General features: G+C 41.0%; 6 protein-coding genes across 16 annotated transcripts in view; 1 reads left to right on the top strand and 5 right to left on the bottom strand.

The window, feature by feature from the left end:
• Positions 1-14,587: 14,587 nt before the first annotated feature.
• On the bottom strand, positions 14,588-45,120 carry arhgap12b (Rho GTPase activating protein 12b). 5 transcript variants are annotated; one of them, XM_088283136.1, is made up of 19 exons: positions 44,977-45,120; positions 41,227-41,996; positions 23,527-23,799; positions 23,045-23,185; positions 22,365-22,445; positions 21,818-21,940; positions 21,430-21,504; positions 20,733-20,794; positions 20,570-20,651; positions 20,360-20,452; positions 19,190-19,294; positions 18,977-19,075; positions 18,800-18,902; positions 18,595-18,717; positions 18,400-18,498; positions 17,896-17,973; positions 17,334-17,468; positions 17,099-17,204; positions 14,588-15,990 (listed from the first exon to the last, which is right to left on the bottom strand). In XM_088283136.1, exons 2-19 carry the CDS (start codon positions 41,902-41,904, stop codon positions 15,816-15,818), a joined length of 2,631 nt encoding a protein of 876 aa, XP_088139262.1. In that variant the 5' UTR covers positions 41,905-41,996; positions 44,977-45,120; the 3' UTR covers positions 14,588-15,815. The 5 variants fall into 5 exon arrangements, with proteins under 5 accessions (XP_088139262.1, XP_088139258.1, XP_088139259.1 ...); XM_088283132.1 differs by lacking the exon at positions 20,360-20,452; XM_088283133.1 differs by lacking the exon at positions 20,360-20,452 and having other exon boundaries at positions 19,190-19,291.
• A 1,341-nt stretch (positions 45,121-46,461) lies between these two features.
• On the bottom strand, positions 46,462-59,699 carry LOC148318256 (kinesin-1 heavy chain-like). The gene is made up of 26 exons (XM_088283581.1): positions 59,379-59,699; positions 57,693-57,780; positions 57,533-57,606; positions 57,348-57,452; positions 57,208-57,256; positions 57,030-57,085; positions 55,496-55,583; positions 54,541-54,665; positions 54,334-54,438; positions 53,910-54,055; positions 53,515-53,663; positions 53,178-53,374; positions 52,297-52,365; positions 51,988-52,194; positions 51,772-51,915; positions 51,042-51,230; positions 50,680-50,797; positions 50,522-50,571; positions 50,330-50,439; positions 50,145-50,246; positions 50,008-50,068; positions 49,220-49,291; positions 48,379-48,483; positions 47,527-47,740; positions 47,122-47,241; positions 46,462-46,664 (listed from the first exon to the last, which is right to left on the bottom strand). The coding sequence occupies exons 1-26, from the start codon at positions 59,502-59,504 to the stop codon at positions 46,462-46,464; spliced, it is 3,072 nt and encodes a 1,023-aa protein (XP_088139707.1). The 5' UTR covers positions 59,505-59,699.
• A 3,743-nt stretch (positions 59,700-63,442) lies between these two features.
• gfod1 (glucose-fructose oxidoreductase domain containing 1) lies at positions 63,443-78,115 on the bottom strand. Its single transcript, XM_088283363.1, has 3 exons — positions 77,397-78,115; positions 65,424-65,617; positions 63,443-64,934 (listed from the first exon to the last, which is right to left on the bottom strand). The coding sequence occupies exons 1-3, from the start codon at positions 77,647-77,649 to the stop codon at positions 64,194-64,196; spliced, it is 1,188 nt and encodes a 395-aa protein (XP_088139489.1). The 5' UTR covers positions 77,650-78,115; the 3' UTR covers positions 63,443-64,193.
• Positions 78,116-79,982: 1,867 nt separating this feature from the next.
• slc12a7b (solute carrier family 12 member 7b) lies at positions 79,983-113,584 on the bottom strand. 6 transcript variants are annotated; one of them, XM_088282337.1, is made up of 26 exons: positions 113,296-113,584; positions 96,261-96,355; positions 95,205-95,336; positions 94,568-94,714; positions 91,317-91,371; positions 91,115-91,245; positions 90,795-91,036; positions 90,219-90,430; positions 89,838-90,005; positions 89,627-89,725; positions 89,088-89,145; positions 88,415-88,589; positions 88,223-88,341; positions 88,013-88,111; positions 87,511-87,630; positions 87,277-87,381; positions 86,939-87,107; positions 86,653-86,848; positions 86,304-86,473; positions 85,935-86,066; positions 85,655-85,762; positions 85,259-85,375; positions 83,762-83,937; positions 82,901-82,915; positions 82,170-82,303; positions 79,983-81,777 (listed from the first exon to the last, which is right to left on the bottom strand). In XM_088282337.1, exons 1-26 carry the CDS (start codon positions 113,495-113,497, stop codon positions 81,686-81,688), a joined length of 3,468 nt encoding a protein of 1,155 aa, XP_088138463.1. In that variant the 5' UTR covers positions 113,498-113,584; the 3' UTR covers positions 79,983-81,685. The 6 variants fall into 6 exon arrangements, with proteins under 6 accessions (XP_088138463.1, XP_088138465.1, XP_088138469.1 ...); XM_088282339.1 differs by lacking the exon at positions 113,296-113,584 and adding an exon at positions 106,788-107,129; XM_088282343.1 differs by lacking the exon at positions 113,296-113,584 and adding an exon at positions 100,515-100,873.
• A 5,200-nt stretch (positions 113,585-118,784) lies between these two features.
• On the bottom strand, positions 118,785-127,644 carry aoc1 (amine oxidase copper containing 1). 2 transcript variants are annotated; one of them, XM_088283038.1, is made up of 5 exons: positions 127,538-127,644; positions 121,946-123,481; positions 121,261-121,549; positions 120,917-121,049; positions 118,785-120,546 (listed from the first exon to the last, which is right to left on the bottom strand). In XM_088283038.1, exons 2-5 carry the CDS (start codon positions 123,477-123,479, stop codon positions 120,277-120,279), a joined length of 2,226 nt encoding a protein of 741 aa, XP_088139164.1. In that variant the 5' UTR covers positions 123,480-123,481; positions 127,538-127,644; the 3' UTR covers positions 118,785-120,276. The 2 variants fall into 2 exon arrangements, with proteins under 2 accessions (XP_088139164.1, XP_088139165.1); XM_088283039.1 differs by having other exon boundaries at positions 127,542-127,571.
• Positions 124,952-133,213, top strand: part of sspo (SCO-spondin) — a 52,178-nt gene continuing 43,916 nt past the window's right edge. The window contains exons 1-15 of the mRNA XM_088283040.1: positions 124,952-125,110; positions 125,661-125,870; positions 128,214-128,296; positions 128,498-128,668; positions 128,770-128,993; positions 129,104-129,206; positions 129,355-129,513; positions 129,607-129,692; positions 129,788-129,913; positions 130,094-130,250; positions 130,564-130,816; positions 130,907-131,048; positions 131,740-131,881; positions 132,265-132,437; positions 132,715-132,933. Of these exons, the coding sequence (XP_088139166.1) occupies positions 125,043-125,110; positions 125,661-125,870; positions 128,214-128,296; positions 128,498-128,668; positions 128,770-128,993; positions 129,104-129,206; positions 129,355-129,513; positions 129,607-129,692; positions 129,788-129,913; positions 130,094-130,250; positions 130,564-130,816; positions 130,907-131,048; positions 131,740-131,881; positions 132,265-132,437; positions 132,715-132,933 (2,316 nt within the window). The 5' untranslated portion in view covers positions 124,952-125,042. The remainder of the gene's footprint in view (positions 125,111-125,660; positions 125,871-128,213; positions 128,297-128,497; positions 128,669-128,769; positions 128,994-129,103; positions 129,207-129,354; positions 129,514-129,606; positions 129,693-129,787; positions 129,914-130,093; positions 130,251-130,563; positions 130,817-130,906; positions 131,049-131,739; positions 131,882-132,264; positions 132,438-132,714; positions 132,934-133,213) is intronic.

The raw sequence follows: 133,213 nt of genomic DNA, 5'->3' as shown, positions 1-133,213 counted from the left end.
ATTTATTGCAGGGATTTGTTCCAGAGACACTCGCAATGGGTGAAAATCACAACAGACACCATATAAAAGTTTTCTTTGTTTTTTTTTTTTTACAGTTTTATATCCTCTCATACGCTTTAAACACTTTTAAAGAGATTAAAGCACACTCAACCTTATTAGAACGCACTCTTGAAAGTGTTTCATGGCGCCTTTCTTCACTTTTTTGTGGTCGTTTAGATGACTCATAACATCACCTTGATTGAACGAAAAGAACACTCGCTGCGTTCTCCAAAAAGTTATTTGTCACTACTCGTGTAAAACAGACATTTAAAAAAAAAAAACAGGATTTAACGCTCACATTTCATGTGAAACGCCTTAAACAGGCGAATAACAATTCGATTAAATGTTACATGAATTCAATCACTGTCATTAAAATACAGTAAATGCCAAATATATATTTTAAGTGGGGACGATGGCAGCCAACGAGATATCTATAAACCTTCAAACAACTGCTTCTTTACCACACGTGGAGCAGCAACACATACAATCGGAGCATACCATAAAACTCAGAGGCAACAACTATTACTGGAGATTAGTTGGGGACTTTAAGCCTCATCTTGCTGTTAAATATGTTGCATCTCTTCCAGTTGACCTCATTGGAGCACAACAAAACAAAAGGCACACAACTCTACATTCAGACTCACTGTTTACTGCAAAAAATATTGATATATTGAGTGTGTACGTGAGAGAGCATGCATTGTGCCGATTTGACCTGTTATGATATGAGTCCGGAGGCGGGGACGTGTCGACGTTGTGATCGAATGATCTGTCAGAGGTTTGATCCCGCCATCATCATCATCATCCCCAGAGGCTCGTCTGCGGGAATGGAGGAAAAGTGGAGAGATAATGCTTTATAGGACAGCTTGGAGCATAACATTACTGTGTCAAACTGTCAAACAGCATCTTGTAATTGTGCCTATTACCAACGTCTTGTAACAGTGGTCACAAAGCGTCGCTCTAAGCTCCGGAAAGGTCAACGAGTGTGTAGCCTGCAGCTGCATGCAGAAGATGTGTGTGTGTGTGTGTGTGGGGGGGTGCGCGCGCGACTGTTAACAGGCTTTAACTGGCATCCACGACTCAAAAGTGGAGATATTGCCGTATGTTCTGCTGGTCTCAGCATTTCAAAGGAAAATTGAAAAGCTATAACTGCTAAGAGGATATGGAGCGCGCTTGCCAATAATGGTGCAAAGGCCTGATGAAGTATGGCGGCTACCGGGACTCTGACACACCGCCAAGCCCAGGGGACTGAGGCTCCCCGGGGAAATTGAGAGAAAAGCCAAGAGGAGGGGGGGAAAAAAAAGAAGGAGGAGGAGGAAAGAAAGCGAAGCCCGCGTAGAGGAAATAGCAGTCACTTGTGGTCAGGTTCATTTAACGGGGCGCTCGCAGTGACGTCTCAAGAGTGTGCGGAAGTGGAATGGGCCGAGTTAATAAAGAACGTCAACTTGTAAATTGTTGGCATTTTTAAAATTTAGCGTTAAGCACAAACTCACGGAATACTGATCAATAAAGAGAACATTGAACACAAACAAATCATGCATATTTTATATATATATATATATATATATATATATAATATTATGAGACCGACATTTAAGATTTAATGTTCAAACTGATGAATGTTTTTGTTTTGTTTTTTTTGGTTTTTTTTGCAAATATCTCATTTTGAATTTGATGGCAGCAACACGTTCCGAAAAAGTTGGCACAGGGCCGACAAAAGACTAGGAAAGTTGTGGAATGCTTGAGGAGTGCTGTTGGAACATTCCATAGGTCAACAATTTAATTGGAAACAGGTGAGTGTCATGATTTGGTATAAAAGCAGCATCCTCGAATTGCTCGATTGTTCACAAGCAAGGATAGTGTGAGATTTTAATCACTTTGTAAACAACTGATTTAGAAAGTGGTCCAACTGTTTGGGTTTGGTTTAGTAAGAACAATGTTTCTCAACATTCAATTACAAGGAATTGAGGGATGTCATTTACGGTTCATAATATCATAAAAACTTTCAGAGAATTTGGAGAAATCTCTGTATGGCAGCTTCAAGGCAGAGAATTTTTACGTATTGCCACGTGGTCTCAGAAATGATTACAAAATATATTGTTGGTTAAAGTTTAGCCCCAAATATAAGTTAAAACTGTGCCATGCAACGCCCCAAAAAACACCCAGAAATGTGGACGGCTTCTCTGGGCTGAGCTTTTCAGAGATGGACTGCAACAAAGTGTAAAAATGTGCCGTGGTCTGACGAGTCCAACTTTCAAATTTCAATTTTTTTTTTAATTTTGCCCTCTGGCAAAAAGAGGTTGTCAGCGCAAAGTTCAATAGCCAGCATCTGTGATGGTATATGTGGTTGTTACAGCTCCAGCTGTTGTGAAATTCGCTATATAAATAAAATTGTATTGTATTGGTGCGTTAGTGCCGATGGCATGGGAAACTTGGATCTATGAAGGCAACACATGTTGTGAAAGATTCAACAGACAGGACAATTCAAAATGCAACACAAGGCAAAAAAAAAAAAGAAAAGAAAATTACTAATAATAAAATAACACTTGACAAAGACAATAACTATATAAGCTAAAATTGAATCTGGAATTTCAGCACATGGCAAAGCAAAAATCTTAACACTGAAACTGAAAACTGAAAAAAAAGAAAGGCTCCTGACATTTTTGTCACATAATGAGAGCTGTAGTAACTTTGTAAAGACAACATACTGCTTTGAAACATCAGCCCAATATCGATGGCCTGAATTAGTCGCCAATATATGACACAAACGTCGCCTATACGTGACCATGTGACGTAGTGTAGAAGCGGTCAAATGAGTCCAGGGTCACCACACCCTTGTGCGTAGCAAAGGGTTGATTGGATTGTCATTGCGCTGTATTTAGCTCACACCTTAAACATCGCCGCACAGGATTACCCTTCAGCCCAGCAATATGAAACCAATCGTTAAACCACTCGATCCTTCTTGCTACGTGGTCATTGTGCACTCTCTTGGTCACCTTTTTGCACCCAGTTTCTTCGTCACACCTGTTCACTACTGTTGCGGCTGGACATAAAGTTGGCTCGGCTTCTCGACTAATCATGACAAATGAACCAACACATATGCCTTCAAGCTATGTGCTAGTCTAGCCTTACCATGTGACCAAAATCTTTCAAATCTATAAAGTCCATGTGCAGTATGCATTGGTCATTAACCCAGTTTCAAAGTGAATGCTCTGTAAAAAGTGATATAAAAATTTTTTTAAAAAGACCATTGAGACCAGGTGTCCTGTTCCTCGAGGGCCTGTATCATCCTGCTGCAAAACACCTGATTCAAATGATCAGCGTCGTTATCGAGCTTCTGCAGACCTTGCTTAATATGGGATCAATTGAGTCGGACGTGTTGGACACTGGCCCTTGAGGAACAGGATTGAAGACCCCTGGCTTAAAAGCTATCAAGAGGGACTGAGGGACAATCTAAACTCTAATATTTGTTCCATGATTTATCATCTTTGTCATTATCTCATTTTTCCAGCTGACTTAAACTTTTCCTTCATTTTTTGAACCTTTCCGCAGTATCTTTTAGCTTTATCCTTTATTCCATGTTCAGCCATGTTCGGTCAATCTATATTTTTTCTAGCTGGGGTTGTATTTATATTTGTTTTGCTCCATCCCCATAAGTAGGTTTTTTTTTTTTTTTTTTTTGGTAGGTTTAACATTCTCATTTTCACGTTTCAGCAATGAGAAGCCATTTTGCCTGCAAAGCTGTCTCAACCACCTGCCTAATGTCATCTACTTCGCTTTGTGACTTTATTTGGGTGTCAAATTAGCCACTTTTCGAATGCCTAAACAACTCAAATTAAATCAAGTGGTATCTTCCTGTGTTTGCAAAAGGGGAAACTAACAAAAGGCTGACATGAATCAGAAGCAAAATGTTTGTCACACGTTCACGGCCCCACCCCACAAACCCCAACAACGTACTGTCACTGCTTCAAACGAAACAGAAGTGAGGAACTCTGCTGCCTAAAATCGACACAACCACTGATGAGCCCGCCCCCTCAGGTGTGCAGCTCCACACAGGTGCCACTCATTGTGATCAGCACAGCATTCCAAACCAAAACACTAATTAAATGTGTCCTAAAGTGAGAAATGTGTTCTTTTATTTTACATTCATACTTTAGAATATTAACAAACAAGAAAATACATGTAGCTCAGCTAAAAGAGATTGTTTGAGCCGTGAAGAACCCTGGCACTCAAAACAACACACACACACACACATTGCGTGTCTCTCACAGCAGAACCTTTAAGGCCCGACTCAAGTGGTTCACAACACGTTTCCCTTCAAAACTTTGAAGCTGTTATTTTAAGGTAAAACGACTACGTGCTATTATTGAAGGTGAAATTACTATATTTAATTGCTTTAGTGTTGAGGCCGTTTTTCATGCTTTTATTTCAGGGCGAGGCTCAGGTTTAACTCTCACCACTTCCTCCCCTCGTTACCACACTGCGACTCAAGTAGTGCTAGAAAAACACCAATGTGACCGCTAATACATCGCGAGCCCTGCTTGAGTCTCACATGGTCTGTGCGTGTGTGTGTGTGTGTTTGCAGGTAGAGCCAGGCCTCCCACACTGCTGGGACAACTTGGAACAGCTCTCAGTCCTGACTGGAATAACAAGGAGCTGAAAAGAATTCAATTAAATAGTCGGCTCCTTGAAAAGCTACCGCCCACCTGTTTACACACACACACACATACCTCCTCCTCTTCCCCACGACCACGATCTGCTTTGGTCCTCCCACACACACACACATGCGCCCGAGTAAACATGCACACACAACACACACGTGATAATTTCACCTCTCTCCTGCGTCCTTGTTCCATGCGTGTGTGTGTGTGCGCGTGTGTGTTCTAAGTAATCCCATTGTCCCATCCTTCTCCTCCTCCTCAGAGAAACCCCCCCCACCCCCCACTGCCATGTATCATCTCAAAAGCTGACACCTCATTGGCTGCTGGAGGTCAGAGGATAAACCCATAAAAATGTCTCTTTGCACTCTTTTAAATGTTCACCTTATTGTCCTTAGGATGTCTCATTTCTATGGTTCGTTGCTTCCATTTTTAGGGGTTTATTTATGAAAGCTTTTGACATTTACCATCAGTGTCATTTTCGTCATGTAAAATGTTGGAGAGAAATTCAAGCACTTGTGCAGTGAGCTCCTACGATACTGAGAAATTGTCTGAGTTCTAGAATTAGAATGTCACTCACGGCCAGCAAACTGAAATTCACCAATGTGGGTGTTAAAATATTGGTGACTAATAGTGTACAAGGTCAAAGGTCAGTATCATTACACAACGTTCAGTTGTGGAGGAGTGTCCATGGAATGGGCCCGTCCGTCCCTGAGGATGCGATGTGTGTGGACCAACAAGAGATGAGACAAGTCATGCAGCAAAGCTCCAGATGTGATTCAAGCTTCTGAGTCAGTCAGCAAAAAAAAATAAAAAATAAAAAAATAAAACAATAAAAAAAAAGCAGTTTTAAGTCCGCTTGGGTTCAGGTCAACTCACACACTTTTTCTAATTATTGGAACATGTCCACTTACTGTCCCAGTGTGCTTGATATTTGACTCCTCCCATGCCGGTTGACCTTTAACCTTTGTCTTTGTTTGACTCTGCTGGGAATTTGATGCACAGTACCTCCTGTGTCGATTCCTCCTTTCTGACTGATCAGACTGGAATGTAAAGAAGTAAAAAATCACAGCAACAAAAGAATGCTAACTAGCTAATTAGCTAAATGCTAACTCACACATTGCCCAGGTGCTCAAACGGGCCATCTGTTGACGAAATCAACAAAGGAGGCCCCTCCTTGTTGTCTCCTGGAACATTTTTATGGTGTCTTTTCTTTGCATTATGCTGCAAAACCATTTTTATAACACTAATCAATCTTGTGAATAACAATCAACAGTGACTGACTCGAACAGAGAATGCAGTATATATTACTTTGCTTCCCGAGAGTGTTGAATCATTAATAATATGCCACTGCCAATTTTAATATCACCATACTGTCATAAAGCTCAACGAAAAGGTGCCATTTCTTAAAATATTTATTTTTTAAATGTTGAAGGGCTCACAAAAAGAGCACTTATGTGATCAAGGGCAAAATAGGCCGGTGCCGGAGCACCACTAGAGGTCTACGTATGCACGTGCCTAAATGGAGAACTGAATCATCGCTGTTCAAAACAGCGAAGCACAACTTTATCAACGTGCTCTTTAATGCAGACGATGAATTGTTGACGGGAACACGGCGTTTGTTTAGCCGCTTTCTTATCTCTCGTTGCAGAACAAACAAGACTTAACTCCTCAGTGGGTTGTAAATCAAAACAAATTTTTCCAAAGCACATCAAGTTGGGTTGGCTGTGTGTTATTCTGCCTCAGGTGTTCTTCCCCCTCATCTTGGCCAACTTGTTTATTTTACAAATAATCAGATTTTCAGTGACGCACAACACGGTGAAAAGTCTTAAGTCTTAAATCTGAAATGAAGTCATCATCAACTTGCTGCAGGGACGCCAAAATCAACTCGTCGCCCATTTTCTCCTGACAGATTTGACTGCGGCGTGTGGTTAAAACATTTCTACTGCTTGTTTTTATGTGTCAAAGTCAACGCCCCCGAGGATGGACTACAGTTTCACAGAAATGCGCCTCAAAAGTCACACAAAAACATATCTTGCAAGACTTCACCTCAATGAGAAGCTAAAACACAGGTGTCAAATTTAAGACCTGGGTACAACATCATTTAACGGAGCCCGCTAAAACAAATCATGTCTACTACTTCATGATTCTTGCCAAAATGTGTTATGAAATTGTACATTTACTAACCATAACGTGAGGTATCACAATCTCTTTTTTTGGGTTTCCAAAGCCAACTATTTGACTCTGAGGTGGGAATAAATCTCATACATACAAGTCATTGATTAAAAAAAACACAACTTGGTCAACCCAAGAAAGGATTTTTAATTTCTTAATTCATAAATAAAACTAAATATATTACATAATTATTAATTTTATAAAAATGAGAGCAAAAAATAAATACTAGAAGAATTTACTTGCACGTCTGATTGAATTTTTTTTTTTTTTAAATCTGTCCCTATTCCATAATAAAGCAGCAGTGTGAGAAACATTTTTCCCATGGCAAGAATTGTTTCCCAATCCCCAAAAATTGGAGGTCAACCAGACAATTTGTGTTGGGCCCGAGAGATTCAACTTTGCCCGAAACACTTTTCAGTATCTTCAGTGCTTTCTCACCACATCTAATAAAAATTAGAGTTCATTTCTGCCATTGTCGTATAACTCACAGACACTTTCATTTGCGCTTCTTATCGCAACCTTTCAAATGAACCTCAAATGAGGCTGTAGGCCAGAAGAAATGAAGAAAAAGAGGGGCGGGAATTAAAGATTGTCCTAATCAGAGCAAGCAGCATCCTTTCGTTCCTTCCTTCTCCATCTGTCCCCATTTCCTCCAGCTCTTTTTATTAACACACCATAGGGCTCCCCCCATTAGCACCGCTGACCTTTTGATCCCGGTCAGCCCACCCCCACCCAGCCCTGCGTTGGGGCACAGAAGCTGTGAGTGTTTCCTACGTGGCCGGCGGTCTGCACCCTCCAGGCTGTGTCATGCCTTCTGCCACCCTTGTCATCATTCAACTTGAGGGGACCAAGAAGTCAGTGTTGAAAAAAAAGACAGACTTAGGAAGACATACTTAATTAAATAAGGTGTGATTTGGGTGAGAGGAGGGGGGGCAAAAGAAAGAGCATAAAATTGAAAATATTATTAGTAATCCGACCCTTCATCCAGCGCAGGGAGGAGAACAGGTTGCAGGCCCATCTTCCCGTGCCAGATGGTTCCACATTGACAAATCAATTAGGCTCCACCTCATCATCAAGGGGAGCAGGGGGCTTCGAACGCTAGCCGCCCCCACCACCCTGGGGTCTACTCGGTCAACCACTCCTCCGCCTCTCTTCGCCTTAATCGCCACCCCCACCTTCTGCATCCCACAAAGCTTAGCCTGGGCGACAGAGGGTGAGGAGAGATGAAAAAAAAAACGCAAAGAACAAAGAAACTGGCAACACATGAATCACCTGGGTGACTTCCATGCTAATTCACCAGTGGAGAGGATAGGTGGCAAAGAAAATTGTGTGTGTGTGTGTGTGTTTGAAACACATTTGCCAAGAAGCGCTACTTGTTGTGCTCCTGAGTGGAGGTGGTTGACGAGGAAGGAAGGAGGAGGTAGGAGGATGCTAGGGGAGGATAATCCGAGGAAAATAAGCAGCACAGTGTAGCACAAGTTATGATAGGAGGGAATGTGTGCTCTTTACTACCCCCTAGTGGACCAACATAAACGTGACAAGCGGAAGGTAGCGCCTCACATGGATTTCTTAGCTTTCAACTAAAATGAAGACAATTCCACATAAGAAATATAAATACTTTTATCCATCATGCTTTGCTTTAAAGTCATAGGTGAGCTGGAGTCTAGCGCAGCTGACTTGACTGGTTCTCAGCCAATTGTGGAGCACAACCATTTACACTAAATTAGAGTATTCACGTCACTTCAACTCACCAATTTGCTGTATTTGTCCTCAGGCTAAACCAATAAAAGTTTCCATTTGGCTCCATCTTGGTGGTGTTAAAGAGAACTAAGGAGCTGCATTCAGACAAAAAATAGTGGTGTGGTGCCTCTTGGTGCAAAGTAACTACGTTGAAATTTAGACAAAAGTAGAGCTTTGATGTCATTTTGGTGCCAATGAACTATGTCAACGTGAGCTGTGGAGCCAAGGAGTTATGTTGACTTGAATGAGAAGCTTCCTTTAGACAAAAGTAATGCTTTACCGCAATCATGGTGCAAAGTAATCACGTTGAATTGAGTTGAGGAATTTCATTTAGACAAATGTAGAGCTTTGGAACCAGTTTGGAGGTAATGCTATTCAAATCTTAATTTAGACAAAGGTTGTGGAGCTTTGTTCAGAAAAACTGTGCTTTGCGACCATCTATGTGCCGAGATACGATGTTGAAGTGAATTGAGGAGCTTCATTGAGACAAAAGTAGTGATTTGAAGCCATCCAAGGATATATTGGTGCCAATGAACTACAATGGAATGAACTGAGGAGTTTCATTTAGACTAAAAGTAGTGCTTTGCCACCATCTTGGTCCAATAGGAACTACATGTATAAGGAAGAGAGTTGAGGAGTTTAATTTGGACAGATGTAGAGCTTTGCTGTCATCTTGCGGTAAAAACCTTTTTTAGGAACAACTTCAATCACTCGCAGGCCCCTATCACGCGAACAACAATTTAGCAAGTTCATTTTCACTCCATGTAATCCTTCCTCAGCATACACAGGGAGTCTTGTTCTCTTAATATTTTGGACCGAGCACAAAGACCCATACGGGGGTGTCACTGTGATTTTCATGTCGTCCCGATGACGTCGAGCAAACCTGTTAAATGGTACCGCTAACGCTCCAAGTGGAGGCCTGGAGGGAGCGGAAGGTGGGAGGCAGGTTTATCCGTTGGGGGGGGTGACGGGAGAGATGTGTGGGTGCCCTCCTGGCTCGACTCGATCCCCGCGTCCTTTTACTCATGCAGTCTGGGGGCAGCAACAAGAGAGAAGGCGAGAGCTGCTGCCGAGACCCCGGGGGAGAGATTAGCGCTGACAGCACAACAAAGAAGAAGGATGCCAGCGGCCCTCCGGCTTCTTCGACAAATTCAAATGTAATGTATGGCTTTAACTGCGCCAAGGAGGATCAACATAATATATGATCGACCCACTTTGCGGTGCGCTCGGTTGGCAGTGATGTAAAAGCGATTTATGCCCATAAAAGTGTGCCGGCTAATTAAGTAAGATGTTGGCACGGGAGCAAATCCAATGAGCTTATTTGAGCTCTGGCGAAGAGCAGTCGAGTCCGCCCTCACAAAAGGTTTACCTGCAGCGAGGAGAAGGAAAACTTTCTTTGATTTCACATCACAAATCTCATCCGAGACGTCCATGTGACGGGGCTTGATCCTTTAATTAAATTCTGGTGTGATTTGTTTGGGGGCCACCGCCTTCTCCCCAGCATTACAACATTGGGGTGGTCTGTGTAATTACGCTCGGCCTTTTTCCTCCAATCAGACAGCGCTGTTGAAGACGTCCTAATTAGAGCTTTAGCGGAGGGAGGCGGCACCAGTGGGAAAACATGCGAATACATGAAAACATGTATCATTCTTTAGCTAATGAGACAAAGTAGGGCGGAGGTGCAGAGGGCGAGAGAGAAGCCCGGTTTTACATGAGTCACATTGCAGGAACATTTTTTCGTCCACAATATCAATGACAGAACTGGAAGACCCGTAAACACGGCAAAAGCATGTTGGCCTAATGAGGCCATTTTAGTTTGTTTTTACGTGTTTTGCCAAAGTCAGTTATTTCATAAAATGTATTTTTTTTATCCAAAGTCCTGCTCGGACATTTGGCCAAGTTTACATTTCGTGACTAGAATTTAAAATGATTTACTTATAAATGGTCGTCAACCGTGACTGAATCTGGACTTTAAATCTTACACGATATTTACCTTTTCGCTCGACTTGCTTAAAATGTAGCGCTCTCTGCCCGTAACTTTACTGGCCACAAGTACGGCTTATCGTGTTTTCTTTTCTTTTCCTGCAGGAACGAGCCACTGCTGAATGTTTGATGAGCCACAACTGAATGTCTGCCAAAAGCCGCATTTGCGTGTCCAAACCGCCGGTGCCTTCCGATCAGCGTCGTTGCTCTTTAAAGTCCTTCACAATCCCCCGACCCCAAAATTTCATGTCTGGCTCTGTTTTGACTGGACAGCTCGCCTCAGAATCAACAAAGGCGTCGGAGGTTGGCGGCGCTGAATACCGTGCCGCCGTTCCAACTGCAGACGCAAAAAGGAGGGCCCTCACAATTTCCAAACGAGAAAACAATTAGATCATTTCTATAATTCATGGGCGCGACCGCAGCCTGGTCGCGGGGAGGCGAGGAGTGTTTGAAGTGCTCCATATGCTCACAGTGGTTTCCCCGCCCGATGTCGGCGCTGGCGGGGCCCGCTCGGCGAAGGCTGAGGTGCGGGCAGGTAATGTGAACATGCCATTATGGAACATTAAAGATTAATGGCCGCGGTGATTTCTCCTGGTCCCTCCTGCCTTATTTGCAGGTGGGCTCTCGCCAAAGTGGCTGCGTGAAGAGACAAAATGGCCGGGAGGTTTTAACCGCTCAGCGATTAAGAGCTCGATACCTTCGCCGCTACCTCTTAAAGCATGAGTCAGAGCTGCGGCTTATCCAGGAGAAGGCGATAGATTTTAAAAGATTTTTAAGTGCGTGGACGCCATTAGATGTAATACGTTATACTATAATAATTGACACGTCGGGAAAATATATCAATCAATGGATATATTTTAATATGCAGAATATTCACACTCAAGAAGTCTCACTATTTAGGAATAAATAAAACAATTTTTTTGGGGGTGTGAGAGGTTTATTGGTGATTGAGAGAGTTTTTGGTGTGTTTGTGTGTGAGAGAGATAGAGTTTCTTTTTTTATTGCGCATCTGTTGCGTGTGAGACTTTAGTAATGGTGAAAGTAGGAAACGAGATTTTTTGGTATGAGGGAGAGATTTTTGGCGAGTGTGACATTTGTTAGAGAGTGTTAAGAGCTTTTTGTGTGAGGTTTTTGATGACCGTTTTACGTATGTATGAGTTTTTTGGTGGTCATGGGAGTTTTGATTTGATGTTTACGAGGTTTTTATTTTATTTTTGGGTGAGTGAGAGGTTCATTCTGCCTGAGAAAGAGATTTTTAGATGAGTATAGAGTTTTTGTTGTTGTGGGTTATTTTTTTTTTAGTGAGAGTGAGGTTTTTGTGTGAGTATGTTTAGTTTTTTGGTCAGTGATGTATTTATTTTTTTTAATTTGTTGTTTTGCTGTGTGCATGATGTTCTGAGTGTAAGATTTTAGTGTGTGAGACGCTTTTTGTAAGTGTGAAAAATTCTGTTGTTGTGTACAGTTTTTGGGGGATTTTTTTTGTCACTGTATTTTTTTTCTGTTTAAAATCTGAATATTTTTGGGGCGCAAGGGAGGAATTTTATTTTTTTTATTTTTTATATCGTGTGAAAATTTTGAAAGTGGGCTAGAATTTTTAACAAGTTTTCTGACCGGTAAATGAAACATGTTTTGCATGACGTAACTACTATTTAACACTGAATCTCATATAAAGTCGGCTTGATGTCAGCTTGAGCGTCACATGACAAGTATCTCATCTCTTGTCCGTTCCTCCTCCTCCTCAAGTAACTTATTGACCGAAGCACCACAATGCTATATTGTGCTATGTTGTGTTGAGGCTCGAGCGCCTGGCAAACTACCGTACACGCATCCAAGTATTCCAAATGTCTGGCAGGCTCCTGGTTGTTATTAATGAGCTTCAGGCGGCAGGGGTGGATCATTTTCCATGGAAATCCAATGCATTTTAAATAGCAGTGGATCAACATTCCAGGACAGGATTTACATAAGGTAATTGCGAGGTGCTGAGAGTACCTTCTCGCCTCTAGTGGATTTCTTTCGCTTTCTTACAGTCAGTAATGCAATCAAGTCCATTAAGTAGGCAATAAATACAAAGCTAGACTGTATCAGCGCCCGGTGACGGATAATGGTTCCTCTTCATGCTATCTATTTATTTATCTGAGACAGTTACGACTGCTTTTTGAAGCAGAAGGGCCGTACCGTTTCTGGCTTTTCACTTGCCGCCGCGTGATGGGTATTTTTTTTCCTATTCTTCATCACTGTTGCTGCCACAATATTCATTTAAAACAGCCGAACTTGAGAATGGTGATTAGTCCTCTTTGACAAACGCAGAAATGATTAATGATTCATGTGTTTTTAAAAATGCTGAATAGTTGTGAGGTCTACTAGAGGTTTTGCAGCATAATTTGCATAAAAAAAGCGGCTACAGTAATTGTTTCCACTTAGCAGAAAATAATTTTGCCGTTTGAAGGTTTATCATGATTGTAACAGCTATGCTAATTTCCATTAGCCCCTTTATGGTGTTACGCATTACATGTTAGCATTAAGCTAGCTGCCATGGTTGAGTATTTTGGCGTTTAAAAATAGAATGTTTAATGCTCTTATCTTTTGGAGTCAGATTTACAGCAAATTTGGGGACTGGGAGTGACAAATAATTTGAAAAGTGAGCTTTGCAACTCTTATTTACTACTATTACTGTAATGCACTTTACTTTGGAGTCAGCCAGTCCTCCCTCAAGCGCTTCCAACTGGTGCAAAATGCTGCTGCTCGTCTTTTAACTGGAACTCGGAATACAGATCCCATGACCCCAATCTTGGCCTCTCCACTGGCTCCCAGTGCACTTTAGAGTTTGCTGATACTTCTGTTCGTCTTTGAATTTTTAAATGCCCTCGCCCCAGTGGACCTCTCAGAGCTCCTCCACCCATGGACACCTGCCCGCTGCCTCAGGTGTGCGGACCACATGCTGCTGGAGGACAAAACGCAGCTTTTCTGCTTTCTCTGTCCACTTTTAAAATTCGTTTGAAGACCCATTTTTATTTTTTTAGCTTTTGGCTCGACATGAGACTGTCGCTGTTCTGCTGTTCTTTTAATTAATGTTCTAATTTCCTGCTAATTTATGTTACACCATATGGAAAGCGCTTTGTTACAGCTCCAGCTGTTATGAAATGCGCTATATAAATGAAGATGAATTGTATTGTAATGTAATAAATGTATCGTAACAGTAAAGCGTATAGGAGGGGTAAAATTTCATAAAGTACTACCGGTAAAAAAATGTTATTCAGATGTTTTTTATTGCAGCTTTGGGTTTGAAATGATCCCTGTGCTGAAGGTTCACTGTTTCATTAATTATCTTTGCTAAGCTAATTTCCCATACACTGTACAAAATCTGTTATGATCATACATTTCTTCTGGGTCAGTTTATTTCATAATTGACTTTGGCTATTATTATTATTTTTTTTTAATATAGTGTAGCGTATATATAAGGCAGTGAGTCGTCAATACGCCACGCCGAGCTAATACAAATGGAGAGGTAAGTGAAGCTTTTCTCCGAGCACCTAACAGCAGCTTTGCTCAGCACTCCAAAGCTGCGTGCTTCTTAATCAAAGCTGCCATACTGGCAATTACCTAATTAGACATCAATTAATCCGCAGCCTTCAGGTTGGCAGCCACATATGACCTGCGGAGGAATGACAAAAAAAAAATGGAAGCATGCAGATTAATGGAAGCAGAGTGGCAGAGGTTGCCATAGATTTCAGAAATATACTAAAGTGCTTTTCATAATTAACAGGTAGGAAAATAATTGATTGCGACAAGAAAGCTTAATCACTGCGCTCAATAACCAAGATATTAGTGTTGAGTAGATTAATTCAATTATGTAATTAAGGCAGAGAGGGAGCTGAAGCTTTAGAGTTGATTGAAGTCGAATGGCAGACTCACCTTTGTGTCTTCTACATTTATGGTCTCCATCCACCATCCGCGCCAAGATTTTATCACTGAGACAGGAAATGCACGGTTGCCTCCTCATTTCGTTTGTCTTTTTTATTAGACAGAGCAATTTCACAAACAGCAGTTAGCCTGAAAAATTACATTCATATGTGCAGCTGATCACACGTAAACACTGCAGGAACCAAAGCAACAGTCTTTTTTTCTTTCTCTCTCTCTCTCTCTTCTCTTTTTCCCACAATCTGCATTTTGTCATCTTTTAATTCAAATGTACAAACTGGAAAATCAACTATACACACAAACCCCAGTCACTAGAACACTTTGTAACAACTAGCTTCGAGTCAATGAGCTCGGAAATGTCTTGAAAGACTTTCACCCATTGCCATACATCAGACCATGAAACACTCTTGGTATCGCCGCCCCCCCCAAACCCTTCCTGTCGGAATACTTCATCATTAGCTTAGTGGAGGTTTGTCACCGCACAACGCAACGTTGCACTGTGGTTTGAACGCGACAGCAGGACCTCGGAGATGCATCCTGCCACAGGACTAACCAAACTGACACATTTGAGTTCGTAAAGGAGTACAGACTTCACTGAAGCACGTTGACACGACGACACGACATATTTCTGTACAAAGTGGCAAGACGAAAGATGCTTCTGTGCAGGTTTTAATTCACTCCCATCAACAAACAGTTTTACCCCTCCGTTGAGTTAACACTTAAAGGGTGTGGGTGGGGGTGATGGGGCACAATGTGAAACATTGCTCCAGTTCATCCAAGTGCAAAAAAAAAACAGAAACAACAACGACAACAACAACAAAAATAAACACATCGGCCCATTAACACAACACTGATTATGGCATAACTGGCGTCACAGACGAAGCGCCACAACAAAGAAGACCAACACAGTTCAGGCAATATCACGACGTTTGCGTCTGCCTTTAACGCCACCGGAGCAGCATCCATTAACGCTCCCCTACACAAGGAGGTTTTATAGGATTCAGTGACTGCGGCACCAAAAAAAAAAAAACAAAAAAAAAAAACAACCCTGAATACTCAAATCACCAAATCACAAGAGGTCATCCGAAAGGTTGTGGTCCGTCTGCAAAGGAACGGCAGCTGGAAAGGTGAGGGGCACGTTGCCTCTTTGAAATACATCTCCAGAACTGGTAAGTGCAATGCTTTGTCATGCTTGTGTAAACGGGGCACGTCAATGAGGAGTTGGACTTCCCAGCTGCCAGGTCCACAGCAAGACTGAGTTCAGTCAAAAAAAAAAAAAAAAAAGAGTCTGCATCCCCTTTCAGTCTACCTACTAAAGATGCTTTCATACTCCAGCAGAATGAGCTCCACTATCTGGTTCTGGTAGACCATGTGGACCGCGATGTTGCCCGTCTCCGTCTCAGGCCGGAGGAGCGTGGGTCCGAAAACAATGGCCACGCTCTGGGTGGTCATGCGGTTGGCTTCGCCGTGGTCGATCACCCTGCGTGGAGGGAGGAGACGGGTCAGGGTTTCGTTTACCTACCGATTCAGCTTCGGGGGGGTTTCATCTACAAAAACAAGATTACAAGCACTCCTACGGTCTCAAAACGCATCAGCGAGGCTCAAGATTGAGCGCCAAGACAAGCCGCTGAACACCGCTGACGCCCCGGGCGAGAGTAGAGCAATAATAGTGGTTTTAAATAGAAGCTACATCCTCCGGTGCAGATGCACAAAACAATAACATATTTATGGAGGAGAGAAAATAAGATCAAATCCGCCTCGCTTGATATAACGTAGTCCTCCATAGGCTGAATGTCACGCTGTAAATTTCGCCACTTCATAGGTACTAAATTACAGCAAATGCAGTGCCATATAAATGCAAATGGCAAAGCTCGGCAAATGTCACTGAGAACATATGATGCTGCTGCTGCTGGTGGGTGCTAAAAATAAAATAAAAAAATTAAAAACACGTGTATGCAAAACCGCTTTCATACTGCAGATAAGCTAATCAGTTAATTAACTTCACACATACTTTCAAGTAAGTCATTTAGTTATAATTTAATCAATATTATAAAATACTGGTGGGCATTTTGGTGATACTAGTAGGGTCCAGGTGGATACTAGTGCAGCATGGTATTGGTTTAATTTGATACGGTCAGTTTAAAGTGGCAAACAAGTGACTTCCTCCTCGGGTGTTAACCACTTGTGACATTTAGTTCAATTTCACAAACGGTGTCAGGCAGTCACATGACCGCACGGCAAGTCTTGTCGGGCCTGCCTGAGCGACTCAAATGGGTACAGCAGTTTTTTTTTTTGTTTTTTTTAACATTTTAGACTACAAAAAAATAACAGCCTTTTCATGCATTTGTTTTGCAAGTAACATAAGAGCTAATAAAATATACACAGATAATTCTTCAACTATATATTTTGCAGCCGTTTTTCTTTGTAATTTGTCAGACCGAGCCGGTCAATTGTGTTAACAGTTTCTGACTTTTACAAGGATATCTCTTTGCGTCGCCATTTCTGATTTAAGTCGTTTAAAAAGGAAATCTGAAAATGTATGAACCAATAAAAAGAAATTCTAAGATGAAAAAATTTGATTATCTTACCTGCGCAGGTGTTTGAAGAGGACTTGCATTGTGTCGTGGTTAGGTTTTGGCAACTTCTTAATCAAGTCTTTGATTGAGTTTACTCTCTGCTTGTAGTCAGAAGATTCTGAAGCAAAAAAAAAGGCATCTTGTGAGGGAATTCACATGCGTATAGCACCACCTTGTGGCCACATCGGAGATATAAATCATTTCGGCTGGACTAAAAAGAGTGTGGCCATATTTTTAAGTTACTCACTAATAGCATTAACAAAGTCATTGAAGGACCCGTATGTGAATAGAGGTTCTGGAAGTTCCCGGAAGAACATCTTGAGGGCTCCTGTCGTGACATGGATGTCCTCCCACTTGCTGTCATCCAGTTCCACCTTCTCGTCTGATGCAGGGAAGGAAATAAGGCAAGACATCAGAATCAGGTGTGTTGGAGGTGAGAGGCATCTTAAATCGGATCCGGAATAGGGCACCCGGATGTAGACTGATTTTTTAATTTTTTAGGTAAAAAAATGGTGCAGCACCAAAATGTATTGGACACGGAACAGCAAGCGAACCGAGTGTGAAGCAATTGCACCATCTGCTGGTTACTTCTAGCGCAACACTTAATTGTATCAATTACTTTTATGCAAATTCTGTATGATTGGAGACAACATTAATCTTTTGATAAGAGCATGATGTCACCGATTGAATATCACATGATTAAAAAAAAAAAAACAACAAAAACAAACAATTCAGCAAAAATGATATGGTGATGCCGGTCTCGTGTTGATGTACAATTTAGTGTAGATTTTGGAGCGATTGTGTCCTACCATGGTTGACAGCAAAGCGAAGCTTCTGTATCACAGCCAGATTCCCGCTCACTCGATACAAGCCATCAATACTGAGACCTGAAAGCGAGGAATAAAAAAAAAATGAATAAAAAAAATATATATCTGTGTCTGAAATTCATTAAGTGCTTATACAAATGGCTGCTAATTTTAAATAAACAGAATTATTGTAATTTATTTCCTGGTATAGTTACAGTAAAATATTCTAAGGGGTGACTCATCAAATGGATTAAACCATTCATTCATTGCCAAGAAGATATTCGACTCTGTTTGTAGTATTTCTCTTGGCGGAACTGCTTCCAGTAATGCATTTATATTTTTTGGCCAATCAGATTTCAGTTTCTAATAATCTCTACTTGGTTGGTCAGTGAAAAAAAACAGCCAACTTCAACAAGCAAAACATGTCATCTGCAAACATGAATACATTTAGTAATCAGCAGTGCTGGCGGGAATGGCACATTTTATTTGAACTGAACTGACTCATACCTGTGTTCTCCACGTGATCAATACACATTTTTACAAATTTGGGCACGGATGTGTTCTCCCGCTGGCACAAGTTGCTCAGACTGCAGCCAAAAACCTGGTCTGAAGAATGGACAGAAAAAATATCCTTAGTAAACAAGACTCTTGAGTGGAACATGTTTTTTCCAAATGCCGTTCCTCTCGCGGCACTCAGGCTACCTTTGATGTAGCCTTTGTCTCTGACCGCCTGGTAGGTGGGTCGACGTGTCAAGAACTTCTTGAGCTTCAGGCGAGTTTTTTTCTGGTCTGATGAGTCCATACTGACAGAGGTCTTCATCACGACTAAAAGCAGCAAAAAATGTGTATTGTCAGTACAGCGTTTAAAACTATAAAACAACGGAAGTGTATTAGCGGTTGACCTCACCTCTGTTCTTCTTCGAGTCTCGCTGATCTTTCTCTTTGTCGTGTTTCTCAGCTCCTGGGGAGTCCGGCATATCCTCCTCGATGGCCTCATCAGACTCCCACGCCTGGACATGAGCACACATTTTTTTACTGTTCGATGCAATTACACGCATCCACCACTATGACAAAGTCGACTTACATGAGTGTTAATAGTTTCGGTCAGGGCCCGGTACCAGTCATTGATGACACTGTCAATCTCAGACTGGATTAGTAGTTCTGTCCCCTGACGGGTCTTCAGCTAAGGAATCCAAAAAATGGACGTCAGAGGAGTGGTATAGTGCATTTTATGTTCGTCCCCAATTTTCAGCATTGAATTGAATATGATGATTATTTTTTTGTGTGTAGCGTATACCTCAATAACATGCTTCTTGCTTGACTTGTCCTTGGACGCCCATTCCACCGAACCTCCGCGCAAGTCAATGGTAAACTCCGGCTTGGACTGGTTGCTGCCAAACTTCTGAAATGCAGTGACGCAGTATAAGCAATAATGTTGATTTTAATAACTGGATTCAAAACAATACTTGTGCTAGAAACAAAAAAACCAAGATGAGTAGTTTAATTATAAATATGTGTGTTTAGGATTTAAATAAAGAAAAAAAGGGTTAAGCAGCTGTGTTAAAAAAATATGTTAATTACTGTTTTGTTAGGCGGGGAAATCACTGTTAGTCATGTTATTATGTCACAATTCTCAAATACAAATTAATGGCTGCCACATGGATTTTTGTCACTACATTAGTGTCACCTCCAGTTCAAATCATATTGTAGACTTTCAGGTGAGTGACATTGAATTTGCCAGAAAAATGCTCTGTCAGTGTGATTTAATTCTTTGCCCATGCACAATTTCAACAACTATGCAGCACATGTAGCTAAAAAAAAGAGTTACATTTTGTAACAAGGACAAAATACAGACGTTAAAAATCTAAATATATTTTGGTTAAAAAAATTAGTTATTCATTTTTGAAAAAAAAAAAAAAAAATCTAATTGAAATCGGGAACTGAAAATCAAAAATCGAATGGAAGCTTTAGTGTATTTTTACATCCTTATTGGAAATATTTCAATAAAAATTCCTGCTGTGATGTAACAATAATATAAATACTGTGGAACAAAATAAGTTTATTTTTTTTTATTTTTAAGACACACAATGGAGAAACCTATAGGTTTTCTATCACGAGTAAATTTTTGAAAGTCAGCAAAGGTAAATGTACATGTACTGTGAATTATATTATATTTTTATCTACAATTACAAAAAGTTAAGTCCGTTGAAGTCCGCTGGCCAACTTCTGATTTGTCCTCATCTTGGAAAGATCAAACTATTTTCAGTTAAGACTTAAGAAAGCTGTATTTTTGAAAGAGGCACTTAATAATAAAAGACAGAGTAAAGAATCATTAGCACACAGTGAAACACACACTAGTCTGCCAGTTAAAGAAAGCAGCGGTGACTTAAAAAAAAACAAAAAAACAAAAAAAAAAAACAAAAAGGGAGGCGCAGCAGCAGCAGCCCTCTGCAGTGCTATCGTTTACATAGGAGACAGCAGGACGGGGCTTGACTGATTGCTTCCAGTTGCTAAGAAGAGCGAGGAGCAGCTCGGGGATGGAGCCGTTGCGGTAATAAGACTTCAGGAAGGAGGAGAGGAAAAAGCAATGAACGGAGGATGACAATATTCTTTGTACAGCTGGCGATGAAGTTTAAGAAGAGAGCGCTTGTCCAAAACTGAGACCATGAATACGCACCCAACTCGTGCTTCCTCCTTGCCCCTTTGCAAAGAGGAGAGAGGAACCCTGTAACACCGTCCACGAGGATGCCCAGTTCTTCCTGTGAGTCAAAACCATGAAAAAAAAAAAACATTAAGATCACAACAAAAGTCCTTCCGGGCTCCACTTCAAAGCTTCCTACCTGACTTTTTTCCCATTCTCTGTTATTTTGGTGACATTTAGGACCCCGCACTTCTCTGATGGCTAAGGAGGACGAGATAAGCAAATCAGAATGCAAACACATACATGAAGAAGCACGCAAGAATTAACTTGTGTTTTTGGTTGCAACCCTTGATGATATGTTAATATTCCAGATACACATAATCGGATCTGCCAATGCAGCAGAATTTATTTAGAATACTGAGGTAGATTGTGAGCTGTAGTCTCATGAGCTATGTTGAATTCTAATGAGGTGACCCCAGACACGACTTGTGGGTGAAATTTCCGGATGTACCTAAAATGCAAGAAACCTGAACAGTTGGACATACACAACATTTAAAGGTCAAATTGAGTTCACCTGCAAAGGTTGTAGTCCATTTTAGGTTCAACCGGAAAAAGTGCTAATTTTGCCGTAAAATCTTTTGCGTGAGCTAAAATGAACAACTTGAAAGAAATTAAAAAAAAATAATAATCTGAGGTTCCGCTGTAGATATCGTAAGAAAAACATCATAAATAGTGCAGTTAGCTAAAGATGGTGACATGCAGAAGATGATAGCGAAGTGAATTTAAAACAAAATGCTCAGATTCAGATGAGAGAGAATGAAACGAAAGATTATGTTTGGATGCAAGTGAGAGGATGAAGTTGGTGAGTGCAATGCAATGCAAGCTGGGATACTAACAGTCGAGGGGTGCTTAGGAGATGATGGGCAGGAGTCAGAGTCCGGAGAGCTCTGCTTTGGCGCCGGAGCACACTCCTAACAACAAGAGGCACCACATGAAGATTGACTAAAGACGACCAGGCAACTATCGGAGTCAATGACGTCAGTTGGTTAATGGGGGGAAAGAAATGGATCAGAAACCTGAAGTAGAATAAGATAACATTGGCTTGCGTGTTACGTAATAAAGAGGAACATTGAGGTGCTGTTAGTTGAGCTCGTGTATCACCTTCACAACAATATTTCGAAAGAATTAGATTGATACTCCAAACGTAAACCATTAGATACATTAAGACATAATATCTCAAATGAACTTTTTGGGTTAGGCAGTGATTGTTTTGGAATGCCCTACCTTGTCGTTGAGATCAAGGACGTAAGTGCTGTGCCTCCACTTGGTGAGGATGATGGGGTCCGGCTGCTTCCTCTCCAGGCTCCGACTCTTGGGGACCTCACCAGACTGAGGCGAGATGTTGTACTGTGTGAAGAGAGGATCAGACCAGGGAAAGTTTTAACTCCATGAGCGGCCCATCAGCGCCTGCACACTGGCCTCTACTTCTCCTTTTGCTGTCCACAGCAGCGTTGGAGAGGACGGGGGAGGGTCTCGCTCACAGTTTGCCACCATCACCTGTGAGGGCCTTTAAATGTGCAGGTCTGAGTAACAGAAGCAGGCACTACAAGAATTTAGCGGCCCATTCTGATCTGCTCGTAAGCCTCTTGAGGTGTTCAATTACCAAAGTGGCTCCTGTAAGCTCGCCTGACGCTCAGCCAATTACATAAACAGAAGGCCCGCCAAGGGGAGGAGCTATATTCGAGGTGATGTGATTTGACTTTCAGGTGCTCTGTGTGAACAGAGTGCGTAAAGAACATTTGGAAAGGTAAAATTAATGATGTCACACTACCTTGGGTAATTCCCATTCGGACCGGGATCCGTCAGCATTGTAGTAGTACGGGCGGCCTTGCTCATCGACGTGTTTTATCCACTACAAAGAGAGACTGCATTTAGTTTAAAAAAGAAAATGCACAACAACTTACAGGGAAAGCCAGCTCCTGCATATGTGTGAGGAGTTTGCATATTTGCATCCCAAAAAATATATAAATCATACCCACCAGAAATACTGATTATAAAATTAACTAAAAATGGATCGCTCGGGTCAACCGATCACAAAAATGCATAACAGACAAAAAAAAAATGCTGATCATTGTTTTCCAAAGTTTAAGCAAACATTTTACATTTTGATTCTACATAAAGATGAGTCCAATTTAATGGAGGACTACAGAAGTTGTATATTTACTACTAAGAAGCTGAAATTCTGAGAATTTGGACAACTTTACATAAAAAATGTATCTGTATCTAAAAAAATTCGATTAAAAATAAGAATCAATTAATTTGATAAATAGATTAATCCTAGCACCTCTAATCCATAATACAGCATAGGAAGCAATGCAGCCAAAAGAAACGATATGAAATCAAGAGAATTGCCAGTTGCAAATAAATGAATATTTCATTGAATAAATATTAGAATATCTTCTCACTTTTTTTGCCTTTGATATTGTTCATGCCAGACCACCCGCACTGTACCTTCTCGTGTGTGTATTCGGAGACATAAAGGGTGTGTCCATGCTCATCAAGCTCCTCAGACCAGCCTCTAGGGGGCGACCCGTACTGGCTGTCAGACTGGCTGGAATGGGTGCTGTGACAGTTTTCCTCGGACGAAAGCAACTATTCAGGAAAAGAAAAAATAATTAAAAGAACACTGTCAAAATTTGGGTTTGAACCAGAGACGGTTTAACTGATTGACAGAACCCAGTTTACATTTTAATCTCTTAAACCCCTGATGGTAGTATACTATGCTAATAAGTGCGGCTCGTGATTAATGCAATTTATCAAATTGCCACATGAGGGTGCTGTCAGACTGTCAAGAATACAAACTGGTCCCTTATCAGCTCCTTTTCAGCTTATAAAAACCAAAAGGTACACAGAACCATATTCATGTTCTACATAACACCACGCCTCAAAAGGAAGCTTAATCGATTTTTTTTTTTGTCTTTGTCCTCACTTACCTCACTCTCTGCCATGCATTGGCCTTCTCCTCGGAAACTGCTGGTGCTGCTGCCGGTGTCCCGCGTGCGTGGCGGTTTCCACGTGCGCTCCCCCGTTGCGCGGTTATAGTAGAAATGCCTGCCACTCAGGTCTTTGTGGGTCTCCCAGTCGCCGTGGACGTGGAGGGGTGAACCGGAGGGCACAGGCGGCAGGCTGGACTGAGAGATTTTGAGTTCCTGGAGGTTGGTGTAGACCGGTGAGTCTGACCTGCCCTGACCTGTGGGCGATGTAGTCTGGAGAATGAAAAAAAAAAAAGAGACTGTTACAAGCATATTATTTCGATTTATTCCAACAGCATGCATAGATCATTTTAAATATTTTCATCATTTGCAGCCTATTATTCGTTCACTATTAAAGAATAAAAATGCAAATCACAAGTGACATATACAACTTAATACCATGCTAATGCTACAAATCCAACAAGCGTTATTCTCTCAGGATTAAAGCCCCGGCAACATCCGAAGGTCACTTCACAATAGCTAGAAAGCATCGTCTCCATGGCGACAGCTCATCTCATCAAGATCAAGGCTCTTCTGAATGCCTGTGAAAATTATCTTGGGGGCTTGGAGACTGATGCCAGCTTGCACAAGGTATATTCCAAACACCGAGCACGCAAACAGCAAACAATCCAAGAGTTTATTTTAAGAGAACACGTCACTGCGTCTGAAAGTGCTTCAACAAATTGCAGAAGTGTTGGAATTCAATTTAACAATTTACAGAGGAAAAAGCTGGCAGACACCACATCTGAATAAAACGCATGAAAATGGAAAATAAGGGAAAGCACTCAAAATGTAAAAAAAGAAAATGTTATTGCAATATGGTCTAAAAATTTAATTTTTCTTTTATTCTGCAGATCACCTTATATCCCGAGAGCCTCACAAATACGTCGTCATCATCCTCACCGGCCCTTCCTGCGGCCTTTGAACGCACGCTGCATAGTGATGCCAAGCGGGACAGGAAGCACACCGACCCTTGCCTTCACCTCGCTCAAACGCGCACGAGCGAGACAGAAAATGAAGGGAGTGAAAAGCACCCAAGAGGAATCGGCTTCATCCCTCAAGTGTACACTGCAGTGGCACAACAGGAAATAGTGGTGAAATATTTACGTCCTTTTTCTCAAGATTTTGCAGCCATTCATAGGGTGAAGAACCATATTTGGTAACTTGAGTCGGTGTTTCGATATCAACCCAACATGCCTCGTTGTGAGGCAGCACAACGGGATGACTTGAGCTAATCGGCAGATTAATTCACTGAGATGGCGATGATTCACTCTGAACTAGTTTGCGGCCTATAAAAGCCAACAGCGGTAATAAATTGAGTAAATACAATGGCAACTCTCCTGGGCAACAGAACTGCAATAAATAAGACACCGGCATCAATACTGTGTAGCAGAAAGATTATCCGATCTAAACTACAGCAATGAACTACATGATCATTCATTTTCATCACTGTCAATCAAGGAAAATGCATCAAACGCACATATCTAATGATCGCTAGATTCTTTAACTCATTCAATACCATTGACGGATAAATACGTCAAAATCCTTTTTTTTTTACTGGGCTGGTTGTGAATGAGTTAAAGGGGATGTCAACCCGAAACTTTTCTTTACAAGAATATGTTCTATGTGGGCCCACTTGTCGAAACATGGCATTCTGATCAATATTGTGTCTGAAGAAGATGAGTGAAGCAGTAAAATCCACACGTTTTTAGCCATCTCAGGGGGGCGGCCATTTTGTCATTTCTGTTGACTGAAAATGACATCACAGTGGCTCAGGGCTCAGATAACAATAAATCATGGTTCAAAAAACAGGTGAGCCGCGATTGGTCGTTACCTTCACTCTGAGCAACTGTGATGTCATTTTCAGTTGACAGAAATGACAAAATGGCCGCCTCCTGAGATGGATTTTGCTGCTCAACTTATTATCGAAAAATGCAATATTAATCAGAACGCCATGGTGATTCGTGAAGGCACATCAGACTTTTTTTTTTTTCAAAAAAATATTTGGGGGTGGACTTCCCCTTTAAGGAGACATTTCCATTTTTGTTTGAGGTGAGAGATGATGCAAATGGGCTGCAGGTCTCTGACAGGTTACTGAATGCGGAAAGGACACGAGGGATGTTAGGGGGAGAAGAAGGTGCAACTGACTAATGGATGGAGTCAGATTCAGGGCAGCAGTTAAGGAAAGAAGGATGTAGCGGGTGTAGGATCGCTGGAAGGCATCTGCTGACAATTGACCAGCAAATGGAGCCCACGTGGACATGCGTATTGCTTAGAATATGCCTTATTAAGTTATCGGCATGTTGGGACAAAGTAATAATGTTTTCCTTTTGCTTTTGCTCCGCAGCCTCAAGTCCCACCATGCTTGTAAAGTCAATGAACAAGACTTACACCTCACACTGTGTTGTAAATTAAACCATAAATAACGTGTAGAGAGGAGCGGGTCAAGGTGAGGGCAGCGGGGATGGGGTTTGTAGTACTAGCACATGTCCACTTGGTGACTCACACGAGCTGGGGTGAGAGGCCCGGCGAGCAGTATGGCGTGAGTCTGCTTCCAAAGATTGTAACCATGCTGAAGCAGTGAGATGGGGAGGGGCTTCTATATATGCACACATGGCAAAGCACTCTGCTGCATCACCGTGCTCTCTTTTGGAGACACGTGGTACTTGTGCAGCGTTTTGCACAAGAGCCCAAACGCTATTCAGTCACTTTTGCTGCAGCATCCTCGGAGCGCTGCTCTACATTTGCTATCGGGTGGATTGGCAGAGATTTAAAACATCTTGCTGCTTGCGATGCTTTAAACCATCAGACATCTTAAGTCTTCAGTTGAGCACATCCTAATTGATGAACAACTGCAGTGAATGGAGACGCATGAACCATCAAAAGGTGGTGGAGGGGTGGCAGCATCATTTCTGCATGACGGATTGGACAAATGGGGAGAGTAAGTGTGAGATTTTTAGTGTGTCGTTTCAAATACTTCATGGTGTTTGATGTCGTCGCACAACAGAGGGTACGCATGAATGATGGTGATTTCAAATTCTGCTTTTCTGCTCAGCATGATTGCCAGCGAGTGTGGACAGACTGGTGAAATTAGCACATGCAGCCCTGCTCCCACATCTCCCTGGAAACATGGCGAAACGAGCACCTTGTTCCAAATATGCCGGTGCCAAATGAGCACAAATAGTCAACGCTTGTTACCGGTTTCTGATGGAACTGCATTGAAAAGCATGCTCGTGCTTTTATTTCGACATCACATTCCGGGCACCATGATAACCAGTCGTCCATCAACTTATAAGTAAAGCCGTGAAAACGTCCTAGTAATAATGATAGACCTATATGCTTTTTTTTTCAGGGCCGATACCGATTATTAGTAGTCATGGAGGCCAATAAATTATATTTGAAGCAGTTCTTGAGGAAGGGGTGAAATATCAAAATTTTGAAAAATAAAAACTCAAAAACTCGACGTTGTTTAACTGCCTTTAAGCACATTTTTATTAAAAAAAACTTGATTTACAACATGTTAAAGCTTTCTTAGATCTTCGAAAATAGACTACTTGGTTTTAAAAGTGCACAGAGCTCCCAGGCTCAGCTGCATGTATTGTAGTTCAATGAAAACAAACATCTCTTGCAAATAATTTTCTATTATTTTTGAGTTGTAGTAGACTAACATTTATTAAAATTTCGGCAAAGGTGAAAAAACAAACAGGCAGTTTACTGCTTATTGGCTGTTTCCCACTACACAAGGAACCAATCAGATGGTGCCGTGGGTGGGCGAATCTGCTTCTGCAGGCAGGTCCACCAGCACAGCAGAGAGTGCTGAAGCGAGCCAAAATAAACCGGCTTTTATTTTATCGGCCTTGAAAGCTAAAAAAAAAAAAAAAAAATGCCGATGCTGATAATCAGCAAAATGCCAAATATCCGCCCAGCTAATCGGTCTATCACTACCCAGTAAAAAATCAACTTGCTGATTAATGAAGTGAGGCTACATTCAGAATTTGCAAACAGTTTCAACAATGCTAAAGATGAATTTTTCCTGAAAAAAAGGAAGCCATTCAGCTTCCTGTTAGACCTTCCACCTTATTCTTGGAAATAAGGTAAAACATTCAAATGTTATTCTGTGTTTGAGTGAAAGGTCTACTGTCTTTGGATCAGACGGTGCCCACATCGGTGTCACGGCTCAGATCATGAGTTCATCTGCGCCCTGGCTGTGTTGCATAATGTTATTGTGTAATTGAATTACATGAGAACTGGTTAAAAGAAGAGTGGTGCTCCTAGCTGGCGAGTTGCATTGCTGAGTGAGCGCTTTGTGGCTATGGAGACACCAAGTCAACAAAGCCACTTCCCTCTCAAATGTTTGAGGATAGGGTGAAGGTTTAGAGGGGAACGTAGGGGGCACGCCCCCACCGAGGCAAGTACATCAATCCACTTGGTTCCCTTTGTTCTATTGTCCTAAGTTGTCCCTTCCTTTTTTGCCGCACAGCTCTTCCCCCACTACCTTCTGAATGTTCTTTCTCCAAACAAAACATGCTCGCTTTCCCCAATTGCAACTGGAGGTAATTCAATATAATACCTTGTTGATCATTTTCTGCTTCGCCTTCCCTCAGACAACGCCCCGCCGCCCCCTCTCGTTGCTCTCTCCCATTGCTCAAGGAGGTAGGATGCTGTCGATGGTTGTGCCCATATGACCGGATTAACCTACATTTCCACCTCCATGAGCATCAGTCGGACCACATTCGCCCGCTCGCCCGTCACCGCATTTGTGGCATATTGCGAGCCAAACCGCCCCTGAGCCAGAATATTGTTGAAATGCACTTGAGCACAACAGAGCATGCTTGTGGGAGAACACACTGACTGTTTAACAGAGTAGACCAGCCATCAACTGCAGTTTCAAATTTGGCTACATGGAAACAGGTTAAACGTAAAAATTCTAATTCTATTCAAATATGGATTTCACTCCATCTGCAACTTCAGGCATATGGCGACCTGAGAGACGTGACTCGGGCGCGTAAGTGAAAGATTCCCAAAGTGAGTCAGCAGCTTTTCCGTCAGACTCGGCAGGATGACGACAGCCAATTTAATTTCACAGATCAGAGCGTTTGACTGACGTGCGCAATTGACCTTTTGGTCCTGAGCTGATAGCATTAAAATGTCAGTCAACAAACAGTTGAGAGAGACAGAGAACAATACCAGAATGAAGCCAAATTTATGCAAAACTCGAAAAGCAAATTGATAGTTTGAGCAACAGTATCTGCGTGTGTGGCGTCAATCCAATTGGATTTTCCTTTTTGCGACAGATTTTGAGGACGGGGGGAGCCTGCAGCCATGTGATATGTGCATATGGGCATGCTGTTGTTGGTCAGGGAGCACAACATTCTTGCAGTGAAGCTGTCAGCTCTGCAGTATGAGCAATATATACTCATGCAAACAATTTATATCTAGGACAAGATGTTCACGGTTATTTCAGAAACACCCAATGGATCAAAGATTCCAGCGTCTATTTGGGGCTAAGCTCGAGTGAGAGCGTAAAATCAAACGCCAGTGAGCCAGATTCTGACTGACACCTCCTCTCGAGTTCCGTTCCACTTTTGAACGCATAAGGAGCGATTAAGAAAATCTGGGTGAATATTTTAAATATCAGTAAGCAACAAAGTAGTGTATCGTTTCTGGTCCAAAGATTCAAACATACAATCGAATCTATCTGAGTGATTCTTGCAGAAGTCTGTCTGACAGACTCTCTCTTGGGCTGTCTGAACCAATTCCACAGACGGCTTCCCACCGACAAACACAGAAAAATAATTAACGTGTGGCTGACAAGATGAACAAATGATGACAATCATAACATATGCACACGCCATGCTATTTACTCTCCGGGGATGTCTCAGGCTGGAGACGAACACAGAAGGGAGTCACTGTTAGCACACTTTCCTCTCGATGGGTACGCCCACTCCTCGAACATACTCCATCTTTAAAGCTGTGTGGAAGCATAACAGTCACAAAGTACCTTCTGTTCTCCAAATAGTGAGACAAACAGCCAGACAGACATGGATGGGGGCAGGATGAAAGGACTGCACAGCAATCTGTTCCTCACACAACTAGGCAAAAAAAAAAAAAAATGGCAGAGCAGCAAGTGCTTCGCTTTGGACGGTATATTGTATAATGCGGAATTTTGCAGTCAGGATTGACATATGCTGATCAATCAAGTTCTAGGAATACAGCTCATGTAAGAATTAAGACTGATCAGTAGATTGAATGTTTTTGAATGACTATGAGGAATTTTGCATTTAAAGGCAACGTTTACAAAATGTCATTAATCCGATAAGAATTGGGATTTAAATCATGATGTGATGCGCCGTTTTCATGGACACTAAAAATATTGATTTGATTAGAACTTGCGTGCTCATGCATTACACTTTTGATCTGAACAAATTTAGACTTTCGCAGATCGACACAATATACCGTAAATAGAAGCAGAAGCGAAGAAGCCAAAACATCGCTCCGTCAATTTCTACTTTAAACGTTCGCGTTGGCTCGCAAAATTTTCCTAATGGAGACCATTTCAGTCTTTCACTCGCTCTGCTTCTACTAATTTATGGGAATAACTGAAATCACGTGGTAAAGACGTGAAAGAATAAGAATTTTTATACGTGCCGATCGGATTATCAAATCGACATAAACCACCCCTCTCCTTCTTGATCGGATTGGGCATGATCGGGTCAGAATATTCCGAATGTGGAATCTAAAGCATTTGTATTCCAATTATATTTTAATATGAATAAATGCGTCCATGTAACCGTAGTGAGCGAACACCTGTCTAGTTCCCAGCGCTGCGTTGTGAATACGAGTTGTACATTCGTGGACATCTGCATGTATGTGGCTCAACGTCCCATGGAATTGTGTTTTTGTGGTTTATTATTTAATGTTGATGACCACAACGATCTCAAATACTGTTTCATTACTATGACTTGAAATGTAGTTTTAAATCAAGCCAGGCAGTGGGGGACAGACAAAACCAGATCAAATACATCACATACCGGCAGAAAGCTGTATAGTTACGCTTGTTTCAAAGGACACATTTCTTATAGCTTTAAACGTGCTTTGGAAAATGGTAAACTCTGTTTCTGTCATACAATAAATATATATAATGTGACGCACATCCAACCATTGCTCAGGCAATAAATTCAACAATTCTTGGCGGATGCAGATTTAGCAGCACTCCATCGCAGACAGCTGAGATTTTAAGCCTCCAGTTAATGACTAATCCTGACCTAAAGCCTTCAGCGTGATTGGTTTGAGCCAATTATACAAGGTCCCCTCCCTATTTGCTGATTGGCTACCTCGGGGCAGAGTGGGGGTTGATGGAAATGGAGGTCTTTACTGGGAAGCTACGACCCAATTAATCAATTAAGATAACGATTGGCAAAGACTTTTGAGACAGACCATTTTCCATTTACTTCACTGTGATTATTTATGATGGGAGTATGGGTAAAAAAATACACTTTTTAACATCCCAATCAAAGTTTTTTTGGTGTAAAATTTGCACCTGATTTCATTCCAACCCATTTAGTTTTGGGTGTCGAGTAGTAAATTTAAGCACGGTGACAACTCAACATAACCTTATTGATGCAAAATGTAGATTTATGTAAATGTACCACTTTCAACGACAAAAAAAAGCCAATTATACAGTACATATTTTCACTTTGATTAGATGCATTGCTGACGGGGGGAGATTATACGTGAAAGTACGAGTTTTATGCAGTGTAGATCAGCGCGGCTATCTTGGCACCAGTCCGGAGCAGATGAGTCAGTCTTCTCAAGGACATTCTGACAGGGCATTTGATGGTATGATGACATCAGTGACAATGTATAAACTAAACAAACGTAAGCGTGACGATAGTGTTGAGGGCCAGCGAGGTACACAAAGGCTCTTGGTACAAAGTAAAACAATAGTTAAGTCAGCACTCCACATTTAAGCTGCCATTAACCAGACAAAGCAATATTTGTGCAAAGTGGCCAGTGTTTTGCTTTTTATTTGCAAGTTTTTACAGATGGAGAAGCATTTGGAAGACATTGTCAACACCATTATAAGTATATATGTCAGTGTGGCTTGAACTTTTGTCCACATTCGATCTGAGTTTACGGGCGCTTTATTACAAAGTAATTACAGACTGAATATTTGTTTCCATTATTTGCTTTAAGAGAAATGTGTTCCTTTTTTCCCCCTTTAAATAAAATAGATTGACATTGTTATCTTATTTTAAATCATTATATAGTTAGTCTATACCATTTATGATATACTGCATGTATTTTCTATTGCATTGTCTGTCACAGCTTGTCCCATATATTATTTATCCACGTGTAATAACATGCCCGATTGTAAATAATTCTTAGACAGCAAGGTAAAAAAAAAAAAAATGGCACACTTTTGCGCCATTATTGTGCCCTAAGGAAGAACGAAAGCAAGAGTGCCCATGACTGGTCGGAGACAATGTTCAGCTTCGTCGATGCTGAAGAAAGCTTTCAATGCACCACCCGAAAGTGAACACAATCACCTGTGCGGACATGAATACCCACGAACACAACCTCGAGGGACTGTCACATCACAACAATCTCAGTGCTGTTCGCTCACTGACAAAGTCATTCCTCATCAGCAGACCATCCGACTTGAACTGCATCTTCCCTCCAGTCAAGTGAAGGGTACAGCAATCAGTTATGGACTCCTTTGCAAGACACCACCACAAAGAACTGTCAACCTCTTCTCTTTTATAAACAAAAGCCTTGACGGACAACCTTTAGTTCGGTAACCAGGTTCTTTCAACAAACATTCTGATGGAATATCAAAAGATATTATTAACCTGATTGACCCATGAAACAGTTATCACGAAGCATGGCAAAATTGATATAGTATAATTTGAAGTAGGTTGGGCAGAATAATTGTTGTATTGATTATTAGGAATGCGTGTGGATCGTTTGGAACAGCTGCCGGAGTAATCGTGTCTTGAAGCTACTGAGGCAAAATGCAGCACAGGTCTTGGCAAACAGCACAGGCTGTTGATGCAGTCTCCGCTAGAACACCGTCTAAAGAACAACAACCGGATGGTAAGATAATGGCAGGTGAGCTATATCCCTTGTAACAAAACTCCAAGCAACACTGGCAGCAAAACAGCAAACCGTTCAGTTATTTGTACTTCCGACAAAATGAGATTCTCCGTTCAATCCAAAGTGCATGAACAAGTAACAATGATTATATGTGTCAGCAACAATTACGGCACAGGCAAGACACAGCTGCTGAAGTGAACTTTGCAGTCGTAACAAGAAACTGTGACAAGACCAACTAACACCTGTTCTACTTTTACCTCAGCCAGGCAGGCCTAAGCTGTATATCACATTCACTAAGCAGCTCCTTGGATATTACGGAAAGATTCCAACTCACAATGTAATGTGGGCTCCTCAGGTAGGAAAACATGGTCCAAAAAAGGAAATTCTGCTGACAACTAAGGATTTCCAAACAGGTACAAGGAAGCTGAGGTGGCGCATTCACCTTGCCGCACTGAAAATGTCGTCCAACATACGAAGAGAGACGACAGTGGCTGATTAAAGGATCTTAAGAGATCTATTTAGGACCATGGCGCTTAAACGGGAACACTCATTAGTTGACTGACCCGACTGCCTCGCACAGAAAGAAACACGGAGAAAGAGTCAGAGAAGAGATCAAGGAGAAAGATGTATAAGTAAAAATAAAAGAGAGGATCACTTGACGGGTGGCCATTCTCAAAGTTCACTCAGAAGGCCAAAATAGGTCAGAGGTTGTGAGCTTGGTGCCATAATGTCTCCATTTGCACGCTCACAACTGAAATATAGAGGAGAGAACTATTGGATGGATGAGCCTGATTACTAACAAAAGACGAAAGGAACAATTTATATGAAGTGAGAAAGAATTTTGTTTAAAAATGTGCAGATGCACAGCTCTCTGGGTTCAGTTATTCTAACAAATGAGGGAGTCCAATTCCAACGTTGACAGAAAAAAGTTTAACAAAAAAAAAAGTTGTCTACATTTAAAACTTTTCAACAGACAGAGCATTTACCATAATTTCTCAAGTATAATACATATTCAAATATAATGCTCACCCCCAAAAATCTTGCACCCGTGTGTATTATCCGTATTATTTGTATTTTTTTAGTTTCTTTTCTTTCTTATTTTTTTAAATTGGTTTTGAGAAAAGTATTAGTACAACTATTTGTTATACCACCAGAAAAATCTAGATTGTTAGCAGCAATTTGTTTTGTAAAAAAAAAAAAAAAAAAGAGAACTTTCCAAAGTCAACCACACTGCATCCCTAAGGACCCCGCTTAATATTTATTTTTACGTATTTCGTCTTAACAGAAAAACTTACAGCTGACAGGAACAGAGTGGAAGCATTTTCGAGCCATTGATATGCCAGAAGCAGACCAGCTAGAGAGGTGAAGCGATAAAAAGCATGGAAGCGGAGGTGTGAGTCAGTGTGTAGCATCCACTTTGTGTCACGATGTGTTTTGACTCATTCATATGCACCAGTGTGTCTGCTCTCACCAATTTATAATGCGCCAAAGTTTATTATCCCCCTCTTGGGTATGTGACCCACATAGATGCCACACTGCTGCCTCCGAGTTTCTATTGGCATAAATCCACTGCCCTTCTCAGTTTGGTACAGTTGGTGCCGTCGCAAAGTGTGTGTACATGGCAACATACAACCCTAAGCTGAAACATTCAGGCAACAGGCTGATCGCCCGACTTTGACGACATGACAGCCACCCATAAAGGAAATGAAAACTTCCTCACGGACGATAAATCCTTCAAACCAGAGGGTTGTGGTTGCACATTATGAACACACATCAAGCTTTCAAAAAAAAAATAAAAAATTCAGAAAGTGCTCAACTTGAGGTAAAACATTGCATTGGGTGATTGTTAAAAAAAATATAAAAATTGATACCAGGAGGAGATAAGAGGCATAAGAGAAAAAGCAAAGGAAGGAAATCCGAATTTGTGATTTTTGCTGTAATTTAAAATCTAATTCTAATTCTAATACCCATAAAGTGAAGTGGGGCGGAGACCCCAGGTACGGCTTGGCGATGAGGAAATGGAAATGGTAATGGAGTAGAGTGGACAGAGTGGATTATTTTATGGACCAGCGCATTTCGGCGGAGAGAAGCTGTCAGCAGGGACCCCCTACTGAGTGGGCTGACATGTTCACAGCTCGTCGACTATGAGGAAATGAAATTGCCACAGGCAGTGAGCGAAAACACAGAACACACCAGGCGGTCTGGTCAGTCTGGTCATCTCATTTTAGTATGCGCCCCTTTTAGGCACAGTATAGGAACCAAATAAATAAAATCATGTTTAACCCAGATTTACCTTCAAGTCCAAAACAATTTGAATGTAAGCAGTTTTTGGCAAACAACATTCTCATGGGTCAACCAACGAGCTCGCCAGTCCACCCCTGTCCATGTTCTTTCCCTTTTTAGCCAACCACAGTAAAGTTCCAGTAAGCTGCTACTATAAAACTATTGTTGAGAATGGTCGCTGCTAGAGAGAGGGCTGCCTTGTCATCTATAGAGCAAGTCACATGTTCAGTCCGAAAAATGAACTGCATCATCAGCGCACCACAACCTACATGACACACTGAAATCACGACCACATAGTTTTTCCAGCGCCAGGCACATTAATCATCCTGAAACTTGATGTTCTACACTGAAAAACTAACTTTCACGCAAAGTCTCAGACTATTTCTCAATTTCGCTTGAAAGTTTTTATATTAAAAGCTGTTCCCAAGAAGACAGCCTTGACCTCCCAGTGAACCAACGCACTTCTGCATATCGTGTCAATCCTATATCTCCCCGTTTCACATTACCGAAAACTAAGCTTTTTATCATATCAAAACCACAGGAGTTGGTTTGAATATTCCACCCGGGTTACCTCCTCTTTTGAATATAAAATATGTATCCTGCATTTATTGGCAAAAATCGACTCACATCAAATGCAGTCATTTAGTCAATAAAAATTAAAATGAATCCTATAGTTCCTTGAAACATTTTTAGCATCAAGCCTAACAGACTAAACAAAAGGTAAGATTTTTGGAATATGGTACATGATGACATTAGTTTATGAGGAAGGGGGGTTACAGAGAGGTTTAACACAGGAATGTGTTGTACACAACCCCTTAATCCAGATATGTAAGAAGATTGCATTCTAGTAGTATGTGTGTGAAAAGGGTGGGAGGGTTTGTGGGGGTCTGTTGTCCAGGCTTCTGTAAGCTTCTTCGTCCCATGGCCGGTGGTGCATGGTGCGCTCACCAAGAGCCTATAACACATTTTACGTGATTATGTAAATCTGGCTTGACCTTTCCGTGTGGTTTCATCCGCAGATGACAAGGCTTGGCTCAGTCGAAACAGTACAGATGGAAGTAGAAAAATTGGACAGAAGAAAGGATTCAAAATTCTTACCTCAAGAAGGTCCACACTCACAACAATGAACATTTATCTTAGTACGCATCGTTTTGTACCACCTTGAAAAAAATCAACCATCGCGCAATTTGTAGCCTTCAAAGTATGAAGTGCACCGAGACATCTCTTACCGCTGGCATATTCACATCCTTAATGGACACTGACAGTGTCGCTCGGTCAATCACAAGGGCACTGATTAACCCGCTTGCATGGATGCCTTTGCGCACCGAGACGACCCTGATCAGCCTCCGAGTATCTCTGTTTTAATCCGTGAGCTATTTTGGTCAGCTTTGAGGAAACGTGCCGAGACTTGTAGACTATCCCCAAAAGGCAGGGCTTTAAAGGAAGACCCCCTAGTGAGCGGAAAGCACAACTGAGTGCAATTATGCCAAGTGTGCTGGTGTCGCGTTATAATTGGATTTGTACAGAAATAACTTATGCTATAGAACTATAAAGCTGGTCGCAGCTCGAGACTCAACCACAATATTATCATTGTTCAGTGACAGCTGCTGTAAGGAACTTCTGGAGGTCTAAAACGCACAAGCCCCGATTGAATTTTACCGTTTACAGACAGTGATAACAGAAAGTTAGGAAGAAAGTTAATCCGTGACAATCCCAAAGTGGGGATACGTTCAAGGGGGTATACTACATTCATCATAGATGCAGCTAAAAGCACTTTCGGTACACAGACATTACCAAAAATCTCGGCAGTCAACATCCTTAAACGTCGTACTTGATGGATCTGTTATTGCGCTGAAAGCAAGATTTGAAACAACATTCAAGTTACTGCCTCGGCGAACGAGAGGAGACATAAACAAACAGAAAGCAAAACACTGTGGAGAGAGAGAGATGAGTTCCACTTCTATGTCCTGCTCATTCTGATCCCTCAAAGTGCATTCATGGCATGACCAGGAAAAAATCGGAAACAGCAACAACATAAAAAAATAGCGTGGCACGAGGCAGCCATGCGGAGAAAGCCTTTAACGCCCAAACACCAATGACTTCCCAGTCTCATGACATATAGTTTCACAAGACAAATAAGGGAAAGGGAGAACACAAAAAAAAGCTGAGCGCACAAATAGCTTGACCCCATCGACTCACCCAAAGTGTTGGCCACTGGGGGAAAGGGCTATATCAGCTGTTCAAAAGCCTCTAAAAACATCTCGCGTCAGTTACGTAACTGAGCTTTGAGCATGCGGTGTCTTGGGCATCCCTAATTACATATAAACACAGACTTCTGTGGAGATGAAGCTAGAAATTGGCTAAATAAATCTCTCGCACACAGTCAAATAGGGTACCGTACATAACACACTGTCAAGTGCCAGCATCCCACTGCCTAAGATGCTTTCCACTCATACCTACAACAAGGTGTGTTGAATCAGAATGTCAGATACTTTTCCGAGCTTGCTCCGGGTGGATCTCTGAGGAGAGCAGCAGCAAGAAGAGGCTAAGGAAAGATCAATCACTGTGCGACATCAAAAAGCACAGCAGTGAGGTGATCTTACCTTCTCTGGATACATGCTTTGCCAGTCCACCAAGTGACATAAGTGTGCCAGGCCCAGAGAGAGCCACAGAGTGACGGACAGGACTGGGATTGACTGACCCACATAGAGAGCATTGGGGGTGAGAGGAAAGAGAGAAAGAGAGTGATGCTTCACCATCATTCGATCTCCAAATCATCGCTAGGCTGCCTCACAAATGGTAGAGAGAGGTGAAAGAGGACAGCAACAAACGGCAAGGTAGAGAAAACAAAAAATGTCTTCACGGGCAAATCTAAAACAAATGTGAGCATTGATCAAGTCAAAAAGTACACATGGTTGTTTGTTAACATTCCAATGAAGTATTGTAAAAATTGTGATAATGGTGACCAGAAAATTAGCTACCTTCCAAAAATTCTAAAAGCCACCAAAGCAACGTTAATTTAAAGTCAATTTTCAACATTCAAAACAGTTTTCGGAAGGCGTTAAATACTATGATCCTTAACCTTACAAAACAAGACGGGATTTTCAAAGCATGACTTGTCAAACTCAGTTCTTAAGGTTGTCTTCAAGGCTGAGCCCCTGGGGGCTTGCGGATTTAATCCTCTTGCTGTAAGACAGTGGTCCAGATCACGATTGGCGTGGGGGTTAAAAAAAAAACAAGGTGGACACAAGGTACGAGAGCAGACGAGTAGCTACTGTATGTTTGCCTTCACCGAGATAGCACCAGACAAGATCGTCAAAAAGAATGATTCAAGGAGACAACAGGTGGGAGGTTGAACCTAGGAAGCAGCAGAGACAGCAGGACAAGAAGACAAGAGCCTGAGAAGAGTTCCAGACAGAGACAGGAAAGGAGGCAAGTGAGCAGACCGGAAAAATAACTCGCATGAACACCGAAGATGCAGCATGAGCTCAATTTGAGATGGGATTAGATTACGAGCAGTCTGCTGCCTCACTTTTGAGGAGAGGACGGCCTTTCATTGACTTTCTTTTCCCTCACTGTACAGGACTGTGTGTGTAGGCACCAAGGCAAGAATGTCAAGTATGCACTGGAAAACAAGCTCGGGCCTCCTTTTCAGCTGCCCTCCGAGTAAGCCTACTGGCTAAACAGAGATTACGGGGCACTAACAGACAAGACATTCGTAGATGTGATATCTTTTTTTAACTGGGCCATTATGTAACAGAATGTATTTGCTTGACCTCACTTCAGAGAGGAGCACTTCTTGGAAAAAGTCTAAGCTGCGCTATAAAATTTGAGATATCTGCCAAAGGAACCGTTTTTTTGGGGGGGTTTTTTCCGTTTTGAATGTTTAGGAACAGCTCGTTTCTATACAGTGGACCGAAACGCTTCCCAGGAGACTTGACGTGCTTCCGCCAGTTCGTTTTAAAAGGCCAACACACCACTTCACAAGAGAAAAATGCTCCGCTTTAATTATCCAATTCACTGCTTCAGAATAGCCGCAGTAAATTGTTCCACCGTTTCAAAAGGAGTGCATATATTTTCAACCAAACCCCTGTCTACAAAGTAGACTATTCACATCCACGGCTAATCAAAGACCAAAATTCGCTGATCATTTGAATTAGGAGTGATAGAGGAGGGGAAACCTTCAGGACCGCAGTTTGACACTTGTGCCTAAGAGAGATCAAGCGAGAAAGACAGACAGAGAGGGTGAAAGGCCAGCAGTGGTTGTTAGGAGTTGGACTGTGTGAGCCTGTATTGTGGCTGAGGTGGGGGGTTGGCCTCAAGGTCGTACGCCGCTTCATTCACGTAGAGGAATGAATGAGTGAGTGCATGGCTGACCACTGGCTCCATAGGGCATAGCCACAGACAAAAAACTCACTCTGGACCACCGCATCTTCCACTTGCATGGTGACACATCTTTGAGAACGGAAAAAGATGATTTGGTCCCTCGCACGTTACTGCAGGGAACAGAGTGTCCATTCATTACGTCACAGTGCCTCGGAAACTAAGTACCATGAACAGATTCAAATCACGCTTTTCAATGCGTGAAAATGATAAATAAAAATCAACAACCTCCTTGGTGATAGTGCGCAACAGATTTCAACGGAGAAAAAGCTCACACCGGACTTAAGAGGCAAAAGAGTGGATCATCAAATATTACTAATAGAAAGCGGAGTGTGACACAACGGTGTTAATGGTCACTTGGAGATCAGATCGAAATCAATTACATGCGGCCAGATGACAGTGCAAATCTTTCGATCAGATCAATTCCACCTGTTCCTTACAAAATTAAAGCTTCATCATGGCTAAGTCAATAAGGGATTTGACTTCCTCCTTTTTCCTTCAAATTAAAAAAATAAATAAATGACTTGTATATAGCAGCACAAGAGGTAAATAACATTTATGTTACTCTCTGTTGTCAACGACCTGATAAAGATTGTAAGTCAAAACAATAGAAAGCAGGTGAAGGGTGGCAGTTAGCATTCAAGGTTCAGCTTTCATTTGTTTGAGTCCATTTTTTTGGAAGAGGGGTGAGGACTTCATCACAATTGCAAAAGAAATCAGTCAAAAATAAATTAGCAAAAATGAATGTAACATCACTTCTCACTCAACACCACCAGCAATAGTGCATCTGGAACTTAGCAATGACATAAGGCAGCGTTTAAAAAAAAAATAAAAGGGTCTCCCTGCAGGGTCGCTCACTTCCCTGGCAACAGGCCAAAAAGGACAAACTAACATGAGACGAAGAAAGGCCGAACAGAGGAGGAAGGGGGAACGGGACCCACCTGCCGCAGAAACTACAAACAGCACAGAACCACATGACAGTTTGGGCTGAAGCTATCTGCCTCTTAACTGGCATTATTCAGGACTGAAAAAAAAAACACTCTTAGAAGTTGACCATGCACATGTAAATGGCTTTGGGGGGGAATGTATTTATTTTGGCACAGGTGGTTTGACGGGCGTGAAATTCAAAAAAGGTTGGTGTAGGACTGGCAGCAACACAAAAAAAAAACAATTTCCTCGCCCCTTCGGGCTCTTTTGAGTGATTTCAATAATGACTTAGCTAACTTTGTTGTGGCTAAAACCTTATAGAGTGTGTCCATTCTCACTTTCCTTCACTTCGTGACATTCACACATACACGGCCTCTTTCACACAGTGGTCCCCACAGTGGGCGACTGGGGGGCTACAGACAGATCCTCCCTCTGATATGACCTACTTTCCATTCAAGCCTGCCTCTCTTTGTTCGTACCATGGTGGAGGAGGCTTCTGCTGTCTGTGGAACAAAGAGCACCAGCAGCAATTGGAGCCTTCAAACAAGCTGACCCTGCCTGGATACGCCACCCAAAAAGTTGGCTTACATCGGCAGTCCTGGACCACGACTGTTTTTCTACTCAAATGAAAGATAGCCTCCAGTTCCTACAGCCTGAGTCTCTTTCTCAAATTCAGGGCGAGGACAAACGTCTTTCAAGGATGCAGATGTGAAATTACATCTGTCAGACAAGTAAAAAACCCGCTTTGGTTGGACTTACCTGTCAGGGAGAAATCACTCCTCCCGTCGATATGGGGCCAGTATTGGTAATCAATCACGACTTCACAGAACATGAACTAACTGAAATGGATTCGAAGTTGCAAGCAAATGAGTAAAACTAATCCCTGAGCAAATGAGTGATTTATCTCCAACTCAAACTGCAGAGAGAGAAGTTTGAGGAATTGTCACATTCAGCAATATGTTCATGTCTTACCTGCATGTGTTCTGTTGAACTGCTACTGAGCTCATCTCCTGATTCCGAGTCGTTGCCGAGTTTGCTGAGTCCGTTTCCTGTCAACTCACATTGCGGCGAGGTCTTGTCGCTGTCTGGACTTCTGCTGTGGCTGTTCTCCACTTTGAGCGGAGGCGAGTCAGCTCGCATCCGCGGCAGAGTTGAGTTGTTGGCAAGATGATGATTGTTGTTGTTGTGAAGGAGCACCAGTTCGGCCACCACCTTGCAATGATGGGGGCTTCCCAAATTCTGGTTAGCATCCTTGGGCGGTGCCGGCGGTGTGACTCGGTCTGAGGAAGGTGATGGCGTGGAGGAAGGCGAGGGACGGCCAAAGCTGGACATTTCTGGCTGCGGCCGGTTAAGGTTCTCATTTGAGGCCATACAGATATCCAAAACAGTAGGTTTGGCTCTCAAGGTGGGCTTCTGAGGGGGCATCAGGGCCCGTCGCACCTCTCTGACATACTGGGCCGGCACGTAAAAAGCCTTTGTACCCTCATCCTTCCTCACCTGCCACCAGTCCTCATTGGTTTTCTTCACGAGCATGTAGCACTCCCCCTGCCGGATGGTGACCATCTTGTCTTTGGCCTTGTACTCATAGTCATATTCCACCTCGACATAAACTTGACCCGGGGCAATGGGAAGCCCTTCTCGATCAGCCATGGCTGTCAGGACAAGTGTTTTTAGCGCCGACCTCAGCTCTTCAGCGATCCAAGCCTGGAGGGCTCTTCATGTCTGACCAGGGAACTTCTGAGCTGTGGGAGAGAACACGCTTAATGTCAACAGTTAGAATTTCACATAAAACATTCCGCAAAGAAAAAATAAAGAAATAAAATAATAAATGAACCAATTTTTCAAGTTCCTGATCTTTGTTAAGCAATGAGATGTATTCAAACACCACTCAACCTTCAATAAAACCGAATTGTGACCCCTCAACGTATTGGAGGACATACAGGTATATCGACTTCCAAACAAACACTGCGACAGAGCGTTCCTAATTCATCAGATACCACAGTCCATGCCGATTGCTTTGGTAAGCGATACCACAGCGAATAAGATCGCGCCTGGTAAATGATACCGCCATGTAGCGCTAAACGTGATGACAACAAGATCCCGCATACTGGCCGTGCATGCAATCCGATGACTACAAAGACTCTCTGGAGCGCGGAATTCCTGTACTGACGGCATCCAAAAATAACAGTTTGCGTGTCATCAAGTGTCCCCGCTGAGCAATTTCACATCATTACACATCAATGAGGCTCATAAAACTCAAAGACTTTTATTTCACATTAGATCAAGTCAGGAGGCCGGTCGTTGTTCAACCTGGAGGAGAGTATGCTTTTGTCAGTTCGCCAATAAATACCGAGGCGCTCCCGCAGTCAAACGGCAGATAGTGAGTCACTGCACCACTCAGATCAGATTCTCCTTCCTCCCCACTAAAATAGCAGCCACTAAGGACTGACATCCTTGATGTGTAGGCAGCGAAAGCAGGTGCTTTTAGTGAGGCGTGAGAACACGCTGCTGAATCTATAAGGAGGGCCCAACCTCATGCAGAGGAAAATGCGCAGACACTCTGACAGCCTCACAACAAGAATAGATCTAGAGCGGGGAGAGCCGTCTGGGCCTTCCATGTTTCAAGACTATGAGCAACACGCACAGTATTACATAACACCCGGGCTTTAAGCGTGCGCCTTTCGGTAGTCACACATGCTTGAACACATATAACATCATGCCCCGATGAACTCTCTCAAGGAACATTGGCAGTCTGATGACTTGAATGAATCGCGTGTTAGGCAGATCCTCATGTAACCTCCGTCTTCGCACAAAGACGCATGCAAGCAGACTCACAAAGTCACTACCAGAACAGTAGCATTGACATACAACAGATAAAAGTTCACATTGATACGGAAATGTCACGCCGTTCGGTTGACTGGCGATAGTTTTATCAGTTTAGATTGCCAGCAGCAGTCCTCGTCCTACCATTAGCATTTGACAATGGATGCACGCATCCTCAAACAGTGACAACTCTAAACTCTAAAGTGGAAAAGCACAGTGTTGTGAAAGTGCAACCCTTCCACAAAAACTACTGTCTGCATAAATCAATTCTAAGAGTGACAATCTGGAAAATTAATCCCCCTTCAGTGATAAAACTGCAATGGTGTCCATTTCGGCACTTCCTGGAAAACAAATACAAGAATTGTGTGGGAAAATTAATCCCTGTCAACAAATAATGTAGACGTAAGGGATGTTCAGCATAATGGGGATTTAACAACTGTCGACAGTAACAAAAGACAAGCGGGCTGTATATTTCCTTGTCTGGCGCATTGTTAAGCTGATTGCCTTCCTGAGAAGTAGACGGGTAGTGCAAATTAAAAAGATGTTGTTGCTGTTTTTGTGTTGCTACTGCATGTGTGTGGTTTTAATGCTTACAATTACCGAAACATCCTATCCTAATTTCAGTTAACCCATATTGGGCGTTTACATTTTATAATAGCATCAAGTAAGCAGAATTCTGTTCGAAAAAAAATATATTGTTTGACGTTTTAATAATTTGAGTCAGTTTTACACTAAATGGACTAAAACACTTCACGTAAGAGTAAAATAAAAAGCATAACTTTGCTTTTTGTCTAATAATTGCTAACAATTGTGTCCAAAATTTACTTACACCTACTTCGACCTCTGAAAATATCAAAACAATCGACCTATTTTGGCTTTTATGGGCGAGCCTTTTCCTCTCCCGTGAGGCTCACTATAAAGAAAAGTTAATGTGGCTAAACATCTGAAAAACGGGATCAATCGTGATTTCCATGAAATCCAACGTTGAAATAGAGTTCTACCAGTGAATTTTGGTGATGATTGATTACGGTTTTCAACGTTAAGCTTTTTAACATTAACATCACATCACATTTCAGACTGTCCGCTATGCATCAACACTTGGATCCCAACCTGTGCCTTTGTCTGTACACATCTGCAGCTCAGCCACTGTGGCAGCATAAACACTGTGGGACTCGGACATCCTTTGTCCCTGCGCTTTATTTAAAACAGATGTGACATCCAGTGCAGCATCCACTCCAAAATGTGCTCCTATATTGCTGCAGCTGCATTTCAATCAGTCTGGGTAGACGCAAACGTTGTTTCTGATTGGGAAGAAATGGAGTGAAAAAAAAACAGACTTGGGTCTTCAATGTGAGGGAGCTGATCGAGTGCCAGGGGGAGAATGCCTGAAGCGGATGGTGGTGGTGATGCGGGGGGGGTGGGGGTGTCACAGTTTGGGGAGGGGGCAGGGTCGCCTCCAGCCCCAAAACACACAGCAGGAAAACAGCACAAAGAAGTTTAATCCATGTGATTTCGTAACAAAGAACATCAAGCCGACATGCCCGCGGGAGAAGGAAGGGCAGCCGAAGAATAAGCACCCCGAGCGGGCACAAGCGGCCGAACACACCGCGAGGGAATCGCCTCAAAAAACTAGGCGCGTGCTACTCACCAACGCCATCCCGGGGGAACGTTGACTCAACATGTCATATTTCCCATTTCAACCGTCGCTATACCGAGATTCTACGATCATTACCTACCATGACAATTCCGAGGGGCGCACACGCTTGGACAAAGCACGGCAGGTTCACCGAGAGAACGGACACGCAACCTGCAACAGCGTGCACGGCAACAAAGTAACTCCAGACACAAGCCAATAGCCTTGCGTCGACGACAGAAAATATCTGCAGGACCCGTACTAACCTTATAGAACTCAAATGGCGTATCTTTATGTACCCGAAGGGTGATTGTTCAGGAAGTTTTCCTTCCTAATTCAGTCTGGACAGTTCCAATATAGTCCGCAGTGGTTCTCCAGGCTTTTCCGTCTGTTCGCAATCCCCCGCCTCGCCTGAAATCTAACAATTTAGATGTACCGACGCCAACCATATCCGGTTAACGCTTTCATAATAAGATTCCAAAAAGCCAGTTTTATCATCACAACTGACATACCTGGTTAAAGATATCCCAAAAGATTTTAGTAAGTGTATTCTGTGATGTAAACGATATGAAATAAATGCTCAAAGCAGCGAGCATAGCTCAACATTGCTAGGAGTATTTATTCAATATAAAGGATATCACACACATTTTAATATGTATTTAATATCCTTGATAACCCCTCCAAAGTCGTATTAGTGGGCCAAAAGATGCTCATAATAAGGGGTTATTGAAACACGTTAATCGGGCATTAACCAGCGTTGATGTTACTTTACATTTATTTTCAAAATAAATTCACGAGAATTCCGGAAGTTGTGGCGTGTTTTCCGTGTAGGATAACGGTTTGCGGCTTCCACATTACAACGGGTCTGTCATTGTGCATGTAGGATCTTTGCATTGCGGTCTACACTGTTCCAGTTCTTTCTCCTTGTTTTTTTTCGGTATCACTCTAGTCACACCAAATACTTGTCATTGACAGATTATTAGTTTAGTTTAGCGTGGAGACGATTCATATTGCAGTTCCTATTTCTGTAATTTCCACTGCTTTCCATAAAAAAAGTAAAATAAAACAATTAAAAAAACATGTCTTCAAATGCAAATGGGCTCACCCATCTTGTCGGCATGGCTGTAGTACAGTATTTGGCAATCACAACGGGGTGTTTCACATCCAAGCAGGATCATGAATGATTCAGTGGTGTGATCCAGTAACACAGCAACATCTCCAAGGAAAACAGTCGGGCTAGACCAAGCATTGAAGTTGGCCTGAGGCAATTAAGTAGCATATTTACATAATATCACAATACGTAGACTAAAGAATGCACTACCAGTGAGTACAGGGTATTTTCTATATCTTGTTGTTTGGTATGGCACTGCCGTTTTGTGTAAGAGCGCACCCTTCTGGCGAAAGGAGGAAAGACATGTACAAGTGGCACTGAACACGAATGGCACTTGTAAAACAATTGTATCTTACTAGTAACCCCCCCATGATTAGTTTCAGCAATGCACAATCACACCACATCGTTCCTGTGTCAATGTATTATTTCTTTAGTATAAATATGAATCAGTGGCCACCAATGAGAATCAGTATTCTGAAGTGTTTGGAAAACTAGAAGACACAGAGGTAATTATTACTTACATGAATCATGCTGATGTGGCTCTGGAATCCATCTGTTTCCAGATATGTATTACCCAAATATTTCATGAATGAACAATGCACACTATAATAGGACAAAGTTGTGCAACCTTTTTAATTTCTTAAAGATAACTATGCACGTGAAAACAAATCAGGGTATCTGGATTTTGAAGGACAGAATGTTTGTACAGAGAAGGGGAAGTTTGAAAGGGTAACTTGCGCACCAGTGCGTACAGGAAGCATACAGTATGTACACTTTCATGGAAAAAGAATGATGTGTCTGAGGCTTTATCTTCATGCTTTGCGATGATCTGACCTTCACGAGCTGTAGGGATAAGAAAGAACAGAAATGAAGACGGGAATAAAAATACACAAGTTGTCTCTCAAGGTTTTGTTTGGATAACATACATAGAATTTGTCCAGAATGCAACAAAAATAAACGCCTACAAGGATATTTGTATTTCCGAGAGTACACCCACTACTTGAAGTATCGACTCTTTTAAGAACTTGTTTCATTTTTAACAAACTGCAGTAATAATAATTTTAAAAATCTATTTGGTCATCAAGCTTGACCTGAGTGCTAAATTTATAAAAACAAAGTTAATCTGGTAGTTTGTCTTTAAATCCACTGAGGGAAAAACACATACTGTGCACAGGAAATGGAACAAGGAGCTCAAGCTAGAGAAAAAAAATACAGAATGCATCTAGAGGCATTCAAAAATGAAAAAAAAAATAATGAAGAATGGTTGTATCCACAGTGACGAATCAATTAAATATGTTACTCCGCTCCTGCCTGTCATCCCCTTCCTTGATGCCACCATAATTCTGCATGAGGTTGGACCTGTTTCCATTGGGATTCAAGAGCGAGGCGCCTGGCAGCTGGCCTGGTCGAATGGGCTTGGCTGGGTTGGACGCAGAGAAAAGATTTGTCATGTATTTAGTAATGTATGACACATTGCTACATTTCTTGAATGGACAGTATTTTTCAAACTCATCGACAGCAAGTATTTGCTCTCCAATTAATTTCCAATTGTGGGCCACATCGTACGAACAATGATGGCAACCCCCCCAAAAAATTCTAATGAAGTACAAAAACAAAGTACCAGTATTTGTACTTTGCTAGTTTCCACCACTACTCCTATCACACTCAGTCTTCTGGTATTTTGTTTTGTAATTTCTCCACCCACCTATCTGAGCAGAGCCTCTCCTCGCCATGTTTTTGGGCTTGGTGGCCTCCCGAATGCGCTCAACTTCCTCCTCGTGGCGTTTGCGGTCTCGGGCGGCACTCTCTTTGGCATCCTTCAGAGCACCCTCCAAGGCTTTGATGCGTTCAACTGTGGTCCTTAGGCGCTTCTCCATTTTAGGAATCTCAGAATTGAGGGCTGTGTTGTCCTGTAGCAGCTGCATGGAGGGGAACAGGCAGTATAGAGAGGGCAGGAGTGAGATGAAACGCTCCGACTTACAGCAATCTCCTGTGGTATGATATCCATTCTTCGGTAAATTTAATATGTTTTTTGTCCTCACTGGTAAGATAATTCAACACTACACATCCTTATCCATGAACGCCTTTGTTGGCATAACCTCCAATCCCCCTCCCTGCCTCTATTATGGCGCACCAGCAAATGGGATGTGGTGACACCCTGATGGCCTTGAACCCTGCCCTCTGCAAGAGGGCTGGAATAAACACCCCGAAACTCACCACCCAACTTCCACATGTGCTAATTTGTCAGGTATTAATGCAGGGGTGTGCAATTTTTTTGATTGGCAGGCCACAAAGGGTTCTAAAATTTGACAGAGCGGCCGGACCAGGAGAAGATGGATGGAGTGTTTTGGTAACCTCACCTCATCGGAGAAAAAAAAAAAACATTTAATTTTAAATGCAAGTGAAAAGGAGCATTACAACAATATATGTCTTTGAATACACAGTATTTAGAAAATCAAACATTAACAACGTTTATTCATTTAATTTTTTTCAAGTTCGGCGGGCCAGATTAAAACGTTTTGTAGTCACTGAGTTTTTGCACATGTACAGTATTTACCAGTTTGTGAGCTTTGGTGAGCTGCTCCAAGTTGTTTTCCAGGTAGCAGATCTTCCGTTTCTGGGCAGTGCTGACTTCTCTTTCTTCTGCACTCACCTGAGCATTCTGTGTAAAACACAATGAGTTATTTTTGCAATTTGTTACAATCAACATCACACCCATGTAACTATTTTACCGAAATACAAGATTTAAGATCATCTGTATTTTCCAAGAAAGCTCGCTTTGCCTCATCTTTGTTTATCATATCAAGCTTTTGCCTGGGGGTCGGTGGATATGAGCACCATGCTCAGGGCCCGAGTCGCTATTTACAGCTGCCACCTTAGAAGATTCTGATGGCCTACTTAGTGCAGAAACTCTGTTGCGCGCTCCAGATTCATTAACTTTTTATCATGGTGCAATTTAAATAGAGCATATTTGGAGCAGGGGCATAAATATGGGGCTTCAATGTCTCATTAGAGAAGAAAAGTGGGTTTGGTGTGATATCGGAGAGAAAATAAGAAACGTGTCCATGTTGACAACCACAGTGTAGTCGACTGAGCATCTCTCAGATGTTTAGAACGCTGTAAATGTATTCAGTCTTTCCTCAGTTTGATCACGCTACATATTTCGGTTTAATATTTGTTGGGGCTGGAACAAATTAACTCAACTCGGAACCGCTGTGATGTTCTTCTAAGCCAGGAACTGTCAGATGCTCATGGCTATATTAGCAAGCCTATTATTATCGTGACGAAAAGGCCACTGCAGAATCTGTTTGTCATTTTGTCCACGTGGAAGGGGAAAAACAAAAATTAAAAAAATAAAATATATAAAATAAAATAAAATCTATATTATGCCCACTGACCTTTTTGACTTTAATGACCAAGTCTTGGACAAAAAGTCTTCTGAGGTTGTGAAGCGTCTGCAGCTCTCGACTCTGTTTTAAGACAAAGATGAAAAAAAAAAAGAATTTTAATTTATGGAGATTCAAAGCATGTTTCATATAATCATTGTAATTTTCTAGCGAGAAAACATGTAATTACCCCGCTGCATTGACTTTAGGGGAGAAAAAGTAAAAATCGTGTGGCAGTTTTGTCAGCAGTTTCACATCTTCCTCCATCTTAAAATTACCAAGTAATTTTGTTTGCTCCACGAGGCAGAAAATGTCTTCAAATGGGGGCGTTTAAACTGATTTTCACAGAAATGGTGGAAGAGTGGGCAATGGGCCAAGGAAATACTCATTCAATCAAGTTATTTTCTTTTAGATCTTCACAAAGGTCAAATAAAAGTGTGTGTGTGTTGGCTGTAGTGGGTAGAGTCGTCCAATTAAAAGTACAAAAGTAAAAAAAAGTTCGGAATATTGAGTTATGGGGTGAAAATTCTGGATCAACGTAAAGTGAGCAATGGACTGGAAGTGTCACAGAAAGGCATAGAAGTTGAAAATTTGTATCGATCAAACACCTGTCGAGAACTTTGCAGTTTAGATCTTTGTCGGAGAACTGCACATTATATAAAAAGTACTAAAACATCGAACAGTTGGAAACAAAGTTTACTTAATGTGTAAAAGTTCTCGAGCATTTTAGGTTCATCGTGAAATGCCACCCCAAAGTCCAAAATCCTTAAGCCTAACTTTCCAACATGCTAGTAACTGACCACTGTTTCTTCCAGTCCCTTCAGGTCCTGCTTTGTTTGCTCCCGTTTGTCATGCAGCTCCCTATCAGAGTAAAATAAACATATGACCAAAAATTACGACCAATTCAATGACGGTGGTCGCGAAACAGAGACGTTACGTGAGCTCTTGCAGCTGGCGACTCTTCTCTTGTTCCACCGCTTTCAGTTTCTCATGCTCAACTCGCCACCTCTCCTGTTCCAGCATGATCTCCTGGTTCTGACTGCACACGTGTCATCATCGGCAGGATTCAGGATTTAGCATTAGGCTGGGGTTAAGATTCGGGACGTGACGGTGGTTTCTTACTCCTGGAGCTCAGTGATCCGCTTGTCCTTGCTGTCCAGCTCGTCTCTGAGGTTGCTGATCTGTCTTTGATGGGCCTCTCTGTGAGACAAGATCTGCTCCTCCACAGCTTCCTGGACACAATCAAACATACAACGGCTCATCCTCACAGGTGAGCACAGATGACGATGCGGGAGGTTTTAGTTGGCAGAGTACCTTCACTTCATTTGCTGACTGGATCTCATTTTCCATAACATTAACTCTCTCTGGAAGGAAGATAAAAAAAATAATTTAAAAAAAACTGTCAAATAAAATATTCGTAAATATGGAATGATATCTTTTCAAACAAATCGTCCTGTCTATTTAATGCTCACCTTGAGCTCTGATCCGCACAATTTCTTCACTAAGAGAATCCACATTTTCCTCCAACTGTCTTTTCTTTTGCTCCACGTTCTGAAGACTGTCTGTCAGGGATTTTATTTTAGCTTCATACTGTCCACAGACAGGCACAAGCAAAAAAACACACACGGAAAAAACTGTAAACATAAACTCAGACGTGGGGGAATCGTCAAATATGGAACTATCGTGAATAAAAACGACAATAACCGGAAAGTATACATCATCAGCATATTTGCTTGACTAAAAATGCGGCATATGCCCTCGGCACTGGCAACCCAAACTACATCACTGAGGACGGCATGCGTCCAATTGTTTCGAATAGACAGTGGCAAGTTACCTGAGAGATCCGCAGCTGGCAGGCGGTTAACTCCCTCTCGGTCCCCTCCATCTTCTGGGTGCTGTCAGCTTGGGAACTCTCTAGGTGTTTGTTGCGTTTCACTATCATTTTTACCTCCGATTTCATCTTACTGATGTAGAGTCGAACCATCGTGAACTCCTCGTCGATGACACCGCTGCTCTCGTGTTGCTGGTGGGCCACAAACAGACAATGCAAAAAAAAAAAAAAAATGTATATATTTTTTTTTTTAATGAAAAAAACATATTTTAGGAAGTAGAAGTAATAAAAATGAACACAATCTAGGAATATTTGAATTGTTTAAAAAAAATAAAATAATGTAAAATTGAATAGAAACTGAAATGGGATGTAAATGCAAATTTAATTTATAGGCATTGCACATGCCACAAGAGTACAGAGCAACAAAATTAATTTTGCAGTTTAACACCTAACAGAGGGAGACAGAAGCTGGAAGACTGACGGGTTATCAGGTGAGGCCCAAATTTGGGAGAACATGGGGTGGAAAGATGGGGGAAAGCTACTCCCAAACTATGCTGCATGCGGGAGGGGCACAGTGTGAGATCTGGAAAATTCCTCTTAGCAAGAAGCAACAAAAAAAAAACCTTTCAACTGAACTTAAAGACTTATGCATTTTATTTTCAGTACCACCAGTATTACTTTCATTCTTTAGAAAATACAAAGCAAACCAGGACTAGTTAACTGTCACAGTTACCTTGATGTCATTGCTTCCCACCGCCAGGCCTATCTCTGTTAGGTCCTTTAGTAACGACGACATCATTTCAGCCACCCTTTTCTTCTGGTGGTTGGTCATCTCCTTCAACTTCTGGAGCTCGCAGTCAATTGAGGCCAGAGAGCTCTGGTGAGAGCGCCAGTTTGATCAGTTTCACTCATTATATCCACACAATGATATAGTTGATGAAACACTGACAGATTTTTCATTCAGTTCCTCACTGAGGGCCTCAAACTCCTGCGTTTTGTTCTCCACCTCCTGGCTTTTGAGGTCGTAATTAACAGCAAGTTCTTCCAGGGCCTGCAGCACCTCCTTCACCTCTTCCTTGGATGCTTCATTCTCTGTCAACAGCCGTTTCAGCTCAGTCTGTAAGGTGTCATGGTCCCGCCGGGACGAGACTAGGAGCTTAACACAAAGAAATAAGCACGGGAGAAAAATTAAATGACATTGATTGCTCATGTTTAGTGCTCCAGTAATCGGAAATCAGAGGTGAGAGTGGGTTGTCACCTCCTCCTGGTCCAACATTTGTTGCTTAAATGTCTCCACCATTTGAGATTGTTGATTTATCTCCTCGTCCTGGAAGAGGTGAACGATGAAAGGACAAGATGATCACTGCTAATTTTGTAACGCAAGTGTCCAAAAGAGACATCTGCTGGCCAAAAATGAAGAGGCACAATAACTCAAAGTAAGGAAACGAGTAATGTATTATAATTTCATCATTTGAGGACACGAATGGAAGATTTTCCACTTACATAAGGTAAGGTAAGAAAAGAAAAGTGCTTTAATGATACCCACTATAAATAAAAAAAATAAATAAGTAAATAAATGAGAATGTTTGGCTTTCAAGTAACGTTTCAGAATAAGCCTAAAATGCAATATAACATTTACTGGTGACCTGACCTTAAGACACAGGTGTCAAACTCAAGGCTCGGGGGCCAGATCTGGCCCGCAACCTCATTTTATGTGTCCCGCGATGTTTCTTGCACATTTTCTTCATTTTTATTTGAACAGATATGAGATATTGCCATTTATCTGTTACCTATCCTCCCCTTTTAAAATCAATTGAAGAATTGTTAAACAAACAATTACACTGACTGGCAGTTTTGAAATCAAACTTGCTTTCCATCAATTTGTTGTGTGCATGTGCCATACATTTATACAGTCTCAGTCATATCGGCCCTCTGAGGGAAACCATAACTACGATGCGGCCCGTCCACAATAATGAGTTTGACACCCGTGCCTTAAGATGAGTGGACCATTACACCACCAGTGACTTCAAAATGTAATTTTATTACGTTGAGTCTGATTTGCAACATTACATGAAAAAGTGTATAAATATTCGGAGCCTTCCTATTCAGTCGCCAAATGAGATTGAGCAAATCCATTACCTTGTCATCCAACTCCTTGTAGAGCTTCGCCATCTCTGCCTCGTAATGGCCCGTCTCAGCCGGCGTGAGTTTGACGCCAGGAAGGCCGGTTGGTGCTGGTGATGCTTCCGTCTTATCATTAGGAACAACATCTGCAGCCTTGGCCTCCTCTTTGGCCTTTTCCTTGTCAAATTGTTCCTCCACTGGCACGGACTCTCCTATTCGAAGCAACAGACAGTCTGTCAAGTTGAGTCTGCCAACTTTGCTAAAGGATTTTAAAAACACACACAAGGTCCTGACTCCTGAGTGTACATTATTTAAAAATAAATAAATGAATAAAAAATTTTAATGTTCTCACCCTTCCTCCAGCGGTTGATTTCTGTTTCCAGCCGGGTTACGCTGGTTCTCAGTACCTTGTTCTTCTCTTTCTCTTTTTCGTACTTGCTCTTCCACTGCTCCGCAGTCAGCTCCACGTTCAGAGTCACTGTGTTCTTGATCGTCTTGGCCCTGGTCACACAGGAAGGTGACAAACAAGCATTTTAGGTTCGTCTTTGTGCAGAACTTAGGGAAAGGTGAACACATCCACAAAAAAGTAATAATTGTTAATAATTATATATATATATATATATATATATATATATATATATATATATATATATATATATATTTATTTTTTTATTTTTAATTTTTTTTTCATTTATTTTTTTATTTTTTTTTCAAAGTATGGGATGAAAACCAAATCAAATGACGTACCTTTGTCCAAACAGCAGTGTAGACCGAGTCTCAGCGTCATTAAAGGAAGAAGGTGAACAGCAGATGACCATGGTGGTCCGACAGTTCCCTCCAAGGGAGTCCTGCAGGATTCTGGTCATTTTACTGTCTCTGTATGGCACATATGTCTGGAAAAGCCCCCCAAATATATTTTAAAAAACATTATTTAAAGAATCAGAAAGAAAAAAAAAAGGTATTTTCTTTAGCTATCGCAAGTGGTAATTTTAATAATTTACCAGGTGAAAGTAGTTAACACAGGAATTGTCAGCTTATATAAAATGGCTGATAAAACATTTGATACTTTACAGATCATTGAAGAAAAAAAACGAGTTTTATTGAACTGGCTGTCTAGTTTTTAAAAATGTTCCGGAAATCTCGTCCTAATGCCACAAAAGGATTTACTTACCGAACCCTCAGCCAGTGCTGAAATAACATTTCCAAGTGAAGACAAGGACTTGTTGATCATCTTGGCTTCATCCAGCACTGTCCCCTCTGCTCCTGTTTTCCCCACCTTGGAAAGGCAAATGTATATTTGAGACACGTCACAACTCCTATAAATGATTCAAGTCCAGATAACGTGGCGACAGAATGACGAGGCGAAAGAAGAACCTACTTTTTCACTTCCTGCCAGATCGACAAGGTAGAGTTTGCTGATGAGTTTCTGCTCTGTCTGAGTGTGCTCCTGCTTGATGTTGATTTGGAAGATGCTGTGACTCCTCGAACTGTGCTCGTTCATGTCTGACAAACACACGGAGGCACAATAAAGCCTACAATATGAAAACAATACAACTAAATACTCTCATACTACAATCATAAATCAAAGAAAAGTTTTATAATTGCAAATAGATGCCACAAATTCTATTAGATAAAATGAAGCTCTTCTGCTCTTTTCAACATAGTTCCTTGGCACTACAATACCACAAGATGGCGCCCAAGAAATCAAACTATTGCTTTTGTGCAATTTTGTGGTACAGCGACGGCCCCCAAAAAAATTTGCAATTATTTATACATGTTGCAAAATGACAGCAAAGCATGACTTTCTCAAACGAAGCACCACAAGTCACGTCAACATAGTTACTTGGCATTAAGGTGACACAGGAATATGCCAAAGCACTACTTTTGTCTAAATTAAGCTGGTCAAGTCAGTGCAATGTAGTTTCTTGACACAAAGAGGCCACAAGATGGTACTTTGATTGCGTTGCAGAAAATTGGTGCTTATATAACAGAGAAGAAGAAGAAGTCGGTGACAATCTGGTTCCATGGCCACAATAATGTCATGATTCACTGTTGAATCTGTGTTACTCGAGTAATCTAATTTTAACTTCGCAGTGATAATGGCAATTGCAAACTAAGATGATTAAAGCTGGTAATTTTTCTTATTTTGTTTTCTGGCCAGGTGTCTAAAATTAGAAACACCACAAGACTTGAACCATCCTCCACGAAGAGAGCCAAGCCTACTTTATTGCAGTTGGGCACTGAGAGCCCTTATCTGGTATGAAGCAGTCAGAAGACCCGGTGAGGTCAAACCCATGAGAGGCAGGAGCACCGCATCCAGCACACAGACTCACTTGTGACAGCCACGCTTCTGTTGTTTTTGCCTTCGTCAACGGCATCCATGACTTCATCGGGACTGCACACGAAGCGCTCGGTACAACCCTGGGGATACGTGCACATCACAAGGCACAGGGCGCCATGTTGTTTAGCAGGCTGGCTTTACAGAGCAGCACTTATCAGTACGGGGAACCATGACCGACCATATCGTGTCTGAGTGACGCTTGTCAAAGGGAACATGAAGGATTTACGAATCCAAATACATCCGTACAATACAACTTAATAATAATAATAATAATAATAATAATGCCTTTATTAGTCCCACAATGGGGAAATTCGAGATTCGCACCCAGGCCTCCTGGGGAGACTGGGTCCTGAACGCGGCGCCTTAGACCACTCGGCCATCCTGGCAGCCACGAGATTCGAACCCAGGCCTCCTGGGGAGACTGCGTCCGGAACGCGGCGCCTTAGACCACTCGGCCATCCTGGAGCATCGAGGAGAACCATTGGGTATTTATTATTGCGCCGTAAATTTACTGTTCCTTCAAACTAACTCAATGCACAGCTATAAATGTCTAAATACCAGGCAACAAAAGTCAGTACACCCCAAAGGGCAGGCATGGGCAAACTACGGCCCGGGGGCCACATGTGGCCCGTTAAACGTTTTAACCCGGCGCGCCGAACTTGAAAAATATTAAATGAATATTTTATTTTCTAAATACTGTGGATTCTCAAAGACATATATATTGTTGTAAATGCATTTGTTCACTTTCATTTAAAATTAAATGTATTTTTTTTCTCCGATGAAGTGAGGTTACCAAAAAGCTCCATTTATCCGATCCTGGTCCGTTCCGACTGTCAAATTTTAGAACCCATTGTGCCCGCCAATCAAAAAGTTTTCCCACCCCTGCCTAAGGGAAACCTAATGGTCATTATTTCGCGTGACTATCATTATTTTCCAGCACTCCCTTTGATGAAATAACTTGTGAGATACTGTATGTGTCTAGGTTTGGGGACGGAGATAATGAATAACTTACCTTGTGTAATCGAGAGGGTAAGATTTCAATTTAAGCATTTTGACTTAATTCTGGTTCTTTTCAGTCCAACAGCTGTTTCAGGAAAGTTTTATCTTTGGTTTGTTATTTGACTAAACCATATATTGTGCAGTACATACAGAGTATATTTTATAATTGATAATTAAACTGTATCAAATTTTTAACATGTACTTTTCCCCCTAATAAATTGAGAACTGCCGAACTGCTTTTCTTTTTTTTCTGCAAGAATTATAGTTGTCTAAAACGGATTTTATGTAAAATGATCAACATGTGATTAATGTATAAATGTTCTGTTTTAGGTTTCACAAAATATGGCAAAGCTGACAGCCAAGCGTTTCAGTGAACAAGTGAAGCATATTACCTCCTTACTTCAAGAGAAATGCGTTTACCAGCAGGAGATATTATATTTATGCGTAAGATGATGTAAAAAGATTTAGTGACATTTCTGGGCTATAACAAAGCTTACCTTACAGAAAGAACATCACACACATTTTACCTTTACATAGGGCACCCGGTTTTTGTCCTCATGCACTGAAAGGTTGGTCTTTGTGACTGTGGAGTAAGAAAAATGTCACATCAAAACATATTAAGTCAATTTTGGCGAAAATGTGAAACTATCAATGATGACAAATAAATCCTCAAAAAGCTTCAGATAAACCATAAATGTTTCATACCATCTAGCAAATCTTTGATTTTGTCCAGGTATATTTCAAAATAAGATACCTAAAAATCAAATCACTCTCATGAGATGTTATCGCTCCCCAAAAAAGTGCAACCGTTTTATTTCTTTATTATTTCTTTATTTACGACCTACTTTGATATGGAACTCCAGGTTCTCATCCATGGAGTAAATATAATTAAAAATGTCTCCGACAATTCTGGGAATGATTCCCATCATGTCGCCATCATGGAGATTGCCCTTTATCAGAAAGAATGAAATACACCATCACATAACCAGCGATTTTATGGCATACATTTCATAATTTGCTAGACTATTACCTCCATTGTGTGTGTTTTACCGGAGGATGTCTGTCCATAGGCGAATATCGTGCCATTGTAACCCCCAAGGACATCTACGTTCATTGAGAGCATTTGTTACTGAGTTGAATGCTTGCACTTTGTGTATTTATCCCAATACACCCACTCCATATTGGCTTACCTTTGACAATTTTTTGAGCCACAGCATTGTAGAACTGCACCTGGGTAGTGCTGGACTGGAATACACGGTCAAAGTAGTAGGGTTTGCCCTGGAAACAAGAGGAGGCATGCAGAGCATGTATTGAATATCATTATGAAGCAGGACACCTATAGTAGGTGAGATAATCGGTTGTAAGAATAAATCCACTTGATTATGAGGGTTGACGTGCTAACTACTAGCCACTGTGCGGCTGTAAAAAAAAAAAAAAAAAAAAAAATCAATTACATTTTGTCTTGTTAAAGTGAATTAAATTAAAATATGGACTAGAAAACTACAAAAAAAAAACTATATGAAAAAATTATTTAAAAAAATGTAAAAATATATCCTATATTAGAAATAAAATACTCAAAGTCTCAGAAGAATTATTATTCACACACTTTACTCAATACTTTGTTGGACCCGCCTTAACAGCAATCACAGCTCTTGTGATTATGCTACATTTTTCACACACCTATTTTTAAGAAGTTGCGTCCATATATACTCAAGTGAAAAAAAGGGGTTTATTCTTCTTTGTCATCAAGGGGCATTGTGAGTATAATTTTAAATGTATCATGTTTGGTGTACAGCTGGAAAAAGTGATTTGGTTTAGTACTAAAATGAGACATGCAAAATAGATTTAAAAAAAAAATATCCTTGAATAATTGATTAAATATTAATTAAATGTCACATAAAAAGACATCATGATGTATTAAAGCAGACAAACCGACATAAAAAAAGACAAGCAAGCTAAACCTTTAGGTCTGATGTTTAAATACACGCATTAAATTATAAAAAAAAAAAAGAAAGAAGAAAAATATACAATAGACAACGTTATTATTAGAAACACCAATCAATAGCTTCTTTGTATTAAGGGTGTCTGAAGGGCGATTTAGACTGGCCAGTGACTCAGCACGTCTGATTTCCCAAGGCAAAGCATTCCAAAAGAGCGGCCCATAACAAGACATCAACTGTATTGTTAATTTTATCATCAGCTTTAGCCAGCAGCTCAAACACAGTGTGCTGCCAAACCTGAATGATAGCATTCACAGAACATTTACATTTTTAATGACAGTATTTGTCAAAACTAACGTGTAATTTGCTTTAATCATAGGATTTAGTAATATGGCGCTGTGATTGTCTGGCGACCAGTTCAGCATGTAGGCCACCCCCCAGCTCTTGCTCATTGTCAGCTGGAAAAACTCCAGCTCATCCAAGACGCTAATGAGCACAGTCGATATAGAAAATGAATACACGCATAGTCATTTTGGAAGTGAATGTGATTGTTTTACGGCGGATAACATGACCAAATGATTGCATGGGGCTTAAAATAGAACCTTGGGGGACACCAAAGTGGATATAAGCCAAGTAATTTAATGTCTCATAGTTAAATGATCCACTTAAGGGCACTTCAGGTGGTTTAAGAGAACCGTGGGTACATTTAGCTGGAGGTATAATGAATCTTTGGAGATCAGGCATGCTCTTGGCATTGAGTCACGTTTGCTAGCTTATCCAAAATTCTAACAGAGAACCTTTGACTGTGAGGCAGATGATATATAATGTGTGGTTAGTTATTTTTCCATATGTTTGTTAGTTGTTAGTGTCCATACATACATAAACACACAAAAGTCTGAAGAGCAAAAAGAGATTTGAATAGTGTCACCTACTCACCGCAATATGCACACAGTCCTCCCCTTGAAACTTTGGGATGTATTTGTCTCCGCGGGCGACCTCAGATTTGTTAAGCGGCCTGAAGCGACACACCACCTTGATACTGCACTCCGCCGGGTCCGCCATCTCCACCGCTTTGGAAGGATGGAGAGCGGCGTGGTGCAATTACTGCTGAGAGGAGGCGGCGGCCCTACAGCACAACTGAGGGTTGACTTCCTAGGTGAGTCTCGGAAAGTAGTCCTTTGTAAGTTGACATTGGTAAATATAGAAAGAACACACCAAAAAAGGATGGAGATGCAGGCGGTATCCAGTGAGGGGGAATGAAAGCTTACACTCGCTTGGAATAGAGACCAATGCAGCAGTGATCAGGGTGGGATCATACTGTAAAATGGTTGGGAGTCACAGGAAGTCACAGGGTGTGAGGATCACAAGATTCAACCTCAGTTTCTTTTGAGGAGCTCTGAGTTCAGGGTTGCTACTGCTATTAATAGATTACGTTAAAAAAATATATATATATTTTATGCTCATCTGCAGTCCAGTAGGTGGACATTTATTAAAACAGGTGTACACGTGTGGGGGTGGGGGTGTGCGTGTGCGTGTGTGTGTGTGTGTGTTTGTATGTATATATGATTGCAAGAATAACAAACAGTTATATGATGTGCAAGAATAGCAAAGGCTTTGTCTGATCATGGTATGATACATAACACTTTTTTAAACACTCACTGACGTAATGCATCAAGTACGAAATAGCTGTCGGAGTTGACTACTTTTCCTGTAATTTCTGCTCCAGAATTCATGGAACATGAAACTGTGGACAATATATGACGTCATCTTGTGGTGAGCTGGTCTACATTAGAGACATACTGTACAAAATGCGGCATTTTCAGTGAAGCAGCAATCATATGATCAATTTTATGCACCATTGGTATGTGCACATTATGAATCCACCCTATAATGGAGCAATTGTGAATATATTATATTATAAAGCAACATTTTATATGAAAAATTAAACTATCATAAACCTCAACATGGAATGGGATTTTTTTTTGTGGTCATAACTACAAGGAATGGCATTGTTTTGTTTTTTTTTTAGGTTTTTTTGTGGTGCGCTGGATATGGTGCAGTATCAAAAGAAGCCACTAGGGGAAAGCAGAGTCCATCAGATTTTATAAGCCAATCTCATTCAACAATATATTTTTACTGTTGCAATCAGAACTGCATTGTCGTGTCGTATATATGATTTGGTGACTATTGAATTTCTTTTATTTTTTTATTTTACTCTGCGTATGGAAACTAGCAATATTTTTGTTTAATAATTAGTTTCATACCACAATGTCAAGGAAATGCATACTACAGTAATCATGACAGCAAAGTGCACATTTGTTTATCTATTTTAAAAATGCTAAACGTAGCAGGTGTTCATCTTTACACACAAGATGCAAATTTGCAAGGGTTACCTAGGTTACTTTATGAGGGTCGTGTGACTATGTGTGTAAGTGGGGGATAAACCAGCAACGTGGCTTTTAGTTGCTAAGTAACAGTCCCTGTCACAAAAGAAGCATTTCTTTTGAGGATGTTTGTGTTCTAAATGAAAAAGCTGAACCCTTTCTCAACACATTTACATTGCATTGCCCTTTTTTCGGAACTGTTTCTACATGAAGACAAAGTGGGGGAAACGATTTCTTTTTAAATCGACTCAAGCGTGTGTACAAATGTGTAAGCGCATGCGTCATATTGGATGCAGCATTTGTATAAATCATAAAATCGACCAGAAATATTAATAAAAAGAAGTTATAATGACATAATGCAATCAAGAGCAAAACTCCGGTATTAATTTCGTGAGGTCTTGCTTGATGATGCACTTCCAAGGAGCAAGCTAACTTCACAATTTGCTTCATTTTGTCACTTCCAATACGGCTGCGGCGGCAACGTACTAAATGAGTCTATTTATATGTATTGTAAATCTTTATTATAATGCTTGCGGTTGTCGCTAAAGTACCGACGAAACAGGGGATACATTAGGCAGTACCTCGCTAGAGCCAGCAGGTGGTGCTGTGGTGAAAAAAAGCTTGTAACAATGTTTAAATTTCATAACTAGAAAATGGAGATTAAATAGCAAAAATACGATGTATAAATACACGTGTTGAGCACGAGCATATATCAATCAAATTACTTGTGTGTGAGGTGTGAGTAAAAACAACACGCCTTAAAGACCAGAATTTTTCAAACAATTCTATTTCATAGACGGGAAATATAGGGCCCAGCTTATATTGTCCCACATTCTGTACACTGAAGGTCAGTCCATTAAGTTTCGGCAGCATACAGAAACAATAAATACCTGGCAATACTCATGAAAACAGATCCCAGTTATTATTTTTTTTTACAAATAAAATACATACAGTACTTATTTAGACAACATTGTTCCTCTGATAATATGCACATTTTCAGTAGTTGTTACATAGGAAAATGCTTTAAGAAAATGAAACCACACAGCGGAAGAGAGATGCATAATAAAGTAACATTTTTAGCTTGGGAGTAAAAAATAAATATGCATCATAATGTGGCTGACGTTTTGGTAAATTTTGAGTGTGAGTTATATGTCAATCCCCAATCCAGTCTGTTTATACAAAGCTTTGAATATTGAATTATTATACAAGCTCAATGTAACACGACTTGAACTTTTCAGTCAATCTTAAATTGGAGCTCATTCTAAAAATAACCCAACTGTATATACATTTGGTACATACATATAATTACTCCAGTGACATGGAGATATATTAAGACTTTCAAATGTTCTTATTTTAAAAGTAAAAGTGAAAATGTGTCGCCTGCCTTATCACCTATCAGAAACGAGAGCGCTGACACAAAACCACACACACAAACATATCCTGGAAACGATATTTCAAATGGGTCTAGAAACATAATTTGAAATTTTAACATTAACATCATCAACCATCTTGAGTCAGATAGTAAACTAGTTCAAATTAATTAGGACCTTTTTACAGAACATTTGAATAAATAAGATTAGTTGCAAAATGGTGTTGAAAAGCCATTCTGGACACTAAAGCAAAACGAGAGTATTTGACCTGTTCACATCTGGAGGGGCTTTTGCCCTTTTCTTGGATTGATGAAAAAAATGAACATCAATGGATTGTTATGTGACGTTGAGCTCAACGCGTCAGCTTCTCTTGGTTACAGCCAGGTAGTGCATTTTGCCTCAATTGCATCAAGCGGCGATTGATCATTAATAAATGTTATGCATTCGACAGAATTCTTCACCATCACCTAATCAAGTCCGGGGTCCTTCATTTTGTACATGCAGCTGCAGTTTTTTGTTGCAGTGAAGCTTTTCATTGGAAGACTGCCAGTCACGACGGGAGAGAGTCCTGAGACTAGACTAGAATCCAATGAATCACAGAATTCCCCCCCAAAAAAATCTATTGCTATTTGCATTCACATTTCTCTGGAAGACAAGGCAGCGGAGCAAAATAGCGTTTAATACCTTCGACATTTGATGAATGCAAATCACGAAACAGTGTACTTGACGATGAACCGAACGACTGACCCAACATACAGTAGCATAATGATACTGTACTTTAGTGCAACAGCGTTCCAGTGTTTTTTTGTCTTTTTTTTTTTTTTTTTGCCCAATCAGAATCTTACTGACCAGTTAGCATCCTGTTGCATGTGTTCAATCGCTTTTATCAAAACTGAACATGATTACTGAACGCTAAATTCAACCACAGTTCCAAAGTGGATCAATTAATCAAATGTAAACCAAGATTTCAGAAAGAAATACATTTTTTGCAGTTGCACAAAACCACGAGTTGAGAATTCTGTCATGGCTGCTCACAATACGTGAATAAAACTTCTACGGTGGATCCTGCAACCGATTAATTTAGTTTGCATTATTTTCGATGGGAATTGTTTCTTCGAAATTTGAACCAACCAGCATCCCAGGTGCGGTGTTGACTGTTGGTGATTCGATTGTATTTCGATTGTTATTACAATTTGACACGCAATTCAGGTTAACCTTATCCTTTAAAATCAGACACTACATGGTTGAAGTGACACCATTATTTTTTTTGTCTCCCAAGTGGCAGAAATTAGATATGCGTTTTAATCATTTAAGGAGACTAACCCTCGGGAAATCATTTATTCTTAGATCAAAATGAGGTCTATTCCAAATATCGGCCAGTGTAACTGCAATCAGACATAATTCAATCGGCATCGTAAATCCAGCCGATTTGGACAATGAGGCCAACGTAGAGGTTAAAGTTCACAAGAAAACCCAGAAACTCAACTACTGATTCCCCCCACACTCTTGCATCACACAAATAAATGCCACATATAGCACGGACTGAGAGAAGCCGCCAGAAGCACATTCACATGGTAAACCTTGAAAGTTCATTGCGTTTGAGCAACATTACAGCAACACTACACTTGTATCTGTAAAGACTATTCGATTTCCTTGGCTGGTCTGACACAATCTCACAGTGTGGGTTGTTGTCTTCCAGACCACTTCTGGAGGTGAGAAGCGCAATACCCCTTTGGTAATGGACAACGCAATCGCTATAGTCGCACCGGGATCTGGGCGAGGACGGCGTTCTTATAAATAAAGATTTGATCATGAAGGAATTGTTCTTTTCGAGCTTTGGCAGAAACACTCAGTGGAGTTGATCCAGCCGATAAAAGCAAAAATACAGATTAAACAGCACCAAATATACTATTGAGGTCATTAACGACAGATGAGAACAGCAGTGCATCACAGGGTTCAAATGGATTGACTCGGAATTGAAGTCAAGCAGCTGGAGCCTAGCAGTAGAGGGACATCCGACTCCGACGCATCGCCTCGCTGATTAAATAAGCCGGGCTGACTTCTGGTTCTTCGGTCATAACCACAATGTTCTGCCACTCCCCACATTGGTTGGATTTCTTGATGGTGTCCACCACGCAAAGAGCATAAAGACAATCCTCGAAGGTGGCGGCCATCGTCAAAGGCCTGCCGTCCCATGTCCGACGATCGTCCTGGTCCTGAAAGGCCTGCCGAACAGCCTGGATCATTCGGATCATTCCGGTGAGATACGGAGAAGGGATGTCACTGAAGGCTTTGTCTGGTAACGAAGCCTTTTCAAGAGGTGTAGCGTCTTTGAGAAGAAGTTCCGGGCCTCCCCCAGACCCTCCGCCGCCATTGTTCTTCTGTCCGTACAAGTCCGTCCCGATGACCGTTAACCTCCCAATCGTTCCGACGATAATCACTTCCTGTCGAAATTCTCCGGGGACATTGAAGTTGAGGGTGACGGTGCAGCACGCCCCTCCTTCCAGCACCATCTGGAAAGTGCAGAAGTCGTCGCTGGTGATCTGCCGGATGCCTCGGATGTGGTCCGTCTGTTTAACGAAGGTCTTGAGGAAGCCGTGGACTTTTGCGGCACGTTGGCCTGTCAGGAAGGTGAGCAGGTCGATGATGTAACTGCCAACTGAGTGTAGGCCCCCACCTCCCATGAGGTCATCACAGCTCCAATTGTATTTCTTCCCGAGTAGACTCCCACTGTGGACCTGTCAAACCAAATGTTCACGTTACTGATTCTTAGGTTTGGATGAACATGATTCTCAGTCTCATCTTTGGTAAGCATACATGTTCAATTCTCTTTTGTTGCATGTGTCGCTACTCCATATGCGTTAAGGTAGAAGTTCTTTGAAGGTTTATAGGAATTGTGCCATTTATGCTAATAATTTCCGTTAACAAGTCTATGATGTTTCACGTTATATGTTAGCATTAAGCTCACAGACTTTCTTTGACTCATTCAATACCAGCCGTGTAAAAAAAAAAAAAAAAGATATTTGACGTCTTTATCCGTCAATGGGAGTAAATGAGTTTTAATATCTGGTCTGGTTGAATGTTTTCAGGTGCAAGCAAGAGATTGAGAAATAAGAAATACTTGTGATTATTAGAGTTTCTCTGTATTGTGAATTTTCACCAACCAAGTGTGGGTCTGCAATTTAACCCCAAGCGATAAACTGAGGATCTTTACAGTTTGATCATACCTGCGCCTCGCAAACCAGAAGCTCCCCTATGTAGCCTTCCTCTAACAGCTCCTTCATTCGAACAAAGGCTGGCAAGAAGCGCAGGACGTTTCCCATAATACTCAGCAACTTGGGGTAGTACTGCGCTGCAGACATCATTCGGAAGGCATCCAAGGGAGTGGCGGTCCTGTCACAAATCACGTTCTTTCCGATACCTGAAAAAAAAAAAAAAGCACAGTTTGGCACTTAGGTTTAAAATGTAAAACAGGCGTGTGCAAATTATGGCCCGGGGGCCACATGCGGCCTGTTAAATGTTTGAATCTGGCCCGCCGAACTTGAAAAAAATTCAATGAATAAACCTTGTTTTATTTTCTAAATACCAAAACACACCATCCATCTGCTCCTGGTCCGGCCCCACTGTCAAATTTTAGAACCCATTGTGGCCCGCCAATCAAAAAGTTTGCCCACCCCTGATGTAAAACAAGGGTTAGTACTTTCGACTACCCCGAATAATTGCAGGTCAAGATTTGCGAATAGAGCTCAAATTATGCGGATTAACTCCACTAAGGAGGTCATTATTTTCTGTTATGTGTTAGAAGGATTAAGCAATGACTACTAAAGTGATTTCAACAAGAAAGGTCCAAAGACCAAACCACTTTGTACCCCATAGACAACTTCTCAGTGTATAGTGTCCCTGAAGTTTGATGGTAATTTTTAAAACTAAAATATATCTTCATTCATTGTTGTGTATACAGCATATTTACCTGCCATTGGTCAACATCTCCACAAGTTTGTTAAACGTCATCAAGTACAGTAGCTGATTCTCGTTTTTACGATTAGTCGTGAAAGTGAAACTTCCTATTCCAATCTGTCATTAGAAGCAATTGTCCAAGTACGGAAACTAATCCCTTTGACCTAGATCTGAGATATACAGAGGGAGAACTGACCCAGTAGCCCGCCAACCACCACTCCACCCTCACAGTCACACAAAATACACACAACTGCCTGCTCTATCCATTTCTGTGGGTTAGCAAAGCACGGAAAGATTCATTTGGGTAACACCCTTTGACGACAAACCCTAAATGTTTGAAATCATTAATTCTGTCAAAAATAAAGTCAAAAAAATTAACCATGAGGCGGGAGCACTGATACATACCAAAATATTTTTTGCAGCTCAGCGCCCGTTTTGAAGGCTACGCTGCCATGAGATTTGAACGTGAGATTCAAACTCGCGGTCGTCTGGCAACCTTAACGGCGTGATAGCCAGAGTGGTGCAGTGGGAGAGTCGTAATGGAGCAGAAAAAAAAAACTCAGCACTGCAGCTTGGTCTCCTAACATCAATAATTTAGAGACAGGATATACCGTACACTACAAAACAGGGAGAGACTTGAATGATTCAAGAGACACCTTGCAGATATGGAAAAACAAATCCTGAATTATTTCAGCAGAACTATAGCAATAGGAGGGATATAAAGATGATCATTCCTTATTGTTTGATATTGTACATCAATCGCCGTGTGCTTCCGATATGAGGAAAATATGTTCGTCTTGGCGCTGGTGGCAATCTTCTCAGAATACCCTTCAGGTCCCTTTGCAGCGCACGAAACTGACATCCAGTCAGATCGGGTGAGTGGACCTCACAGACTGAAATCCCATCCAAGTGCTTAATACAAGCTGTCAAAACCAGTTAAGCCTTCGTCTTATAGGACACCTGAAATACTTTTGTTGTGTCATTCAACAGAATCCTTCTGATTTATTACTGTGTTATATACAAAACACATTTAGTAACAATTCGCACGAAGGACTGATAATACTTGTTTCCAGGGAGGTCACAAGGGAGAGCAGCTGCGTCATTCTAAGTAAAGCCTGACTCTGCAGTCAAGCGCTTCGCTCAGCTGGCTTCCATCCAGACCACCTGGGTCTCTGTGCATGGCTCCAATGTATCCTCCAGTTGGCCAGGACGGGGTGAGATAATACCCTTTGTGAGCGTGTGACAGAGGGAGTTGAGAATGTATGCGTTCATACCTCAAGCGATTGTTTACATGATTATTGTTAAAGGAGAATGGGTGGGAAGTGGTAGCTATGCAGGAAGGACAGGTTGAGCCCTGACGAGTGGAAGAGGTTGTCATACGACTCAGTCATTATTACTCATTATTTATTAATTAATTACTGGACCGGCGTAGAGCTAACCGTCATGAGTCAATTCATGTGACTGTCTTCCTAAATGCATCCCAGACACAACAAAAAGGAGGAAGGAGGGAGGCGCCAGGTGGACTTGGGAAGATGCGGAATATCCTAGATTCCATTTTAAGGTCAGTCACACGAGTAAGACGATTTAGCACATTATTAGATTGACTGTCTGACTAGCATTATTGTTCCTCCGCCATTATTTATTTCCATATCACAGTGTTATTTAAGTCTGAATAGCAAATGCAGGCTGGATTAAAGTCTTAATCGCACAGCCCTGCAGCGCATTGCGAACACACTTCCCTCTCCTCTCCACTTGCCTTGACCACAAAGCACTCAGCATTGTGGGTGACCCCAGCCACCCCTCACACCACCTTTCCTCCCTCCTATCGAAAGGGAGATGGGTGATGGGAGGCCTACGCCATCACTTTTGAATGGCTTGAAAACCATAATCTGTCTGTCGAAAGCAGGTGATCCCGGTTGCTATGGTAACGATGGAGCAGTTATTCTAGTTTATTGAAGGCACAAACAGTGCGCCATAAGAAGATCCTTATCTGTTAATTTATTACATTGAATGTCATTCCCGAGTCAAATTGAAACATTATTTTATTTTATTTTCAAATTCAAATATTTATTTTAGATGAGCATCTTTTAATTAATTTGGTTTTGTGCATTATAGTTTATTAGCGAAAAAGTGCTTATTTAGCAGTGCACACTATAATTGTGATAAAAAGTAAACCAACAATGTCAACTCGGGCATTATCATTACAAATGTTTCATATTCCAGAATGAATCTCATCCAACCTGATGAGATAAAAGATTCTCAAGGCTGTCATTGGAATGTGATAAAGTGATGATGTCAAGAGTGTGTTCAATATTAAATATTTTGGAACATGGATTTCAATACCTTTAGTGCACTCAAATTCTGATTTTAACCGCTGAATGATCCTTTTTTAAATTATCATAACAATGTCACTGTAATGTATTTTTATCCGATTATCAAGTATGGTTTCTTATCACGGTGAAATGAAGTGTGACCCTTTTTAACAAATAACACGAAACAAAACAAGCATGTGAAGAGGCTGTTTGGAGTACAGACAAACCAGGACAGCTCATATTGCAGATGATTTTCCCAAATGTAATTTATCTTAACTTCATTACCAAACCGGGAGGGAACAACATTAAAAGACACCTGCAATGGTTACAAAATAAAGCATCTAAAATCACAAAATGAATAATATAATCCTTAAAAAGGCGTTTTTTTTTTGTTATTTTTTATTATTTTTTTTATCCTGTCCTGCTCTTTTGGAAAATTTGTGAAAAGTTTGTGATCCAAATTCCGTCATCAACCACAACCCTTCGATGCATGAAAATATTATGGTGCCTAAAAACACAACTCGTGCACACGCGATCAGACACATAAGATACCAGATTGACAAGATCTCATCAGAGAAACTGACAAAACCAGATAACCGGCTTGCCTTTGAACGATGTGCTGCATATTGCCTATATGAAGCCCCGTCTCCAATTGCACACAAAACAAAGCAAGTATAAATGATGACGGTCATTTAGACTCACTTAGCCAGCTTTCCCCTTCATGTAATGCCCTTGATTTGCTTGATTATTATTCGTAAAAGTGCTGCCATTTCGCGCTAATCCCGTTCACTGAAAGATGACGAGATGACCAAAGGAGAGCTTCCATTCCAGGCTGCTCAAATCTAATAGCTGCACTGAAAGCATACTGCACGCATAATGGCCGTGGCACTCGCCGTATTGGAAATGACACCATTAGGCTACATTGTAGCGACTCAAGTGAAACTGTCAAAATACCCCCATTGTAGTGCACGTTCAAAAAAATTGAGAGGTTAGCTAGTTGATGAGCCTCATGTGAAAGTTTGTTATGTTATGTTGACTAATTTATGGAACATGGGCTCATGATTGTGTACATGCTAGAGGCATGGTGTTGATTCTTTGCTGATTATTCTTTGTCAGACCACACTAAATAAATTCAAAGAGAATACCAGTGTGTGTGATTATACAATATTTTAATAAATAATCACAGTACTTTGTAATACTGACCTCCAGATTTCTTTTGTGGTGGTAGCATGGTGTTCTTTAAAAGTTAAAGATGGAGGGCAGCAAACAGCAAAAAGTGAACGATCTGCTTGCCACGCAAGTATGTTATCAGGCTCAAACCCCCTGGGGTCCAGGGGTCGCCTGGGGTTTAATGAACTGCCGGGCTGCAAGTCCTCCTTTCTAATCACGCTCACACAGACACACGCGTACTGCACTGCAGCCTAATCAGCACACTTGCGCCCGTCGCCTTCAACATAAACGAAACCAACGTGGCTCCAGGTCATTATCACATTGGAGTGCCTTCATCACATTGAGGTCAAGCGCAACAAAATGATACACAGCGGTTTCTTGTGTCTTTTTTTTTTTTCTTCTTCTCGCAAATTAAATATGAAGGAGGCAAATTAGCATAAATGTTGGTTGGGTTTGATGTGCTCATTCATTAATTTGAACACAGCAGTGTGTCCCCTTGCGCTTGTGTAATTACAGTATCATTTAATCTAGTAAAAATGGAAACTGAAAGAGAGATTAAAATAACAGCGAGTCAAAGCAAGAAATTTGACTCATGCTGTGAAATTTGAAATTATTCCAAATTTTAAATTAGCTTTGATGCAAGATGACTGATAACCACATTAGACTACTAAAACTAAAGATTAAATCCTTATTCATTCTTATTTTAATAAATACATGTATGTTAAGATTGTATCTTTGTTATTCAGAATACATTTCTCACAATGCACAACAGACGAAAAATAGTGCATTGACAATTCCATCTCCTACTTCAGCACCAGAGACAGTGCCAGGGAATTATCAATACACAGCTCAGTGAACCAATTATTACATATTCCACTGCCATGGGTGAGGCTAGAGACTCTTAGTAAAATCAATGAGTCCAGCAGACCAGAATAACATTTGATTTGATGACCTGACTCAACAACTAGGAGAGAACAGACGAGGAAATAGTTTTTATTAAAATAATAATAATTGTTATTATTATTGTTATTATTGTAATAATAATAATAACAATAATAACGACAATAATAATATAATTATTATTATTATTAATAATAATAATAATAATAATAATAATAATATCATATCCATGGGCGCAATAAATCAGAAAGTCTAGTACAAAATAAAAAAATATATATTTGGCAATGTCAGGCTGATATTAGAATTATACAATATTTTTTTCCGAGTTGCAAAGCAGGTCCACATTTTTTCATTTATTTTTCCACATTTGCAACCGAAAGCTACGTGGTCCTGTAAAGCAGCTGAATAACCAACTGAGTTTCTTAATATTCCGAGGGGTTCATAATTAGAACAGTTGAATTAATTCAACATGAAATTACCCGCAAGACCCAACACTGAAGCGACACCGATGAGAACAGATCCAATCTGACATGGTAATTAAAGACGACAAGCCCGCATTACTAAAAACAGTAAACTAATAACCACGAACATCCTTGGGCAGCTGCGTGACATCTTCACCATGGGGCTCATGACGCCTGTCCTAAATAGCTCGGTGTGGGGCTCATATCGGTCTGACATAGATGAACTTTTGCAAAGAGGAGCGCATGCATTGCTGCTTGGTTAAATCTGGACTGTTGTCATGGTGATGAAACCCCCTTGACACCTTCTCTGTCAACCACTGGGGGGGGGGGGTCTATAGAGGGAAGAGAAGACAAGGAAGAGAGGAAAATAGGATAGCATCATACCGTACAAATGGGTAAGGCTGCATATTGTGTGCAGTAAACACAGAAAAAAAAAAAAAACGCGGCACGGAGCTTGAGTCATGCGCGTCTCTCCTCTCCATCTGAGTTGTAAGATATTGAATCATACAAGATAGTTTTCATCAGAAAGAGATCAAAATTCTCCGGTACAGGAAATGAATAGGCCAAGATAGCATTTCCTGGCATGGATGGAAAGCTTTAGTTCGCACTGAACAATTCTTGAAAGAAATGTCACCTTTCACATACAGTGTAACCTGAAATGCCTCAATGAGTATCAACCTGAAAGAAAGAAGAAAGATCTGACTGCCTCCCCGCTTGGATATTCATGTTGTCCTTCTTTCCCCATGTGGCCAATTAAAAAAATCACAAGCAAGCTGATTCCTGAATGTTGGAACATGAAGAACAGCTGCGGAATAAAGCGTCCCCGCGGCAGTTCATCATTTGCTTTTCTGCTGTGTCGCCGATTTTTAAGTGCTAAATGTTGTTTGCACTCAGCTCTAGCGGAAGAAAAACAGCATAATTAAGAAGAAAAGGCAGAGAAGGTCCCCATCTAAATTCAAGTAATTGAGAATGCATATGTATGTGAGTATTATATATGTTGCTGGTCTATGTGGGTTAAGGTAGCCGATGTTTGACCATTTTTCCAATTTTCTTCAGCCTGTAAATGGATTTTTGCATTACACGATAGCATTAAGCAAACCGACTTCTATGAGACAGAATTACGGTACGTCATTTGGTTGAAGATCTTGGGGTAGAAATATACCTGTATTTTCATTTTTACAGTAGACTTCAACTAAGAGTGACAATAATAGATGAAAAAAATTGAAGGAAACTCAAGTGAACTTGGTTATTTGGTGTGATCGGACGATGAACTGCAATCCTTTAATGCTTCCATTAAAAAAACAAAACCACACTCTCCCTGTTGGACTCTTAGACTCAGTATTTAGTAGCACAATGAGATCCCTCAACCCCCCAAAAAAAAGCCCCAAGTTCACCACCATACACAACATTTCCTTCCTCGTAGGTCCATGGTAGAGAAAAGTACGGCTTAGAGTGGGCGGTGATCGGGAGGTTTTCTCCTTAATACAAGAATGCTCACTTGTAAGCCTGCCTGAAAGAGCGTCCCCTGCTCAGCCATTCATCAAACAGACAAAAGCAATTTCACAGGAAGCCAAAGCTTTCTCCTCTTTGCTCCTCGTTGTCACTCCATCATCATTTGCTCCGTCTCTGGGGCTCTTTCGCGAGCATGCTCCCAGAGCAGCCATTAGCATGAAAATAGACGGCTCGGAGAACACGAACATGAGCCAGTGAGAAACTTATCGGAGCTTTCGACTGCCAGCTATCTGAAACAGTCTCCTGGTTAAGGCTTTAACCAAAACCCAGAAATTGAATTCACTGATAAATTCAAGGTAAAGTCAGGTGATCGTAAATTTTTCAGAAAAATTCCATATACATGCAATTCAGTGTGCCAAAACGAAAATTATCCATCCATTTTCCAGACTGCATGTCCTCGACAAAATTGAGCCTTTCAACTATATTGGGATGATTTTGACGTATCAATTAGTAGCTTTGTAAAAGAGTTCAATTCGCTGCCAAAGACGCGATCGCTAGCCGGAAGTGTGATTGCGCAACGCCATCTGCAGTCAGGACACGTATTTATGATGACACCTACTTGCCCTTTGCGGCCAGATTATAAATAGCTCTTTGGTTAGTCGTCAAAGCAGGTGTCTGCGAGCGGATGCTGTGTATGAAAACATTTACACATTTGCCACGACCACGTTTGACTGCTGGCATGATTTTGTTTTGCGCTGCATTTTTAATGCCAGATTAAACAAGCCGCATGTCGTTCAAAAAGGTCAACTGTTGTCTCGTCACGCCACTGAATAGCTCTCCAATTGCTTTTTCACTCGGGGTGAAATATTTTTTTAATCCCACCCCTGCGTTAATGAATAAAGTCATCATTCACAAAGAATATTTTGTGCAAATGATCTGCTTCATGCGCTCAACTGACCGGTTAATTGATTGCTTCCGATATGGCGTGACGATTGTGAATCATTCAGAAAGGTTGGCGGAAGTGATCTCCGTCCCTGACGTATGACCACAATCGTTAGGAGTAACCTGACGGATGCATTTTGAATCATCACACTGTCGTCATGCCTGACATTATTGCGGGATGTTCAGAATTACACAATATTGCACATTTTGCAACAATGTAGGCTTTGGAATGATTGTTGTGGAAAAGTGTCAGACTTCCATGCTCGTTGCTCACCGCTGCACACGCTACTTCCTCCTTCTGCCCGCAATATCTAAACGGCAGAAATAGCACTTCCTTTCGCTGTTACACTTCAGTTCTCATTTATCACTTGCATCTGACTCACACTCCACAACATTATTAATATTTTCCTCTGAGTACACCTTCAATGTCATGTGATGTTTGCCCATTCGCAATAATATTGTACGTCTTAATCCATAAACCATGAAATAGCCAACTAGTTCTAAAGGTTTTTGCTCTTTTTTTTTTTAGCTGGTAAAACCTTCGGAGATGTAACTGATAGCTGTGTTGCCAGTGAAGAGACAGCGTCACATTGTAGACCAGTTTTCGTCTGAAATTTGTGACCTCAGGGGCTGACTGTATGAGTTGTTATTATGCCTTCATCTTTGCATGCACACACGCGGCGTACCGGAAAAGATTAATGGCATTTTAATTCCTTTCAATGGAGAATTTTGATTTGATTGAGAGTAAATTGCATTACAAGATTCGTCATGGGAAAAAAATTATATTTGTAAATCAAGGTAGAGCTGTATATTCATGTTGTGAGAAATTTCAAAGTCCACATCGCTAAAAATAAATAAGCCTTTAATGACATAAACTAACGGAAGTGCAAATATGATCTCCTGCTTTCACACCATGGAGAGCAGGGAAGAATATTCGAAGGTCAATCTTTGCTTCCGTGACATCAGAGTCGCCCCAGGAATGTCATAGTAGTGAGGAGGGAGAGTGAAAAGTAAAAAAGGAATCCCAATGGAAGGAGAGACGTTGTTCAACAAGAACAACCGGTTCGATGAGCGGACTAACCCAGCCTAGTAGAACCTGAACTACTTGTGGAACACGTCGGCGAACTCCTTTGATAGCTTTCTGCTCCTTGTCACCAACACTGGCGATTTTAATTGCGGTGAAGGCCAACTGCCAAACATGACCAACCGAAATGGCGGCATTTCGTTTGACGTGCAATTCAGAAAGAAAATTGTATATTTTGCTCAGACCTCGCAAGGACGCAACTAACAAGCGGAATTACTGCTGGAAGTTTCTGTATACAGAGTTCAAATTCCGATGGCAGGAATCAGAACACACACGTGCATCGGCCACATGGAGATCACAATCACACACGCAGCAGGAAGTTGAGTCCGCCTAACTTTTCTGTGGGCGTCGTGCATTTAAGAGAAAACTCTAAGGCATTTACGAGGATATTGAGATTGCATGAGGGAAAATAGGTTTCATTTTGATCAATTCTGTTTTCACAAATGATGCTCATCAAGGCATGTTTGGGTGACTCGCATGTGGAAGATCTTAACAAATAAACATGTGCTCATGTGCACAAACAAACTGCAACATGCTCAACAGTGACCTCTCACTTCCCAGATGTTCTTTAGAATGAGAACACAATGCTAGAAAAGTGGGAGTTGCTCGAACTGCATAAGGGGGGGAAACATGAACAGATTGTTTTCCATCTTGAGTTCCTGTAGACGGAATGGCTATGTACTTTTTTCTTTTTTTTTACAAAAGTGAGTATACTCCTCTGATTTTTTGGTATATTTTTCATTATATTTTTCCATGGGACAATAATGAAGAAATTACACTTTGCTACAATGCAAATTAGTGGCAACTTGTGAAGCGCTTTCACAATTTTGACTTTTGACTAGGGGGTGTACTCACTTTTGTTGTCAATTACTTAGACACTCATGGCTTTAGTTATTTTGAGCGCACAGTAATTATACACTTTTATACAAGCTGAAAACTGACTACTTTATTTGGAGCAAAATGTAATTTCTTCAGTTTTATCGCATGGCAATGCATCATCACGCTAATAAAATAATTGACCAAGGTGTTCTGATTTTTTTTCAGGAAATGACTCCAAAATGCCAATTTAAAAAATGACAAAAGATGAGTTAGGCAGTTATGTTATAATAATTTGCTGGCCTCTCAAGTCTTACTTTTCACTGAGGGGTGTACTCACTTTTGTTGCCAGTGGTTTAGACATAGCAAAGTGTCATTGCTTCAGAGTTTTTGAAGATACGGCAGCTTAAGATAGTTGTATTCTCTGCACTTATTTATTCCGAGTAATCACCGAACCTATAGATCAGGCAGCACTCACAAACACTAACGTGAATTTTCTATCCTACAAAATGTACATAGGCCTCGACAACGGCCTGCCGGTGTGAGGTGGAGCTGAGGAGAAGAGGTGGCTGGGAAGGAACGGGCAGTGCTAGCACAAAAAAAAAAAAATCTGCGAGGAAATGAGCAAGGAGGAAGGGGTGGAAAAGAATGGCCATTGACAAGCAGCTATTAGACATGTTGCTGTTTGACTCAAGTTCACTGGGACAGGACTGATGATCTAGCTCATGATCAGCACGCTGTGCAACAGCCATATCAGCAACTTTACTCAAGAACATCCATAAAGACACCCAGGAAATTACATTTGATGTGGTGCTGGCATGAGCAGTTGTTAGTCTAGCCGGCCCGTGATTTAATGCACGGTAGATATTGACATAACTGTAGCAACAGGATACGGTAGCCTATTGTACACGGGTCCAGCCTCTTGTGTTGGCACTCTTCAATGTTTAACTCAAGTAAACAAGACGACAGTGTGGGAATGCACCAAGTGCCGAAGCAGAATTTTTTTTTTTTTTTTTTTTTTTTTAGAAACTTGCAACACTGTCATGCACCCGCCGAATGACTAAATTGAATTTCCAAATTACGCGGCCAACATGACTTGCAGTTGAAATCTAAATCACATGCTAGACTGCATGCACGTGTGTGTCCAAACACAGTCATCTGATTTAAAAGAGCTCGGTAATTTTCACATTGGTTGCAGTCACAAGATATATTTCATGAGTGGCCTTCGTATGACAGCACGTGCACACACTTGATTGTGACCAATGATATTGTTCTCTATTATAATTATGTAGACTATTTTTTTCTATACCGTTTGCATTGTTCCAGTGTGCATATATTCAAAGTGGAGTGCAACACTTGACAAACTAGCAGAAGCGCTGTGGTTGTCAACTCAGCTTCTTTGCTTAGAGAAGAATATTTTGACGAAGACAGCTAATGGGGAGGGAAAAAAAATTATATTAAAAAATTATTATAATTTTTTTGGGGGAGTGAGTGTGTAGCCTGAACGAGAACCATTTCAGATACTGAAAATGTTAACTGGTATGTAAAAGTACATACAGTCCAAGCTGTTTGACAACAAATTGTTCAACAATGTAGAATTACAGGACAAACAGTACAGCGATACAAACCGTCTAAATTGAACCTCAATATTATTGCTAATTCCTGAATAGGTTTACTCTCTTCACTATAAAACTAACACACGGAACATAAGAGAATTAAACATCATATATTTAAACACCAAAATCTTCAAATAAACTTTGGAATATCATCTAACAGCTACCTTAATGGCCACAAATAAAGTAATTACACACACAACTACTTCCAGGTGTGAATTATGATTAGAGAATAGTTGGGGACCTTCTCTGCCAATTTCTCCTTGCTCTTAATCATGCTGCAGTTCTTTCAGTAGTGGTCCCTGGCATGTTGTGGGACTACACAGAAGGTGTTAACTCTTCAACACACTGTAGAAAGGTTATGAGCGTATATCAAGCGTCATCCCCAGCCACACCTTTACACTGACGGATGCTGCGGGGTGCATCCGTCAACCCCCCCTGCAGCAGCAACACCATCCCGCCCACCCCTCACCATTGCCCACCGGCCACTCACCTAGGGTTTTGACGGCGATCTGCCGCGTCAGAGGCGGAGGCAGGTTGATGCAAACCAGATCCACGTCCTGGTGCAGCAGCACGTCGTCTATCCGGTTGGTGTAAAACGGAACGTCCATCTCCTTGGCGAGCTCCTCCGCCTCCTCCTGCGTGCGGCCCCAAAGCGCTTTGACGGCGAATCCCTCATTCTTTAACAGGGGGATGATCACCCTGGCGGTCAGGCTGGTTCCGAACACGCCTACCCCTGGAAGCATGATTCGGCTTTTAAAATGTCCGGCGGCGCTTCTGGGGTGTCGGTTTTGCAGAGGCTTTGCGTCAGGTTGGCCATCCACCTGCAGATAAGCGCCCGCCGCCGTGCTGCATTGCCCCGCCGGCTACGAGATCGGCGGCGAATCACAGCAAATATCGGGCTGGAAATAAACTAGCAGATAAGAACACCGGCCAGCTCCTCCTCGCACGGTGTCAAAAAGCAAAATAGAAACGTACCGTTGCGGCGTTAAGCGCGTCCGTCCAGCGGATTGCACTAAGCGGCACCTCGCTTGTCACCGTTTCTCACTTGACAGCAGACACACACAACGAAGCGAAATGAAAAGTCGTCAAATGTGTTGTAATTGTGATGTAATCAAGAGTCTTGTCCTTAAAAGGATCCTGAGAAGAGGCGGCGGTAGGTAGCAGGCAGCGATGTTGCGGCTTTGAACTGCTTATCAAGTACGCCTTACAGACCGGAAGTTGATATTGCTGATCCTTCAGAATAAAGACGCTTCAGTCGTTTCCAAAATGTATTATTATATATTTTTTAAAAGTTTTTAGTAATTTATTCTTGGCTAGTTACCTAACAATGGAGAAAATTATTATTACAACAAGTTCTAAATTAATTCAGTAAGCTGAAATGTTTACTTTTCTTAATTCTAAATCATTTTCTCATCATTATTGTTTTAATGTAGTTTTCCCGTGTTTGCATGAGTATCTACAACAAGATAGCGCCAAACACCGCAACATGATGACTAAAATGCTCATGTTTGACCATCTCTAAAATGTAATTTAATCTATCGAACGTCACGTGATATTAGTCAGCTTTATCGGGGTAGAACTATCTTGTATTTTACTTTTTGATACCTCCTTGGTGTTTTCCTGTCTGTGCATACTTGACACCTTATGCCTGTCGCTTGTCTTTTAACCCCTTAGTTTCCGTCTAAAATGAAACCATTTTAAAAGCATAAAATACTAGTAAGGAATTACAAATTTGACATCTATCTATCTATCTATCTATCTATCTTTATATATATATATATATATATATGTATATATATTGTTGTATGTTTCAGATTTAGTACTTTTACGCTACTTTAGTAGAAGAGTTGCCCATTGTTTCTCACTTGGGATTCATTAGTGAAAAAAGATCAAAAGATCAGTGAATCATTAAGCGTCTGTGTGCTTTTCAATTTGACCGTTTTTACACAATTTAGACTGTTAGGCATAGGTCCTATCGATTTGCTCAACAATGTAAAGGGCACACAAATGTCACAGTAGGAGCTACCTGGCAAAACTACTCGTGGGCATTTTGGTAGGGTCCAGCAATTACTAGTGTTTGACACCTGACTATTAGTTGGGCCTATTTGCGATACTAGAGCAGGACAGTAGTCTGCTCGTAAGGTTTGGTAGCATACTTTTGGACAAAAGTGTCTCAAGAAGGGGAAAAAAACATCAAGGGTAACACATAGTTCTGATTGGCGCTCAAGTTATTCTACATGCGCGCTTAATTTTCATACTAGGGAATGAGAGTACTAGTACATGGACCTTAAACTGCATATGAGGATTATGAATAAATACAGAAACAGCTTTGCAGTCACAAATGCTGCTGCCAATGTTCCTATTGCACTAATAGAATATTGCCTGAGATTTTATTCGAGCTCAATGCTGCTCTCTGGTGGACAAATGAAGTCACTGAAACCAGCCAGGAAGGACTCATGTACAAAATTTTTCATTGCATTTATCTTTAATTAGATTCACACTTTTTCCACCCACGCCTTGTTTTTCATGTTGGTTACACTCCATACTAGCACACCTTTAGACTTCACACAAGTAGTATTGAAATTTGTTTTTCATTTTACCAGGACAATAGTGTTTTGGCTTTTGTTTTTAAATTTTGTTTGTAATTTTTTCAAAAACGTTTAATTTCAATTTTTTTTAACAATACAAAGACTAAGGTTGGTGTCATAAAGTAATGGTTCCATTCTCAAAATCTTTTTACTACTGTGCTTATTCTATACGGATGTACAGTTGTACCAAAATAAATAAATAAAATGAATGAGAAATAAAAATGTGTTTTTCAATGGTAGTTTTTTCATGAACTGTAACAACTTTGCAGCGTAATGAGGAGAATAAGACCACAGACAACTTCAGTTTTATTTCAGCACTTTTAATAGTTACTCAGAGAGGCACAAATATAATTTACAGGGCTAGCATCTCTACGTGTGCTCCCACAAAGTGACTTCCTGTTCCGGCCAGTGAGGGCCTCTAGCCGTCGTGCAGGACGGCAGCAGAAACACAAACAGCTTCTTCACCTCTCAGAACACACACACACACACACGCGCACACGCGCACACGCGCACACACACACGATTCTTCCGCTTGCCTCACATAGCCGAGGCTTTTCTTTCCTTCCTTTTTTCTCTCCTTAGTGAAACTGCAATGTTTCCACAATTTTTTTTTATTGTGTCTTCAAACCTCCGTGACACCTTTGAGGTAGATAACATTCTCCAGTCACCTCCAAGTTCCCACTGAATTGTGAAACACACCTCCACCACCCCGTTAAACTCTTTTGTTCAAGGTGATATGATTACATTTTAGTGCCACTGAGCTCAGTAACAGAATTAAAAACAAATATTCTTTGATGACATGACTTTTGGTTTTCATTTCTCAAAACTAGACAATGTTCTTACCGCAACTTCTTTGTGAGGCTAAAAATGACAAAGAAAGACTGTAACAGTGTCATGCAGCATTTCAAACCATTACCATGTACCATGTTTGTGTCACTGTATTGAGAAGGTTGCATTTCTGGTGAGTTTAAAAATAAAATAAAAGCTTTACTGTAAAATGGAGCTGTTTTCATTGACACATACTTCCTCTTACTGCATCTTTTGATAAAAATCAACAGACATGCAAATTATCAGAAGTTCAGTTCACGTAAGAAAAAAACTACGGCGAGACCATACGACGACTGAACAAAACACAACAAAACACAAAAAGATGTGATAATGACCACTGGACTTACAAGTTGAATATTTTCCAGTAAAGAACTGGAAGGAAATAAACATTTTATCACTTAAAAAATACTGCTAATTAAAAGAAACTGCGGAGGAACAAATGACATGAGGACATTTCTTTTGTTTTGCTAGTTGTATCAGTTATTAAAGAAACTGTTCCTATTCATGATTGTTAATCATATTTTGGGATGGGGCGGCAACATTAAGACTTCCACAGTTTCTTTTGAATTAATTTTGGCACTTTTTCATCTCATCTATTCATCTAAACAGCTAATTCAGTTTGGTGCTCAACGCTTAAATCATTTTCATCTCTTAAAATATGACTTAAAAAATATATTTATATGTAACATGAGCAGAAAAGCAGTGGTTTTGACGTGACCTAGCGACAATGCAAACATGTAAGGTTATGGTTAGTGCAAAAGTCTGTCAGTGTTATCGTTTGTGCTTTGCCAATGATGCTGTCATCCAATAAAGAAATAGAGGATAAAAGCAAAACGTAAATAATTTTTTGGGGGCCATTCTAAGATGTATGCATGTGAAATAAACAGCTTACAAAAGCCAGCAGGGGGGTGAGTTGACCAATCACAGAGCAGCAGCACAACGACGACCCATGATGCTTCACTTCACCGAGGACACAAAATTCTCGTGTGCCAAATAAAAGAGACTACGAGGCTCAACATCACAGTCAACAGAGAATGTGGACAACATAACAACGAGGGAAAGGTGAACGAACAAAATAACCTCGTCACGAGTTGAGTGAAAAATATAAAGTGTCTATGCTCTAGTTTTCTTGTGGCGCCGCCCTCGCTTAGGCGCACTGCGCTCGCGAGCCCGCAAAACCTCTCCTTCTTTCCCAAGCAGCTGCTCACTAACCACCAACAGTAGTGATTCCGCCATCCCATCTTAATAAGATTAAGCGCCCTCCCCCTTCAAAATAAATGCCTGGTGATTGATCGGCAAGGCGATGGCCCGTGATATGCAGAATGGGGTGGGAGTTTTTTTTTTTGCTTTCGCTCCGCCCCCACTAAGAGTAGATGGTAATAACTTCCCGCCCACCGCCTCGGACGAGCAGGACTCTGTTCAGACCCTCAAGCAAAACCTCGAGGAATTCCATGTCTGAGAGGAAGAAAGTGAAGGAGTTAAAATAATGGTGACAGAACATTTCTATGGAATGTTCCAATTTTTTTACATTTGAACAGGATCTGGTCATCAAAAAGGATGGTAATACCAAATGTCGCTTTGGCGCCATCTGGTGGGATCCAAAGGCAATTAGAAACCTCTTGGGTAGACCTCAATTAAGTGCGAGTAATTGATATCCACCCGAAGAGGTTTGTAAGTGTCTATGACTGCCACCAGATGGTGCCAGAGTAACTTTTCAACATTCAACATGGTTTTGGACTTAGCACAAAACAGCAAGTAGGTGAGTTTTTTCAGAAAGTAACAGAGCCGAGCCTAGCACAGCTCTGCTAAAATTTTTAGGCAGACAAAAATGTAGAAATAAAGGATACAGTTCTCGTCTCCTCCTCGGTTCTTGGGTGGTCCGGGCATGTTGAGTAGAACCAGGTGGGCTCCCTGCGACTTGTTGACCACCACCTCGTTCAGTTTGATGGCCGTGTGCATGCGGCGGACGTTGCTCTGGTTTCTGGTTTTACAAGAATAAATCAGTACATTTCATTTATACAGTACATACTTTTGTAAAATACAGAATCAAAGAGGACGCACAAAAGGTTGGACGCGTGAGACAAAAAGGTGAATCGCCTCCAAATACAGTTGTGGCCATTCGTTTTAGCTGCAAGTCCAATTTCTAGTTTCACTAAATTTTGTCGCTTCTGTTGTGTTGTCATGAGTTATTAGAAATGTTGGAATTTCTTAAAAACCTTTGGCCTCAACTGCGTCACTGAAGGGTGGTCTCAAAAAAAAAACAACCACACAAACAAAAGTGTTTGAAAATTGATGTCCTAAGCCGAATAATGCAAACACACACTTGTAAACCAAATGACATGAAATAATGTTAACAAAATTTTGCTTTCCATATAAATCACAAAATTTCATCTTGAGTAGAACATTTATTCCGCTGACCTGGAGATGGAAAGCACAATTTTGCACACAGTCATAATACGCAAGTTAATCAAAGTATGCTCATGCACATGCACACAATACAAACATGCACATGCACTGAAGCGCACTGATTTAAGTGGCACACACACATGCAGTCTACAGCCAATAGAATGCAACTTACAAGCTCCCCCACTCTCTAGAAGGAGAAAAATGGGACAGAACAGAGACAGCCTTTAGATGCGTCTAATATCAGCGCCACACCGAGCCGCGCAAGCTTCTAACTGTCCCTTCATGGCTCGCCTTGATGCACGAAGGTGACCCGTCTGAGACCCAGCGAGCCGAGCAAATGAAGAGGCGTCTCTCTTTTTGTGTGAAGATTTAATCATGATAGACGAGGAGTTAGTCCACATTAGTGGGCTGAGGGGGCGAGTCGTGCACTGGGAGTGAAACGGCCGTAAAAGAACACATGCGTGCACGCTCACCAGTGCAGTTTGAATGCTCATGCCATGCAAACTTGTCATCATTCTTCTTTTTACTCTCATCGTGACCGCTCAAGCTGCTTTGGCAGCAGCAATGTCAGTCATATATATATATATATATATATATTTGTTTTTTTTTTATTTATTATTTTTTTTTTAAATATCATCTTATATTAGTTGTCTTATACGGTTCTATTAGATTTGAATCAAAATCGATTATGTAATTTGAACTAAATATTGCAATATTTAGTCATAGTTACAGATTCTGCAAGTGGCAGCAAAAATAAAATTCAACACGAAAAAAATCCCATTTGAAAGGTTTGGATGCTTAACATATATGAGGTGTGATTGTAATTTGTTGTGTTATTAATCACATCACATTCATTTTGTTCACATCATTTGTTATACCGCTAGGTGTGCATGTGACCAATGACGCCTACACTCCCTGCCTGCACTTGTTTTTTAAGGCAACTTTCTGTGGACATTGCACAATGTGTCTAACATGGAAGCAAACATTCCATTAAACCTATTTTAAGGCTAATCAGCTGTCAAAGGCAACTTACGGCTTCATGTTGAAGAGATCTCGCATGGCCACGTTGGAGTTGCACTCGCGGTTGCGGTTACGCTCTGTGAAAAGCTTGTCCTTCGTCCAGGTCATGTGCACCCGATCAGGGACGGCATCGGACTTGTCGTTCATGGAGGCGTGGGAGGCCGTGTTTCTGTCATGGATCAGTTGGGCCTGGCGGACACAAACATGGCTTCAAGACACACGCAGAGGGTTGGCAGAAAGGAAGTCCAGCGGTAAAGAATAGAGGATACGTGCAATATGTAGCACAAGAGAAAGAAAATGAATGTCCAAGAATGATGAAAAGTTGAGAGAACGTTGCCAAGATTGGATGATTGTCGGCAATTTGGAGACAGATGCTTACCATAGGAACAAACACAAAATAGTAAAACATATTGAAGGAATACAAAAGAGAGGAGGAGGACATGTGAAAACACATGACACACACCACCATACAACATGAAAGAAACAACACAAGACAATGGGACACATTCATATATCTCCAAATCATTTCCTTCCCAAAAAAATTATGAGGAAGTGTTGTTCATGACGACATTGTCCTGATTGCATCATCATGTGTTGTTGTCGGGGTAAAATGGGGCAGTGACTATGTACAATAAAATGGACGGTATTGTCAAGTCAAGTGGCGGTTCAACCAAGCAATTAGTTCATATTTGCATTTCGAAAGGAGCATCTCATAACCTCAGATGGCGTAAGCTCCATTTGAAAAAAAAAAAGAAACGTTGCGATCAGTTTTGGTAACAATACTGTCCATTCTTTCGTCAAGGGTGTTTTGGGGAAGATTTGAATGCAAGGTGGATAGAATACGGGCTTGGGCGGCATTTTTTTTTTTTGGGGGGGGGGGGGTAGGTTGGTATTCACAAAGCACCACAAAGCTCTTGTATTAAAATTTGAATATCCTAAGAACTGAGCTACCGGATCGAACTTCGTTATAGCAATTCACTTTTAAGCTGTGCCGTTATTTATTTCATAGATTTTGACACAAAGTAGTGTTGTGGCATTACAAACAAATAGGCTGTGTTCATATATTTGGCAGTTGGTTAATTAATTGTTCACACTGGCATTCTTAACCACAAACTAAATGTGACGTGACTAAACAAAAATTGTGACAATTTGTCGACAATTTGTCAGACAACCAACAGAAATAAACCAGCAAAATAAAGATAATAATAATATTAAGCGACACCAAAAACGACCAACTCCCTAAAATTGAATGTGATTCCACCTTTACTGATCTCTTGGTCTGCTTGTTTGATTGGCGGTCCAATTGCACAAGAATCTATCACACTTACAGTCCTTCCGATATTCATTCATTCAATTCATTGAAACTAAATTTTTTAATGAAAAAAAAAAGCCAAATATTCTGGCATAACAATTTGATGACAAGTCAGAGCTGTATTGAAGCCAAAGATTACACTTTGTGAAGCCGGGCCACGAAACGTGAGGGACGGCGGGGTTGACAAAAATCGACTACCTCGTCCTCCTGCGTGTCCTCCGTCGGAGAGGACTGCCGGCTGAGGCTTGCGCCCTCGGCAGCACCTTGGTTCTTCCTCCGGATTGAGTTACGTGATTCATCAGTGATACTCTGAATCTGAGTAGTGCGGCATAGCCCCGAAAGGTGATTGCAGATAAAAAGGAAATGGGACCAACTGTCAATGAGTGCCACGGATTGCGCTGATGGGTATAAAATTGAGATCTTGGTTTGATTGTTTTTAACTGACTGTAGGGATCATCTGTACAATATTAGGAGGTGATGTGTTATCATCAGGGAACAAAAAAAAAAAAAATCAAAAAGCACTACTCACTCAGTTTGAAAACTTTAAATGAAAAAAAAAAAAAAAAAAACGCGACATTCGACATTCGGCGGTACCTCTCGCTCCCTCTCAGTCTTGGATAGCTGCATCTGTTTCAGCATCTGAGACCTCTGCTCCATCACGAGAGTCTTCTCATAGGTGAAGGCTGAGATATCATTATCATGCTGCACACAAAAAAGTAAAACATCACCACTAGTATCAAAGACGGCATTTCAGCTGAAATCACATTTCCTCCGTTTCAGTTCAACGGCTGACAACCTTGCGTCATGTTTTACGAAACCACTTTTGAGGAGCCACTCCGTCATAGTTAATGGAAATCATTCAAACAAGTCTTACCATTTCCACCACTTCGACCTCCGCGTTCAGCCGCAGGTGATAAAGGAACGTTTGGAGATCTTTTTTCATTTGTATGCTGTTGTCATCCATCTGGGCCACAGTGAAAATGCGCATTTTGCACTTTCTCCACACCTGAAGCGGAATAGTTGAAGTCTAATAAATTCGCTTTTTTTCTTGCATATTCTATCTTAACTCTACTTTCAGAGCCTACAACGCAAAAGAGGAGCTGGACGAGTAGAACACAAGTACATTGACACAATGACACCGATACATATAATCAACTCGGTTGTGCAATTTGACACTTGGTGGGTCGGCAGGCACTGTAGAGATCAACTATTTTACCACAGTCCATGTCATGTTCTAACCCACCTTGTGCTGTCTTAGCAGGAAAGGCAGCAGCATCAACAGGCCTCCGTCGTGAACCACCCACCACACATCAATGGTTCCCTCACCGAGGCGGTCTTGGTTGGTAGGGAAGCTGTCCACGTTCTTAGCTACAAGCAAGGCCTGGTGAGCAGACGTGGTCTCCCGCACCGTCTCTGCACAGATACGAGATGAAACCTTGATTAAGAAGCAGTATTCCACTATTTGGCATATTCAATTCATTTTGTTCTGCATTGCTAATTTGGAGTAGCAGGTGAGCGACAGTCTAACCCGGATGAGATACAATACTCCATTTAGAAAACTTTACATGAAAACGTCAACATCTGCTCTGTACCTATGAAATTCTTCCATGACTGCGGGTCATTGGACTGCTTCCAGGTTCCCGGCCAGGCCATTAGGACTGTGTTATGCTTCATGCCTCCCAGCCCGGCTGATTGGATTAGATGCGAGACCCCATCTCGGAGGTTGGAAGAAACGACAACATGGCAGAAACCCTTGGTCCGCTCGGCTGTCATGGAAGACTTTATATTCTGGAGCGAATTGCAGTTAAAAACACATGAAAAGATATGTATACGCTATTTATATGCATTATCTTCTTTAGCTGTTGTATTGTGTTCTACCTGCTCTGCCTTCTTTGCTTCAGCCTCTTTGGTGAGGAAAGTTCCCTCCAATACATTCCCCACGATGGTTAGGCCTTTCCCCGCCTTCAGCTGAGAGGTGAACGACAGCAAGCGTGGATGCTTGACAGCTTGATCTGAGTCCAGGTTCAACAGCACCAAACATTGAGGCCTGGATTTAAAAAAAAAAAGGAAGTTAGTCAAATTAGCCTGTTAAATTAGATATTGAAGAATCAGATTAGTCAAACTCATTCCTGGTCTATTCTTCTCTTGATTTTGTTGACCCCGGTCGAGCACAGAATCGGATGCCACAGTGTTACATAACTCAGAATATGCCGTACCTCCAGTTCTTGGTGTGAGGGGGCGCCTCCTCCAGACGAATGAGAGCAAAACGAGCCGCATTTAGTGAAAGGCCGCGGATGCCGTCTCCCCATTCCTTCTCCGCTCTGGTAAAGCACACAAATAACAGAATACAACTCGTGTTTAACCTCACATCTGCGTCACATTTTTTTTTCAGGACACATACAGAATTTCAGTACGCATTAAAATTGTTTTAAATTACAAGTCCTTCTCACCCTCTGTATTCAATGTATTTGTAGATGCAGCCAGCGATGACCATGGCAACGATGGCATAATACCAGGACGAAATGAACATGAGAGCCAGGCACAAGCTCATTCCCAGAAAGGACAGAGCCCTGCGGAAGAGAAAAAAAAACAATTAACAACACTCATCCACTTATCACAAAATCCATCTATTTATAGAACGGTGTCATGCCTTTGCCTCATTAGGGGAGAAAAAAAAATAAACCCATTTCGGAATGGACAGCTGAAAGGCTTAAAACTGGAGTCGATTGATGAAATGCTCAGCACACAAGGGCTATTGAGTGGAATTTTCTGCAGGCTTTACGGAATTATTCTTAATGGGGATGAGTTTGCAACTGAGGGAGAGTGAAAATTGCAAGAGGCCGTCGCCAACACATCATAAGGAGTTGGACTCTAAACCATTCTGAATGAACTTAATAATAACTCGATAACGGTCCCATATGGCAGGCTCTAGATGCCTCACAGCTCACTGACCAGTGGTAATATTTGAAGCGAGGTCTCCAGTTTGGTGTTCGTAGTAAAGTCTGAACGGCACAGGCCAGGTTGACAAACAGGTAGCACATTAGGAAGAACCTGTCAGAATATAATTGGTTATTCATATATATCATCTTGATTGCCATTCTATGACCTAATGCATCAAAGCTCAAGAAGAGGGAATTGAAAACTTGGCAGAGAGGCACCCACATGGAGAGGATCGGCGCCACGGCATCCAAAGAGGCGATGAGTATTCCAATCTCACAGATCCCAACGGTCAGTAGGAGAGCCCAAGTTGGTTCTCCGTTGGCCTTCCCATGACCGAATACCTAAATGGAGCATGAAGATGTGTAAAGGCGGAGAGATTGTCGGCCTTGACTGCACACAAGGTCGGAGTCTTACCTGTAAGAAAGGTACTATGCCGTCACGTGCGATGGCTTGCAGCAGACGTGGGGCACCGGTCAAACTCTGCAATCCGGCGCCACAGCAAGAGAAAAAGGAGCCAATCACAATGACCCAAGGTGACGGCCATGACAGCGTGCCGATAACAAGGTTGCCTTTGACGGAGTCGCCAAACCTACAAAAAAAAAAAAAAAAAAAAAAGCTGCATTAATGTCTAGGAATGGCATGTTGGCAGAATTCCAAATAGCTGACAATTTGAATTTTCGCAGAATGTTCTCTCTAATACACTTTGTAAATACTGTATGCATTGTATTGAGTTTTGTCTCATGACCTCATTTTGAACTGATAAGAGGCGCCGTATGTTCTAACACATTAGCACGTCTGCCTCACGGTCAACAAGTTCAGTTCTGGGCCTCCTGCCCAAAGTAAGCTAGGATTGGCTCCAGCTGTAGAAAGGGACTGATTAAATATTTTAACACCGAGTATACATTCATTTCAAGCACCCTTGTAACTCTTTTGAAAAGAAAAAAATACGAGAAGGTACTTGAATTGAACTCTTATAAACAAAATGGACTAAACTAAACTAAATGTGATCGTGTCGGTCCAATAAATGGCTCTAATCAGCAGATTTTGAAATGTGTGCAGAATATTGCAACGCGTGTTCAAGTCTTACTTGTCTCGAAGTAAAACACCCTCAATGCAGGCACCAAATAGCACGACACAAGTGAAATCTGAGGCAAACTGTTCAGGAGAATATGTTGTCTTTACAGTCTGAAGCCATCTTCTACACTTCCTGGAAGGCTCTCCATAATGATTTTATTTTTGCTCATTCAAGCTTGATTTGTCCCACCACAAAACACGCAACTGTTCCAGAGTCCAGTGGTATTTCCTCACATTAAACTTGGTGATGTAATGCGTTCCATGCAGTTACTGTGTCACGCTGTGCGGTGTGGCTGAGTTTCTTAGTGCACACCGACTCTCACATGTCACTTTATGGCCAAGTTTCCAAAAAATACAAATTACATTTGAATATAGAACATACAGTAGAGGTGGGAAAGGCAATAACAGCCAAGTCGACTCCCTTTTTTCACAAATGTTTAAAAAAGATACAAGTGTGGTCATTGGACTGAATGACTCTCTGTTCATTTTTAAACAGTATAACGGATCTTTAGTCTTGCTAATTCCAGAGTAAATAAATAAATAAAAGGATACATATGACAGAGGTGGTAAAGATGGCCAGGATGGTTCCAACTGGGATGGATCGTTGGGCATCCCGCAAATCACCTGATCGATTAGAACCAGCCATGATACCTGAAAGGTCACAAAAAAAAAAATTTAAATCAAAAACGCCAAAAACGTCTTAAAAATCAACCGCCACAGTGCAAGCAGTGATATGTGTGTGTTTGGTTTGGAGCACTCTCACCAGTGACAGAAGGGAAGTAGATTCCGACAAGCAGAGTAAAGAAGGAGGCAATATCATTGACGACATAGGGAAGGTAGATGTCCTGCGTGGGATCACTTCCTCCCTCAGATGACAACTTCTTGTTTTCAACCAACATACCCAACGGGCCGTATACCGACCACATGTTTTCTGAAACGGTCGGAGAAACAGAAATTCAGAAACTAAAGCCTCTCTCGTGTTCCTTTTGTAAATTGAATTAATCTCCGTGCAACTTGTTCAGATCAACCAATCAGGACTCTGTAAGTGAGAAGCTATATGATTTTTAGGATGTAACATGACATTGAATCTTCGACAAACATTCACAAAACAATCAAACCAACCAAGCTCATGCTGTGTGCACACCTGATATAACGCCACTAGTAAGTCCGGGGATGCCTTGAATCTGGGTCACGTTGTTGTTGAGGAAATATTCGTTGCAGGTAGCATTGAGCTCGGGTTCGTTACAGAACAGCTTCCACAGCTGCGTGGTTGCAGTCACATTATCGATTATGTCCATCTTGAGACACTTGTCAAAGTTGTGGTTCTGCAGTGTACGGTTTCCCAACATGCAAACGCTGTGACATAAGAAGAAGCGAGAGCAGGAGTCACATTCCTCGTGTGTTAACTAATTTGATCTACTTTTACAGAGCGTATTTTCAAGGCCATAAGGCGCACCTTATGTGTGCACCAATATTGTATAGTGCAGCAAATTAACCGTTCGGTATAAAGAGGGCATTCAAGTTGTGAGTGGCGTGCGAGCGATGGCGAACACAACTTTGCCAAGACTGGGAGACAGCGGCGGGAGAGTTACGCTACAATTGCTGAATGGATTGCGGATGCTTGGGCTCACTTTTAATGCTGCGACTTATGCTCGGGAAAATATGGTAATATGACCTAGAAATCTACGAATGCATATGCACTGACGTATGCTTGACTCACGGGAAGTCGGGTGGCTCGAAGATGGTCTTGATGACTCCGGCGTAGATGGCAAGGATCGAGAGAATGACACAGGCCAGGAAGACGAGGGCGAGTTTGTTGACATATTTGACTCCCACAAAGACAACCACGGACATCAGTGTAAGGCAGCACGTGCCGTAGACGCGCATGTTATTCAGGAGAGCATCGCCTTCGTCCTCCTTCTTTTCTGCCACAAAGATGGCCGCCTTAGGCACAATGTAGGTCTGAATGGGAAGTGGAGACATATTGCAAATCAGCATTTAGGTCAAAAATTGGTCTGGATGAGTGGCGTAATTCCTCACCAATAGAATCTCAATAGTACCAAGGATGTACATGGAGCCCGCAAAAGTCGTACCCAGGTAGAAACAGAGACCTACAGCCCCACCAAACTCAGGGCCAAGTGATCTGGAAATCATATAGTAGGAACCTCCCGCTGTGGAAAAAAAGTTCAAGTTGGAAAATATTTGACACTATCGCTCATTAATGAATGAATAAGTATGATACCTGGCACAACGCCGTTTGTAGCAATTGCACTCATGGATATGGCGGTCAGCATGGTCTGAAAGGAGAACACAGGAAGAAAACTTTCTCACATTTTGTCTTATTTTATGTCTGGCTTTTAATGAATTGTGGCATTTGCAACACAGGTCAAAACTTTCACTACAAGATTTCACTGTCACTTTGATAATGCCAATATCATTTCCATGCCGGCATAATTATATAATACATGGTCTTTGGGTGGGTTAAGCCATCATTTAGTCCGTTAAAATACATCTTAAAGGCTTATGCTCTAAATCTCTTGGATTGGTAATGGATACAAGCTTTCCGTGAAATCAGTCATTGTGCGGCAGAAATTTTTCATCAGTCGCCTGACAGCTTCACGGTAAGAAGGACAGTGCGCAAGATAACAGACAAATAGAGGTTAAATGCACTTAAATCATAAAAGAACAAGACGGAGGTTAACACGTACGTGAAGGTGAGATAACGTAAAACAAAAGTGGAGAAAGAGAGAGGGAGAGCAGGGAGCACCAGAGCAGGGCCAACAGGGGAAAAGCCGTGACTATCCATGCCCAAGATAAACCTCCGGCTCTTCGTCGACCATCCGGTTTAAAACGGCAGACATACTGGAGTAAAGCCAATTAGCTGTTAATTTTACCGTTCACTTCCTCTTAAATCCAAAGCAGCTATAAACTTGATTCGCACTCCTCCAGGAATACCTGACTTAAGACACCACAAAGTAGGAAGACGTTAGTATATTTAATTTGCTTTCATATGTGTCATAAATGAGTTCAAGCAACAGTGTCTCTAAATACGGTAAATTGTTCCTTAGCTCTTTTTTCCCCTCTCTGAAGGTTAACACCGCACAAAGGATGACCTACGAGCACTTGGGCCATGTAAACACGACAGAGTGTGTGGTCAGAGTAATGAAAATGAACAGGAAACGATTTGACTAAGATCAGCCTTTTTATTATTATGTAATAACAACTTTCAAGTGCATGCCATCTTGCAGCAGGAGTTGAGTGTCACATCCGACATTTTAAATCTAATAACAACAGCCTATTGCGTCTTCTGTGAATGACTCTTTTGCAAAATCAATACATTACATGATATGATGTGTCAGGAAGCATTCCTTCAGGAAGGAAGCAAAAAAGCATTCCGCTGAGATTGTACCCAAGGTTTCTGCATGTACTTTCCCTGATTAATCTGAGGTAATCCATTGTCTATCGCGGGATTGGGAAATATCAGCAAGTGTGCGAGAGTGCACATCGCAGCATTTCTGACACTTTACAGATGGTTAGGGATTAAGCGCGCGGAGTGGAAAGGTTGGTCCTTCATTACGGCACACGGACAGACAGAAACACACACACATGAATTTATATAATCCGGCATGTGACTGCTCTCAATCTCTTGATAAGACACAAATGTTAAGCGCGAGGCCATATTACGAGTTTTGTTTGCCGCCTGTAAAATATTTCTGTACAATAAGCACAGGTATTGAAAAGGTGACGTTGACCTAAATATTTTCTTATTTTGAACGTAGTGTCAAAGCCGCGAACGGGGGCCAACAATTTTTATGAATAAAGCCGGAGGGTCGAGGTTGGAATGGTACCGAGATCACGGCCAAAGGATGGGAGACTGAGCAGCAAAAAAGGGTCAAGTGCCCAGCTCTGGAATTGACCTAAATTGAATAACCTAAATATATGATCTTATCTGATCCTATATGATCTGCGGCACGGGAGTCGACTGGTTAGCACGATGGCCTCACAATGAGAGACAGCATCGGGCGTGGGTTCGATCCCGGCTCCGGCCATCCTGTGTGGAGTTTGCATGTTCTCCCCGTGCCTGTGTGGGTACTCCGGTTTCCTCCCACATTCCAAAAACATGCATTGTAGGCCGATTGAACACTCTAAATTTCCCCTAGGTATGAGTGTGAGCGCGGATGGTTGTTCGTCTCTGTGTGCCCTGCAATTGGCTGGCAACCAGATCAGGGTGTCCCCCGCCTACTGCCCGAAGATAGCTGGGATAGGCTCCAGCACCCCCCGCGACCCGAGTGAGGAGAAGTGATACAGAAGATGGATGGATGGATGGATTATTTTAAGTCACAATTTGCTCTTGTTTAACAAGGATTTTAATGACAAGCTTCACAAGGAGTGTGAAAACTACAGCGAAGTTCACTTTATGCAGTCTCTGTGTCTCTTTTGCAGTGTATTGATGACACGAATGGCCTTCTCAAACTACACGATTTTTTTGTCATTCACGACAGTCGCACTGGCAGACAATAAGGTAAAATAGTTTTGTGTCTTGGACAGGGCGAGATGTCACAATACAAGTCCATCACCGACCCAACACCGCCCAATCGTCGCATGCATCGGTGCAGTTCTGGCGGGGAGGCGGGACAAGCTGTTGTCAAAGTCGATGGAGGTATTATGCGGACGTGTGCTCTCTGCTGGGAAAAGGAAAAAGACACGATGGAGGCGTTCATGGGTGGTGTGGAGAAGGTAATATGGACTGTCTATTCTCCAAAAAGAATTTAAATTTGTATAATGACACCACATTTGCAAATCAGCGACTGGCTTTGCAGTTATCAAATGCTACATATCCTTCCCAATATTTCCTCCTTACTGCCCACAACCTTTTTTCGCCATTTCAATTGTTTATGTGTGCGCCATGTCCAAGCTGGCGTCATAATGTCGTCAATATGGGGAGAGCACTCTCTTTCGATTGGCCAATGCTGAAGAAGCAATCGAACGATGATGAGTCACACAATGCAACAAGACCTACAAAATCTCCTACATGCCAGACTTCCGTCCCAGACGCCAAACGACCAATATATGTCAAGACAAGTCACCAATGAGACACTACGTTTGTCTGCGACATGTCTGCTGGCACAAAATCGGGCTACATTTGTGTAGTCGGCATAACACGCTAAGATCACTGGCACTAACATACTCTGAGAAGCATCCTGTGCGAAGACTTGCAATAAAGAGGTAATGTTGAGAAACTGGATGGCATTGTCTCAGTCTCGCAATGTCAAAATGTGTAAAAAAAAATAATGATAAAAAAAAAATAAATAAATAAATAAACAGGAAAAGTATTGATCCATTCATGGAACAAACACCTCATTTGCCTTCAGCTCCTCATAAGAGAAAAGTAGATCAGAAAAGAGGAATTTTTGGCCTTCTCTTCCAACTCTCACGCACCAATGCTGCAGCTTGAATCACAAATGCTGAACGTGTTTTCGGTTGAATACTCACACATGAGCAGCACAAGCCAACAATAGCCAGGGATTCCAAGATGCCGGCCGTGCCGACGATCCAGGTAAGGCGAAGAAAGAGGATGACTCCCAGAATGTTTTGGAGGCAGGGGAGATAGACGCCCATGAACGTTCCCATTTGAGGGCTCTAAGGAGAGGGAGAGTAAAGTCAGGCAAATAAATGCAATGTCGAAACCGTGTGTTAGAAGAGAATACTAAAATTACCATTAGAAAAAGCTCAGTGTATCTTAATATATATATATATATATATATGTATATAAATATATATATATATATATGTATATATATATATAGAGAGAGAGAGAGAGAAATATATATATATATATATATATATATATATATATATATATATATATATATATATATATATATATATGACTCAGTAATAAACACAAGACAGACTGCTTATAGACTATGCCCCTCTGTCTTATGACCTAAAGGTCACAGGTCAAATGTGCAAACCCCCAGATCAATAATACAGAGACAAGAAACAGATAAGATTATTGCTCATAGATTTGTGTTCCATTTCACGAATCTATAAAATTCACAATAATCAACCTCAACCACCCTAAGGTTCAAACGTTTATATCGAACGGATGAAGGGTTTCTTAATTCACCTTGACAGCTTTCTTTTTGGTGCCCTCATCGTCATCGGCCTCCTCATGTTCCTGGGCTCCCTGCGTGAGATTTGTGTAGTTTGCAAGTTTGTTGAGAAGTGATGACACCATGGGGTTGCTGTCCATCTCCTCCTGCAATAATCAAAGGAGCATTTTCATATTGTCAGAAAATTTTCATAAAATATCTTAAGTGGGACAGTAAGCTTGTGTGCCCCAAATATAATAAATGGGAAATTAAAAAAAACAAAAAACAACAAAAATCCTTCCACAGTTTTCCACAATTTTTTGCTATCGAAACCCTAATCAAGATTTTAGCATTTAAGCACATATTATGCTTCATATTAGAAATAATTAACAGTGGTCAGATTTTATAAAGTCACAAGGTTCTAAACTTTGCTGGATCAGATCTGGGTGGATTATCCTTTATTTACAATAATAATAAATATATAAAAAAACAACAATAACAAAGATAATAAATCATAAATATTTTATAAAATAAAATTTGTGATATGCTTTGACTAAAATTTAAATAATAACTTCAAACGAAAGTGTCATTTGAAAAGACCATAATAGAATTGGTTTTATTATTTTTTTTTAATCGGACACACCTAAATTATATGGCATCGCCCTTAAAAAAAGACAAAAAAAAAAACAAAGAAACTACGTAAACGAATACAAGAGTGGCTAGGCCTAGACTGTACGTCGCATAGAAATTGATAAAATACAATCCCTAATAAAAGAAAAAAAAACAAAACATCGAAACCTTTTAGTTAACAGCAGCATGACCTGATCAGGCTTTTGTAGGCTTTATGAAGTGAAGGTTATGCCTTCTAATTAAGTCAATACAAAGTCGAGTGATCAGCGAACAGCAAGGTTAGTCAAATGGCAGAGCAAAGCACTTGGCAGAGCATTTCACGGTAAATAAACTCATTCATATTTACATTGCATAACTAGGAGAGCATTTTAATTGGGCAATGTTTTTACATGCTTGCACCAGGAAAAGCAACAGTGTTATTTATGACCCCTCAGCCCCACCCGCCAAAAAAATGTGCTTACCTCAAAAAGTGCCATGTTGGTGCCATCGTAACTGTTGCTCTTGTCATTGTCAGTGTTGTTGATGAAGGGACTGTTTTCCTTTGGGACACCGTCACCTGTGGAAACACAAAATAGTTTGGGCGTTTCAACTTTAAGGAATGGTGAAAGCACAATCCATGGAGAGTTTGGTGCTTTTTTGGGTGTAATAAAGTCCTCACTATCTTCAATATTGTTCCAAGCCAAAGGAGGAATTAATTTTGAATATTACACAGGCAAAATTGTGATAACAGGATGAATGTAATTTTTTTTAAGTGGTATAGCGGATGGAAGGACATAATTACCTTAAAAAAACAAATGTATACATACTAAATGTAAAAACTAATAAAATGCATCACCGTTCAACAGAGCCATGACATGTTAGCCTTCTTTTCAAAATTCATCTTAGTTTGTTCAGCACTAAGATGAACAGCAGTCAATAAAATAAAATGAGTAATGTGGACGACGATGGAACACAAAGTACAACATGATTGCAGAGGATGATGGGAACAGATAAAGCAGCTCTCGTAAACAATTAGGCACTAGAAATATTACCCATTTTATAATTTATAAGCCAACCACTGACATAGAAATTGGTTGAGCTGTGAAACTGCGAGTTGTTTAGCTGGATTTTTTTTTTTTTGCAATTTATTTACTTTGCATACAGAAACCCTTTTGTTAAAGAAAGAAAAAAACAAACAATACTCATCTATAAATTCCAGTCTTGTCAAGTCATATCAGGGATGCTTGTGCTATAAATCTAATGTATGCATCTTTCTGAAATTTTCAACCTTGGTGAAACAAAGGGATTCAATTTGAGGCGATTCGGATAAGCTAGATCAGCGACTTCTCTACCATGTGCCGTTTTAAACAGATGAGCCACTGCCAGAAGTCTGTCTGCAGTGGAGTGCAGGGATTTGATGGGTATCTTTCACTGTTTGATGCAGATGCATGGTGAATAAGAGGCTTGCACTATGGCTTAGTCTGCTGTAATCACAGGGAAAGTCACTATGTCCTTGTACGCGGCAGCTCTTTGCAGCAGTGGTCAATGACATTAGATTGTACAATACAATATTTCACAATCAATGATGTAGCTCTCATATGACTTAGCATGTTTATTATTTTTTTCATTTAAGTACCACATATGACACAAAAATGCGGTAACTTTATATTCAATGAAAGCTTCAGTCTTATTTCTCCTTAGCTGACCAAAACCTTTCTACATGGTTCCACCTCCCTGTCAATAACTATTCCAGTGACCTTGTGCTGCACTTGCAACTGTAATAGGATCCAAGCCCAAGGGCCAGCATCAACAAATGCTGTCAGTGGAGGCCACATAGCAGAGTTAATTCAATACAACATTAAAACGAGAAGCAGAAATTAAAAAACAGTGCTGAGCAAATAAACATGTCGTGGAATACTGTCGTTACATCCTTCTAGAACAGCCGTGGGCAAACTACGGCCCGGGGGCCATTTGCAGCCCGTGAAACATTTTAATCCGGCCTGCCGAACTTGAAAAAAAATTATAAATTTATTGTCTAAATACGGTGGTTTTTCAAAGACATATATATTGTTGTACTGCTTTTGTTCGCTTTCATTTAAAATTAATGCGGTGAGGTTACCAAAACACTCCATCCATCTGCTCCTGGTCCAGCCCTTCGGTCAAATTTTAGAACCCATAGGGGCCCGCCAATCAAAAGGTTTTCCCACCCCTGGTATAGTATGTTGTAAATGAGTTATAGGGCTGGCGGATTATTTTGATTAATATTGAAGTCATGATAAATAAATATGATTATTCATTGGTGTGCCCCGCCTACCGCCCAAAGACGACTGGGATAGGCTCCAGCACGCCCGCGATCCTTGTCAGGAGAAGCGGCTTGGATAATTCATGGATAATTAATTGGTTAGAATCATAAAAGAAGATTAGAAGAGTCGAAGAAGAAAGTTACACAATTTGGGAAGAATATGTGCCTTGGAATATTGTAATATTACCTGTCTGTTTGTGTTCACGCCGCATTTGTGAGTGAATATTCATTATTTGAAGAAATATCAGTCCTAAAAGTCAATGCTGATTTCCTCTTAGCATGTCAATGAGATTGCATTAGCAGTTGTGATATATTTAAAACAAATAACTTGTTGTATTTGAATATGCCTTGTGCATAATTCTTGTTGTTTCGTTTTGGAGCAAACTCCAACCGGGGTTTCATGAAGCAGCTTCGAGTTGAGGGAGTTGCACAGTCGCATAGATGTCACATGCTTGCTGCACAAGATCATGACAAGCCAAAATCAAAATAGTGATGACATTTTTATAAAATGCCCAGCCATAATGAGTTATATCATCAACAAAAAGCATGAATAGAATCAATTTTTTATACATCATGATGTACAGTAGCTAAGGATCCATGATTCCTCCCACACTTATAGGGCATCCTTAAGTAATAGCCATGATGTTACACAGCAGCTTTGAGAGGACAATGCGGACTGCGCATTTCTAATCATAAGCTTAAAATATGATCGCAAAGGTTTTAACGATACAAAGAAAAAACAGCGATAGGAGACGATTGGTACTGGGCCGCACAGAGAGAATGAACAAAAAAGATTTGAAGGACCATCACAATCTGAAAGAAGTTTTTGCTTGAAAACCAGGTGCAGCCTCTTGTGGCTCTGTCATAATGATATACAGTCACATGACACAGGAAAAATGTGAGCCCACTAGCTAGAAGATGAAAGATAGAAAATAAATCACTCAGGCCTTCTGAATGTTCTTGCTTACACTTATCTTTCTTTTAAATAACTCCATCTTGTGTTGACTGACACAACACCTGTGCAGTGTTGGGACTTTTACAAATTATTTTGCTTAATGTAGTAACAATAACAGCTGCAGTCTTGCATGAGATTTATTCTTTACTTCAGTAGAATACAAGCAGGCCGTTTTTAATGATTGAGAGTGACGACTGCAGAGTGTAATATCTGGACAAATTAAATCTCTCATACGAGCATATTAAAGAACAAATGCTGAAGGACAAATGTAGCTTCTGTGCATAATTGCACCCTTGTGCATGATGCACTTAGGTTGTGGAGAGTCTCTTGTGCTAAAATATGTCATTGTTATTATGTAGAAGTGGTATCATTCAAAGTGGGACCGGGAAATGACCTAAAATTCATGGCAGTATTCATCTAGTGTGGACTCAATTTTAGAATAGAGAGGAACAAAAAGGAATTATCCAGTTTAAAACCTGAGCCATGACAATCTATATACAGTAAGACAGATTGTTACATAAGAGCATTGGATGTCCGGTACCCGATAGCTTTAATTTTTTTTCTTCAGTTTTGTGTTAACAATGACATTCCAGTTTAAAAGTGGCATAGAATAGCTTGGGCGAGGAACAGAATCCATTAGTTCAGTGCGTACTGACTGGTACAGGTTCCTCATCAGGTAGCGAGAACATTGAAGATCCGCTAATGGTTAGGTCAGCTTCTCTGGTCACTGTGGTAATAAATGACCAGGCATCCTATTTATATCGGCTAAGCTGTGCACTGTGATGATGCCTAAGCTGCCTAACGCCGCCAGAGTTAGCTCATGGCGCACTCTACAAACATAAGCGAGTGACTTTACAATCAGTGTACTGGAGACATTATAGATCCCAGATGTTGTCAAGAATCAAAAATCACTCTCAATGAAATCAAGTTTAATGGAGGATTTAGACTTGCGTGGCAAAGCACGGCGATTTGTGTAAACTATCAACAACCATATTTGGATTTAAGTACGTAGCAGTGCTTTGGAATATATTTTACATTCTTGAAAACTGTTATAACTACAAGTCTAAAGATTTTGTGCAGTTTATTGCATAACAGACAGTCAAGGTAGAAAATATTTTAGTGGAAATTCCAAAACTCAAAATGAAGAAGAAAAGACGCAAATAACGTTTTTGTTTTTTTTAGCCCAGTCTTTTTTTAAGCCATGCATGTTTTTTCAGCAGAATTACTGAAGATTTAATGATTATTAATGCTTCAACAAACTACCATGACTCTTCAAAAATATTTTGATATTGGCAATCATTTAAACAATGATGAAACTAAATGCGCACCGACAAGTTATAAATGATTTGACAAATTATGACAAGAAGATCAAACATATCACTCGTGTGATTCAGCTAAAATATAATGGCATTCATAAAAAAAAATATAATAATAATCATTTTAAAAAATGCAGCGGAATTGAAAAATTATTCTACTCACCCCTCCGACGAGAGCCTCCCCTTTGCTCCATTTTGAGGAGCAGGGCTTAAAAAGGTTCACGAGAGGAGGGGTCCTAACAGTGGTCCCTACGGAACTCCAGTGACAGTCGTCCGAAGTATGGCGATATTGTTTGGGAAGTGCAGAAGTCAGGAATGCTGCCTGTGCTGTGTGGATAATGTGAGGATCAGCTATTTCTGTGACTGGGTATGTGCGTGTGTGTGAAAAGTGGCCTGTGATGACGATGTCAGCGACAGCCATGCCTCACAAAGCGCCCATTACCCTCCCACCGAGACCGGCATGCACGCGCGCCCTGACGCGCGCTCACACGCATGCTTTCCCTCAATCACCCTGAGCTTTCTGATCCCTTCTACTCACATTAACACTTGAGTGCGTGTGTGTGAACGCATAAACTGAGTGGGAGGAGCAAAGAAAAGTGAGGGAAGCGGAAGGCTTTAGAAAAGCAAGAGTGTCAGGACAGGAAGGGACGGATGGACAAATGCGTTAAACCGAGAGATGAATATTTCCTTGACCAGATATGACGGGAAAAAAAAAAATCATCAATCAAATGCACTCCAGTTATTTCAAGACGATTATTATGCCCGTCCATAATCAAACAGTGAACAGAAAATACAAAATTTAATGCAAAAAAGTTAAATTATTCTGATTTCATAAATATGAGTTTTATGAAGCAGCGATCCGTCAAAGTTTGTCTTTTGGAACACTGGTGTCACCTGAGAGAGCAGTGTTATTGAATATGCGACCTTAGAGGTGGCTGTGGACAATCGATTTGTGAAACAGTAAGCACTGTTACCTTGCAGGACTTAAAAAAAAAAAGATATACATTTCACTGGGTATTCCAAGTGACAAAGAAAACGTCAACACATTAGAATGCAAGATTTTTCAGTTCCTAATGAATTGTCCAGCATTAAGTCTCATGGCAACAAGACATAATGCGACATTTAACCAAACGTTGACTGTCAATAGCCAAACTTATAGCACTGACAATTTCGAGACTTCAGGCAGATGAGTAAGGTGTTAGCTGCTAGCGCAAGCCTTTAGCTAGCTAGCTACCAATTGGCTAGCTGCTATTATTATTGTCTTTTATTGTTTTTTTTTTTAAATATTTTCAAGTGGTGATATCGGTTTGATAATAAATGTTCTATTTGAAAATAAATCAAACCGAAGGTCGCGAAGCATCACAGAGCGTATTGTGTTTGACCTTAGAGGTCAAACTGCACATCACAGACAGATTCAAAGAATAACACAAATATAATTGTAGTGTTGTTCAAGTAAGTCAGTATTGGCAAATTTCTTGAATCATGCAGTACAATATGAACCCATTAAATACATTATTGGGTAGGAAAAAAACAAGACTACCTGACTAGTCCAGGAAGTCGTCCCTCTGCTCGATGACCCTACTTTTGTTTTAGCCGCTCATTAATCTGTCTGTCTAAGAGCATGTGAAGTGGACTCAAATCACTTAACCAGATTAGGCTAATCCTGAACTTTTTATAAAACACAGAAGCCACACCGCGGCTACAGTACATAGCAAAGCCTGACGTTTAGCCACAGACTCCTTGAATGTGGACTTCAGTCTTCTGGCCACAGGCTACCGATCAGTCAGGTGAGTGTGTTACACCATGCTGGGTTACATTGGCTTGTTTTCAAAGTAAGACACTGAGCCTTGAATCCAGGGCCCTCGACAAGAACACGGCTTTAAAAAAATAAATAGTTCGTTATGACCACTCATCAGTTAGAGTTTGGACATTTTGGAAATATGCATTGCATATTAATTATTATGTTTTAATATCAGCTAAGGAGCATTAACTCACTGTAAACTAAAAATGAAAATGTCCACTACCTCACCAGCCTGTGTGAGGAGCAAACATCTGCCGAAGGTATCATTAGATGTGTCAAGGCTTTTGAGCTTTGAGAAGTTCTATCAAATCACCCAGTAAGAAGGATTTAATCGTATCAAGCTCCACTTGGTTTGATGTCAGATGGCTGTAATTTCTCTGTGGGTAAGTGCAATGCATGTGTTTGTACGTTCCACTTAATGATATCCTCGGCCCTTAAACCCTAAAGCAAACAACATTGACAGTTATGTAACACATGCCACAGTGTTCTGGTGTCTCTTCTGAGTTTTAGGTTCATTAGATGTGAGATATGACAACAGTGATTTTGAACTGTAGGATTAATGTGACTTGAAAACGAAGGCATGATCAGTAAGTATGTTCATGAGATGAGGCTGTGGAGTAACAATTGTGAACTACATTCATGCTACAGCAGCTTTAAAATGTAAACTGCATTAATAATTTTCTTTCAGGGGTAGAAATTAATTATCCATTTAACTGAGTATGTAGCCAATTTTAGCAGAGGTGTTGAAGGCAAACAAACGTTTTTTTGTGAAAATATGACTTAGGCCATTACAGTCATTCCCCTGATATAAGCCTTCATCTAAAATATTTCCTGAAATGAACATCCACAGCGAGTAAACCGCATGGAGTCTGTTGTTAGAGCTGGCTGCACATGGATGCTTTAATGTTGAACTGATTCTGAATCAATAAATACATTGAACTAAATCAAAATGGCGTTATGCTGGCAGAACGAAAAATCCCCCGCCAGGCAGTCATTGTGCGGATGTGCCACAGCGTGTTAACTGCAGGCCGAGCTTTGTGTTAGGGGCACGGCGGGCTCAGGAGAGAGGGCTCGAGAAAATTAATGCTTGCCGGACGGGCCAGTGAAAGATTATACTGTAGCACTTGCACATATAAAACAACATAAAACGCCATCTGAGAAAATAACTCTCACTTATATTAACTAGCTGGGTGAATAAAAATTATATGAATGAGACTTTTATGTCACATTAATCACTCGTAGCTCTTCTCGATATAGCACGATGAATTTATATTTAACTCTTTCAACCATTTTACGGGATGGAATAACCGCACCAGTTTGGTCTAATTATTAGCTCTGAGGAAGATGATGTGTTGTTTTTTTTTTGTTTTTTTTAATCTAGAGGTCGCTCTTCCTACTGACGCATTTTAAGAGTTTTAAAACATTTACCATGGTGTCCTTATGCGTTAACATGCCGAAGCAAAGTTAACATGACATGCATTGAGCATTGTGTTGACTGGCCTGACTGAGGCATCACACAAACTGAACGGCTAGCAATGCTACATGCAATTGTTCATTGTACATGTGTGTATGCCAGGGGTCACCAAGTGGTTCCTCATGGGCACAAGGTAGCTCAGAATTTTAGCGCCGCATAAAGTCAAAGGGAAGGGATTGTAAATTTAAATTCACAAAGTGCCGCCAGCAGAGAGCATTAGACAGAGAAATTCAAATGGTGAAATTCAAAACAGCACTCAACAGTGTGTGTGGGTCTTATCACACAGAGCACATTGGCAGAAGGAAGCCGGTGGTGGTGAGGCTGGGAGGGGGGCTTATGCGTTTTGGAAACAGGAAGTAGCAGTCAGAAAGAGGCTGAACCTTTTGACTCTTGGACTTTTTTTTTTTTTTAAATTGCAGCATACTTATGTTTTGGCAGTGATATGTATAGTCTTTCTCCATATAGTATTTATTTCTTCTAACATGCTTACCACCGCCAACAGGAAGAATAGTCATTTTTATTTTCATTTCCGTTTTTCATATACAATTCCCCGATGAGGCCAAGCAACCCTGAGGAATTTGCTTTTTCCAACTGAGGAAATGTATTGGTTACACAACCTACATGCAATATCATTAATTGACGACCACGGAACTTCTTCCTTGGCAAACAGAGTTCTGTCATGCCTGATATGATCTCTTCAAACTGAAAAAAAAGTCACATCATGCCGGAACAGAATTTGATATAACTGGAACAGAAACGGGACTTCCCCAGTGATTTCGAGCAAATATGTTGGTGCTGCATTGTACAGAACGTGAGTCATGACCAGGTCTAAACTGCTTTGTTTCATGTTGATACCGAAGTTTGCATTTGTACGTATATGTGAGTGGAGCATCCAGATGTTCCATGTGACAAACAATACGAAGACGAAACGTTATTTCAGGCAGTACTTCATGCAGCTGCAACTGTCCCTGAAATGACTCTGGTACCAAATATTGAGGAAGATTGCGATTTTGCTCAGTACGCAGCCAGAAATCTCAAATATTGGAGAATAAGACCTGCAGATCATGTAGCAATGAATAATGTGTCATTTTGAATAAATTAATGTAGCGTGGCATCAAATTAAACTCAACTGGCAGCCGAACAATCAGCTGATGCCGGCTGGGTAAAACAATTGGAAGAGCAGTTGATTTTGTTGCCCTCATTCTGAGTTGCATAAGTATGTTGACATGCTCAAATTGTAAAACAAGAGGCTACGTTTTTTTTCTTTTATTTTTAATTGGGGAATTTGTTTCCTTTTTTTCTTCCTGTTCCGTTTTGTCATTCTCAATTTGAATAAATAATTATAGAAACCATTTATGGTTGCCTGCTCCGTTGTTTAGAACCCTGCATCGGTGGAATTATTTATTCTTAAATTCATATATCAGTAATTCATCACTATTTGCTTCAGGTAAAGCAGAACACAAATGCAACCCATTTAATAAGGAAATGTTCCAAGGAGAGGAAAGCAAGAGGGGAAGAAAAAGCAGAAACGTGATGAAAGACGGTGTTAAACAGAACCAGACTTGGTTGGGATATAAACAGGAAACGCATGTCAAGGGCAGATGGACCAATGGACAGAGGAATTGTGTTCTTGACTGAAACATAATTGCATGACATAAATGTAATTACCTTTAGCTCTAAGAGAGTCGAGATGCTTACGTGATTGCTCAAAGTGATCTTATCCGTAAAACACCATTTTTCAATGACGCTTGATGTGAGTAGAGAAGCCAAGTTTGTCAATATTGGGTCTGGGTAAGTCTAAAGAAACAGGCCTGTTGCTTGGATGTCAACTTTCTGACCACATCGAAAGCTTTTATTTTCAATGACATGTTTATTTTAGAGGTGTGTTTTATTACTGATCAGTCCAGGGTGTAACTCCCCTGCCTGAAGTCATCTGTTGTCGAAACTCTCGCCCCAACCGTTCTGGTTAATGTAGTATCTAAACATTTATATATTTCCAAGAGCAGAACCATCAATGGGCGCAAAGACAAAAACTCTACGCAGAAAGGGGGGAACAAGACAATGAGGGAAGAAGAAGTAAGACTGGAAAAACTGTCCTTGTTCTGTATATGCATCATGAGGGTGGTGCCTCACCTCCCCCTACTCAGCCAACGGGAAGCCAGCCAGTAGGAAAATCAATAGCAGAAACTGCTATTTAACGACCATTCCACCCTTCACTAATACCCACGAGGCACCAACATGCTTTTAGACCCTCCCTTGGATCTTTCTCAAATCTCATTTCGCTTTTACGATCAGGATCCGAAACGATTGTTTTGCTAAAAGTTAGATTGGAGTATAATTCCACTATGGGGGGGCTTATGTAACATATCTGGTGTTCATTCCAACAGCGACACAAGGAGGCAAACTAAATTAGATAGCAGCTCTCCCCTGTATGGTCACAATAAACTGGAGTCTGTAAAAACCTCAACCAGCGGGAAGCCGTAATTGTGGCATCGAAGTAAATACTTCACACTGAGCATCTGACAACTTTGACAACAACAATCCTATGTTACACTGTCTTGAACAAATATTTCATGTTACGCAGTAGTTTAGGTTGGTTGCACCGATTCTAAGTCAATAGTATGCCAAGGACCTCGCTCCGTGTTTAATTTGAGGTTCTCGTATTCATGTGTATCATTTATCTTGACCCCGAACTCTTGGAATGTGATTGTGTCATGTCTGAACCAAGACGTTATGCAAAAGGTTTTGATAGCAACTTGTTTGCCTCCCCTAAGTTTCAAAAGAGCAAGGTCCCCAATATCACGGGAGATGGACTGAGGAAGATTATCTTTACAGTTTTGGAAATTCACTATGGAATCTGTAGTATGGTGACAAATGAGCAGAGAAGGGGTATAGAAGCAAAGATTGAAATCAAAGACAAACAGCCATAGAAAAACATGAATGACTTGCGAGCAGGGTCGAAAAAAGGGAAGGAGTATTTCCCCAACACCTTGAACAACGAGAACTAAAACTTCAAAAACTCCTTTTTGTCTGCATAAATTCAGAATGTGGAAAAAGCTTTAAACATGGCAATGACATCAATTGGAAAATCAGAATGACTCATTTATCTTGACGTAATTGCAATTCATCATCCATCCCAAAGAAAAGAAATCTGCTCTCACCTGCAGCGTCTTCGTTCTCCGTCAACTCATTGTTTTCATTCCCATCTTCTTCTTCAACCCTCTCTTTTGCTTTTCCCGAGCTGTCCTTTACAGGGACTACAGTGAAATTAGTAGGCATTTTACACCATGTGCTTCCTCTCAATGTCTCCCTGTTGTTGCCACAGCTTTATCTCTATCGTCTCTGCCTCTTGCTGTATTGCTGGTCCACTCCCTTCGGCCGTCCAGCTGGTTTCAATTTTATCTTTGCTCCCTTTTTTTTACTCAACTTCAATATTTCCAGGGTCTTCAAAAGTTTTGTCTTTCCCTAGAAGACTGCTGCTATTTGCTGTGAAATCCACAACCCCGTTATCCAAATAAGGAAGACCAGGATTGACCCGCCCCTATAGGGGGCAGTACCTAAACACACACACACACACAAACACCCACACACCCCCACACACACAAGCAAAAAACATGAAACACATGTGTGCTTGTGTGTATGGGGGCATGTCTGTGATTTCTTTTCTGTGCCTGAGGGCAGCGGCCGGCAATGCCTGCATTTGTTCAAAGAAAGAAGGAAGTCCAGAGCGTTCCACAGAGGGAGATTTCCTTCTCCAGGACACACATTGAGTGTAACGTCTCCTCACTTCCTCTGTGGTGTTATCTGACGCCACATGCATTTGAACGGCGGGCAGGGCAAATCTGTAAGTTGTGCATTACTTGTACTAGATTTCATATGGCTACCAATGAATGCATCCATCCATTTCCTAAACCGCTTACGCCAGAGGTGGGCAAACTTTTTTGATTGGCGGGCCACAATGGGTTTTAAAATTTGACAGAGAGGCCGGACCAGGAGCAGACGGAAAGAGTGTTTTGGTAAGCTCACCTCATCGGAGAAAAATAATTAAATTTAATTTTAAATAAAAGTGAACAAAAGCATTACAACAATATATATATATGTCTTTGAAAACCCACAGTATTTAGAAAATAAAACCTTAACATGGTTTATTAACTTAATTTTTTTGAAGTTCGGCGGGCGGGATTAAAACGTCTAACGGGCCGCATGTGGCCCCCGGGCCACAGTTTGCACAAACCTGCCTTACACATTAGGAAGCCTAGCCCAGCAGACTACACCCTTGAGTGGTCAATATCAACCCTGGGGTGATTCTGAGGAGTTGATTTAGTGGGACTCGCCCATAACAGCCTCCCAAAAGTCCAATATGAGAACTGCTACATTGCCGATGGCCCTCTCACAACTAATTACCTCACTGAAACTAGATAGGAAAGTCATGAAGTTGTAAAGCTTGTGGCCTTGTCTGCAATGCATTGACTAATGAGTAAGTCAGTATTTTTTGCTCGCTCACAAAACACTCGCAACAAGATCCAAAAGTCATTGTGAGCATACAAGCCATCTCAATTGTCCAGTTCAATTCCATTTGTTGGTTCGGGGGCCTTAAGCAGTGCTCAGACTGAAACTCATCAGCTGACAATCATATGTTTCATTTGTTTATGGGTAGAGAGTGAAATCATTTTGGTCTTGAGATTCCCACCAAGTAATCAAACAGCACTTTGTGAGAGAGAACATTTTAAGGAAATGGAAGAGAGTGTAAATCTTGTTTTGCTTATGGCTGCGGTTGGACATCAAGAACAAGCAACTCCCATTTCCGCTTTTCTCCCACAGGATGACGTTTTACTAGATCAATGAAGTCAAGAGAAGGGTGGGGGCTATAGAACATGAGGAATAATAATGAGGTCGAGCAGAGGAAAAATGATCATGAAGATTGGCAGTGACGAAGTTATAAATGATCCCACTTCTTTCTTCGAGATGATGGACCTGGACGTGTATGGATGTGCCATATTTCAAGAACTCAGCCGTTAAACTGATTATATAATATATTATTCCAAAATTGTGCAGCCCTTCTGTCTGCCAGTGATAACTACACGAACAAATCTTTCTTACATCATGTTAGTTAATAAGAAAATAACTTTCATCTTCTCCAAACTTGATTGATACTCTACCAAGGCGTAAACTATCTAACATGTTTGTTACATCATGATACACTGCTTCCTCTTCAGTCTTCCTTCCTTTCGGGTGTTCCTCTTCTGTCCTGTAGGTGGTATTAAAGCACATTTGCCACTCTTTTTTTTTTTTTTCTCAAATGGATCCTGTCCATTGCTGCTGCACTTGGCACTAATTCAAGCAGATTGTGAGAAGTAATCCCTCAATGTATGAGGTTCGGGTTCGGGTCAGTCTGGATCCACACCAACAATTACGTGTTCTTTCTTGCTTCTTTTGCATGTATTACTACAAACTACCAACTAATTTAATTCATCAAACCACAAGGACACTGTTACACACCTGGTCTGCTAGTGTCATCTCAAACATCCTACAGTTTAGCTGTCTTGATACTATGTTGCCCTCTTGTGAACACTCATGGAAATACAACAACGTGCTGCGTCACCATGACAAAGCGTGGCTATATAAACGCAATCATTCCTGGACTGACCAGCCCACATGAGATGTTTGTAAACCAGACATACCCTCCGGGTTAAAAAAACAAATTATTCCAGCACTTGGCTGATTTACATGGGATTACTCCGACCATTTCTCTCTTAGTCTGTCAGAGTTTCCAAATCCCAGACTGGGAATAGGTGACTGAGCCTGTTAGTTTCCATCCCCCTCTAAAATGTTCCATGGCTGGCAAATTGCTCATGGAAAGGGAGCGTGAAAACAAGCATAACTGGCCAAATAGGCACTGGCAGTCACCTGCTTGCGATGCAACCAGTTCAGTTGACTGTTTCTCGTTGTGTTTTTAGCTGAGGTAAATTGACACATATGATTTAACAACTCATTGAAAGGTAACGCCTAATGAAATTAACTTTTGGCAGTAGCATTGGCATTTACTTTTTAGGAATGACATCCGTTGACTTATTCCTCCGTTTTTGTAGACCAAAAATAACACAAATGGACCACACCTGAAGGAACTTCGGACAAATAATACAAGGAAGGAACCCCTGCATGACATTACAGTGCCCCTGAGGTACTAAAATTAATCTGGGAATAATTTTACCATTCAGTGTTAAAAAAACGGGTCTGTCTTGCGTATTTTTCGGCTATAATTCTTTTTAGGCAGACACCCGTAAGCTTGAGTTTCAACTTTGACGATGATGGCGTGACTTTACCGCACCCATAATCAGCAGCAGCTCGTGACAAGAGGGGGGCAAGGAGAGCGAGCCGTAGCCTCTTCGGTAATACACAAGCAGAACATGATACACGTCCCTACACATTTGTGACATCTGATACCCACTGCCGAAACAGCCTCGGAACTCTTACTGCCCCTATTTGCTATTGCAGTTATTAATAACTTCTCTTCACCATGCAGCAAACGCGACAAAGCCTTGAAGCCTTAATCACATTATCTGTTATGAAGTATATTTATACCTCTCTTCATACCCTCTCTCTCCTTCTGGTGTGGTGACACAATGCAAAGATCGAATAGTGTGTGAGGTCGATGTGTGAGGATATATGACACAAATATGGTAGATGACAATTTTTACACTGATTAGCTGCATTCTGTTCCAATTGCCATTTTTTTACTCTCTGTGAAATCGTAATGTGGCTTTCTCAGGATTACGTCTAGGCAAATTTTATATTATCCATAAGAACAAAGTAACTCATCCTTTTTCACATTGACCACCTAAAACACAAATTTCTGACTATTTACCGAAAATGGCTTTGACCACTGGTTGGGCGGACCCTACTTGTGAATTTTGCATTAAAACGAAAACAAACGGAATATGAATGCCGTGCAGAAAAGGGAGGCCTCGCAAAAGCAGATAAAGTGGATGCCAGAGCCCAGTTGGCGTGCTGACTGCTAGGCTCCAAATAAAGCAGAGGTCAGCACATGACACCAAAGGTGCATGCCTTTTTAAATAGGAATACTCACACATGCATGCATGCAAACATAATGTGCAGCTTCAATTGCATACAGTTACATAACTTGAATATTCCAACATATCTAGTAACACAACCACTTGTCCACGATCTGACTAACGTCCCTTGGATTCATTATTCTTCCCCAAGGACTCCAATATGTTGAACGTCTTTGAATCTCCAAGGGATGGTCTACATGCAGAACACTTAATGCTTACTTGAGGCAGTGACAGACATTTATGATCCGCAATCCAGAGTGATCATGAGCTGAATTTAGCTAATCATAACTCCATGAGTCAACAAAGAGAAACATGGCGACGTGGTTTCGTTTAGGAAAGTAGAAATATTTTTTTTTTTTTAGCCAGAGTTACACATACTTACATTCGAGTACTCACAAATACCTAATACAGATGCTTAAATATGTCAGGCAGTTGAGAGGAAGATGGACGGATGTGTCTCATTCCGATCAAATATTCTTCAGAAACAAACTCACAAATGACCGAGACGAAGAAGAAATAAAAGACTAGAGACCTCCGATACCCCAGCTTTGTAAAAAGAGGGCGGCTAGCTCTGAAGCCGAGCAACGCAGAGAGAGACAAGGCCCGAGAACTATGCGATAGGCAGATGGGTCGATTTCATGGCTGCCCAAGCTGAGTTCATCATCCATTTTATAGAACATAATGTTCTGTGTAATCCATGTATGCCTTAAAGCATCTTCACATAGCTTACAGAGCTCTTATTCCACCTGCCTGTAAGATTTATGTCTGGTTTTCAAGTGGTAATGGTGTCATGGTATCGGTGCATTTTTTTTTAAAGTTCTAGTAACGGCACTGATCTCCCAATCAGTGCAACCATGACACGTCTACAGGTTGGTAAGACACTACTTCATATACACTAAGTCATTCCCATATGGACATAATATACTGTAAACTTAGCTCGTTATACAGCTGTGCAGGTTAGAGGTAGAAAATATTGCTCTTACATACGTAACAGGAAATGTACGCAAGTTCAACTACCTCTTGTGTTACATGCTATGTTGTGGCTTGAAAACTGAAACAGTTTGTCTTTCAATGCCAAGTTAATTACTTAACGTATCAGTTTTCTGATTTGATAACTTAATGAAAGCAACATTATGTTTTCAGTTCAATACATTTCTATTGAGACACTTGTATGTGGCAATTTAATCTTTTATTGCCGAGCAAGACTAAGGAACAGGAAAAATCAATAAAACGTTTCAAAAGGGAAATCACTTGAATCACAAGCCATTATTATTCAGTCAATAATGTGTTTTCATCAACTGTTTCCATTTTCTCAGAACCACTTAATCCTATTAATAACACTTGTCAATTTCCCCACAAACACGAATCAAAAAGATTTTCCACTTTTAATTGATGACCAGCGTTTATTGACTCATTTTTGTTTCTATGGCTCTTGCAGCCCTGGCAACACACCTCGCATGAATGCAATATTTAGATATTTGTTATATATTATTTATTTATATTTTGTTATATTTCAGAAGAGGAACTTTTGGTTCTTAAAATAATGCAACTTTGGGTGTATACACTTACAGGGCATTTTATTTTCCTGTCTATAAAATTAAGAGACAATGCATGCAAAGAGATTAAAATACATTTATAATGAAATTATTTTTCTAAATGTTTGAGTGAACTGCATAACCACCACAGCCATCTAGTTAATAGGCACATAATTTGATTTATAATGCAATTCTATACATGGAATTACACTGAGCAGACGGGCGCCATGTTTGAGATGATCACATCAAGCCCATCTACACAAGTTTACATGGTAAGCATATAGAGTTTACACCGAAAATTCCACTTGCTGCAAATGTTTGTATTCTCGCCATTTGTATTCAATTTAGCCAATGAAGAAAAACAGTCATGTTGATGACAGACTTTAGCAACATATACAACTGGACGTCTGATGTCAAATTAATGTAAGAACTAAAAAAGGAAATAACTAACCATTTGTTTCTACACCAAGAAGTAGAAGAAAATATTTGGAGTGTGGTTGTAAATAGTTGCTGCTCTTTATTTGCTTCAATTGATGACGGTTGACGCTTGAAGGGAGTAGTCAGTGTGCGTAGCAGCTCTTGAATGAATGTGATCATCCTTAATCAATAAAAAAAATGGCGTGTTTCAATATATTTAGTAAAACAACGTCAGTTCATATTTTGACAGACACCTTTATTATGAAGATCTTGGCCCAGGTCATACCGTGTGAATGGGAAATTAACAGTATTTATGAGTATAGCGCAATTTAATTTTTGGACCTCGTGTCGCGCAGAAAAAGAACAAGTGCGTTTTATTTATTTATTTTTATTTATTTTTTTTATTTGGGTTTGGGTAAAACGTATGGTTTAATACAGTTGCTTTGACTTTAACACAAATACATTAAACATTGTGCTGACTTTTGTTTTGCCTCAGCGCAACGAAATAACGGAAATCTACCGGAGCGCGTGACACTTTTTTTATACCACAATGCAAAAAGATAAACCATGCCCAAGTGAAAAGATAATCCAAGAAGAGATAAGAAGTGGGGCACGGCACTGTTGTAACGTCCCGATTGACTCACCATACTTGTTGGGTTCCCTGTTGTACTCCAGAATGGGGACTGCGGCGTGGGGGTCCTGCGGTTCGAACACCGGGTCCTCCTCCAACTCCGGTTCCTCCTCCCGGCCATCGCTGCCGGTCTGCCGCGTCGCTTCAACAGACCCCGAACGCTCGGCGAGCTTTCCTCCCCCGTCAACCGGGACGACCACGAATCTGTCGCCCATGTGGTTCCCCTTTTTTGTCGCCTTGTTTTGTACCCCAAATGAAGGGGGAAAAGTCAGCGACCGACGCGTGTGGAAACAACAGTGAACAAGCAGAACCCACTCAACAGTTGATCAGAGGGTTTGATTACAGTACGCGCGTGCACGCCCCCCGCTTTCCCTCATTGGACGATAACACTGTCAATCACAACCCCCCCCCACCCAAAATTTTTCTAAGCGCCCCCTGCAGCCGTTTCACCGTGACGTCACACGTGGAAGTGACGCTCGCGTAAAAGAACGCATTCAAAACAGAGGTGTGTGAATTATCATCCAAATCTATATGGTAACCCTTAAAATTAATGTCTCCATACATTAAACAATCATAATGATGTTTCTGAAACTGCACACACAAGACCTGTATGAATACACAATGGCCATAATTTGAAACCACAATGGAGGACTTGTCCTCACATGTTCCACAAACAAATTGGGAGCGGTCTTGGGGGGTATTACCGTGCAATTAGTATTGGCATTCCTCTTCTAACAATACCTTACACAGGAATAAATGCTGCTTACTGAAAACTATGTTAGCGTTTGGTCATTATACAAACACTCAGAGTAATTTATAATGGCTATATTTCACAAAGGCAGTGTTTGTATAACATTCACAGAATATAGTCCTTAAAATCCCTCTTTAATGCTCAATAAATGTGTTTAATCACTGATATTGGCATGCTGTGAGTTGAAAATGTGAATAAAACTGTATCTAACGGCTGCATTTTACCATAAACTACAGTATACTCCAATTTGGCTTAGATTCTGTAAAACCTGCATTGTGGCATGAAAAAACCTTAACAGTTTTAATTGTAAACACTCCACCCCAGGCCGCTCTAAACTAAAATTTACATTTACAAATACCAGTCAGCAGCAAAACAAATTGGTTCAGGTCATGTTAATTTCCCAACATGTTAGAGTTGAAATAAGACACTGAAATGTCATACACGCTTTCATTTCGACAATATTAAGTAAAAACAAATTACTCGAAGAAGGCATGGAGTAATAATAATCTTAAATAAGCCAATTATTATATGAGCTATTATTCTATTATCTGGGGTTAGTGAAGTAAGATAATGATGAAGCTAGCTGTTCCATTTATTTCACCCATAACCTCAACATACCAAGACTTAACATGCCGCTAAACAATGTTGGCAGCCTGACATTTCCTTTTTCAACACTCCAAAACTTCAAGTGAGAATATCTTGGAAAGACTCCAAGAGGCCACTCAGACAGTAATCACTTGAATGCACGTTATATCTAAAATAGACAGCTGGCAGAACAGTTGTGTGACGGAGGAGTGGGTGGGGTGGTGTCAAGTGGGACTGGAAGGCTTTGGTGTTGAGTAACAGCTAAAGTTTTTGATCGGAAATGCAGAGAAAAAATCTGTCCGAATCTTATGTAATCACAACTATCTTTTTTTTTAATTGATTGTTTTGGCTTCATAATGACCATATTCTGATTGCCCACGGAAACGTGGTCATTTGAAGAAATTGATGAGATTGTAGGTGTGGTATAAAATGGACTGGCCGATATGTGAACTGTCATGTAGTTAAATGAAATATTTGCCGCAGGTCCTCATTTGGCACAGTGCAGCGCTTGACAGAGGAACTTGTAATCCTCCATGCCCGTGTTGTGTTACTCATCTGTTGCTGGACTCATCATCACGGCACAGACTAAAATACAGATTAGATGTTTGAATTGGGTGTGACAGATGCAGCTTTTAAGCACACAGCATTTGCACAACCTTCATTATTTTGTATTGCTTGTAGAGTGGAATGATTTCTAAGACCAAATGAAAAACTGATGTGAGTCCTTATAATCCTTGGTTTCCACTCATATTGAGCAAATGAGACTTAGCTCAGCCTAGCTGATCTTAATGCCAATATAAAAAAAATCAGTATGTATTTACATTGTCCTTTATTATGTTTCATGTTCATATTTGACAATGTCGTGTTTTTCTTGATTAAAAACACAGACATTTTTTTTGTAGTGGGGCGGAGAATGTGGAATTTGAAACAATTTCAAAGGGTAAGTGCGTGAATCAATGTAGCACGATTCCAGTTGAAGCTGGCAGTCGTGTAAATACTCCCCGCACCCAAATCCACTTATGCACCTCTGGGACCATCACGTAGGCATGCAGCCTCTGCTGCTGCGTCACACAATGAACAGCAGCCGTCTGACTCACTTCACTAACTGATCCACGTTTGGGAAGAGATCCCACAGGAGACCATCTGCCAACCTCTTCGGGAGAATGTCCAGAAGTCGTCGGGTCTGCATACACGCACATGGAGGCCATTTAACCAACTGAACCATAATAAGCGCTGTCTTGAGGATGAGATACTGTTCATTAAATAAGATTTTCAATCTTGTCTAGATTGTGTTGGTGTTTTAGGTTTTATTTTATTTTCCCAAGATCTGAAATGTGTGACCTTCCTTATTTTGGCCTTTAATTCAGTTTCAAAAACATGAACGCATATTGCATTGAGTGCAAACAGTGCCATAAAAGATCCAAGTTTCAAGGTTTTCTTTTGGGGGAGTTTTTTTTAAAGAGTGTAAGAGTTAGTGTTTTTAAAATACTACTGGTATTGTGATATTCAATTTGACCTATAGCCTCGTTTCATTCTATGCAATTGTCTGTTGCCACAGAGATTGTCCCAAGGGCAGGTTGAGGGCAACCTGACTTCTGAGGTAATGTTCCCGTGAGAAACGTTTTTTACCCTCTTGATCTGACATGCCTGTTATTTATTCACTGTACCTATAATACAATACAACTTCATTCATATAGCGCATTTCACAACAACTGGAGCTGTAACAAAACGCTTTCCATGAGTTGTAATATAAATTAAAGCGGGAAATTAGCACAGATAGCTACTGACTATAAGGACGACCTTCAAGCCCAAAGTCTGTTGGTAAAATTACTGGAGCTGCGATGCGTGCATGTCTGGAATATACAGGATGTGGGTCAGTCATTATGCATGAACTGATGCTCCCCTTGTCACAAAAGATAGTAATGGGTCATCCATACCCATCTTTGTCTTGTTAGTCTGAGGTTAGTTTTATATGAGAACAAAGTTCAATAATATAAAGACTAAGCGCCCGAATATATATTTCAACATTGGAAAAGTATTTTCAGCATTTTGAATGACATTGCAGCTACAGGGCAGGAGTGGTTCTGATATCTCGCTCATATTCAAGAGGTGTGACTGTGCGAATAGTTTTCTGTCAACACCCAAATGTCGGTGGGGCACACTCACTTTCGCTTGTGACCAAAACGAGAACACACAGAATGTAGATGAATGGGTTGAATAATATTTTCATGAGAAAAAAAAGATATATTTCATGGATGTCTGGTGGTACAGCAGCATCATAGTTGCTGACAGCAACAATGTAATATTAAAATAGAAGACCTACACTATGTTAGCGAATTACACCATATGGAGCATAAGAAATTCTTCAGAGAGGATAACAGCAGCGATAATGGAAGAGGTAGGTGACACAAACAGAAAACATGTTTTTATTTGTCTGCAGATGTCACGCTGTAACAAGATCCCTCGGGCCGCACTATTCCTTGGGGATTGAGATGTGTGTTTTGGAAAGTATTTGAGCACACCTGGCATCTGGCCCTTTGTCAAAATGTCATACTGTATAAAAAAGTAGACATTAGTGAAATGTGCTCGTTGGGCACATCTGGGTTCTTCTGCTGTCAAAGCAAAGCTGCAAAAATAATACTAATAATTTAAAATCGAATACAGCAGTACACCACTTACTTCACAAGCAGCTGTTCGGCAGACAGCGGTCACTCAATCAAAAAAGAGGCTTCAAGATGTTTATTGCCACAAAATTCAAGTTTACAGTTAAACTAAACAGAAAACCGAGACAAATAAAGGGTAATTCAACTCCCAGATTTTCTTTACACAAATATGTTCTATGCAGGCTCAGTAGTTGAAACATGATATTTTGATTATTATTGCGTTTGCAGAAAACGAGTTAAACTGTAAAATTTACCCATTTTTAGCCATTTCCGGGGGTGGCCATTTTGATACTTCGGTCGACTGAAAATGACATCACAAATACTAAGGGCTCAGGTAACGACCAATCATGGCTCAGCTACTGGAAACAGGTGCGCTGTGATTGCCACACAATGGGTGAGCTCATATATGATATGAATAAAATATTTCAGAGAACATTTTTATACTTTCACAGGTTGAAGTGGACAAGATTAGTGTTGAATTTTTAGTTGAATTTTGGTGGCGAATGATTGCCGTTTTAGACAATAGGGGGGTGAATTTAGTACTGTACCATCCATACTGGAGCTGGAGGAGTAAATCATACCTATTACATAAGTGCCAATGTTCAGCTGGATCAAATGTCCCTTTAAGGGATGAATTGAACACACTTCTCTTCACGTGAGTCAATGTTGCCGCCCATATTTATTTATTTATTTAAAAAAAACTCTTCTGAATCGAGTTGGAGGGAATTTGTTTGCTGATTTAAATATTAGCTAGTGACTGCCCTCTACCGGCAGAACGACGGACACTGTCACGTGATAAGGAAGGTGAACGAGACATCAAAAGCACTGCTGGTAAAGTATTCGTTCATGTTTATAAGGCCGCTCACAAAAGGTTACGTCATCCAACATTAGTACTACTATTCGCGTTTTTCTTATATAAAAACAGAAACAATACTCGGTTTTCCCAGATGTTCACGTGCAGTAAATTGAAAGTCTGTTTCTGTGACTAACGAACCCTAACACAGTATAGTCATAATTAGAGTAAACATTTAGAGTCAGATACAATTATTGGTCATACATGAGCGTGTCAATGTATTCGCCTCCTCTTTACTGACTTTACGAGTTTGTGTGTAGTCTTACACAACCAGCAGGTGGCAACACAAGACTGGTTAAACCACGCTGCCCAAAATATGGATATAGGTTGAATATATGTCAAACATTACGAGTAAAATATTTCTTTACTATTGACTATTTTTGTTTTGCAACGGATGTAAGACTAAAAATCTGACACTTGTGGGTTTAACAATCTTGCCATAGCTAAGCTCATCTTTGATAAGAAAAAAATACATAATTCATTGAGGTATATTTTTGACAGCGCTATCGTTATTTCATACTTTATTTAACACATTTTCACTTCTATAAAGACAACAACACATTTACAGAGCACAGTTAACATACAAAACTAGCAGTTTACAACAACAGCTACAAGGAAAGCTGTGTTCACCGAAAAACTCCACCCAAACGTCTTCATCAAAATTTTATTAAGGTAAAACAAAACACATTTGTACGTTAAGAGAACAAAGAGGAAAGACATTGTTGCGTGACTAAATTAAAACACCAGCCTGTTGTTTATGATGCTGCATGCCTTTTAAAAATGAATTTACAATGTGTTATATTCCTACAAACTTTTCTGTTGTGACGTCATGGCCGTCATCGCCATGGCAATAACGATAGGAATTCTTGTTACTCTAGTTTGTGTCCGCTTCTCTTCCACAGGTCATTCGCTTATGCGTGAATAGCTTTCATACTCTGAACTTTTAACATGCACACTGTAAAACTTTGACACACAAATAAAACCCGCTTCAGATTTGGGCAATTTCTTTGGCTCAGACAAGTAAACTGAAGTAAATAGGAATATTTACTGACACGCATACAAATCCGTTTATAAATGTTGACTTACTGTACATTTTAGCTTTTCATGAATACAAAAGTAATTACAATAACTGTATTTTGACCTTCCTGCTCTAAGGGATATAGGTATGCCAGAAATGTGTAAATAAATATCATGCTACGTTGCATATTTTGTCAGATTGCTACTATATAGTTAGGTTACCATGGTAGCAAGTGGTATCCTGGATTGTTTGCGCAAAGGATCCGGTATCAGACTGTTTGCAGTCGCAGCCTTGTTGCCTTTTGGGTAAAAACATCCCCGCCAAGAGGGCAAGCAGAGCATGCTGTGAGCCAGCGGGTTTACCACTAGCTGCGCGGATACGGAGCATCCTGCATCCTGCATGCCGGTCACTGCTAAGCCTCAGCCATGGAAATGCCACATTGGGTTGGCAAAAGCAGTCACCCTTTTTTTGACGTGCAGCGCGAAGTGAAACTAAGGATCAATGAATTAACTGATTAAATGCAACTCTATGGGCTGACAATCGGGTCAGGGTGAACCCCGACTTGCGCAGAGATGGCTGGCATTGGCTCCAGCACACCTGCAACCCTCATGAGGATAAGCGGCTTGGATAATCGATGATTGACTTCAATGCACGGTTTATTGGCTAAATTAATTAACTGCACTAAGATGGTGATTTTGAGCTTAGATGGTTGTTTGTCTTGCGATTGGCTGGAAACCCATTGGGATAGGCTCCAGCACACCTGCGATCCTTATGAGGAAAAGTGGGACAGATAATAGAAGGATGGATGGATGCACGAAGGCCTAATGTACAGTATAATCAACCTCTTCATATTCGCAGTTCTGCATTTTCAGTAAAACGCCACGTTCGCTCTGTGTCTTTTCATGACTGTCTATGGAGCGACTGCGGAGCACATAAAAAAATAAAATAAATAATAACAATAAAAAACAGCATTAAAATGATAAACATATTATACCAAACTTTTTTTTGTGATCCTTTTTTTTTTAAAACGTACAGTAGTTTTAGGATATGTAAATTGAAAACGCTACGCTGCCGGCAGGTCTTTCTTAAGGTGTCAAAACCCACAATCATAGAATTATAATTTCCTAAACTCCTGCATACGAGCCATTGTAAAAGAATGGTTTATCCGTCACACAGTGACCTACGACCTCTGGTGTCCATCGTTGGACTTTGGGCTTCCCGTCCGGGCCCGGTCGGACGATGACCGTGCTTCTTGATGCGACGGAAGGGTCCTCATCAAAGAAGTTAAAAGGTCGGAGGAAGAAGCCCACCGCGTTGCCAGGTGTTGCCGTGTTGGGGATGTCTTCTGAGTGAGGCACATGCAGGAAGCCCACCGTCACCCAGGCAACCAGATCCTACTCACAGAAAAGTTAACATAACCCTCAGGTTTGTCATCTCCCCACATAACATGTTGATTTATGTGCTTAAAAGTGCAAACTGAAGAAAATGTCAGAATTTGCAAGACCTGATAAGACTCATAAAGTGTTCCAAGCTAATTTTAACCAAGGGACACTTGAATAAAAAAAAAAAAACACCTGTGATGTTACACTCACAAAGCAAAAGGAAAGAAAATTACTTTGACCTCAACTTGACTGGCCATGAGAGCAGGGGAAAATGTGGTGGAAAATATTGCCTTTGAAATAGAATCCCTTCCCTGCAATTCCAGTTAAATCCACTGCTGAGCCAGCTGCAGTATAAAATCCAGAAATTTATTTATTTTCTTACCTGGTTGACAATATTTTCATTGTTTCGAATGTAGTCCTCAAATGCCACAACAGGTTTCCAGGGGTCATTCTGGTTATAAATACTGCTGCTGGTGGCCTCACTATCTTTATGACGAGTAACGGCCAGAGGATACCTGCGACATAAAAAAGTGTTTATCGTAATATCTGTCAGCCATATAGAGGACAAATTCATAGTGCAACACACAATAAATTAGCAAAAATTATATTTTTTTTGTCGTTGGCAGAGCTTCAAATGATTGAGTCACAGTCCAAAATAATTTTCACATATACAAACGTTTCAGTCCCATTGAACCTGAAAATAAACTTTTAAGCACACGGGATTACCTTGACCAACTGATGCCGTTTTCTTCTTGCCAGCCTCTTGGAAGCACGCTATCGCCATGCGAGTTTAACTGAATACGGTAGCTCTTTTGATGTCCCCACTTATTTTTCTCATTAGGATTGTAAAAATGTACATAGCGAGGGAACTTTCTGCCATAGCGGAAAGCGGCAGAACGCTCCGTCTTGTGTTCCGTCCAGTTGAGTTTGGATTGGACGATGAAGTTCTTGGGGCTCCAGGGATTTGTGAAGTTGACGTATTTCAAATTCATAGTCTGAAAGCTGTTCTCCCGACCTGTGTCAAAACAGATAATTATCAGTAGGAAGACATCGTGAGGCAACTGGCTTTTTTTTCTGTCAAAATATACTGATTGGGTTGCACATTAACCAAATTTGAACCACATTCATTCATGTTGATGACATTTTGTGATTCCACCATTACAGTACTGCATTTCCAATTTTCTCGATCGGAACATCCATTCTGTTCAATAGTGCGAGGAAATGGAGCTATCGCAGCTGTTTTCGAGTGAAAAGCAGGATACGCCCTCAACTGATCATCAGCCAATCACAAGGTACATATAAGAGACAGTCAGCCTGGGTTGGCTTTATTCTGATTACCAAAGTTATGACCTCATGTTTAATTAACTACTTTGAACACAGAATTAGACAGATTACAAAATATCCTTCTTACCGGCAATATCCAGGTCAACCTTATAATTGATGAGATGTGTGTGCAGGTTCCCCAACACATAGTTGTACACCTTGCGGCCGTACTTGAGTCCATTTGGTGTAAAGAAAGTAGCGTGGATGTAGCCAGTGGCGCTGACCTTCACCTCCATCACTCCATTTTGGTAGAAGATGAAATCCCAGATGTAGTCATAGTTGTAAACAGTTGAAGTGGTCCGTAACACCAGCACAGTGTTATCCAGTCCTCCGTAGAAGGTATACCCGCCCATGAATGCATTGAAATGTCTTCTCAAAGGTAAAGCTGTGGTCATCTCAAAAATACAGAGTGCATTTCTAAAGCGCACCGGTTTGTCGGTGTCAAAGTAGTGGTAAAGGTCAACAAAGGTGGCAATTTCTGGACAGTCAATCCCTGGGGCAAGCTCATATGATAAGGCACCCATGGCCCAACCAGCATCTATGTATTTTGTTTGCATGCCAGCAGGAGTGTCGCCAGAATAGAAAGCAATAGCTTCTTGGAGGCTGATCTCATAGGCAATCCTTTCTCCATTAAAACGGACGTCAAAGACCTGAAGTCCGGCTGATGAACGCACCCTGTGGGCGAACGACCATCCAGCATATTCAACAAAGTTGCCATCAATACGATAGCGATGCCCTTGAGGCTCCACAAGTTTCGGGCCGTGGATGTTGGTGGGAGTGTCGCTTTCACCCCGAAGGATGTAGGTGGAGTATGGATCATTGTCATCATGATGGGGTAGACTTACCTTCTCCACAGCTCCTGATTCATATTTTTCTACCAAGTCCTCCACGCTATCAAAGTACATACTGTTGTACCACACTTTGTCAACAGTCCACTTATCCGGATCCAAGTCTTTATGGTTGATCAGTATTTCAAACCCAATTGGGTGAATATAATATCCTTCCACAAACTTCACCAACATTATCCAAGACCTCCTCTCACCGGAAGCCAGCCCTCGTGGGGCTATGTCGATGAAAAACAAACAGCGATCAGAGCAGTTTGTGAAGCTAAATCCTCCTGTGGTCTCAAACAGGAGATTGTGCGCTTTTGATATGAGTTTGCCAATGCTGTGATTGAGATGATCATACTCCACAGAGGTCAATGGCCTTGACTCAAATGGAATTTGCCCATGTCCTTTGAACTTCTTGACCTCATGAGACTTTGGAGATGGTAAAGGTCCGACAATAAACTCGGTGATATTCGGCTTGGTTTGGTTTGCAAACTGGATAATCACGCGGGCTTGGCGTGGAGGTTTGGCTTGACCGCGGTCCAAAGCTCTCAAGGCTTCATTCTTTTTTGGCACTTGGAGCTCCATCATCAAGATGCTGTTCTTTTTGAGAGACATGTTATGAGCATCGGTGAGTCCAAATTCTGCAATCCCATGGAGGTAAGCCCGGACGGCCTTCATCTCCCGAGGGGTCAGGTCAGCAAACATGGGTGCGCCGTGATGAGCCCAGTCTCGTGCTCTGGAAGCCTCACACGTGGCCAAGCAGAGCAGACACAGCAGACAGAGAAGCCTCATTGCTAAAAGTTAAAAAAAAAAAAAAAAAACAGAGATATCAACAGTGGTAAGAATTTCTCTCCCTATTGACCACCTTCTAATTAACAGAACTGAATTGGGCTGTATTATTTTGACAAATTATTTATTGACTTGGTTAGCATTTATTTAGATATAGTACTTGCGGCAGTTCTATCAGTACTTTAAAAACATTTGTATTTTTGGAATGGAGAAACTAATATGGCAGAAAGGTCAGAACCAAGAATTAAATCTAAAACATTTGACTATGAGGTCGACATGCTAACACCTTTGAAATGTAGCATGCTTGATATCTAACTTTTAAAAAAAATTTCTGCAAATTTTGTAAGTTAAACACAGAGAAATGCATTCATGCACACTGGTATGACATTCAAAAAACAGTATTGTGATAAATATAAAGTACATTTGAAAGGAAAACAGAAACCACCTTCATACGGTAAGATTAAAGGGGATAACGACGGAGCCCTGATGCAAATATCTAAAATTGAGGCCCATCCAAAATTTTTTCAAATTGCCTATTGATCCTAAAAGATGGCGGCAAAGCACCATTTTCTATTATACAATGATTAATGAAGCTACTTCCCTCACTTCAACACGATTTCTTGACACTACAATGCCACTAGATGGCGCCAAAACCATATTTTCATTGTCGACATGGCTAGGTGAGTTTTTAAGCAAATAAAAAGACGATAAATTACTAGAACAGTAAGTTCCTAAATTCATTAATGCCGAATCACAAATATGTGTGGGATGACTGTATTATCCATTGTAATTGAAGTAACGGCTGCTTTGCTAGCTCGACTCTCTTAGAGTAAGGTGTAGGGTGGTGACAGCTGTGTTTGAGCTCTCATTCTAAAGCCAGGAGGTCAGACAGAATAGATTGGAGACTCTTTCGCTCCCCAGTCCGGTGGACAAGCTTCATTCAATAAACCGCTCCATCACCCTTCCCTCTTTACAGGATTAGGCTTGGACAAACATGTCTTTATTCTGCGACCGAGGCTCCGCTACCCCTGACCGTCACCTCCCACGTTCTATAACGTTTGACGCTGTGAGGTCACGGGATATGTCCGTCAAAGAGCTGAAATCCAATTTCAGTGCTTCCAGCTGTGACCTTCGACTTTTACCCAATGACTGGAGGTTCAGATGCTACTGTACGTCCTTCGAGTCGACCCCCGCATTTAAAAACCATGGTTCGGTCCCTTCATTAGGTAAAATATCACTTCATTGGAGACTGAAGAAGGAAAACAAATAGTGTAAGAAAAGTAAAAAAAAAAATAAAGAAAGAAATTGGAGATTAATTGAGAAGATCTAAAAGACAAAGGACATTCTGTGGGACAAAAAAAAACATCTCAAAAGCAGTTTTAAGGTAAGAACTTTTTTTCGACTTAAGATATTTAAGTTGTTCCAGTGTCCCACATCAATTCCGATATTAGTTTTCAGAAGTTTCAAATGTATTTTTTCGCGTGTTCAATTTGGAATTTTTCTTTTTAAATACCTGAAACTTATTGTGCATGCTGTTTAGTTTTTTTCTCTCAGAGAAATTTAAGCATGTGTTGCTGGAATGTGGAGGTACTGCTACTGACCCTGGTTGGACTGCAGGCAGTGACGGGAAAAGGGTAAGCATATAAACTACAGCAATTAATGGCAACACGTTGCATGCATTATTTTTGAATGCAATGAAAAAAATAATATATAGTAAAAATACTAAAAACAAGTCTTAACTTTATATTTTGTTCTGAAATATTTTTGTTGTGTTTCAATGTTCTCATCAGAAATGCATCAGGCTAAAATGTTGATGCATTCATTGTCTTCCTTATGAGTTAACTTTACCAGCTACAGTATGGTCAGAAATTTTGCATTTCCCTTCAAAGCGTCAAAATCATTATTAAATAAATTAATCCCCGATTAGAAAAAAAAGATAAAAAGTAACTTTAAAGTAACTTAAACTTGAGTAACTAATTACTCGACAAAGTCGGCGATATTGTAAAGTAACATTACTTTCGCTGCAAGTAACATTTTGGAAGTAACTTGCCCAGCTCTGCAGATGGGTACCACATTTTCAGAACCTCTGCACGAGATTCTTTTTTATATGAGCTGCACAGAGAAAGGATGGACAGATGGTTTGAAGCTGCGCAAAGAATTAAATGACATGCATTTTGGCTCCAGACACTGGTGCGAACACACCGTACAGCAGAAAGTGGATCGGGTCCTGAGCCCACGTCTGCAGCTGGAAGTGACCTGCTCCGAGGTGTACCAATATAACACCCAAGGCTGGAGACTGGATGTGGAGTCGATGAGGGCTAAGCATGGTGGGGATGACGGCATCGCGCTCTACTACCAACAGCACGGCCTCAAGGCACTTTGCTCGTTGTACAAGTAAGTCACTCAGTTTCATATCTTAAAAGTTTGGTCTGTGGAAAGCTGTTGGAGCATATATTTGATATTCGATTGATAACCCTATGCTCACTTATAGAACTTTTGTAAAGTAGCATTTACTTCAGTTCATTCATGTGGGTCAAAATGCAGAAATCAATGTTAGAGTAGATTACTAGTGTGCATGAAATATTAAGACATGCACATGCCAGAATTTAACATTTTAATGGGTATGATTGTGACCTTTTCCTGCAGCATCCATGGAAAGTTCCAATTAATTATTGATACAATGCTCTTGTGTGGACGTTCAAGACCTAACATATTTCCCTTCTGCTTGGATGACTAAATAAGAGTAACTCTCAAGTCTGTCACCATCCAGAAGCTTGATGTGTGCTGATAAGACGATCCATCCATTTCGTAGAGAGCGGGGGCTTATCCTGTAGATTACTTTGGCAAAATTCTGATCTGGATGGGTTGCTTGTCAATCGCAGGGCAACCATACACATTCTTATTCACAAAGCGTAAGCAACATTTTAGTGTGCATCTAATTGAATTTTGGGTTTGGAGAGGTTAAAAATATTGACTACGCATGCAGCATGGTCCACAATTAATGTGTTTTTATTGTTTTGTTTTGAGCTGCACCAAGCACAGGGCATATCCGTGTCCAGACTGCAAATGAATGACGCTTGTGCCACCATTGGATAATTGTGACACAGAGACGTTGTCAATACTTTCCGCCCTCACATGACAACTTAATCGAACATTAACCAAATGCGCTGTCAGACTGCTAAGGATGATTAACTTCTTGAGCTAGTTTTCAAGGTCCAAATGCACCCAAAAGTGAGCTAAGAGTGCGTTATCAGTAATGCAGCTTTTCACACTAACAAGATCATTAGTGAATGGCAATATGTGTATTCTGAACTTTTGACTTTGTATCTCCATGTTTTCATTCACATTGTTTATTTATTTATTATGTTTTTTAAATAAAGTCTGATTATTCATTCTGACTCACTTTCCACCATGAACAAGCCACTAATTAGAATGATTGTGCACAGTTGCGTGTTCAAATTGCTGTGTGGATATCCGCATGTTCTCCCCCTTCTTGCTCGGGCTACTGGTTGACTTTCTTCCAGAAATTCCAAAACCGTGCAAATGAGTTTAATTGAGAAGTGTAAAATTACCCATAGGTGGAAATGTGAGCGTGAATGAATGTTAGGCGTGTCACAAGTCAGAAATGGATGTACCATGTACAGGGTCCCGCGACTTATTTACATAATTTTTCACAGCAAGTATTTGAATGCCCATGAATCAAATGAAAAAAAACCCCAGTAATTACTGCGGTAACCGCGCGTGCCATCATATGTCGCTTGTAAACTAGTTCATTGCGCGCCGTTCGAAAACCCGAAACGTCGTTTGTCAGACGCGTGCCATAGGAACGCTTGTGTTGCAATGTGTCTCATGATGAGGTTTGGAACTGCAGAAAAAGGTGTGTAGCGTCATGCAACACATGCCACTCTTTATTCTAATAGGCAATATCACGGAGTGGCAAACTGGTTTTCCCTTTCGCCTGCAAGGTATGATTCATATTCTGATAAAGTTCAATGCAAATGCTCGATCCACCCGCGCGTGCAAACAACATCGTTATACTTATTTCTCATGATGGGACCTACTTGCCCGTGCCGTCGACCCCGCTGCGTGTGTCGAGTAATCCCGCTCAGGAATTATTTAGTAGGTAAAGCGCGTATAGAGGCTTATATGATGTTGGAGAGGCGGCGTCATGATGACGTCAGATGTCTGGTTTCCGCCCGGTGTTGTGTTTCAGAATTAAAAATAAATAAGAACAAATAAATAAATAAGAATAATAATTATATATATATATATATATATATATATATATATATATATATATATATATATATATATATATATATATATATATAAGCTTATTTTGTCATTTGGATGTCTGAATTATTTGAAGCAGAGACAACAAAGGGGAAAAAGCTCAGTCTCGCTATGGTGTTTTGATTGTATTTTATTTTATTTTTTCTTCTTTTTTGTACGATCGAACCCTTGAAAAATGTGTTGTTTCCTCAAAACATTTTGCAGGAATGCTTGTGCTTCTTTTTTTTTTTCCTCAACCAGGAGCAATGTATTAACCAGGGTTCCAAAACATGTGACATTCAATTGAAAATGTATTCTAAAATTGCCACAATATTACATAAACTGCAATCACTAGTTGTAATACTGCAAACCGTATGTTATCTAAGCTGTAAACCAGACTTTACAACAATCAGTATTATGGCTGACGATGATGTACATGTCAACTAACTTTCGTCCCCACCTCAGACTGCCTGTGATGGAAAGCCAAATGTTGAACAAGACAGTGAGAGCATGCTGTGAAGGTTGGAGTGGACCACGGTGCTCTGATGGTAAGAGAAAAATAATACAGTAATGCAGTACACTGCAATTGTGGAATATTTTATTTGTATGCCAAAACTTTACTGGCTTGCCATTGCAATATAATGTTGACGAATGTGTGAAGTTTTATCATTTTGTTATTTTGTGTAAGCAGTTTTGTGATTTGATTCCTATCCCTTCCGAACTCCATCTGTTTGTCTACTCACGCTCAGGTGTAGGAATGCATGGCCAATGTTACTCCACCTGGAGTTGTGCAGATTTCCCTGGTGTCCATAATGCCTCCCTCATGGCGATGGAACAGTGCTGCAGCAGCCAATGGGGTTTAAGTTGGAGAAATGCCTCGGACCAGACCTGCTTGTCCTGCACCTACACTCTCCTGCCAGGTGCCAAAATATGAACACACATGCATATTTACACATGAGTGAATATCAACACCCTTGTCTGTTTAATTTATGACTTGTTTGTATTTGTCACACACCTCCAGACTCACAGTTCTCCCCACTAGTACGTGGGGGTCTTCTCGGTAGCGTCAGGGCGCCTCAAGGCTCAGCCACATGCATGTCCTGGGGTGGATCCCACTATCGCACTTTTGACAAGAAGCACTTCCACTTCCAGGGTGGTTGCACTTACCTTCTGGCCTCATCTACTGATGGGACTTGGGCAGTCTATATCAGTACCGTCTGCGTCAGCGCAGGAGACTGCAGTAAGGTATAAAAGGTTTCCACTCTATCAGGGATGATATGATGGGATTAATTCTATTTGAAATTTGCTGTGGTTTTTACATTGAGTACAATGTGGCCATGGCCCTTTCTTTTCAGGCTCTGAAGATGATGATGGGTCTTGATTTGGTTGCAATTCACAACAGGAATTTAACTCTCAACAACCTTCATGTTCCAAATGGGGAACCCCTCTTTCAAAATGGTATGCTGTCACTCATCCTCAAATTGTCAAAGAGAAAATTATTTCTCACAGTATCTTCAGCATGGGCATTTTATCGTCTTCACTTAATCTCAGCACACCAACCAATTTAAAACATACTTTAGCGATTTATTTCTCACTATTTGTGTAGGCGTGAGTGTCCACTGGCTTGGAGATTTTGTGTTTGTGGAGAGTGGCCTCGGAGTGAGGGTTAAGTTTGACCTGGTCAACAGCGTCTATGTGACAGTAACGTCCGAGCATCTGGCAGCCACTAGGGGGCTTTGTGGAATCTACAACAACGACCCAAATGGTGCGTTAACTCAACTTTCACAAAATCTTGACCAAAAGTGATGGTTGTGAATTTTCCAATGGCGGTGTAATTCATTTGCTTTTTTTGTTGTAGATGATTTCACCACAATGGGAGGAACTGTGTCCCAGTATGCTGCTAGCTTTGGCAACTCATGGAAGGTTCCTGACCAGCAGAATGAAGTACTGCACAATATACATAGGACTTGTATTGCAATAGTATGGATCTCCTTGTTGGTGACTTAAAGTTCTCCAGTGGCTCCCCATATTCTTTTAAGGGCTGCAGTGATGCCGCGGAGCTCGGACACAGCTGTGACGTAACGGGAGATACTGCCTCACGCAGGCAAGCAGAGTCCAAGTGTCATCGATTGCTAGAAAGCCCCTTCACGCAATGCCACCCTCGCGTGAGTGCCCTCACGTTATTAAGCACCAATGATAGTCTCGTGGCATTCTGCCAATGCTGCCATACAACTTCCATGCTACTTGAGCATCATATTTGAGGAGAAATTTTCAGTTGTTGGAATCAGTATCAAGCCGTTCTAATGTTTGCAGTGCAGTGTTTGAGTTTCTGTCATGTTTTTCAGATGGACCCAGCGGCGTATCTAGATACATGCTTGTATCTTTTCTGTAGCTTGCCACCCAGGGAGAGGGAAGCAGCAGTATGTGACACACTGGCGAGCTATGCTCGAGAGTGTGCCCAGCAACATGTAATCATCATTTGGAGGGGAGGAAACTTATGTGGTAATGATATCAACATGCTTATTAGGCTACTTCTACTACTACAGTTAATTAATTAAACTGAATCGTTTTAGCACAGAAGTGTCAAAGTCATGGGTTGCGGTCCAGCTCCAGCTTACTGTGTAGCTTTATGTGGTACACTAACGTAAATGCGGGTATAGATTAATTGAAGACCAAAGCAGTAGTAGTACAAAATGGATGGATGTGTAAATGATCTTAAAATTTTACTTTTGTTCTTGTTCACATTGCCCTATAACCCCCCCCCCCCCCCAAAAAAAAACGTGTCATTGTCTCCCTCCCATATGCATCTCCCCAGCTCGCATCTGTCCCAGAGGGCAAGTCTTTTCAGACTGTGTGTCCTCATGTCCCCCAAGCTGTGCATCCCCCCAGCCCCCAGGCCCAGCTGCATCAGTGGGTCAGTGCCGGGAGGAGTGCGTGGGGGGGTGCGAGTGTCTTCCAGGACTCTATCTTCACCAAGGACAGTGCCTAAAAAGAGACGATTGCCCTTGTTTCCACCGCAGGCATACGTACCAGCCGGGAGACAAGATACAGCAGAGATGTAACACCTGGTGAGGTGGATGTGTGCTTCTGTGTTTCTGTCACTCCATTTATTTGCCTTTTTTTCTTTTTGGTTGACACTTCCCATATTCCTAATATAGTGTTTGTAGAGAAGGTCAGTGGCAGTGTTCTGGGGAAAAATGTGCTGCTCAGTGCAATCTGATGGGAGCGCTCCATGTGACCACCTTTGACAAAAAGAGATACTCGTTACAAGGAGGGGACTGCCCCTTTACCGTTGTTGAGGTAGGAGAATGACGGTACATTCCCTTGATAAATGCTTCACAGGGGCCCCCAACATGCTTGGGGTACAGAGAAAGTCTTCTTATTTCTCCCCTAAGATAAATGACATTTTAAAGACATTTTAAACCCCACTTTGAAATTTGTATTCTTTTGAAACCCAATGTCACACATTCTTACATTAAAATGCTCAATGAATTTTATAACTACTTTTAAAAATCAGGACCCCGTATGTATTCCTTTGAATCAGTGACTGCCCTGGTCTCACTTCATAACAGTGGAGTTTTTCCTCTTGAATTTAGGGAGAGCTGTCAATAATAGTGCCTTCAAAACCTTCAACTCTCCTTTGAAACTCTGACTTAAAAATTAACACAAATTCTGAGATTATAATTTTTTTAAACTCAACTGTAAAAGAAAAGGAGTTGTGCAACTGCTCATGTGTTGCTTGTTGGAGCAAAAACACTACTATGAAGATCAAACTCGATTAAATATTGGTTTTAAATTATAATATCAAAGAATTACCTTAATGAAGAAACGTGCTAACCATTTTAACTTGCAAAATATCAGTATTCGACTAAAAACTATTGTCGTAGTCATTTTAGTTTTATTAGACTGCATGGGAGTACAGTACTTAATGCTGTGCCTACATTTTTACTTGAATTACCCACATTGTTTCTGTGCTCCAATGTTTTTTCAGGACTACGTCGACCGAAAGCTAGTCGTGACCGTGCGCTCTGGCGAATGCACGGCAGGCGGAGGAGGCAGCGCAAAAGGCCTAGGATGTCTCGTAGAGATGACAGTCACAGCACTTCGTACCACTGTCACCATCACAGACACTGGTGAGTTTGTTCATTAAAAACTGACCGGATTGACCAACTGTTACTATGCATGAGTACATTGAACCCTTATTTATCGCCCATACATAATAGGTGAAAATCAATGATATATGAAGGATATACATTTTGTTTGTTTGTGCTCCGTGGGAACAACGGATTTTAAAGGGGTGTCCTCTTGTTGCTGTTAATTTTGCATCTGTAGACCGCAGTTCTCCCTGATATGTTATGACTCAACGTAGCGCTGAGGCATTTGTCGCTATACTGTAAACCTAAAACAAACAAACACAAACAATACGGCCACTTAAAAATCTGTGTTGACTTTTTTGTATCATCATTTATTTAGCTTGAAATTGGAATCTCTCGAAAGTTTGCATTGCTTATTCTAGGTGTGGTGATGTTGAACGGCCAGAGGGAACTATTGCCTGTGGTGACCGGGGACCTGATAGTGCGGAGGGCTTCGTCTGCCTTTCTCCTAATCCAGACGTTTGGAGCTCAGCTTCTGTGGCACCTAGATGGACCCCTCATCATCATTACTTTGCAGCCTCATTTCACAAACAAGGTGGCTTTCAAATGTCAGTTTCATTGTCCTTAGTGGAATTAAACACTTCAGGATATAAAAGTACAGCTGCCGTTAGTTTTGGAATCCTGAAACCCTGAAACTTAAACATGCACTTTGAGCAAGTAGGATCAGATCTAGCAGAGAGTACTCGGTTGAGAAAATCTTCGTCCTCATAGGAGTAGTGTTTCCCTGTCTGACTGATGTCCCTTGCCATGCTGATAGAACCCTTTCCCACAAGACTAAGACGCATATGTCATGTGTATATTTGATCTTGTAGGTGCGCGGCCTTTGTGGAACATTGACCTGGAACCAGCATGATGATTTTATGACCCCAGAAGGAGATGTGGAGAGCAGCGTATCGTCCTTCGCTGGCAAATTCACCACAGAACATTGCACTCTACCTGGAGGACCCCCTCCAGACCCCTGCACTACTTACACACAAAAGAGACACTATGCTGACACTGTGTGCGCCATCATACACAGCAATGTATTCCAGGTTAGTTTCTAATGTATAGCTTGATTTCATGAAGGAGACAGAATTCTGGAATGACCCATGTTTGCAATTCCTTGCGCGGTCCATTAGATCTATTATGTGGAAAGTTTGTAGTGGGCATATGCAATAATATTTTTTTTCAATTAAATTAGTCATCGTACAAACAGTCCTAAAAATGTACTCATATCTACTTTTTCTATTGCGGTATTGCACAAATTTATACTGACTAACTAACATTTGTTTGCTGCTTATTAAATACCATATATTTTGGCGGTATTAAGAG

Source organism: Idiotropiscis lumnitzeri, chromosome 19 (assembly GCF_059441095.1).
Source record: "Idiotropiscis lumnitzeri isolate Australia: NSW breed Sydney's pygmy pipehorse chromosome 19, RoL_Ilum_1.0, whole genome shotgun sequence".
NCBI classification, from domain to species: Eukaryota; Metazoa; Chordata; class Actinopteri; order Syngnathiformes; family Syngnathidae; genus Idiotropiscis; species Idiotropiscis lumnitzeri.
Note: the sequence above shows the minus strand (reverse complement) of the source record. Positions and strands in the feature narration are given on the sequence as shown.

Excerpts from the sequence above, each read along its gene's own strand:
- arhgap12b (XM_088283136.1), bottom strand. The coding sequence starts at position 41,904 with ATGGCTGATCGAGAAGGGCTTCCCATTGCCCCGGGTCAAGTTTATGTC. Across the intron at positions 23,800-41,226 it reads GTTCAACAGAACACATGCAG|ACTACATCGCCCACAGGTCA; the intron begins GTAAGACATGAA and ends TTCATTCTCCAG. Across the intron at positions 20,652-20,732 it reads GAGAATGGGAAAAAAGTCAG|GAAGAACTGGGCATCCTCGT; the intron begins GTAGGAAGCTTT and ends TTTGACTCACAG.
- LOC148318256 (XM_088283581.1), bottom strand. The coding sequence starts at position 59,504 with ATGGCGGACCCGGCGGAGTGCAGTATCAAGGTGGTGTGTCGCTTCAGG. Across the intron at positions 57,257-57,347 it reads ACCTGGAGTTCCATATCAAA|GTATCTTATTTTGAAATATA; the intron begins GTAGGTCGTAAA and ends TTTGATTTTTAG. Across the intron at positions 54,666-55,495 it reads CAGAAGCGTGGCTGTCACAA|ACATGAACGAGCACAGTTCG; the intron begins GTGAGTCTGTGT and ends TGTGTTTGTCAG.
- gfod1 (XM_088283363.1), bottom strand. The coding sequence starts at position 77,649 with ATGCTTCCAGGGGTAGGCGTGTTCGGAACCAGCCTGACCGCCAGGGTG. Across the intron at positions 65,618-77,396 it reads GATCGCCGTCAAAACCCTAG|GTATCGGAAAGAACGTGATT; the intron begins GTGAGTGGCCGG and ends TTTTTTTTTCAG. Across the intron at positions 64,935-65,423 it reads TTCTGGTTTGCGAGGCGCAG|GTCCACAGTGGGAGTCTACT; the intron begins GTATGATCAAAC and ends TTGGTTTGACAG.
- slc12a7b (XM_088282337.1), bottom strand. The coding sequence starts at position 113,497 with ATGGGCGACAGATTCGTGGTCGTCCCGGTTGACGGGGGAGGAAAGCTC. Across the intron at positions 91,037-91,114 it reads GTACTATTGAGATTCTATTG|ACCTACATTGTGCCTAAGGC; the intron begins GTGAGGAATTAC and ends CTTCCCATTCAG. Across the intron at positions 85,376-85,654 it reads AGACTGAGAGGGAGCGAGAG|ATTCAGAGTATCACTGATGA; the intron begins GTACCGCCGAAT and ends CGCACTACTCAG.
- aoc1 (XM_088283038.1), bottom strand. The coding sequence starts at position 123,479 with ATGAGGCTTCTCTGTCTGCTGTGTCTGCTCTGCTTGGCCACGTGTGAG. Across the intron at positions 121,050-121,260 it reads AACGGCATCAGTTGGTCAAG|GTATCCTCTGGCCGTTACTC; the intron begins GTAATCCCGTGT and ends TTTATGTCGCAG. Across the intron at positions 120,547-120,916 it reads ATGAAAATATTGTCAACCAG|GATCTGGTTGCCTGGGTGAC; the intron begins GTAAGAAAATAA and ends TTCTGTGAGTAG.